Below are 102,857 nucleotides of genomic sequence, written 5' to 3'. Positions count from 1 at the left end.
GAGGATGACGAGGAGTACGAGGAAGGCGTTGACGAGGATGACAAGGACGACAAAGAAGGCATGGACGAGGATGAGGAGGACGACGAGGAAGGTGTCGACGAGGACGACGAAGAAGGTGTGGACGTGGATGACAAGGACGACGAGGAAGGCGTGGGCGAGTATGACGAGGACGACGAGGAAGGCGTGGACGAGGATGACGAGGACGACGAGGAAGGCGTGGACGAGGATGACGAGGAAGGAGTGGACGAGGATGATGAGAACGACGAGGACGACGAGGATGAGGAAGACGAGGCGGAGTTCTATCTCGGTGAGTCGGCCATGATGGCGGAGCAGACCACTATCCTAGAGTCCATCCAAGATGAGGTGTATGTGGAGTCCAACCGGCGCTTCCTCCAGGAAGAACATGCGAAGACTGATGTGCTCTTCGACGAGCTGGATGCAGAGTAGGAGGCGGAGGCCAACACCGTCGATGTCATAATGGAGATAGTGGACATCTCCGACGACGGGGAGTAGTGTAGTTTTGTTGGTAGATGTTTGCTTTTCCATGGTTTTGATGCTTTCCATGTTTTGTATGCCTGTAAAGGTTGAACAATGTCAAGAAATCGTCGATGTCAGAATGGAGACAATTTCGTTTCCTTGTCAAGCAAACGTGTTTTATTCTTAAGTAGTAGTACAACCCCGTCCCAAAATAAATGTGTCAACTTTGCAGTAACTTCGTACCAGGCAATACAATTCACATTGAACTTCAAAAAAAAGTACAATTCACATTGTACTGGTTAGTACAAGGTTGAGCCAATTAATTTGTGACGGAAGGTGTATGTTTTATTACAAATTGCAGTTTCCAGTACCATATTTGGGTCGGAAGGCATACGTTTTATTACATTGTATTGTTTTATTATAGATTGCAGTTTCAAGTACAAAATAAACGTCTCAACTGGGGCACATATTTGATTCTAGAGATTTTAGTGTGGTTAGATTTGAATGCCAAGCCATAGATGTGCTTCTGAGAAGCACCGTCTTGCATGGTTTTCCCGCAAGATGGGATTCGACATTTATCCAGGGCATTCTGGGTTTTAGAAGTGTAGAAAGAATTGTTTTCACTTATATGTTGTGTGGCAGAGGCACAGCTATTACTTTTGTGAGAGGCATGAATGTGCCGACGGAACGGGCACGGTCACGTATGAAATAGGTGCAAGGTGGTCCCTAATGTCTCCTTAATGTATCATCTATACACTTCACTATTACAAGCACGACCGTCGTTCTTGTCGAGGCACAGAGGTGAAGGATTGAGCCTTTGCCTCTGTGATAGTCACGTCCCATACTAAGAAGGAAGCAAATCTTCAGACCCGATACGTCAGAAGCTGGCCGTAAGGCACGCTCCTGCCTCTGCGTTTTCGATGATGTCACGTTTAGTGCCAGTGGGGTGGATGTAATGCTCGGTTTGCTGATGTTTTTGTTGTCGGCAACTTTCCTAACATGTTACGCACGACGAAGGTACAGTTTTACCTGATGTAGAGGCACGCACGTAATGAACTGGAGGCACGGACGTGATTCTAGGGGAGGTACGGACGCAAAAGGATCGTGATGCAAGGACATGACAGTGTGCCTCTGCTTTAAAGAAGCTTTCATTCACACGTTTTCATTGGAGGGGGCATGGACTATGAGCTCCATGTGTTTTCGAAGGCATTAGGCCTCATTAATGAACTTATTAGAGAGAAGGTGAATCTTTTGGTTGATGTCTAGAATGTTGCGTAAAACGAGTTGAAGCCAAGTTACGCACGGTCCCCTTGGTATCAGAGGCACATAGGAACATACGTGCGTATGTGGTGCACTGGAAATAAACTTGTGCAAAAGACATGTAAACTGCAAGCAAACTACAAGGTTAACTGCGACACAAGCAAACCTAAATTTATAACAAGAAAATGGCAGTCTTGAGAGAAAGCAAATCTAATGAGAAATCAAGAATGGCGTGAGAAATATTCTAGATACTTTTGTTGGCCGGGACCACCTACTTCAGTAGTCGTAGTCGCCACAGGACCTAGTGCGCTTCCTGGTCTGCTCCTTGTCGAGTTTTGCCCGGCGAAGCCCTTCCTGGATGATGGTGAGGCAGCTCCATATCTCGTACGCAGTGTAAGCGTCCTTTGTTGTGTACTCGATGTGCCTCATGGACATGGGCATGCACGCCCAGTGCTGGTACTCTGCGTTGGTGAGCTCTACGTCACGGACAAGGATGCCTGAGACGTCCCCAAGGGAGTCCAGAGGCTTGGTAGATGTAAGCACCCTCCATTCTTTCTGGATGTCGACGAAGTGGGCGATCTCCAATCCGACGCGACCGAGCATCTCTATGTCGCCGTCGATGGAGAAGCCAACAAACGTGTACCTGGGGTAAGCAAGGAAGTTGTCGAACTTGGTGCAGTTCTTGTCGGCCGCGCTCAGTTGGAAGAGAAGCATCAGATGATCCTTGCCGATGGAGAGCTGGATGAGGGCGGGTTTCTGATCTTCGCCATGGTCGTTGGTGTAGTTCACATCAACTCCGACGATCTTGTGGCGCTCGAACTGGAGGTGTCGCTCATACTGCTCAATGGTGGTCGCCGCCTTGTGCAAGTCGTTGGTGTGGATCATGTGCAACTTGGTGTTGCCGTGGGCCTGCACCTCCTTGAATTCCCTGGTGAATCCCATGGCCTAGAGCAGTTGGTCCTCCTGCAACCTGGTATTTCATGGGGAACGGTGAGTGGGAGCGCAATGGCGATTTCTATTGTTTGTGTGTGAGAAGGCCGCGGCGGAAGTCTAAATTTAAGGGCAGGGAAGCAGCAAAGGAGTGCATGATCTCACTGTCGATGTGGTTATGCACATCGTGGGTTTTGGTTCATGTTTTTTCTTTATAAAAAATAAAAATAAAATTAGCATTTATGTTTTTAACAACCGTTGTATCTCCAGCAAGTCATGGAGATGATCGTTGTCTTGCGTAGTTTGCTGTCAAATGTTAACTTTTACAATTTATCTAGTGAGGCATGCAGGGGTAGTATGTAGAGACACAAGTCTCTGACCAAGAGAAGCATGCTTGAAGTGGTTGGTTTAACTCTCAAACACACGGGTGTGGTACATTCATTGGGAGTAGCAATTGTTTTCTTGATACATTCGCTGGGAGGAGCAGTGATGTGTTTCTTCAGAGGCACTGTTGTGTGTCTGTGTTGCAACAGACGCCACCAGATGGACAGAAAGAACGAGAAGCAATGAGAGGCGTGGACATGCAGCTGCAAGAAGCACTCATACAACGAGATGCGCAACAAGAGGCATAGATACGATGCTACGTTAGGCACGGAGTTGAAGCTACGTGATTGTATGGATGTCAATTCGTGCTATGGTGCGACGTGAGGCATGGGCACGAACAAATAGCCGTGCACTCAACTACATACGCAAAAAGCCACAGATGTGTTTCTGAGAAGCACCGGCCTCAGTGTTTTTACCGCAAGGTGGGATTCGACATTTATCCAGGGCAATCTGGGTTTTACAAGTGTAAGAAGAATCGTTTTCCACTAATATGTTTTGTGGCAGAGGCACGACTATTACTTGTGTGACGAAGGAATGTATGTCGAATGTACGTGACGTGAGGATTGACAATAGGTGTCCGTTAGTGTTTTTCCGGAATGTTTTTCAATTAAATGTGAGAGGCATGAATGTGTTGACGGAACATGCATGGTTATGTCTGAAATAGTTGCAAGGTTGTCCCTAAGGTGTCCTATACGCTTCACAGTTACAAGCACGGTCGGCGTACTTGTCGAGGCACGAAGGTGTAGGATGGAGCCTATGCCTCTGCGATAGTCACGTCCCATGTTAAGAAGGAAGCAAATCTTCATCGACCCGATACGTCGGAAGCTGGCCGTAAGGCACGGACGTGATTCTAAGGGAGGTACGGACGCGAAGGATCGTGATGCAAGCACGTGAAGGTGTGCCTCTGTTTTCAAGAAGCTTTCATTGACACGTTTTCATTGCGGGGGCCATGGCCTATGAGTTCCATGTGTCTTCGGAGGCATTCGGCCTCATTAACGGATGTGAAGCCAATTTACACACGGTCCCCATAGGAGTGGAGGCACAGAAGTGCCTCAGTGGGTGTTTTAAGTAGTTGGTGTTATTGACGGACAACCGTTCCTCTGTGTGTTCTTCTCTGAGGGTCACGGGCGTAAGAAATGTTTTTGCAAGGAGAATAAACACCTAACTACCTCTGTATTCAAAATGTTTTTCTAAAGTGTTGCATACGAATGATTTTTAATATTGTGTGTGCAATGGTTTGTTAGAACATTGTGTGTGCAATGGTTTTGCAATTGTTGTCCCTGCATTTCGACGATGCATCCACAAAGGTACTAGTGCATGTGCGTTACGCTAATCGTATAGCATCTGTACTGTGTTTATTTTTTCAGTTCACGCCAATATATTCTAATAATAGAGAACTCCAACATTGCACTGCAAAGAAACTTGTTTAGAAGATATGTAAACTGCAAGCAAACTACAAGGTTAACTGCGACACAAGCAAATCTAAATTTAGAACAAGCAAATGGCAGTCTTGAGAGAAAGCAAATCTAACGAGAAATCTAGAATGGCATGAGCAATCTTCTAGATACTTTTCTTGGCCGGGACCACCTGCTTCAGTAGTCGTAGTCGCCCCAGGACCTTGCGCGCTTCTTGGACTGCTCCTTCTCAAGTTTTGCTCGGCGGAGCCCTTCCTGGATGGTGGTGAGGTGGCTTCCATATCTCGTACGCAGCATAAGCATCTTTTGCCGCGTACTCGATGTGCCTCATGGACAGGGGCATGCATGCCCAACACCTGTGTTCTGCGTTGGTGATCTTCTTCTTCATGTCGTTGTAGTAGTCGTGGACAAGGATGCCTGAGACATCGCCAAGGGGGTCCAGGGGCTTGGCAGCTGTAGGCACCCTCCATTCTTTCTGGATGTCGACGAAGGGGGCAATCTCAAGTTCGACGCGGCCGAGCATCTCTATGTCACCGCCGATGGAGAAGCCAGCAGACGTGTACCTGGGGTCGGCGAGGAAGTTGTCGAACCTGGTGCAGTTCTTGTCGGCGGTGCTCAGTTGAAAGAGCAGCATCGGATGATCCTTGCCGATGGAGAGGTGGACGAGGGCTGGTTTCTGATCTTCGCCAACGTCGTTGGTGTACTCCACATCAAGTCCGACGATCTTGTGGCGCTCGAATTTGAGGTGTTGCTCGTACTGCTCGATGATGGTGGCCACCTTGTGCAAGTCGTTGGTGTGGATCACGTGCAACTTGGTGTTGCCGTGGGCCTGCACCTCGAATTCCCTGGTGAATCCCATGGCCTGGAGCAGTTTGTCCTCCTGCAACCTGGTATTTCATGGGGAACAGTGAGTGGGAGCGCAATGGTGATTTCTGTTCTTTGTGGGAGACAAGTCCACAACGGAAGTCTAAATTTAAGGGCGGGGAAGCGGCAAAGGAGTGCACGATCTCACTGTCGATGCGGTTGTGCACATCGTGGGTTCTAGATCGTGGTTTCGTCTCCCTGACGGTGTGGTTGTGCGCGTCCTGGGTTTTTGATCGTGGTTTTTCTTTATAAGAAATAAAAATAAAATCAGCAGTTATGTTTTTAAGAACCGTCGTATCTCCAGCAAGTCGGGGAGATGATCATTGTCTTGCGTAGTTTGCTATCAAATGTTAACTTTTACAATTTATCTCGTGCACAAGTCTCTAACCAAGAGAAGCATGGTTGAAGTGGCTGGTTTAACTCTCAGACACACAGGCATGGTACATTCACTGGTCGTGGCAATTGTTTTCAGTGATACATTGAGTTTGCTGTCAAATGTTAAGTTTTTGCACTCTCGTTGTATAAGTGATGTGCTTTATAGGAGGCACTGTTGTGTGTCTGTGTTGCAACTGATGCTACGAGATGGATAGAAAGAACGAGAAGCAACGAGGGGCGTGGACATGCAGCTGCAATAAGCACTTATACAACAAGATGCGCAACTGGAGGCACAGATACGGTGCTACGTGAGGCACAAAGATGAAGTTACGTGATTGCACGGATGTCAATTCGTGCTATGGTGCTACGTGAGGCACGGGCACGAACAAATAGCAGTGCACTCAACTACATGCGCAAAAAGCCATAGATGTGTTTCTGAGAAGCACCGGTCTCCATGGTTTTACCACAAGGTGGGATTCGACATTTATCTAGGGCATTCTGGGTTTTACAAGTGTAGGAAGAATCGTTTTACACTTATATGTTTTTTGGCAAAGGCACGACAATTACTTCTTTGACAAAGGAATGAACGTCGAATGTATGTGACGTGAGGATTGACAATAGGCGTCCGTTACTATTTTCCGGAATGTTTTTCAATTCACTATGAGAGGCATGAATGTGCCGACGGAACAGGGCATGATCATGTCTGAAATAGTTGCAAGTACGAGATGGGCAGAAACAACGAGAAGAAACAAGGGGCGTGGGCATGCAGCTGCGAAACGCACTTATACAGCGAGAAGCACAGCTAGAGGCACAGGTATGATGCTACGTGAGGCACGGACATGAAGCTATGTGATTGCATGGATGTCAATCCGTGCCCGTGTTCTGTCAAATGTTTTAAGTGACAGTTTGTAAAGGCATGGATGTTTAAGGTGACTGAGCCATAGGGGAAGGCGCTAGGTTTTTAGGAGGTGTATGCTTGAGGTCATCACAACAAACTACTTGGCATGACACTATTCTGCGAAGCACCATAGTGAAAATTATGTATACTACTGACGTGGGGAGCTAGCAACGTCACTAAACTATTCTGAAAGATACTTCACCACAGCCATTCATTCTCCATTATTAGTCAGCGAATCCTTTTATTATTATCAGAGATAAATAAAGTAACCCACGTAAGTGTTTCACCTTTTTGACATGAAATTTTCACCGCCGTCCTCTTGGACATAATTATATGCTCAGTTACATACCATGACATAACTAAATAACAAAACTGGTGTGTACAACCTGTTCAAAAAACAGACATAAATTACTGAACTAGGAAGTATAGCCGCCGGCAACGCTCTATCAGGAAAGGTCGTTGATTATCATCCGCAGCAATTTCATGTTTCCCAGTGTTGGCCACCGGTTTTCAATTGTGACAAGGACAATTGAACCAACCCTCAGCTGAGCTTCCCGGGCAAAATCTGAAAAACCTGTCACCTCCATTATGCCATCGGTTCGTATGGAGTACGTTGTGCTAATGTCTATTGCATCATACATCTCTATTAGGATGATTCCACCGTTTTGAGGTAGATATCCCAGGTTCATCTTTAGAAGCCTCACAATGACAGACGGGATTCTCTACAGATTGTACCGATATTACTTGATAAAATCAATGTACAAGGACATAAAACATTGAAAATAGCAAACAAAACCATGGCAGTGGATCAAAACAAATATTCAATGACTAACTAGGCGGCCATTTATGACATTAGTGACGTTTAGACGCTGCACAAAGGGTATTGTGGGGAAGTCGTCAGACTCAAACACATAGTATATCATCTATCCAAATTGTCTGTATGAGAGGTTTACGCCTCGACCAAACACTATTTTCCCAATGTACTCCCTCTCCGAGTCATTTAGAAAATCAAGAGCTGCATGGGAAAAAATAACTCATTTTCAAACAAATTTGTTTAAACAGATGAACTCGATATTTAAATTTAAAAGGAATGGTTAAGTTCAATGCATGTGATCAAGTTGGGATGATAATCAACAGAGTTGCATAAAACATTTTCGAAATAACTTTGACTGTAAGTATGACATTCATTTAGTGGACAGGGGTAGGAGCACCAAAGTATGCTGATAAATGTAATTGATAAAACAGTATGGAAGTTGGTGCACTTACCTAGTGATGGTTTGGGAAGGGGCCTGTGACCTCCTCGAGAATCACTGAGTCTCAGATCTATCTCAATGGACAGACTCCTAGTATCCAGGTTTATGATGATTAGATCTCGATAACAAAGATCGTAGTCACTAATTAACTTTTCCCAGCCAGGTCCATGAATTTTTGACCGGTTAGGTTCATCGGTGATGCGGCTCTCATATGACAGATCCTCATTGGTGATCAGTACTGGATTCCTTTGTTTTCCTTCTTCTTGAAATGCTTGCTCTTTCCACTGATAGATTGAAGAAGTGACTTGCTACCTGCAATAGCACGGCACATACTGCGCAAGAAAAAAATCTTCAAACCGGCAAGAAGGAATCCTTGAATACCGACATGTATAACCAAGACAGATAGCGCTTATCATATATGTACCAATTGTTTTTAACATGTTGCTGTTTGATAAAACAAGGTACATCAAAAATTGAAAACATATCATTAAATGCTTAAATGTAGGCATTCCATTCCAACAATATGCTAGAAATTTTTATTTCCTCGATTAGAAAGATACACTAGTTGGTAGTAAGTGATGGGCAGCATGGGGTGGCAAACATTTCTGCTTACCAGGCATGTCTTGAAGCATCGAGGAAGATGCACTGTTATCGCGCTGTGAAGAACGCCTGACTCCAATCTAGAGCAGCCGAAGTTGGTACATATATCAGAGCACATGGTTTCCCCTGGAATACGTTGCAAAACAACGGTTATATGAAATTCTCAACACCAGGAAAATTTTATTATCTTGAAAAACTATTCGTGCTAGTGTTTAAATGACCCAAGACCGTGCTAGTGTTTTCTGAATTGTTCATTTCTGACACGGCCTCTCAGAGGGACACGGTGCCTGCAATTAAAAGGGGCATGCAATCTTTTGCTTTGACGAATTCTTCGGATGCATGAGTTTTGTTCAATATGATAATGATAATGGAAACCCAACATCTAAAAAGTGATTGGAGGTTCATTGCTGACCTTAAGTCATTATCATAGCATTCCAAATGTTTTTAGTGACGCGTTCACACGGACGTATGATTTTCACAACCTCTCGATGCCCGTTCGTTTCCTGTGGGGTGCACGAACGTCCTTCGGAGAGGCGCGGTTGCAGCAGTTGCAGGTTTGCAGTCGACACATGTTGCTTTTAAAAGACAAAATTTCATGGCAAATAACTAAGATAAACAAGAGGATACTAGTTTGATTTTTGAGCATATGTGCGAGCTGATTTCTTTTATCATTGGGTCCAGAAACATATGATCAATATTGAAAACAAACAGCATAAACGTTTATATTCCTAATTTTAAAAACATGAGTTTACTGCCTCAACAAAAAAAAGCTTACAGACAGTACAATGCAAAATGAGTGAAAATTGTTTGACCATGTTTACACAATGCACTCATTCAATATAGCAAGTACATCTCTCCAGACCTATTTTCAGCATCCACAGTTGAATGGATCTGGAAAATCCAGATATTCAACACCTGTGTTTTTTAAATCCATGTGCATATGCTTGCAAGTTGTTGTTAATTTAAGCTTGGCCCAATTAGAAGCCCTGTTGTCCATCTGAAGTGCCTCTTCTTGCCGTTTGTAAAATTCACGAGTGAAATCTCTGTGCAGGCCAAACTTAAGCCTGATTGTAAGTAGCATCCTAGCATTGAGAATAAAGAATGTCACAAATGCAGTGTTTGCATCTGTGACTTCATAGTCTTCCAGCGTTAATGCCCTCAAACAAATGTCGGGATTATTGATAAACACCAACTGCTTTTGGTGACATTCATTTGTTATACCTCTTTGATCCCATCCTCCCTGCTAAACACACATAAAGAGCAAACTGAGCAGTTAGTGCCAGTATATTATGTATATTGTGCGTGGGCTTTCAACGCATGTGAAACCATCACCTCGATAAACAAGTTTTGCAAGCATTGAAAGCATCACAGCAAGTCAACAATCTCATCCAGGTTAAAGCATGTCTGTGAGATAAACAAGGTCTTGAAAGAATCCAGCACCGCGTGTAGGCTACTTATGCAGAGACCCTTCATTGAGCACATAACGAGATATTATTAGCTCATGGATGTGAACCTCAAGTGCTTTTGAATAACGCAGGTCAAAATAACATGCAGAGGCAGTACCTGAATAACTGTAGACCCAATGACAATATTTGTTTCGTTGGGAAATTCAGAAATTTTCCCCAGTGTGTCCAACACAGGCGCGGACACAACTGTTATTTGTAGGTGTGCATCTACAGAATCATGTAGCAGTATCCGGAGGCAAGGCGCATCCTCAATGATCAGTTTTCCTCCATCGGAATGAATGCAAATGCTTATAACCCTAGCTGAGTTTATTCGTGGACAGCAGAATTTCTTGTTGCAAACAAGCAGCAGGCACTGCAGGGCAGGGCAACCGTGGTGGATGAACTTCCGCAAGGAGACATCCGATATATAAACCTCCACCAGCGAAAGTCTCCTGAGGAGTGGGAGGCAAAGCATTTCTACTAGATTGTCTTCTAGTTTGCACATGGCGAAGGTGACGGTGTGGTGAGACGAGAGAAATCTAGAGATGGATGCTGGTGGCGACGGCATAGAAGAAGGGATTCTGCGTGTTGATGGCCCTGTGTAGAAGAAATTTGTGAATATATGATAGAACTCTAAAACCTGGAGTTGGTCCAGATTCTGAGATAGGAACAACTCATCGACGCCACAAGGTTGGCACTGGAGGTAGCTTGTCGGGATGCAGAGGCGGCGAACCGGGACCTCGTGAATGGAGAGGACAGATACAGGAAGACTGAAGCCATCGGCGACAGATTCTCCACGACAGTTGCAACTAAGATGTCGGCATTGAGTTCTGACGTATTTTTCCTGGACGATTTGCTTGCCCGGGAGAACGCGGATGATTTGGCAACATATTTTTTCCAGAGATCTCATAGAACGAGTATGAAGGATCACACGGAAGTCGATATCGAGTGATGCGGTGCGCCATATGCGGCGCCACCGAGATGCGAGTACTTGTGCGCACATGCCTTCCTTTATGGGCAGACGAGAGATGATCTCGCCAAGGATGGCGGATGGGAGATCGCTGATGCGGTCTGGACCAGACTCAACATGGTTTTCGGATCCAGTGGGCGGGCCACGGTCGCTCCTCTTAACGAGCTTAGAGGGCACAGGTACAGTTGCGAACCTCGTCTTCTTGTCGCTAGAGGCACGCTTCTTCATCTCCATTGCAGAGCTCGTGCGGCCTTTGTTGCAGCTCTCTGTGTGTTGGATCTGGGAAGAGGGTTAGGGTTTTACAATTAACAAAGATGACAATATATATACGTACCTAATCTGGAAGATTTTGACAGACATGGTGGAATAGTCACAGCTTCGACAGACGTGCGTCTTGGCGAGGTATGGCTATCAACTGTCCAGATACAAGAGAAGTTTGGTGGGAGAGGCAAGGTTCGGCATACTCAGTTAAGGACGCACGGTTGTGCGGTCTGTAGAGACACGGTGGTGTGGAGCCACGACACGGTGGCAAGTGTCATGTGAGGCACGTGCGTGCAGGCGCTGGAGGCACCTAATTGCAGTCTGTGGAGGCACCGACCCCATTGAAGCCTCTACAAACATAGGTATCAACTCCCTGGATGCACAAAAGTGTGGTGGCAGAGGCATGGCTGCGAACTCTCAGTTGAAAAGACACGGTTGTGGAGTCTCTGGATCCACGTGCCATGTGTCTCCAGGGGAACATAAAAGCCACGGCTCGTGGCACGTGAGGCACAAGGGTGCAGACTCCAGGGGCACGGAAGTTTATCCTCTATAGGCACGTACGATTGTCAACCATGTGGATGCATAAAATTATGGTGGCAGAGGCATGGATCTGAATACTCAGCTATGGAGGCACGGGTGTGTATTCTCTGCAACCACAACGGTCACGGCAAGTGTCATGTGAGGCACGTGTATTGAAACACCGGAGGCACCGATATGAAGCCTCTTAGGCACGAGTGTCAACCGAAATGGTTATACAAAACTGTGGTGAGAATGTTCAGCTCGAGAGACACCGTTGTGAGCTCTCTGGACCAGCAGGCGTCTCGTTCCACGGGCACCTAATAGTCACGGCTTATGTGACGTGAAGCACGTAGATGCAGGCGCCGGAGGCACTGTTGGGGAGCCACTACACGCACGGGCGTTGCGTTTCTCCAGGCCTGGCTCAGCATAAACCCTCTCTGGGTGCAGAAAAGTGTGTGCAGAAGGCGCCGAAGTCAGTAACCTTCTCTGGGTTGGCATACTCAGTTAAAGAGCCAGGACACGGTGGCAAGTGTCATGTGAGGCACGTGTGTGCAGGCGCTAGAGGCACCTAATTGTAGTCTGTGCAGGCGCTAGAGGCACCTAATTGCAGTCTGTGCAGGCACGGACCCCATTGAAGCCTCTACAGACTTAGGTATCAACTCCCTGGATGCACAAAAGTGTGGTGGCAGAGGCATGACAGCAAACTCTCAATTGAAAAGACACGATTGTGGAGTCTCTGGATCCATGTGTCGTGTGTCTCCAGGGGAAAGTAAAAGCCACGGCTTGTGGCACGTGAGGCACAAGGGTGCAGGCTCCGGAGGCACCGAAGTCTAGCCTCTACAGGGACGTACGATTGTCAACCCTCTAAATGCACAAAATGACGGTGGCAGAGGCATGGATCCGAATACTCAGCTATGGAGGCACGGGCGTGTATTCTCTGCAACCACAAGGGTCACGGCTGGTGTCATGTGAGGCACGTGTATTGAAACACCGGAGGCATGGTAATGAAGCCTCTTAGGCACGAGTGTCAACCCAATGGATGCACAAAAGTGTGATGAGAATGCTCTGCTGGAGAGACACTGTTGCAAGCTCTCTAGACCCGCGGGCGTCTAGTTCCACGGGAACTTAACAGTCACGGCTTATGTCACGTGAGGCACGTAGATGCAGGCGGGCGCCGGAGGCACTATTGGGGAGCCACTACATGCACGGGCATGGCGTTTCTCCAGGCCTGGCATAGCATAAACCCTCTCTGGGTCCACAAAAGTGTGCGCAGAAGGCACCGAAGTAAGGCTTCTACATGTACATGTACCAACCTTCTTGGTACTCAGTTAGAAAAGCACAATTGTGAAGTTTCTAGACAAAGTCTGACCCCAAGACGAAGAAAAGCCGTCATGTCACGAGACACACGGTTTTATTGGCCTACGAATCACGGACTTGCTTCGGTATTGGAAAGGTTCCCACTGACGAGTTCATTATCAGTGGGAACATGGTACTGTACTAACGAAGAGTCAGTGTCGTGCCGGTAAAATACTCCGAATCTTTCCACTGAAACATTCAATGTGCTTGAAGGCACGGACGTTTGCACAGTCACAACACTTTCATTTGCACAATCACAACACTTTCTGGTCAAGGATTGTTATGGCAAGCTTACAGACGATACAAAATATTACAAGGGTTATTTGTTCATGTTTAGACAAAACGCACGTTCAAAAGGGCGCAACAACATGTAACCCTGCAAGCTTGAACAAATTACTCCAGCTTTGTGTTCAGCAGTCACAGCTGAATGGGTCCGTCAGATCCAGGTATTCAACACGTGTGAGTTTTAAATAAAAGAACCGGTGCTTGCATGCTCCTGGTAATATAAGGCGAGCACATTCAGAAGCCTTTTTGTGCCACATAAGATCCTTTTGATGCTTTTCATAAAATTCTTCCGTGAGCTCTTGGTCGAAACGATAGTTAAGCCTCATGGTCTCAAGCTTGCTTGCACTCAGAACAAAGAATCTCACAAATTCAATATTTACCAGGCAGGGTTCATAGTCATCCAGCATTACTGTCTTCAAACGAAAGTCATCTCGTTTGACAAATGGTTGGTGCTTACGACGCCATATATTTGTTTCTCCGCAACAGAATCCTCCCTAGATGTACATGAAGAACGAAAATACTTAAGCTCTAAAAATAGAGATTCTGTCGAAAGAGCATCCAGTGTAAAGTATTTATTGGATTTTTTGTAGATACGGCTGTATGTAATACTAAAACATGTCTACCCACGGGTGTATCAATATACAGACGAATGTAAGACAAGCTTTTTAAGACATACAGTAGAAGTAGTACATTATGCATGTTATGGGCTTTCAATGTGTGTGAGAATCATCACCTCGATAAACAAGTTCTCAAGGCTTCAAAAGCATTGCATCAGGGAAACGGTGGCGTCCACTTCAAAACACACCTTGACGAGCAAAGTCTTGACCGTTTGAAGCACCGTTGACAGGCTGACTGCCGGCAAACCCTGTATGGTGCACGCACAATGATTTTAAAAATTGAACAAAAGGTTCTATTACATGAAATTTGTTTACTCAGACAAATGCAGCTGAACACTAGGTACTTGGATAACTGTAGGGTTACGCGTGACCTTGGATTCAGAGAAAAAATCATGGAATTTGCCCACAGTCTCCAGTTTAGGTGCAGACATGACAATTATCTGCAAGTTGCTGCTGAGAATATCGTTAAGCAACCGGTGAAGTGACGGGGCATCCTCTATAACAAGTTCGCCATGTCCACAGCGAATTCCAATGCTTACAAGGTTACGTGAGTTTATTCGTTTGCCACAGCTTTCCATATTCCAAGTAAGCAGTAGGCACCGGAGTGCGGGGCAACTAGAGTGGATGATGCTTTCAAGCGAGATGTCTGATATACCAACGTCCACAAGTGAAAGTCTCTTGAGCAGTGGTAGTTTAAGAGCCTGAACATAACTGTCTGGTATTTGGCAAAGAGCAAAGGTGGTGGTGTGTAGGGAGGATGCAAACCGAGAGAACGACGCCGGTGCAAAAGGCGCGGATGATGGCTGTGTGAGTGGTCGTACGACACACTCTCTCACGAAATCTGGGAACGTGTAATAGAACTCGAGCACCTGGAGATTGTTTAGTTTGGATGATTTCAGCCAGGCATCAACGGCGGAGGGTCTGGACTGGAGGTAGCACGCCGGTATGCATAGATGGTGAACTACGCCCCCATGGGCGGAGAGGATGGCTTCCGAAATGGTCGTATCGTCAGTGCCAGATTTGCGAGGGCACCGAGTTCCGAAGTGCCTTTCGCGGGCGAGCTCCCAGGTAGGAGGCGCCACAGAGATTTTCTAGATATGAACTGTTTCGAGAGGCTTAAAAAGACGAGCGGCAGGGATCTCACGCCAGTCGAGATTCAGAGGAGCGGTGGGCCATAAAGGACGCCACCGACGAGCGAGGATGCGAGTACAGTTGCTATCCTTGATGGGGAGACGAGAGATGATCTCACCTAGAATAACGTCCGGGAGATCGCTGTTGCAGTCCGAACGAGTTTTTTTCCTCGTGCTCCTTAGATTCGGTGGGCGGACGCTCACCGGTCCCCGCCGGTACCGCCAAACACCCAGAGGAATGCGTCGTCGGTGGCACGAGTCTTGCCCTCTTGGTTATGATTTTTTCCAGGGTAAAAGACCTCATATAGCAGAAGATGGGCACCGGAGGGCCACCAGGGGGCCCAGGAGACAGGGGGCCGCGCCCAGTAGGGGGGCGGGGCACCCCCCACCCTTCTGGCCTGGGTGTGGCCCCCCTACAGTACTTTCTTTTCTCAATAACTCTTATTAAATCCAAAAATGACTTTCGTGGAGTTGCAGGTCTTTTGGAGCTGTGCAGAATAGGTTTCCAATATTTGCTCCTTTTCCAGCTAGAATCCTAGTTGTCGGCGTCCTCCCTCTTCATGATAAACCTTGTAAAATAAGAGAGAATAGCCATAAGTGTTGTGACATAATGTGTAATAACAGCCCATAATGCAATAAATATCGATATAAAAGCATGCTGCAAAATGGATGTATTAACTCCCCCAAGCTTAGACCTCGCTTGTCCTCAAGCGGAAGCCGAAATCGAAAAATATGTCCACATGTTTAGAGATAGAGGTGTTGATAAAAATAAAATACGGACATGAGGGCATCATGATCATTCTTATAACAGCAACATATATAGATTTTGTCAGATGATTTCTTACTCTCAAGTAACAATCTATTCACAATGTCAAGTATGGTCCACAAACTTCATTGAAAACTAACAAACTATAATCTCAGTCATTGAAGGAATTGCAATTTATCATAACACTAGAAAGAGTCAAGAATAGAGCTTTTCAGCAAGTCCACATACTCAACTATCATATAGTCTTCTACAATTCCTAACACTCACGCAATACTTATGGTAATAGAGTTTTAATCAGACACTAAGAGAGATAGGGGCTTATAGTGTTGCCTCCGAACGTATTCACCTTTGGGTAATGTCAACAATAATAGTCCATGCTAACGAACATCAAGTTGGATATATGTATCAGGATCTTTCCAACACGAGGTGCTTGCCAAAGGATAAAATGAAAAATGGAAAGGTGGAGATCACCTTGACTCTTGCATAAAGTAAAAGACATAAAGTAAAAGATAGGCCCTTCGCAGAGGGAAGCAGAGGTTGTCATGCGCTTTAATGGTTGGATGCACAAAATCTTAATGCAAAAGAATGTCACTTCATATTGCCACTTGTATATGGACCTTTATTATGCAGTCCGTCGCTTTTATTGCTTCCATAACAAAATCGTATAAAGCTTATTTTCTCTGCACTAATAAGTCATGCATATTTAGAGAGAAATTTTTATTGCTTGCACCGATGACTACTTACTTGAAGGATCTTACTCAATCCATAGGTAGATATGGTGAACTCTCATGGCAAAATTGGGTTTGAGGATATTTGGAAGCACAAGTAGTATCTCTACTTGGTGCAAGGAATTTGGCTAGCATGAGGGGGAAAGGCAAGCTCAACATGTTGGACGATCCATGACAATATACTTTAACTGAGATGTGAGAAAACATAAACCATTACGTCGTCTTCCTTGTCCAACATCAACTCTTTAGCATGTCATACTTTAATGAGTGCTCACAATTATAAAGGATGTCCAGATAGTATATTTATATGTGAAATCCTCTCTTTCCTTATTACTTCCTATTAATTGCAACGATGACCAAAACTATGTATGTCAACTCTCAACAACTTTTAAGAGTCATACCTCCTATATGTGAAGTCATTACTATCCATAAGATCAATATAAACTCTTTTATTCTTTTTATTTTCTTAAGATCATGGCAAGATAGCAAAGCCCTTGACTCAACACTAATCTTTATTATAGATAGCTCACAGACTCGATTACATAGAAGGATCACAAAGCAAAACTCAAAACTAATTCATACCAAAACTTTATTCTACTAGATCTAGATATTACCAAAAGGTTCAAACTAAATAAAATGGTAAAAATAGGAGTGTGATGGCGATACGATACCTGGGCACCTCCCCCAAGCTTGGCAGTTGCCAAGGGGAGTAACCATACCCATGTTATTATGTCTCCTTCTTCAGAGTTGGTGTTGAAGGAGTTGTTGATGATGTAGGCTTGTCATCCATCTTCCAAGGCATAGGCTCACCATCATAGAAGGATGATCGAGTCTCCGGGATGCTCAAATCTGCAGCCAAACTCATCCTCTTGAATCTATATTCATACTCACAGTTTTGGTTTTGCAGGTCATAGATCTGGGCTTGGAGATGCTCGATTTTCTCATGAAGCTTGAAGATGGTCTCCCCAATGTCCTTGGCATCCAGCTTGTGGTTGTTGGTGAACTCCGTGATCATCATCTGGTTGGCGTTGAGTCCACGCTCCACCATCTCTTGGCACTTGAAAACTTGTTGTTCCATAGCTTCAAGCTCTGTCTCCACACTTCCGGTACGCCTGGGTCCCTCCACGTCGCGGATGTGCAGCACCCCCTCATGCATCTCAATGGTTTGAGGGTGTTGCAACACCTCTGCAAGATAGGGGTTGATAACCCTCTTGAAAAACTTGTCCTTGGGAGTTCTTGGAGACGTCATAGTGCTCTAGATCTGTCAAAAAACAGCTCGAAACGAAAACAGAGGATAATTGCGTGATACGCTGGTCAAAACTTTCGGCAAATTATATAGTGAATTTTTACCGACCAAAATATGTAAGGTGCAAGAAAACGGGGTTCGGGAGGCACACGAGGTGCCCACGAGATAGGGGGGCATGCCCAGTAAGAGTGGGCGCGCCCTCCACCCTCGTGGAGGCCTCGTGTCCTTCCAGGATTACTTCTTTCTTTTCAAAATTCTTAAATATTCCAAAACTGAGAGAAATTGTCATTAGAATTGTTTTGGAGTCCGTTTACTTACCGCACCATATACCTATTCCTTTTTGGAGTCTGAAACGTTCTGGAAAGTGTCCTGAGGGAGTCCTGGACTAGGGGGTGTCCGGATAGCCAAACTATCATCATCGGCCAGACTCCAAGACTATGAAGATACAAGATTGAAGACTTCGTCCCGTGTCCGGATGGACTTTCCTTGGCATGGAAGGCAAGCTTGGCGATACGGATATGTAGATCTCCTACCATTGTAACCGACTCTGTGTAACCCTAGCCCTCTCCGGTGTCTATATAAACCGGATGGCTTTAGTCCATAGGACGAACAACAATCATACCATAGGCTAGCTTCTAGGGTTTAGCCTCCTTGATCTTGTGGTAGATCTACTCTTGTAACACACATCATCAATATTAATCAAGCAGGACGTAGGGTTTTACGTCCATCAAGAGGGCCCGAACCTGGGTAAAACATCGTGTCCCTTGTCTCCTGTTACCATCCGCCTAGACGCACAGTTCGGGACCCCCTACCCGAGATCCGCCGATTTTGACACCGACATTGGTGCTTTCATTGAGAGTTCCTCTGTGTCGTCACCGATAGGCTCGATGGCTTCTTCGATCATCATCAACGACGCAGTCCAGGGTGAGACCTTCCTCCCCGGACAGATCTTCGTGTTCGGCGGCTTTGCACTGCGGGCCAATTCGCTTGGCCATCTGGAGCAGATCGAAAGCTACGCCCCTGGCCGTCAGGTCAGATTTGGAAGTTTGAACTTCACGGCTGACATCCGCAGGGACTTGATCTTCGATGGATTCGAGCCACAGCCAAGCGCGCCGCACTGTCACGACAGGCATGATTTAGCTCTGCAGCCGGACAGTACCCTGGAGGCCGCACTCGAGTCTGCTCCAATCTTCAATTCGGAGCCGACTGCGCAGATCGAGGACGGGTGGCTAGACACCGCCTCGGGGGATGCAACCTCTACGGAGATAGAGCCGAACACTGACCTTGTCCCTCATGAAGCTCGTGACTCCGAGGTGCCGGACTCCTCGCCGGACTCAGAACCTCCCGCACCCCCTCCGATCGAATCCGATTGGGCGCCAATCATGGAGTTCACCGCTGCGGACATCTTTCAACACTCACCTTTCGGCGACATCTTGAGTTCGCTAAAGTATCTCTCGTTATCAGGAGAGCCCTGGCCGGACTACGGTCAGGATGGTTGGGATTCGGACGACGAAGAAATTCAAAGCCCACCCACCACCCAGTTAGTAGCCACTGTCGACGATCTAACCAATATGCTAGACTACGACTCTGAAGACATCGACGATATGGACGATGATGCCGGAGATGACCAAGAACCAGCGCCTACCGGGCACTGGAAAGCCACCTCATCATATGACATATACATGGTGGATATCCCAAAGGATGGTAATGGCGAAGGAACAGCGGAGGATGACCCCTCCAAGAAACAGCCCAAGCGCCGGCGTCAGCGGCGCCGCTCTAAATCCCGCCACAGCAAGAATGAAGATTCCGGCACTGGAGATAATAACACCCCAGACAGTGCCGAAGACAACCCACTCCAGCAAGATTCAGCACAGGAGGACGGAGACGCCATCCCTCATGAGAGAGCGGCAGAAGAAGAGGTAGAGGATTATATGCCTCCCTCCGAAGACGAGGCAAGCCTCGACGACGATGAATTCGTCGTGCCTGAGGATCCCGTCGAACAAGAGCGTTTCAAACGCAGGCTTATGGCCACGGCAAAGAGCCTCAAGAAAAAGCAGCAACAGCTTAGAGCTGATCAAGATCTGCTAGCCGACAGATGGACTGAAGTCCTCGCGGCCAAAGAGCATGAGCTTGAACGCCCCTCCAAAATCTACCCTAAACGCAAGCTGCTCCCTCGATTAGAGGAGGAGGCGTATGAACCTGCATCACCAGCAGACAATACGGCTGACCGACCACCCCGTGGTCGCGACAGAGAGGCCTCTAGGCCCTTCACTAGAACCGTACCCTGGCATCGCTCGAAAAGCACAAGGCCACAGGGGAACGCTCTGAACTTGCGAGATATATTGGAGGATAAGGCAAGACAATCAAGATCGATCTATGGATCGCGTGGGCGCCCCATGATACGCGATGACAACCGTCGCGCCGGACACAGTAAGTCCGGCCGGGCCGAACAAAATAGACAAAACTCTTTTGAGCTCCGTCGTGATATCGCCCAGTACAGAGGCGCCGCACACCCACTATGCTTCACAGATGAAGTAATGGATCATCAAATCCCTGAAGGGTTTAAACCCGTGAATATTGAATCTTACGATGGCACAACAGACCCCGCGGTTTGGATCGAAGACTATCTCCTCCACATCCACATGGCCCGCGGTGACGATCTTCACGCCATCAAATATCTCCCACTCAAACTTAAAGGACCAGCCCGGCATTGGCTTAACAGCTTGCCAGCAGAGTCAATCGGGAGTTGGGAAGACCTGGAAGCCGCATTCCTCGATAACTTCCAAGGCACGTATGTGCGACCACCAGACGTTGATGACCTAAGCCACATAATTCAGCAGCCAGACGAATCGGCCAGACAATTCTGGACACGGTTCTTAACCAAGAAAAACCAAATCGTCGATTGTCCGGATGCGGAGGCCCTCGCGGCCTTCAAGCATAACATCCGCGACGAGTGGCTTGCCCGGCACCTGGGACAGGAAAAGCCGAAATCCATGGCAGCCCTCACATCACTCATGACCCGCTTCTGCGCGGGTGAGGACAGCTGGCTAGCACGCAGCAACAACCTCAGCAAAAATTCTGGCAGTCCGGATATCAAGGACCGTAATGGCAGGTCGCGTCGCAACAAAAACAAACACTGCATTAACGGCGATAATAGTGAAGATACGACAGTCAATGCCGGATTCAGAGGCTCTAAAGCCGGTCAGCGGAAAAATCCATTCAAAAGAACTACTCCGGCTCCGTCCAATTTGGACCGAATACTCGACCGCTCGTGCCAGATACACGACACCCCCGAAAAGCCAGCCAACCACACCAACAGGGACTGTTGGGTATTCAAGCAGGCAGGCAAGTTAATTGCCGAAAACAACGACAAGGGGCTGCATAACGATGACGAGGAAGAGACCCAACCGCCGAACAATAGAGGACAGAAGGGTTTCCCCCCACAAGTGCGGACGGTGAACATGATATACGCAACACACATACCCAAAAGGGAGCGGAAGCGTGCACTCAGGGATGTATACATGATGGAGCCAGTTGCCCCGAAGTTCAATCCATGGTCCTCCTGCCCGATCACTTTTGACCGAAGGGACCACCCCACCAGCATCCGCCACGTTGGATTCGCCGCATTGGTTTTAGACCCAATCATCGATGGATTTCACCTCACCAGAGTCCTGATGGACGGCGGCAGCAGCCTGAACCTGCTTTATCAGGATACAGTGTGCAAAATGGGCATAGACCCCTCAAGGATTAAACCAACCAAGACAACCTTTAAAGGCCTCATACCAGGTGTAGAAGCCAATTGTACAGGCTCAGTTACACTGGAAGTGGTCTTCGGATCCCCGGATAACTTCCGAAGTGAGGAGTTAATCTTCGACATAGTTCCGTTCCGCAGCGGCTATCATGCTCTGCTCGGACGTAACGCGTTTGCAAAGTTCAACGCGGTGCCGCACTATGCATACCTCAAGCTCAAGATGCCAGGCCCTCGAGGAGTCATCACGGTCAACGGAAATACTGAACGCTCTCTCCGAACGGAGGAACATACAGCGGCTCTCGCGGCAGAAGTACAGTGCAGCCTCTTAAGGCAATTCTCGAGTCCGGCCGTTAAGCGACCGGACACGGCTAAACGCGCCCGGAGTAACCTACAACAAGACCACCTGGCACGTTCCGAGCACGCGTAGCAGTGCGGCCCCAACCCCAGCCCCTGCAAAACGTCAAGACAGGTCCTTCACGTACACCATTACGCTTTGGAGATACCATGGGCATGGGGAGAGGGGCACGACCACGATAGGCCCAGAATGCGGCTCAACCACACCAGGGGCTCTCAAGTGTGTCGTTCTTTTTCTCTTTTTTTCTTTTTATTTTTACCCACAGGACTCCGTTCGTCAGAGGCCCTGTCCGGCAGCAGACCTGCCGAACTCACGATGCAACAGCCAGGGAAGGAAAAAGGCTACAACAAATATCCAGGTGGTCTCCATTACGAGCATTAAATCTGTTTTATACACCATTCCGCAGCCTACCCCCTGGAGGGGGACATGTTTCATAGTCCCATCCCTTGCTTATCGCACCATTTGTATCGTTCTGCATTCACAGCAGTCTTTTCTTGAATAAGTAATGCAGCACCTTTTTGCTTATAATTGCATTTCTTTCTTATACATATGTTCATTTATGACATGTTGCATCCGTACATTTTGGTACGGCTAAATACACCAGGGGCTTATGTTTCCCGCATCATGGCGTGATAAGTTCGAACACTTTCACAAGTGCGGCACCCCGAACTTATAGCATTATATGCATCGGCTCCGAATCATGTCTTGGGTCAATAGTTGGGTTTGCCCGGATCCCATGTTTTGGTACCTTACGTTCCGTGTATCGGCTAAGGTAGCACTGGGAGAACCACTGTGATTGTGCCCCAGTTGAGCTGGGCGAGCGCCTCAGTGGAGAAAGCTAAAACTGACTGTCATGATGAGGCGAGAGCCGGTCGCTGTTTGAGAGGTTTTTTGCGAGTCCCTAAAGACTTATGCCGCTTAGAGCGAGGAGCCAGCTTTGTCTAGCCCAGGCGTGGATAGCGCCCCAAATTCGGCCTTCCGAAGAGTAGGGGCTTCACCAGAATTTAAAATTATAGAATTCTATGGCTAAGTGAGAGTGTTCAAGCATTATAAGTCCGGTTGCCTTGTTCGTTGTGTTGAGCGCCTCCCTAGATGGACCCAAAAATGGGAACAAGAGTGCTCAAGTTTATCCCGAACACCCCAGCACTCGTGGCATGGGGGCTGAAGCCGACGACTTGCCATCTCTCAGATTTGATAAACAGCCGCACAGAAGGTAATATTTTAAATTAACAAGCATTGCTTAGAGCATATGAACTAAGTTTTCAGTGCACAGGATAACAAAATGCAAGTCTACTCAAATATTACATCTTTGGAGCACTCACCCGCAATAATGCGGGCACCCTTCAGGACACTCTTATAATACATCTCGGGCGTGCGATGCTCCTCGCCCTGTGGTGGCACGTCCGTCACAAGCTTCTGGGCATCCATCTTGCCCCAGTGCACCTTTGCGCGGGCAAGGGCCCGACGGGCACCTTCAATATAGGCGGAGTGCTTGATGACTTCAACCCACGGGCACGCATCCACCAGCCGCCGCACCAGGCCGAAGTAGCTCCCAGGCATGGCCTCCTTAAGCCACATCCGAACTATGAGGCCCTTCATGGCCTGTTCGGCCACCTTGTGGAGCTCGAACAGCTGCTTCAGCTGGTCGCTAAGGGGCACCGGATGTCCGGCCTCAGCATACTGAGACCAGAAGACCTTCTCCGTCGAGCTCCCCTCCTCGGCCCTGTAGAAAGCGGCAGCATCGGACACGCTGCGGGGCAGATCTGTGAATGCTCCTGGAGAGCTCCGAATTTGGGTAAGTGATATGTAATTCACACTCACATGCTTACTTTGCATGAAAAACGCCTTACCCGCAGCTATTTTATTCAATGCCTCGACTTCCTAGAGGGCCTTATAGGCTTCGGCCTTAGCGGCTTTGGCACTCTCAAGAGCCGTCGCAAGCTCGGACTCTCGAGTCCTCGAGTCACGCTCCAAACTCTCATGTTTTTCCATGAGAGCCTGGAGCTCTTGCTGTACCTCCGCCACCCGCGCCTCCTGCTTCTCTCGCTCGGTGCGTTCTGCGGCCGCATTACGTTCGGCTGCGGACACCGCCTCCTTCAGGGTCACCACCTCGTTTATGGCCCCTGCTATATCCACGTTATCCTTGTCATTTTTCTTGCAACCAAATCATTTTCTTTAAGGTACAATTTTAATAAGGTATTACTCACCTTCCTTGTCCTCGAGCTGCTTCTTGGCACGGTCGAGCTTGTTCTCGGACCGCTCGAGGCTTTCCTTCAAAGTATTGACCTCCGCAGTCAGTGCGGCAGAGGTCAGCAGCACAGCCTGCAATCCCACATTGACATATTTTTATGACTCCTGCGTATATCTTTTTAGATCCTCAATCCGGCTTTTCTTTTCGAACACCGAACCGAGCATCAGGGGCTACTGTCTATGCGGTACTATTTTACATATATCAAAATTCTTACCTCAAGGCCTGTTAGAAGGCTGCTGCAGGCTTCGGTCAGCCCGCTCTTGGCGAGTTGAACCTTCTGAATCACCGCACTCATAACAGTGTGGTGTTCCTCTTCGATGGAGGCACCATTGAGCGCCTCCAACAAGCTATCCGGCGCCTCCGGTTGGACGGAGGCTGCCGACGTCACGGTCTTGCCCTTCTTACGAAGGGGCTGCCCGCCGGACTCCGGAACCGCTATGGGTTTCGGGGCCGAGTCCGGTGCAAAGTCCGGGAGGTTGTTCTGCGACACCTACGAGGCCTCCTCCTCCTGGTGGGTCCCTTCCCAGGATCCCACCTCGACATCGTCCGCATCACAGGGGGTGGAGGCGGTCGGAAGAGAATCCATATCCGACGCACCTAAGGACCCGCTCGATGAAGCGGGAAGATCATCCTTGGGCGGACTGCAGGGTTGTATGCGGCATTAGAAAGACATTATGCGGCGAAAGAAAACCCATGAAGTTATTCGGGAGTCCGGATACTTATGATCTCGCCAGGGGCTTGGCCCTTGGGGGCCAGTCCTCGTCGTTGTCACTGGCATTGGCGGAGCAGTCCGGGGAAAGAGTTTTTCCCTTGTTGGACCCTTCGGCCTCTCTTGTTGGGGAGGCCTTCCTTTTCTTCCCTCCCCCCGCTGGGGGAGAGGCTTTATTCTTCTCCTCCTCGCCTTTGTGAGAGGAGTCGGCCTCGGAGTCATCATCCGATAACACCTGAAAACGGGAACTCTTCCGAGTCCCCGTGGCCTTCTTCTTGGCCTTCTTCTCCGGCACCACGTGGGGTGCCGGAGCCAGCAGCCCCATTGAGCGGGAGTCCGCTGGGTCCTCTGGCAATGGGGCCGGACAGATAGTCTGCTCGGCCTTCGCCAGCCAGTCCTGTCAAAGGAGAGGGAGTTTAGATCCCGCATAGAGTCAAACTATGGAAAACAAGCGTCCCGTAAAGGACAAAATCACTTACCTCGTCAGCCGGACGCTGCGAGCTGAATCCGCGATCTTCGGTAGCGGATGCGGGAGCCTCGGCGCCCTTGAACAGCACCTTCCAGACATCTTCGTACGTAGTGTCGAAGAGCCCGCTCAAAGTCTGGTGCTGCACCAGATCGAACTCCCACATGTTGAAGCCCCGTCGTTGGCACGGGAGAATCCGGCAGATGAGCATGACCCGGACTACGTTGACAAGCTTGAGCTTCTTGTCCACTAGCTTTTGGATGCAGGCTTGGAGTCCGGTCAGCTCCTCCGAATCACCCCATGTCCTGCCGCTCTCTTTCCAGGAGGTGAGCCATGTGGGGATGCCAGATCTGAATTCGGGGGCCGCTGCCCATTCAGGGTCACGCGGCTCGGTGATGTAGAACCACCCCGATTGCCACCCCTTAATGGTTTCCACGAAAGTGCCCTCAAGCCAAGTAACGTTGGACATCCTGCCCACCATGGCGCCTCCGCACTCCGCTTGGCTTCGCTTCACAACCTTCGGCTTGACACTGAAGGTCTTGAGCCACAAGCCGAAGTGGGGCTGGATGCAGAGGAAGGCCTCACACACGACGATAAACGCCGAGATGTTGAGGATGAAATTCGGGGCCAGATCATGGAAATCCAGGCCGTAGTAGAACATGAGCCCCCGGACAAAGGGATGGAGTGGGAAGCCCAGTCCGCGGAGGAAATGGGGAAGAAATACTACCCTCTCATGGGGCCTGGGGGTGGGGATGAGCTCTCCCTCGTCGGGGAGCCGATGCGCGATGTTGCTGGACAAATATCCGGCGCTGCGCAGCTTCTGGATGTGCCCCTCCGTGACAGAGGAGGCCATCCACTTGCCTCCTGCTCCAGACATAGTTGGAGGAGGTTGAGGTGAGATGTGCGGACTTGGGCGCTGGAGCACGAGTTCACGGAGATGGATAAGCCAAGGAGGAAGAAGGTGCAGGTAAAAGGGTTAGATCTTTATCCCCTTATATGGGCGGACAAAAACATGTGTCCCCACCGGCCTGATAAAACTCGCTTATCTCCCAAGCGCCGCAATCAATGGCGCGGTTGGGTTACCCACGTCCGTATTGATGGGAATCCCGGAATAAAGGGAAACACGATCTCTGCTTCGACAAGACGTGCCAAGGAAACCGCTTCGCTAAACACGCTGAGGTGGTACAATAAAAGCGATTCAAGTAAAGGCTTGGTAGTAGTGTGACGTCACGCCACCGAATACGTCAGCAGATTGAACTTGTGTAAATATTATTCTCTCTATGGTGGTGCGTGGAATTTATTTTGCAGAGCCGGACACTATCCTGGTGTTCACAATCTTCCATAAATTATTCGGAGGAGGAACCCGCCTTGCAATGCCGAAGACAATATGCGCGCCGGACTCGTCGTCATTGAAGCCTGGTTCAGGGGCTACTGAGGGAGTCCTGGACTAGGGGGTGTCCGGATAGCCGAACTATCATCATCGGCCGGACTCCAAGACTATGAATATACAAGATTGAAGGCTTCGTCCCGTGTCCGGATGGGACTTTCCTTGGCGTGGAAGGCAAGCTTGGCGATATGGATATGTAGATCTCCTAACATTGTAACCGACTCTGTGTAACCCTAGCCCTCTCCGGTGTCTATATAAACCGGATGGCTTTAGTCCGTAGGACGAACAACAATCATACCATAGGCTAGCTTCTAGGGTTTAGCCTCCTTGATCTCGTGGTAGATCTACTCTTGTAACACACATCATCAATATTAATCAAGCAGGACGTAGGGTTTTACCTCCATCAAGAGGGCCTGAACCTGGGTAAAACATCGTGTCCCTTGTCTCCTGTTACCATCCGCCTAGACGCACAGTTCGGGACCCCCTACCCGAGATCCGCCGGTTTTGACACCGACATGTCCCTTATGTATTCCTCCGGGGTTACGGTCTCAATAATATTAGTTTCAACATTGATTGGATTACCTGAGATATATTGTTTGATTCTCTGACCGTTCACCACCCTCGAACTTGTGCCTTCGAAGTTGTTGATTTTTATGGCACCGGTACGATAGACTTCCTCGATAACGTAAGGACCCTCCCATTTAGAGAGAAGTTTTCCTGCAAAAAATCTTAAACGAGAATTGAATAGCAACACATAATCACCTACGTTAAACTCACGCTTTTGTATCCTTTTGTCATGCCATCTTTTCACTTTTTCTTTAAACAGCTTGGCATTCTCATATGCTTGGGTACTCCATTCATCAAGTGAGCTAATGTCAAATAACCTCTTGTCACCGGCAAGTTTGAAATCATAGTTGAGCTCTTTAATGGCCCAATATGCCTTATGTTCAAGTTCAAGAGGTAAGTGACACGCTTTTCCATAAACCATCTTATACGGAGACATACCCATAGGATTTTTATATGCAGCTCTATAGGCCCATAATGCATCATCAAGTTTCTTGGACCAATTCTTTCTAGATCTATTAACAGTCTTTTGCAAAATTAATTTGAGCTCTCTATTGCTCAATTCTACTTTACCACTGGACTGTGGGTGATAAGGAGATGCAATTCTATGATTAACATCATACTTAGCAAGCATTTTACGGAAAGCACCATGAATAAAATGTGAACCACCATCAGTCATGAGATATCTAGGGACTCCAAACCTCGGAAAAATAACTTCTTTAAGCATCTTAATAGAGGTGTTATGATCAGCACTACTAGTTGGAATAGCTTCTATCCACTTAGTAACGTAATCAACAGCAACTAAAATATGTGTATATCCATTAGAGGTAGGAAAAGGCCCCATATAATCAAGGCCCCAAACATCAAATGGTTCAATAACAAGAGAATAATTCATAGGCATTTCTTGACGTCTACTAATATTACCAATTTTTTAACATTCATCACAGGACAAGACAAATTTATGGGCATCTTTGAAGAGAGTAGGCCAATAAAAACCGGATTGCAATACCTTGTGTGCAGTTCTGTCTCCAGCCTGGTGTCCTCCATATGGTTCGGAGTGACACTTGCGTAGGATCTGTTCCTGTTCATGCTCAGGTACACAACGTCTAATAACACCATCTACTCCTTCTTTATAAAGGTGTGGGTCATCCCAGAAGTAATGTCTTAAATCATAAAAGAACTTTTTCTTTTGTTGGTATGTGAAACTAGGTGGTATAAATTTAGCAACAATGTAATTAGCATAATCAGCATACCAAGGAGCAGTACGAGAAGCATTAATGACCACTAATTGTTCATCAGGAAAGCTATCATCAATAGGTAGTGGGTCGTCAAGAACATTCTCTAGCCTAGACAAGTTGTCTGCAATGGGGTTCTCAGCTCCCTTTCTATCAATAATATGCAAATCAAATTCTTGAAGCAAGAGAACCCATCTAATAAGTCTAGGTTTAGCATCTTTCTTTTCCATAAGATATTTAATAGCAGCATGATCAGTGTGAATAGTGACTTTACAATCAACAATGTAAGGTCTGAACTTATCACAAGCAAATACAACTGCCAAGAATTCTTTTTTAGTAGTAGCATAATTTCTCTGGGCAGTATCAAGAGTCTTACTAGCATATTGAATAACATTTAATTTCTTATCAACTCTCTGCCCTAGAACAACACCTATAGCATAATCACTAGCATCACACATAATTACAAAGCGTAAATTCCAATCAGGTGGCTGAACAATAGGTGCAGTGATCAAAGCTTTCTTAAGTATTTCAAATGCTTCTACACAATCATCATCAAAGACAAACGGAATATCTTTTTGCAATAAATTATTCAGAGGTCTAGAGATTTTATAAAATTCCTTAATGAACCTCCTATAAAAACCGGCATGACCAAGGAAACTTCTTATAACTTTAATGTCCTTGGGACATGGCATCTTTTCAATAGCATCAACTTTAGCTTTATCAACTTCAATACCTCTTTCAGAAATTTTATGCCCCAAGACAATGCCTTCATTAACCATAAAGTGACACTTTTCCCAATTCAGGACGAGACTAGTGTCTTCATATCTCTGCAAAACTCGATCAAGGTTGCTCAAGCAATCATCAAAAGAGGATCCATAAACGGAGAAGTCATCCATGAATACCTCACAAATCTTTTCACAAAAGTCAGAGAATATAGCCATTATGCATCTTTTACAGGTAGCAGGTGCATTACATAAACCAAAAGGAATACGTCTCTAAGCAAAAGTACTGAAAGGGCAAGTAAAAGTAGTTTTTGATTGATCTTCCGCTGACACATGTATTTGAGAGAAACCAGAATAACCATCTAGAAAGCAGAAATGTGTATGTTTGGACAGTCTTTCTAGCATTTGATCAATAAAAGGTAAAGGGTAATGATCTTTCTTAGTATCTTTATTTAACTTACGGAAATCAATTACCATCCTATAACTTGTAATAATTCTTTGCGGAATCAATTCATCTTTATCATTAGGAACAACAGTAATACCTCCCCTTTTAGGGACGCAATGGACAGGGCTTACCCATTCACTATCAACAATGGGATAAATTATACCTGCCTCAAGGAGGTTTAGTATCTCCTTTCTTACAACTTCTTTCATCTTAGGATTTAAGCGTCATTGAGGATCTCTAACTAGTTTGGTATCTTTCTCCACTTTTATTTTGTGTTGGCATAGAGTGGGACTAATGCCCTTAAGATCATCCACAGTATATCCAATAGCAGCACGGTACTTCTTCGGAGTTTTCAATAATCTTTCCTCTTCCTGCTCTGAAAGGTTAGCACTAATAATAACATGATATATCTTCTTTTCATCAAGATAATCATATTTAAGATTATCAGGTAATGGTTTTAGCTCAAACACGGGATCACCCTTGGGTGGAGGAGGGTCCCCTAGGATTTCAACAGGCAAATTGTGTTTCAAAATAGGAACCTGTTGAAGGAATACTTCATCTATTTCCCTTCTTTCATTCATAAACATATCATTTTCATGGTCTAGCAAATATTGTTCTAACGGATCAGAAGGAGGTACGGCAATAGAAGATAGACCAATTATTTCATCTTTACTAGGTTATTCTTTATCATGGGGTTGTCTATGAAACTTAGCAAAATTAAACTCATGAGTCATATCATCCAAGCCAATCATGACAACATCCTTTTCACAATCAATCTTAGCATTAACAGTATTCAAGAAGGGTCTACCAAATATAATGGGACAAAAGCTATCTTGTGGGGAACCAAGAACATGAAAATCAGCAGGGTGTTTAACCTTCCCACATAAGACTTCAACATCTCTAACAATCCCAAATGGTGAAATAGTATCTCTATTAGCAAGCTTAATTGTAACACCAATATCTTCTAACTCGGTGGGTGCAATATCATGCATAATTTCTTCATATAAGGAAAAAGGTATTGCACTAGCACTACCACCCATATCACATAAGCCATGATAACAATGATCTCCTATTTTAACAGAAATAACAGGCATGCCTACAACGGGTCTATGTATCTTAGCATCGGGTCTAGCAATATTAGCAGCTTCATCACAGAAATAAATAACATGCCCATCTCTATTATCATCCAAGAGATATTTAACCATAGAAATACTAGGTTCAACTTTAATTTGCTCAGGAGGTGTATATGTTCTAGTATTACTCTTATGAACAACAGTTGAAGCTTTAGCATGATCCTTCATTCTAACAGGAAAAGGTGGTTTCTCAACATAAGTAGTAGGAACAATAGGATCATTATAAGTGATAGTCTTTTCTTCAACTGCAATAGGTGCAACTACTTTTACTTCAATGGGAGGATTATATTCAAACCACTTCTCCTTAGGGAGATCAACGTGAGCAGCAAAAGATTCACAGAAGGAAGCTACTATTTTAGAGTCAAGTCCATATTTAGCGCAAAATCCACGAAAAGCATCGGTATCCATAAAAGATTTAACACAATCAAACTTAGGTGTTATACCTAACTCCTTACCATTGTCGAAACCCCAATCTTCAGAGTTGCATTGAATTCTTTCCAATAAATCCCACTTGAATTCAGTAGTCTTCAGCATATAAGAACCAACACAAGAAGTATCGAGCATGGTGCAACCATTGAGAGAAAGCCGAGCATAAACATTTTGAATAATCATTTCTCTTGAGAGCTCATGATTGGGGCATGAATATAACATTGACTTAAGCCTCCCCCAAGCTTGAGCGATGATATCTCCTTCGCGAGGCCAGAAATTATATATGTAATTACGATCATGGTGAACAAGATGCATAGGATAGAACTTCTGGTGAAATTCCAACTTCAATCGTTTATAGTTCCAAGATCCCGTATCATCACATAGCCTATACCATGTCAATGTGTCTACCTTCAAAGATAAAGGGAAAACCTTCCTCTTAACAACATCATCGGGAATACCTGCAAGCTTAAATAATCCACAAACTTCATCCACAAAGATAAGGTGTAAATCGGGATGCAATGTTCCATCTCCTGCAAAGGGATTAGCTAACAGTTTCTCTATCATACCCGAAGGAATTTCAAAGTAAACATTTTCAATAGGTTCAGTAGGTTGAGGAGCAACTCTTTGCTCTTCTGGTCGGGGTGAAGATACCCCGAACAAGCCCCTCAAACGATTAGTTTCCATAGTAACAAGTGACAAAAAATTTCAGCACACTATATAAATGTTTCCTTACCAAGTTCCACTCACCAAAGGCGCTTCACTCCCCGGCAACGGTGCTAGAAAAGAGTCTTGATGACCCACAAGTATAGGTGATCTATCGTAGTCCTTTCAATAAGTAAGAGTGTTGAACCCAACGAGGAGCAGAAGGAAATGACAAGCGGTTTTCAGTAAGGTATTCTCTGCAAGCACTGAAATTGTAGGTAAAAGATGGTTTTGTGATAAGATAATTTGTAACGAGTAACAACCAATGAAAGTAAATAAAGTGCAGCAAGGTGGCCCAATCCTTTTTGTAGCAAAGGACAAGCCTGGACAATTTCTTATAATGAGAAAAGCGCTCCTGAGGACACATGGGAATTATCGTCAAGCTAGTTTTCATCACGCTCATATGATTCGTGTTTGGTACTTTGATAGTTTGATATGTGGGTGGACCGGTGCTTGGGTACTTCCCTTACTTGGATAAGCATCCCACTTATGATTAACCCCTATTGCAAGCATCCGCAACTACAAAAGAAGTATTAAGGTAAACCTAAGCATAGCATGAAACATATGGATCCAAATCAGCCCCTTACGAAGCAACGCATAAACTAGGGTTTAAGCTTTTGTCACTCTAGCAACCCATCATCTACTTGTTACTTCCCAATGCCTTCCTCTAGGCCCAAATAATGGTGAAGTGTCATGTAGTCGATGTTCACATAACACCACTAGAGGAGAGACAACATACATCTCATCAAAATATCGAACGAATACCAAATTCACATGACTACTAATAGCATGCCTTCACACATGTCCTCAGGAACAAACGTAACTACTCACAAAGCATATTCATGTTCATTATCAGAGGGGTATTAATATGCATTAAGGATCTGAACATATGATCTTCCACCAAGTAAACCAATTAGCATCAACTACAAGGAGTAATCAACACTACTAGCAACCCACATGTACCAATTTGTGGTTTTGATACAAGATTGGATACAAGAGATGAACTATTGTTTTGAAAGGGGATGGTGCTGGTGAAGATGTTGATGGAGATTGACCCCCTCCTAGTGAGAGTATCATTGGTGATGACGATGGTGATGATTTCCCCCTCCCGGAGGGAAGTTTTCCTGGCAGAACAGCTCCGTCGGAGCCCTAGATTGGTTCCACCAAGGTTCCACCTCGTGGCAGCAGAGTTTCATCCCGTAAGCTTGCTTATAATTTTTTCCAGGGTAAAAGACCTCATATAGCAGAAGATGGGCACCGGAGGGCCACCAGGGGGCCCAGGAGACAGGGGGCGCCCCCCACCCTCCTGGCTAGGGTATGGGCCCCCTACGGTACTTTCTTTGCTCAATAATTCTTATTAAATCCAAAAATGACTTTCGTGGAGTTGCAGGTCTTTTGGAGCTGTGCAGAATAGGTTTCCAATATTTACTCCTTTTCCATCCAGAATCCCAGCTGCCGGCATCCTCCCTCTTCATGATAAACCTTGTAAAATAAGAGAGAATAGCCATAAGTGTTGTGACATAACATGTAATAACAGCCCATAATGCAATAAATATCGATATAAAAGCATGATGCAAAATGGATGTATCAGTGCCTCTGCTTTGCAGATGATTCTGCTCAAACGCTCACGGACAAAACCAATGAAGCCTGGCAGACGCATGGCTTGTCACGTACCAGGCACACGGTCCTGCCTTTGGCATTGTAACACACTATTCTACATGCCACACAGGCATCTAGAACAGTTCGGGTCTACGTTCGTGTCTCTTTGTGTTCCAAATGATTCTGTTGACTCTCTCAATCCAAGAGACATTGTCCTTAAAAGCACGGGCAAGAACTCTGTACAACCACGGTTTTGTACCAAGGAGCCAGTGTCAAACGCATCGAAGTGAAGCAACGAGGACCACGCTTTTACTAATAGAAGAAGCACTCTATCGGCTGGCGTTGCTCCTTTGTCAGGCGCACAGTAGGACGGCTGTGGAAGGCACGTTTTTCAGGCAGAGAACGAACGTCACGATGCCACGACAAGGTGAAAGCATGGTTGTATAGATGCACTATTGAACAGTCACGGCTTTGATTATACAATATGCATTGTTAAACACGCAGACCAGGCATGGGTGTGCCCCTCCGAGTTTTCATTTTTCATGACACATACATACATTAAAAGAATGTGTTCCACGCCGGAAGAACGGGTGTGAAGCACACAAAGGCATCGTGCGATATTATATAGAGTCATGTTAACTTGTGTCTGTCTTCCGAACGATTCCGTCGACTCGTTCGAACGGAGAGGCACGGGACATAAACACATGGAGGCATGGTGTGGTATTACATAGAGTCCCGTCTGTGTGTTTACCATGCAACCGTGAGAGTCACGGTTGAACACTCACCAGTGGCATGGCCTGTGCCTCTGATATTTTTCTCCGCCGAGTAAAAATACATAAAGAAACAAAAGGCGTTCTTATTTAAATTTGTTTTGTTTCTGTAACTGCAACAAATTAACTTACAAGCCGTTCTTATAACCACAGCACGAGAAAATAAACAATCGACACCAGCCCGCCCTCCCCACCGATCACTTGCTATTTCATCGCTCCACGTGCAGCCTTGTTTTTGAATGTTCAGCGATCCATTCTTCCTTCTCGACCCTTGTGCAACCCCACCCTACTGCATAGCTATTCAACCTATTTACATGTAATATTAATATTCATACATAAAAACAAAGCAAAAGATTGCGGTCATCACTGCTTTTTGCTTACGTCCTGTTTAAGCTGCATTATTACCTTTTATTTTTTCTATTCGTACTGCTCTCCGGTACCAAAAAGTATCCACTCAGACCTTTCCTTTCGGAAAATGGACTGCACAGATTCTGTGCCTTGTCCTGGGCTTCCTTGCATGCATTCTATGTGCCTAGCTTGTGTGATGTTCGATTCTGGCGTAGATGCAAGACTTTGGTAAATGCTCCCTGCTGTCAGTGGGGTCGTTGGAGTTGCTGGCGTCTGATGTCTTCCTCCTAGGCTTGGAGTGCATTGTCCTGAGCCGTTTGATGTCCTCGATGGTATTGTCGGTGTTGTCAGCCATTTCATTGACCTTGCCCTCTTCTCCTGCTACGATTTCCTCTGCTCCTCTTCAATCCTCATCCTCTCCTGTACTTCTGGGTTATCCGGGCAGTTTGTTTTCCTGTGACCCTTTAATCCACAACGGTCGCACTTGGATGTGGCTTTGTTGCCTTTTCCTTTCTTCTCAGAACCAGCTTTGATTCGATCTCCTTTTTTCGTTCCCTTTGAGCCACTCATGGGAGGGTTCTTGAAAGTTTCGGCAAGAATGCATGTGTCTGGTTCCTCAGCAAGTGCCGCCATGACTTTTATTTTCATATCTACCATACACTCATGCAGAACATTGTGTGCCTTCTCTTTTCTGCAAGCATTTGAACAGATATCCGACAACTCAGCGTAAGCGAGGCCGAATCTCATAGTTTCATCTTCTTGTGTGGTCATGCTATCACCTTGACTTGTACATAGAACTTTCAGACTCTCTGATAGATTCCTGGTCCATCTCGGGATGACAAAGGATTTTCGAAGTTGATCGATCATGCCTATTTGGTCCATCACCTTAAGCACATGGCAGCACTGAATGCCATCCCTACTCATTTTCTTGCAACTGCAACTGTATATTTCTTTTTGCTCATCCACATCTACCCTGAACTCAGACCTGTCAAATTCCTCACCCGGATATGGTTTCCACACTTTTTGTCTAGGCTCAGTAATCTTTTTTTTAAAATACTGCCTCCCCTTTGCCAGGTCAGAGCACTTGAAGTAAGTCCGGTTCCATAGCTTCAGCTGGAATTTCCTGAAAATTTCATTGGTGTATACTTGACTTGCTTGTCTTTCAATCGGCAAACCCGTCTCTAGTGATGGCGCCTTCTCTTATGTTCGGTGTCTTTTCTTGTCAAGCGTGGCGAGGCAATTTTATTGAATCATGTGATACGCATCAACAAACCTTTTTATAGTGTCCTTGTGGTCAACGTAATTCTTCCACATCGAATTCGTGCTCTCACTACGAGTGGTTGTTGACGAGAAAGGATAGAAGCAGTCCTTGAAGTAAGCCGGCACCCAAAAATTTCTGAGTTCCCATAGCGTGTTCAGGTGTTTGTTGCCTTCCACCTTGTGCGCAGAAATTGCCGCTTTCCAGGCACGCTCAAACTCGTCTTGATTTAGTGAGTTTTTGACAATTCAAAATAAATCATCAGACATCCCTGGGTGCTGCGCAAACGCTGCTGCGTTATTTTCCTTTAGGTTCTTCCTAATATGCCACCAGCAAAACCTATGCCTCGTTCTCGGAAGAGCTTCCTTTATTGCAGTCTTCATTGCCTGGTCCTGGTCTGTTATTATGTATTTCGGCTCCTTACCTCCCATTGCCTCTACAAACGTGTTTAGGAGCCACTTGAATGGCCCTATTTTCTCATCCTTCAATAGGCCTACTCCAAACAGGACGGTCGACCCATGGTTGTCGACACCTATAATTGGTGCAAATGGTAAGCCATATATATTCGTAGAGAATGTCGTGTCAAAAGACACGAAATCTCCATATAGCTCATAATTCATCTTGCACAAGGAGTCTGTCCAGAACAGGCTCCGCACTACGTTGTTCTTTGTCTCTTCCACATGGTGGAATCTAGGCCTCCGCCTCTGCATATCGGCAAACAGTTTCATGGTGTCCTTGATATCAGTGGTGTGCTTTCCAGCTCTGTCCTGGCATGCAATGTTGCGTATGTCAATTGTGTCGAACATAATTTCTGCCTCGGTTTCCCCATGGCAGTAAAAATCTGCATAACCTTCCTCGGTTCTAACCTCGCCTTCTGCAGCACTTGTATAAATAATTTCTCCTGAGGTGTCATCTTCTTATAGCATCTCATGAACTTCAGCATCCAATCTGATGGCTGAAGTTGCTGGTTGTGCTCTAGGCGCACGTTCTTCAGATACCATTTCCTCCTATCTACATCCCTCTTGGTTGTTATTTGGACTGGGCAGCTTGTCCGGATCAAGCAATTGCTCCTTCTCTCCTTAACATGTCTCTCCGTTGTTTTATTCTGCCCTTCCTTGATGCACTGAAACACCTGCTTGTCAAGCTGCTGATCATACGTCGATCTTCTGCTCGTTGATCGCTTGGCAGCAAAGCCAACCTTTCTCGCATATCTGCAGAAAAAGAAAAAGCACTCATCCAATGATCCGAATACCATACCACCCTCTAGTTCGAGCGCTTCGGTCACCTCCTGAATCGTTGGGTATATGCCTTCTTTGAACATGTCGTCCATTTCTTTCTCTACAATGGTCGGCGGAGCCATGGTGATTCTGTCTATTGTGTCTTCATTCGTCTGATCGCATTCACTTCTGACGACATCAGTTTCATCGCCAGCCACAGGTCCACTTACAGCGGAGCTGCTGCTGCTCTGTTGTTTGTCACACGCAGCAGCGTCATTTCTGCATGGCATGGTCAAATCCATAAATGAGTCTGCCTCTCCACTGTCGCATTGTGCAATGCTGCTCCCTGTTTCTCCGGCACTTGTGCAACCAAGGGACTGTGCTGCTTCTACCATACAATCCGTGCTGGCACTGTATGCTACTTGTTGCTATGAATGTTGCGTTCCCTTCGAAATGGATGGAGAACTATGATATTTCTTTGCCGCATCTGTTATCCTCTCCGCCGAATCCTGAACATATGGCATGAAACAGAATTAGATATCCAAAGAAGCATATGCATTTTTTTAATTTCTAAACAAAAGATTTACATGACTCATCAGGGCTCATCTGGTATACCAAAACCATATATACCCGTGCCTCTTCACCAAGTATAAGCGGTACACCAGAAGCACTGTTCACATTACACCCATCAGCAGGAACGTGACCATGCTACACACACATCTGGACAAAGAGGCACAGATGTGCTTCTGCTTACACCATACAACCGGAGAGGCACAACAACATCCTATACAATAGAACAACTGCACATACAGCCGTACCAGACGAACAGCCGTCCTCCTATTTTGCACTTTACCCTGTTCTTCCATAAAACTGTTTGTGTGTTGAATTGAAAAAGCATAGTTCCAACGTCACCTTTGTTTTCCCATGCCTCTCTTGTCCAGCAAATCTTGGCGACAACCTCCGTGCATTGGTAATTTCGCTAACGATTCTGAATGCCATCGGAGATCCTTTGGAAGGATCCCTCATGTTGAACGCCACAGGTGATCCTTTCAAAGGATCTTGCCTTATGTTTTCATCGATCCGTGGACTGCCGCGATACTTGCTTCCTTGCTCGTACACCTGCTTGTGCAGGATACTACAGTTTAAATATACCAGACGAAAACAAAGAAAAAATTGCTCACAAAAAATATACATTTGCTTTAAATGTTGTTGCACATTCGTATTTGTTGTCACCTGTATTGCTTTCTGGTGCTGCTAAACAGTAAAGTTTATTCGTACTATGTTTGACTTTGTCATTGGTCTCTTCTTGCTTGTGCAGACCGTACCGAATCCTTGAACACCAATGCTTTTGTTGCCAATGATCCTTCTGCTTGCATCAACGCAAATTCTATTACCCTGTACCGCTTCATTATGACCGCCTTCAAACGTTGGGGCGTCACAACGTCCGCTCTGTTTAGTGGTCGCACATAAAACACAACGCCCGCTTCATTATTGCACGTAAAACTTCCACGTACGTTCAAAGCCAGCGTTTGAAGTTTTCGTCGTTACCTGCACAATCTGCTTAGTGGAGTCTCTGCTGCTTAGAATGCTCCTCTTCGCAGGTGTCTGCTGCACACCATGCTCCTGGTTGGGACGTTTGCCAAGAACTTGTATCTCACTCTTGACTCCAATTACTCCAGCCCGCATGGCATGTGCGTGTTTGACAGCATCTGCATCCTTGATCTTCTTCTCATTTTGTAGTGATTTTTTTCTTCCACCTCTCGATACTCAACTGCATAGTAGATGCACAGGATAAACAGATATTACAGCATTCATCCAGGATATATTAATCATTTTTGTTGTTCTTAATGATCTACTAATTGGTGTTCTCAGTGGTGGCACCTTGACAGCAAACGCCCCAGAAATAAAAGACCAAACCCTAATGTTCAACTGCCTTACTATAATCTGCCTCCCATAATCCTTACCGATGCCGTTCAAAGACCGACCGTCCCTGTTGTCCTGACAAGGTGACGCACTCCTGAACATCTGCCCAAAAAAGAGACGTAATAAATATAAAGGTTATAAACCTGCAGTATCAGTGTTGAAAATTTTCAAAGTCGATCTCAATCTTTCTTACTAACGTATTACACTTACCATGCAACAGAGATATATTTTTACTTCTATATAATTGACATATATAGATATATACATATTTTAATTTTTAATTAAACTACAACCTCAGCCAAAGTGAGATCCTCTGATGCTAGTTTGCTTGTGCAACACTTAACACAAAGATAACCATTCAAACCTAACAAAAGTAAGAAGCTCATATTACAAGGACGAGAGTGCACAAAACAAAAAACAAACGCAAATCAGAGCTACAATGTAAAACTAAATAGTTTTATTCTATGAATCCCGACCACAAGAAATTCATCCACGAATTGAATCTTGTGTATGAGGAATCGCCACGCAAAGGTGCGTTGATAATTTTTTTACTAACCTTTGATTGCCGAATCTTATGTGCTAATTGTTCGAAACTCACACCTTTCTAAATTGTGGGGGGATCTGCTTCCCTGAAGTATGTCAGCGATCTCCTTCAATGATTTTGAATCTGGGAGAGAGAGAAAAGAGAAAGAGAGACGGAGAGAGAGAGAAAGATAGAGAGAGAGAGAGAAAGAAAGAGAGAGGCTACTTCAATTTTTTGTGTGCAGGAGAAGAATAACCTGATAGGTGGGGTGAGTTTTGGGACGCATGAGAGATGCACATGTTTTTTCGGCATGATGAGATGTGGTAGGTCGACTTCACTTGACCGTTGACGAGACTGACAAGTGTCTCTCAGTTACTAATTCCTCTAAGTCTCTCACTAACTTGTGGGGTCGGCCTTATATGAGTCCTACGAGGAGCACCTCCATCTGGGTGAGAAAATGTGGTAGGTGGACTTCGAAGTCATACTGACATGTGGGCTCTCAAATAGTTCCTCCAAGTATTTGACTAACTTGTTGGGTCATCCGCAAGATGAGTTCCAGATCTCTCTCCATCTAGCATCGGTGGCGACAGGCGAGGCACATTCTAGCTCTCCAAAGGAAAGCCAATCCTGATCCATCCGCAGAGTTCGCTCGTCACTGAAAAATTATCGGTCACCTTCATCTCACTTGCCGTGGATCTCCTGTTCAGGTAATCCATTGCATCATCACCATGATTATGCCACCGATTCAACGTTTGAACAAAAAAATTACATGTGCTAGCAATTCCGCGGGCTGTGTACACACCGCATCTGCGCAACACAGCAGGTGGGGCGCGATTTGAATATCAGTTCCGGATCCAATTATCTTCAGCTGGTCCGTACTCAAACTGTTGTGCCGTCTTAATAGTAGAAGGATTATGGATTTAAAATTAGGACTCAGCTGACCTCATTTTAATCATGCCAACTGCATGCTTGCACCGTGGTTTTGCTAAGTTGAGTTATATCTCCAGCCATGGAAAACTTAAGAACTCTCGTGACCACATCTTATATTAGTTGCAGAGCTCAATGAAACTGCAATCAAAATTCTCTATCCTGATCCCTAACATGAGGTCACAGGTCAAATGATTGTATAGATCCGATCCAAAGGACTTACGTCCCTTTTTGCAAAGCAATTACTAACTTAGAGTTAGAAACCGTCTTACATGGACCAAGCTGTTGCTGATGGTCTCACATGGACTGCTAACAACTGTCTTACATAGCTGACCTAGTAACGATGATGTCTCGTGACCTCTTATGTAGAGTTCGATGAGATGGACTCCACCCCATAGCTATCGGAGACTTAGTCCCAGTGTGTCGATGGCACAGAGATTGTCACCTAAGATTTCATGGTTCATGACCAGCTAGAAACAGAGAGACTAAGGATCGAGTTAAAACGTGCAGCACACAAAAAGCTTGTTGAGGAGTATAGGGCAAAGAAGCAGCTTGCTGCCTCGAAGTAGGTGTTTTTTATCATTCATCTCGCGTGTGTCGTTGAAATTTCTTTGGAAATCAATGCCTCTCATTCTAGCTGCATTTTTAATCACAGCTTAAATATTTGTCTCTGTTTTGGTGACTCAGTGTTTGTATGTAAGCTTCTGCCAGAAAAGCATGTGGTTCAACAATACATTTGCTAAAGGTCATTTCTTATCTTTGTCCACAGAGCTGTTACAATGGGTGAATATGAAGAAGAGTTCAGCACAAAACTTCGCTTCCAGAAATTCATTACTGACTGTAAAAAGCTAACAGAACCACAAAAGCAGCTTGTCAGAGATATTGGATTTGGATACCTTCTAGATCTGTGCTATCATGAGATTCCAAGGTGTTTCGTTCGCTGGCTTGTTCGCTATTTTGATTGCCCTTCTAGGTGTTTCATACTTCCTAGTGGATACAAATTCCTCATCAACTCGTACACCATGCACCAGATCTTAGGAATTCCACTGGGCCGGCAGATTCTCCCTAGAAAATGCTCAAAAGCTTTCAGATGTCAGGTTAAGTCTGAAACTCGGTGTGCTGGGCATGCTCCATACATCAGAGAGTTAACTGATCTCATAACCCCAGAACTGACAAGAGAAGTGTTTCAATGGGTTTTCGTGATGTTTGCAACAGCGGTATTTCTATGCCCAATGACATATGACTGCGTTAGCCCCGACTACTTAGCAACTCTAGAAGGACCAGCAAGTAACATATCATCATATGATTGGTCCAATGTTGTAACAGAGAAACTGGTGGCATCACTCCAGACCTTCAAGGACAAAGGATTGTAAGTGCATCTAGTGCCCCTTAGTGATTTTGGTGTATTGAAGACTTACAGGTTAAGGGATTGATGCGTTTGTGAGTGTACACAGGTCTATAAGTCTATGAGGAGTTTGATATTTACAGAGAAAGTCGACCCCTAAAATGAAGTTCTTCAACTGAAGACTTTGGATTTCTGAAGATTTTGAAAGTGAAGAAATAGGTGTGACCTTGAAGACTTGGCAATCATTCGAGGAACATGAAGCGTGAAGACTCTGTATTTCATTGTTTCATTTTCTCTTTCTTGAGTCATAGGAACCACCGTACTGTTAAAGGGGGTCGAGGAAATAATAAGGAAAATTTTCCAAGTGATGCTCAACTCAAAATCCTACACCTATCAATCCCTTCGAGTGAAGCCATTGGAAATCTCTCACAGTTCATTCATATTCTTCAGTGACAGAGATGAAGTTCTTCTGGTCTCTAAGGAATTTGTTCTGACTGAGGAGTTAGGAATTCACCAGTGCGGATTGCCTACACAATGAGGAACATGATAGCCCGGAGGAATTTGAGAGTCAAATATTCCGACCGTTGATGTGTTATGCGCCAGCTGTCCCAAAATATCTACCCACCTAATGGTCATATCATACAAGGGCATTTATGTCTTATCATGTCGGGCTGCTCCCCGGCTATAAATAGCCGCCCCCTACAACCACTAGTTGGTTGGCTGCTCCGAGAGAAACTGAACTTGTCATTTGAGAGCATCCCATCCTCCGAGGACTTTGAGCGAAAATCATCAAGTGAGGAAAACCCAAACCCAAACCTACAAAACCCCAAAGTGATTGAGCATCACTGAAGAGATTGATCCTGCGTGGATTCGATGCTTGTTACCTTTGAAAAATGTGCTCCTTCGAGACGGTTAGGCGTCAAGGTCTAGAGCATCCAAGAGGAATTGTGGATAGCCGAGTGACCGAGTTTGTGAAGGTTCGGAAGTCACCTGAAGACTTACCACGAGTGATTGGGCGAGGTCTATGTGACTTTAGCTCAAGGAGAATATGGTGAGGACTGTGTGTCCGGGACTGGGTATCCTCAAGTTTAAATACTCAGCCGCTCCAACCAGATGTACAATTGAGACAGCAGTTGGAACTGGTCTACCAAATCACTGTCCTCACCGAGCTTACTAGTTCTATTTACTAAACTCTTTTAATTCCTCATTTCACCAGTTGTGTGCTTGTTCATATCTATTTGAAGACTTTGACTGAAGACTTTCTCAATTTCCTCAGTTCAATTTCTTCAGTCTGTTCGTCTTCATCCTGTGTTATCATGTGTTTACGCTTTCTGTACTCTGTGCTTGTCTTCATTTCATCATGATGATTGTGCTTGTGTTATGTTATGTTTACTTCTGAGTACTTATTTCCGCTGCAATTAGTTCTTCGCTAAGGAATTTCCTCACCAGCAAATTCCTCAATGAAGAATTCATAAAAATCGCCTATTCACCCCCCCCTCTAGTCGATATAACGCACTTTCAATTGGTATCAGATCAAGGTACTCCCTTGTTCTGTGTGGTTTTGGTTTAACCTCCTGGAGTTTTAGTTATGTCGACCGCAGGTATGATCAAGGTCTCTGCTGGGTGTCCTACCTTCGATGGAACAGACTACCCCTATTGGAAGAATAAGATGCGAATGCATCTTGAGGCAATTGATAACGATCTCTGGTATGTTGTGGAAAATGGTGTTCCCTCAATCACACCTTCCCTGAATGCTGCTGATGTGAAGAGATTCAAGAACTCGATTCTCAAGCGAAGAACATCATATGTGGCCATCTGAGCAAAGGGAAATATGGTAGAGTGAGTGCTTTGGAAACTGCTAAGCTTATCTGGGACAGGCTCTCCAAAGTAAATGAAGGAGTCTCATGTCAACGTGACTCTCGTGTTGACGTTCTTCACAATCTCTTCAACCGCTTCAAAAGACTCGACAATAAAATGTTCAGCAAACCTTCGATCGCCTCACTGATATCTCAAATGAGCTTCAAGCGCTTGGCGCCACTAACATCACCGACCATGAGGTGGTGAAGAAATTGCTGAGATCGCTCGATTCTTCATTTGACACTCTGGCACTAATGATTCAAGAGCGTGCTGATTACAAGTCACTTGATCCTGCTGATATCCTCGAGAGGCTAAACACTCATGAGTTCCAGCTTGCTGAGAAGAGAGATCTATATGGTTCGAGCTATGGCAAACCACGTGCTCTGAAGGCCAAGGCAGTCTCTGAGTCTGAAGAAGAGGACTCCGCTAGCAGCCTTGGTGATCCTGAAGAACTGAGCCAGGAACTAGCACTGCTCCTGAAGAAATTTTAGAAATTCTCAAGACGTGGTTGCTTTGGAAAATCCTCAAGGAGCAAAGATTCCTCATCCAATCACTACAAGAAGAGGCTATGCCACAAATGCAAGAAACCTGGTCACTACATTCAAGATTGTCCTCAGTGGGATAAGGAATTCAAGAAGAAGAAATACAAGCATTATAGTTCAGATGATACCAAGAAGAAGAAGAAATCTTCAAAGTCTTCATCATCACAATCCTCGAAGTTTTCATCTCACAAGAAGATCAACTCCAAGAAGGCTCGGGCATTCATTGGCAAGGAAATGGACTCTGAGGCTGAATCTGAGGAACATGAGGACGAGGAGGCATCTGAGGAGTCCATGTCTGGTGTGGCGAGCCTAGCACTCGCTACTGCATTCGTCAGCAAGTCTATCTTCAATTCTGAAGAAAATGGCTTCACCAACAAGGCTGATGAAGGCAATGATGACTACGCTCCCACCTATTGCTTCATGGCAAAGGGTGCCAAGGTAACTAAATACGCCTCCTCTGAATCTAGTGAGGATGAATCGGATGAAAATCTCAAGCCCAGTTACTCTAAACTTGCTAAGATTGCTGTAAAACAACAAAAGGCTTTTGAAAAGTTTCAAAACATGCTAGATAAAAGTGATGATATGTTGGGTGAAGAAATGGACCGCACTAAAACCTTGACTGATAATCTTCAGAGACTTCAGTCCAAGTTTGACAACCTTCAAGGTCGTCATAACACTCTCTTATCTGATCATGAGAAGCTTTCTTATGAATTTCTTCAAAGAAAGCAATATCTTGAGAAGCTAAGAGTGAGTTATGAAGATCTTCAGAAGGAGCGCGATTCATTACTTGCTCAACAAATCAGCGCTACTCGGGAAGAATTTGTTCATCCATGTCTGAAGTGCATTGAACGTGAATCTGCTAATTCTTCACCTGAATGTTCAAATGCTTCTAATGTTACAAATTCTTCACTTGTCTCTGCTATCATTAATTCCTCATCTGAGGACATTGCTAGTACCACTGATGATGCAGGGCTAAAGGAACTCTACACGACAGGCATGTACAAAAGCCTCAAAGGGCATCAGATTCTTTGTGATGTGCTTAAAAAGCAGATCCTCAAAGAGCCTCAGAGGAAACTCAATGTTGATGGAACATATTGGAAGCCTGAGCAGTACCCCAAAACCTCATGGGTTGCTGCAAAGGGACCTCCAGTTGATCCATCCAATTTATTTGGCTTTACATGTGAATCTCCTCATTCTTCTATTGAGTCATTTGACTCCAACTATAAACTGTTCAAAAATTAGAATGGTGAAGTATTTGCTAGATATGTTGGCACTAACTGCAGGAATGGTTCCCCTATGAAGAAAATCTGGGTTCCCAAAAGTTGTCTTGAAAGTCTTCAAGTGAATGTCCTCATGACACCACCTGTGAAGAATAGGAACCCCAGATCAAATTCTTCATATGAACCTAATTCTTCATATGGATCCAAGTCCTCATACGGACCAAATTCCTCATGTGGATCAAATTCCTCAACAGGATCAAAATCCTCACATGATCATCATCGTGCTAACCCCTCTGTTTCGCAGGGTAGAGCTAAGGGCTATGAATATGAGCATTATTCTTCAAATCATTATGTTCATAAGTCCTCGAAGAATTTCTCTGCTTATTCATATCTTACCCTAACCCCTCTCATGTGAAACGAAGCGGACTGGCTTCTATGCCACCTTTCTCATATGGTGCTCGCAGAGTGATGAATTCTTTGCCACCCCTTCAGATGTGGGTGGTGAAGAAAAAGAACTAATCTCTTATGCAGGGTCAGGTCTCCAGACGTGCTCAAAACGTCTGAAGAATTTGCTGGAGACTTGAACAGTGCCTGAAAGGACGCGGGCTAATCATGAAGAAATGAATTCTCATTTCTCACATCCTCATACTATTTTATCTGTGATATTGCTTGATGAAATTGATCTAATGATATTGATGTCATATCCTTCACTGATGAAGTATATGAGTTCATAAGTTGCACTAATTCATCTGCAGGATGATCAACCCAAAGCAAATGAGTGGGTCCTCGATAGTGGATGTACGAATCACATGACTGGTGACAAGAATCTATTGATGGATGATCCTTTATCACCGTCGCATCTCAAGCATATAATCTTCGCTGACAAAGGCAAAAGTCAGGTATTGGGTCTAGGTAAGGTTGCGATCTCAAAGGATTGACACATGGACAAAGTCATGCTTGTCGAGTCCTTAGGATACAACCTCGTGTCTGTCTCAATGCTTTGTGATCTCGATATGGTTGTTGTCTTTGGAAAATATCGTTGTGTTGTGATCATGGAAGCTGACCATTCCAAAGTCTCGAAGGCTTTAGGAGAGGAGACTTGTACATTTTTGATTTCTCTATAGGACCACAACCAGCCGTATGCCTACTTTCAAAAGCTTCAGAAGGCTGGCTATGGCATCGACGACTTGGTCATGCAAGCATGAGGAATTTGCACACGCTTGCGAAGAAGAAGCATGTCATTGGCATTGAGAACATCAAATTCCTCAGGGATCACTTATGTGGAGCCTGTGAAGCTAGAAAGATGACAAAGGCCAAGCATCCAGCGAATACTATCATGACTACCACTCGACCATTTGAATTGCTTCACATGGATATCTTTGGTCCTAATCATTATTCTGCAATTCTAAATGATGCAACTCAATATGGGTTTGTTATTGTTGATGATTATTCTCGTTAAACATGGGTGCACATTGTCACTTACAAACATGAGGTGCAGGAAGTCTTCAAACGATTTTCCTCGAGGGCTTCAACCAACTTTGGTGTGAAGATCAAGCACATCAGAAGTGACAGTGGGACCGAGTTCAAGAATTCTGGTCTTGATGGCTATCTTGATGAACTTGGTATTACTCATGAGCTATCTGCTCCTTATACTCCTCAGCAGAATGGCATCGTGGAGCGGAAGAACAGGACCCTTGTTGAGATGGCTTGCACTATGCTTGACGAATACAAGACACCTCGTCAATTCTGGATTGAGGCCATTTATACTGCGTGCCACGTCATCAATAGGGTATATCTTCACAAATTCTTCAAGAAGACTGCCTATGAACTCCTCGCTGATAAGAAACCCAATGTGAGTTACTTCAAAGTCTTCGGTGCTAAATGCTGGATTAGAGATCCTCATCACAATTCTAAATTTGCACCGAAAGCACATGAGGGTTTTATGCTTGGTTATGGAAAGGACTCGCACACCTACAGAGTCTTCAACAGCGTTCTTCACAAAGTTGTTGAAACTGTAGATGTGCGGTTCAATGAGACTAATGGCTCACAAAGAGAGCACCTACCTTCTGTGTTAGATGAACCAGCACTTGAAGAATCTATCAAGTTCAAGGCTACTGAGGATGCCATTCCCATCGAAGAATCTGCTGAAGAATTCATTCCAGAACGTGATGAACATTGAGCTGGCGCACCTGAAGAAAATGGTGCTGAGGAAAATGCTCCTGAAGAGAATGCGGATCAAATTCCTCGAAGACAACCCGCTCATCCTCGTATTGCAAATGAAGTGCAAGTCGAGAAGATCATTGATGACATTGAAGCACCAGGTCCTCTCACACGCTCAAAAGCTTCACATTTGTCTAACTTTTGTGGGCACTTTGCTTTTGTCTCTATCACAGAGCCCACTAAGATAGATGAAGCATTTCTAGAGCCTGAGTGGATTCAAGCTATGCAAGAAGAATTACATCAGTTCGAGCTCAACAATGTCTGGGAACTGGTCAAACGTCCATATCCTCGCAAGCAGAACATTATTGGCACAAAGTGGATCTATCGAAACAAGCAAGATGAAAATGGCCTTGTGGTGAGGAATAAGGCACAACTTGTAGCTCAAGGCTACACACAGGTTGAAGGAATTGATTTCGATGAAACTTTTGCACCTGTTGCTAGACTTGAGGCTATTCACATATTACTTGCTTATGCTAACCATCATAATATCACCTTATATCAAATGGATGTGAAAAGTGCATTCGGGTAAGCTTGAGGAAGAAGTATATGTTGCTCAACCCCCAGGTTTTGAAGATCCAAAGGATCCTGACAAAGTCTTCAGACTCAACAAGGCCCTGTATGGCCTCAAGCAAGCCCCTCGGGCGTGGTATGATACTTTGAAGGAATTCCTCATGAAGAAAGGCTTCAAACCCGGTTCACTCGACCCTACTCTTTTCACTAAGTCATATGATGATGAATTGTTTGTGTGCCGAATATATGTTGATGATATTATCTTTGGCTGTACTGATGGACGTTATAGTGATGAATTTGCCTATACAATGAGTGAAGAATATCAAATGTCTATGATGGGAGAGTTGAAATTCTTTTTAGGTCTTCAAATTCGTCAACAGCGCAATGGCATATTCATTTCTCAGGAGAAATACCTCAAGGACGTATTGAGGAAATTCGGCATGCAAGACTGCAAAGGGGTCAAAATTCCAATGCCCACAAATGGCCATCTATGCATTGATGAAAATGGTAAAGACTTCGATCAAAAGGTATAACGCTCCATGATTGGCTCTTTATTGTATCTATGTGCATCTAGGCCATATATTATGCTTAGTGTTTGCATGTGTGCCCGATTTCAAGCTACACCGAAGGAATCACACCATAAGGCTTTGAAGCATATTCTTCGATATCTAGCTCACACACCAACACTTGGATTATGGTATCCCAAGGGCTCTTCATTCGATCTCATTGGATATTCAGACTCTGACTATGCTGGCGGTCGCATGGACCGCAAGTCTACATCAGGCACATATCATTTCCTCGGACGATCTTTGCTCTGTTGGTCCTCGAAGAAACAGAACTGTGTATCACTCTCAACTGCAGAAGCTGAGTACATTGATGCTGGATCATGCTGTGCTCAATTACTTTGGATGAAGCAAACACTCAAGGACTATGGCATCAACGTGAAGAATGTGCCTCTCTACTGCGACAATGAGAGTGCTATCAAGATTGCTCATAACCCAGTTCAGCACTCAAAGACCAAGCACATCCAGATTCGTCATCATTTTTTTGTGATCATGTGTTGAAGGGAGACATCTCCATCGACCACGCAAGCACTGGAGATCAGCTGGCCGATATCTTCACTAAGCCCTTGGATGAGAAGAGATTTAGCAAGTCGCGGTGTGAGCTAAATATCCTAGAATCTTCTAATGTTCTCTGAAATGGACACACATCCTAACACTTATGCTGACTTGATGACTTAGATGCGCAACACATGAAGTAACGTTTTTCTTCAATCAATGAAGACTAACCCGTGTGAAGAAATTAATTAAGAAATTGATTCTCGGAGCCCTACGACAATTGTACGCGGTGTCTGAAATCAGCTTTCTTATATGGTGGGTCACGCCACCAACCAAAGTTGAAAATCTTCAATTTGAGTTTTTATTCGTTTTTGAAATTCCTCAGTTTTTTTAAATTCTTCAACTTTGCATTGTCTTCACTCTTTCCGGTGTTGTTCTTCATTTGAAAATATATGTATGAGTTTTATGTCCTCTAAAACATTCACTTATTGCTAATTTTGCAAGTTGATTTCTTCTGCTCAGTGAATGTGATCGGACCCTTCCCCCTCTATGCTAAACTCAACCTGGTCTATTCACAAATTCTTCATGTGCGTTCTATTTGAAACTCGTTCAAAATCTTCATTGTGTCCTTGACAGCTGAAGAAATTGTGAACGGAAATTTTAATATATCTGATCTGAATTTTCGGCTTTGCCTCTCAAACCATTTCGCATCCCACGACAATACTTATCTATTCACCCACGATCCTACACGATCGCCAACTCTCAGTACGTGGGTGACACATGTCAAGCGAATGAGAAGGGCCAGGGGCACGTTCGTCCAAAATCTTCGGGCGTACAATTTTTCACTTCCACTATAAATACCCCCGCCTCTTCCTCACTTCAATTTTTACTCCCCTCGCTCTCACTCCTGCTCGAGCTTCCCGAAACCCTAGCACCGCCGCTACTTCATCGTCATCGGTGAGGAAGAGCTTAACGGCCTCAACCTCGTCACTGTCGTACTCGCGCCAGTTGCGGATTTCTTCACTCTGCCGCCGCCGTAGCCGTCTTCCTCTACCAAGTTAGGGCGTGGAAGATCTGAACTGACGAACTTCACATCTACACTTCTCAGTTTGTTTTGTTCTTCATCTCGGGTAATTAAAAGTTACTTTTACTACCCTATTTGATTCTTTTGTTTTATTGAAAATCTTCAAAGGTGTTTATTCTTCAAATCTTCACACACATGAACACCTCACATGTCATCGGCTCTTGATTCGTTTCTCTAAGCAATGTTTTTGTTCAAGATTCCTCAATTGTATGGATTTTCGATCTATACAACTCTAGAACCTAAGACAAAGAACGCTTAGTGAAATTCCTCAAGACTCATCTGGTCAAATTCCTCAAACCTATTCTTTTTTGAAAAACCTTCTGAGAACGCATATGACCTCTCCAAATTCCTCGCAACTATACTCTGTTCACAGGTACAAATGTCTGCTGCTGAATCACTAGGTTCTCATCAACTTAACTCATTTGCAGCGTTCCTCGAAGAAAAGTTGCACACCTCTTCAGAAACCTCAGTTGTTCATATTCCTCAGCTGAAGAAAATGGCTGATAAGAAGCCACAGAAGGGAGGAAAGAGGCCTGAGGTCAATACTGCATTTGAAATCCCTGAGGACATTTATGCTGGATACTGCACTTCTAATGAGGCCAAGTTTGGCAAGGAGGACAAGAATTAGCGCAAGGAGCACATACAACGGCTAGAGAGGAGATGGGCACGAGAATGGAGGTAGTACAGGTATGTTACTCCCAAGTATATGAAGAAATTCGTGCTCAACCCTCCATGCTCAAGACCTCCATTGGCACCAGGCCAAGTGGCAGATCCCACCAGCCTCAAGCGCAGTGAGGACTATGCTAATGAATGGGCAAAGCGCCAGGCCAAACTGGCCAAGCAAGCAAAAGAAGCAGTGAAGAAATTCAATGCAGACTCTACTGCTGCCTCTGCTGAGGCCTCCACTAGTCATCCGAAGAAGGCGATGCCTAAGAAGCCTGCTCATAAGTCAAGCGCTTCTCCCTCAATGCCCTCACGGCCAAGCTCCTCAGCAATGCCCTCAAGGCCAGATTCTTCAAAGCCCTCATGGCCAATTCCTCAGTCTGCTCCTCCTCCTACAAAGTCTTCAGCTCCTCCGACAAAGTCTTCAGCTGCTCCGACCAGATCCTCGGCACCTGTGCATCTCGCCACATGCCAATGGACCCAAGGCATCTCAATTGCCTCCGGAGCATCTGCAAGTTCCTCAGCTGCACCAAAATCTTCAGCTGGCCCCTCTCTGCTGAAGAAAAAGGCCACTACTGGACGCAGCCTTCTACCAAGTCCTCACAAGAAGCAGGTAGCCTTCCAAGTGCCCTCTAATGATGATGAGGCTGATGATGAAGAACTTACCAAAATCATCAAAGACAGGCAAGCCAGGGCCGCTAGAGCCAAAGGCAGCAATGTGCCACTGATGTTGGATCCAAAGTTGATCCTCGATTTCATTGACCTATGGCACAAGGGCCCTAACACACCTTTGCCTGAGATGAATCTCACACTGGGTCAAAGTCATGTTCTTACTGCCTTCATTGAGGAAGAGAAGTGGAAATATGAAGAAGGCAGAAGGCTGAAGAAAGCGCAATACAAGAAAAAGCACTACCTCAAGGACAATGTCCTCACTCTCACCACTGAACAACTCATTGAATTGCAAGCTGAAATCAAGCAATTGAGTGATGAATTAAATCGCTACTATGCTGATTGGAAGGGCGCCAAGGTGCGGTTCGTCAATCTGACGAAGAAATTCACTTCAAGTGTTGCTCCTACTGTGCACATTGAAGTTACTCAGGCTGAAGCATCTGCTCAGCCTACTGAAGAACATGCCAGCACCGCTGAAGACAATCAGGCTTCTGAAGAAAATGAGAGTACCAGAGCTGATGACTCCATTCCAGCCGCTGAAGAAATTGCCAGGGCATCAACTAGTGGTGCACCTGAAGAAAGTGAAGAAGTCAGGGCAACAGCATCAGTTGCGCCTGAAGAAATTGAACCCAAGTCCTCTGCACCTCCTGCGCCTACACCAGCTCCAATCCTTCCATCTGCATCAGATGCAAAGAAGACAAAGGCTGTCGAGCGTGCATCTATGAAGAAAAGGAAGGCATCAACTTCATCAAACTCTTCAGCTCCGAAGAAAATGAAGCCTCTGACAAGTTCAACGGAAAATCCAATTGTGTCGTTCATGTCTCCTACATGCCATCAAAGGACCTTGTTCCTTTTGGTGAAGATTATGAGATTCCTAATGAATCAGATGAAGAAACTCCTTCTGCTGCTTCGACAGAGCAGTTGGATGAAGAAATTAAAGTGGACAAGATTCCTTCAACCCCAGTTATTTCCTCACCTATGCCTCAGTTCACTGCTGAAGAGGAAGGTGTTGAAGAAATGGAAGATGAGGATGTGGACATTGGTTGTACCACTCTTGTGCTCAATGATGAGTTTTGGGACAGTCAGCACCCCAACTCTCCAATGTTCACTCCGCTCCAAGCAATTCCTCAGTCCCCTGCTGCTACTGAAGTGCAAACGGGACCTGACGAACCTCAAGCAACCCCGTCTGTCCATGAAGAAATTCCATCCACTAGTGTTGATGAAATTGTAAATGAAGAATTAAAGAACCAGGCTGAAGCTGCAGAAGAGCATGAGGAACCTGAGATTGCGATTCCTGAGGTGGTAATGCAACTCACTGACACCCCTTAACCCAAGCCAAAGGATCCCTTCTCAAAGAAGCCAAAATTCAAGGCTGATGATTTCTTCGGCGAGCATGTGTTCTTCACTGAATTCAACCCATATGACAATGCCCGTCTTAGAAGGAAGCGCTTCTGGACTGCCAGCCAGACCAACTTCTATTCTTCGGTACTCTTCAACAAGGACAAAGTCTTCGACCACGAGCATATTCCTCACATGGACATGGAATCAATGCCTTGCTTCTCTCCGGTCCTCAGCATGCTTCATGATGCAGGCTTGCTCAACTTTTGCACTGACATAGTGGACTGGAATGAAGAGCTCATTCTTCAGTTCTATGCAATGCTGCACATCACTGGTGAAGCTAATGACATCAACACTTGCGTGTTGGACTGGATGACCGAAAATACTCACTACAAGGCACCGGTGTCTGAATTGCTTCATGCCTTGCCACTCAGTCCTCCACCTGAAGGTGCGCGCTATCTGTACGATGAGCCTGAACTCACTGCTCACTATATGCAAGTGCTCATGAAGCCGCTGAAGCCTGGTCAAGCCTCAAGGACCAAATTCCTTGTGAAGGAATTACTCTATGTGCCTAGAACCATCTACCGCATTCTAACGAAGACCATGAGTCCTATCAAAGGCCATGACTCATCCAATGAAGAAGTTATCGGGATGATGAAGAATATGCTTTTCAACATAATGCAGGGAATCCCCATCAACTATCATGATTTCTTCATGAGGACTCTAGCGAATGTTGCACTTTCACCTTTTGAGCTGAAGCCTTACGCGCCGTGGATCATGAGATTCCTCAGAACAAGGTCTTCACTCAACTACAAGGCTGATTTTCATAATCACCTCAGCTACTTGCCCCCTCTTGAAGTCCTCAAGCGGACAATTTCCTCATCTGATGAGAAGGGCAAGTCACCAGCCGTAAGGCATTCGTCCATTGGATGGTCAGTTCCACAAAGCTGCATCTTACTCCACCAATGATGACTCTTCCACTCATGATTCTGCTACCAATGATACCAAGTCAAGTCCTCAAGCTACTGCTCCTCGTGTGATGACTGGCCGTGAACTGCTTATAAGTCTTCACCAGAAGGTGGATCGCAACCACAAATGGGCTAAGCGTCAGTTTGGATCTATTCTTCACAACATGAATTCTACACATAATGCAGTGAAGAAAAACCATTACTACCTCCATGAAGTGTTTGATCGCACCTGGGCTATTCTGTCACATCTATATGGTGAAGAAGATCTGAAGCAAATGGGCTTCAAGGAAGACTTTGACTGGTCTGCTCCTCCACCGAAGAAACTCAAGAAGGTCAAGGTTCCTCCCTTGGTCGCCAGTTCATATTCTTCATTGCGTGACACGGACGAGTACGAAGACTTGGACGACACTGCAGCAGGCCCTACAACGACTCAAGACCCTGACAACACTGGCACTCCTCCATCATCATGATATTCTTCATGGGTGTTAGTCCTCAGTTTCAACCCTTTTGGTCATTCGATGACAAAGGGGGAGAAATTTGAGTTAGTCTTCAAGTGGGTCTATCTTATATGGGCATTTTTTTCTAAGTTACAACTCTCGTTCTTTTGATGACTTTGCTGGATCGAGTTGTAATCTTAAACTCTATGGTGGCCTGATACTTTTATCGAGTTCTTCTGCATGCTTATTCCTCATTAATGTCATTACACACATGCTGAATTACATCAGTCACCATATTTCATCATGCCTTTCAAATTCTTCATATTTATGTCAAATGCGTGTATGAATTACAAGATATAGGGGGAGATCTCCATGATTATACTCTTCAAGTGTGCATTGCTTCAAAAGCAAAAAATTTCATGATGCACATCTTCAAGGGGAATTCTTCTATATCTTGCAATCAAATTCCTCAATGTCAATACTTACACTTCATATATTTATCCTCGTTGAAAACTTAACCTATATTGTCATCAATCACCAAAAAGGGGGAGATTGTAAGTGCATCTAGTGCCCCTTAGTGATTTTGGTGTATTGAAGACTTATAGGTTAAGGGGCTGATGCGTTTGTGAGTGTACACAGGTCTATAAGTCTATGAGGTGTTTGATATTTACTGAGAAAGTCGACCCCTAAAAATGAACTTCTTCAACTGAAGACTTTGGATTTCTGAAGACTTTCTGAAGATTTTGAAAGTGAAGAAATTGGTGTGACCTTGAAGACTTGGCAATCATTCGAGGAACATGAAGCGTGAAGACTCCGTATTTCATTGTTTCATTTTCTCTTTCTTGAGTCATAGGAAACACCGTACTGTTAAAGGGGGTCGAGGAAATACTAAGGAAAAATTTTCAAGTGATGCTCAACTCAAAATCCTACACCTACCAATCCCTTCGAGTAAAGCCATTGGAAATCTCTCACAGTTCAGTCATATTCTTCAGTGACAGAGACGAAGTTCTTCTGGTCTCTGAGGAATTTGTTCTGACTGGGGAGTTAGGAATTCGCCAGTGCGGATTGCCTACACAGTTAGGAACATGATAGTTGATACGTCTCCAACGTATCTACTTTTCCAAACAGTTTTACCCTTGTTTTGGACTCTAACTTGCATGATTTGAATGAAACTAACCCGGACTGACGCTGTTTTCAGCAGAACTGCCATGATGTTGTTTTATGTGTAGAAAAGAAAAGTTCTCGGAATGTCCTGAAAATCCACGGAGGAACTTTTTGGAATTAATAAGAATTTATGGGCGAAAGAAATACACCAGGGGGCCCAGAGCCTGTCCACGAGACAAGGGGGCGCCCCCCCTGTAGGGCGTGCCCCCCTATCTCGTGGTCTCCCTGGACCTCCACCGACCTCAACACCAACTCCATATATTCCGTCCAAGCCCTAATCTCTCTCGAGTGGGCTGATCTGGAGTCCGTTCGGGGCTCCGGAGAGGGGGATTCGCCGCTGTCGTCATCATCAACCATCCGCCATCACCAATTTCATGATGCTCACCGTCGTGAGTGAGTAATTCCATCGTAGGCTTGCTGGACGGTGATGGGTTGGATGTGATTTACCATGTAATCAAGTTAGTTTTGTTAGGGTTTGATCCCTAGTATCCACTATGTTCTGAGATTGATGTTGCTATGACTTTGCTATGCTTAATGCTTGTCACTAGGGCCCAAGTGCCATGATTTCAGATATGAACCTATTATGTTTTCATGAATATATGTGTGTTCTTGATCCTATCTTGCAAGTCTATAGTCACCTATTATGTGTTATGATCCGACAACCCCGAAGTGACAATAATCGGGATACTTCTCGGTGATGACCGTAGTTTGAGGAGTTCATGTATTCACTATGTGTTAATGCTTTGGCTCGGTTCTCTCTTAAAAGGAGGCCTTAATATCCCTTAGTTTCCGTTAGGACCCCGCTGCCACGGGAGGGTAGGACAAAAGATGTCATGCAAGTTCTTTTCCATAAGCACGTATGACTATTTACAGAATACATGCCTACATTACATTGATGAATTGGAGCTAGTTCTGTATCACCCTATGTTATAGATATTACATTAGGAATCGCATCCGGCATAATTATCCATCACTGATCCATTGCCTACGAGCTTTTCATATATTGTCCTCCGCTTATTTACTTTTCCGTTGCTACTGTTACAACTGCTACAAAAACACAAAAACATTTATCTTTACTATTGTTACTGTTACCATTATTATCATACTACCTTGCTACTAAATACCTTTCTGCAGATACTAAGTTATCTAGGAATGGTTGAATTGACAACTCGACTACTAATACTCAAGAATATTCTTTGGCTCCCCTTGTGTCGAATCAATAAATTTGGGTTGTACTTCACCCTTGAAAGCTGTTGCGATCCCCTACACTTGTGGGTTATCAAGACTAATTTCTGGCGCCGTTGCCGGGGAGCATAGCTCTATTCTCTGAGTCACTTGGGATTTATATCTGTTGATCACTATGAAGAACTTGAAAGACGCTAAAACCAAGATTTTTCCCTCAACTACGAGGGGAGGTAAGGAACTGCCATCTAGCTCTGCACTAGATTCTCCTTCCGTTATTAGTAGGATTGCAACACCTAAACCTGCTACTGCTATGAATTCTGATATGTCGCATGTTATTGATGATGCCACTTCTGCTATGCATGATGAAACTACTTTTGTGCGTGAGACTACTTTGCCATTGGGTGAATTTCTTGATGAACAACTTGCTAGAGTTAGGGGGAATGAAAATATTGAAGATGCTATTATTGATGATAGTGATGATGAAGGTTCTCCCAATGATTATGTATTGCATGTTGTTCCTAAGGGTTATGTTATGAATGAAGAAGCTGCTAGGGAAATCTTTGCTTGTAATGATAGATATGATCTTAAGAAATTATTAGCTAAATGGAAGCAGCAGTCTCTTAATGCTAGAATGAAACCTGGCCTTGCTTTTGCTAGTTCACCTATCTGTGTTACTGATAAGGATTATGAATTCTCTGTTGATCCTAAGATTATTACTCTAGTTGAATCTGATCCTTTTTATGGCCTTGAATCTGAAATTGTTGTGGCACATCTTACCAAGTCGAATGATATAGCTACCTTGTTTACTCATCATGAGAAGTCTCGCTATTTTTATATCCTTAAGATATTTATGTTCTCATTAAAGGGTGATGCTAAAACTTGGTATAATTCTCTTGCTCCTGGCTGTGTGCGTAGTCCCCAGGATATGATTTATTACTTCTCTGCTAAATATTTCCCTGCTCATAAGAAACAAGCTGCCTTGCGGGAAATATATAATTTTGTGCAAATCAAAGAAGAGAGTCTCCCACAAGCTTGGGGGAGGCTTCTCCGGTTACTTAATGCTTTGCCTGATCATCCTCTTAAGAAAAATGAAATACTTGATATCTATTATAATGGACTAACTGATGCTTCCAAGGACTACTTGGATAGTTGTGCTGGTTGTGTTTTCAGGGGAAGAACAGTCGACGAAGCTGAAATATTATTGAATAATATGTTGACTAATGAAAATAATTGGACTCTTCCTGAGCCTATTCCTGAAGCAATTCCTGAACCAATTGAGCCAATTCCTGAGCCTATTCCTAAACCTACTCCAAAGAAGAGAGGTGTTTTATTTCTCAGTCCTGAAGATATGCAAGAGGCAAAGAAATCAATGAAAGAAAAAGGTATTAAAACTGAAGATGTTAAGAATTTACCTCCTATTGAAGAAATACATGGTCTTAATATACCGCCTATTGAAGAACCACATTGTCTTGATAACCCGACACAGGTAGTAAAGGTAAATTCTCTCTATAGATATGATAAAGTTGAAGTCCCCTCTACTAAATTTCATAGCCCATGCTTAGATGAATTTGATGAGTTTATGGCTAGACAAGAAAATTTTAATGCTTATGTTGGTAGAGAGTTAAAGAATAATGCTTTCGAGATAGGACGTGTAAGTGACAATATGGCTAGAGTTAAAGATGAACTTCACCTCGTTAGCAAATATGCTTCCATGGTTGCTACTCAAGCTGAGCAAGTTCTTAAAGCTCAAAATTATTTGCTTGATGAATTAAATAATAAAAATGACTTTGCTGTTAGAGTGGCTACTAGAACTGGTAGAATGACTCAGGAACCTTTGTATCCTGAAGGCCACCCTAAGAGAATCGAGCAAGATTCTCAGAGAAATAATTTAGAGGCACCTAGTTCTTCCAAAAAGAAGAAAAAGAAAAATGATACGACTTTGCATGCTTCTAGTGAACCTACTGTAGACACACCTGAGAATCCCAATGATATTTCTATCTCTGATGCTGAAACACAATCAGGTGATGAACATGAACCTAGTGATAATGTTAATGATAATGTTCATGTTGATGCTCAACCTAGCAAAAACAATGATTTAGAGATTGAACCTACTGTTGATCTTGATAACCCACAATCAAAGAATCAACATTATGATAAGAGAGACTTTGTTCCTAGGAAGCACGGTAAAGAAAGAGAACCATTGGTTCAGAAACTCATGCCCTTTCCTTCTAAACCATCCAAGTCAAAGAATGATGAGGATTTTGAGCGCTTTGCTGAAATGATTAGACCTATTTTCTTATGTATGCGTTTAACTGATATGCTAAAAGTAAATCCTTATGCTAAGTATATAAAGGATATCATTACAAACAAAAGAAAGATATCGGAAGCTGAAATTTCCACCATGCTTGCTAATTACACTTTTAAGGGTGGAATACCAAAGAAGCTTGGAGATCCAGGGGTACCGACTATACCATGCTCCATTAAAAGAAATTACGTTAGAACTGCTTTATGTGATCTTGGAGCCGGTGTTAGTGTTATGCCTCTCTCTTTATATCGTAGACTTGAATTGAATAAGTTGACACCTACTGAAATATCTTTGCAAATGGCTGATAAATCAACTGGTATACCTGTCGGCATTTGTGAGGATGTGCCTATTGTGGTTGCAAATGTCACTATCTTAACGGACTTTGTTATTCTTGATATTCCCGAGGACGATAGTATGTCTATCATTCTTGGTAGACCCTTTTTGAACACTGCAGGGGCTGTTATTGATTGCAACAAAGGCAATGTCACTTTTCATGTTAATGGTAATGAGCATATGGTACACTTTCCGAGGAAACAATCTCAAGTTCATAGCATCAATTCTATTGAAAAAGTTCCAACTATTATTTTAGGAGGTTTTGAATTTCCTCTCCATACTGTCAAGAAAAAGTATGATATTTTTATTGTTGGGGATTTTCATATCCCCATTGAGGTAACTTAGTGTTATCCGAAATTTCTCTGGTTCCATGCCATTCGGAATGAGTTTGTTAACAAGACTTGATCAACCTTGTTAGTGGGTTCATTTTGACGATCACGAGATGGATGAAACTAGAAGGCACAACCTTCTGTACCCTCTTTTTACTTTCTGTTATTTAGATTAAATAAAGCAAAAATAGTATTATCCGTCTGTTTTCTGAATTATCCGTGCATTAAAAAATAGTCCGAAAATAAAAGTGCTTCAAATGCCCTGCAAATTTAGTATTATTTTTTCTGGATTATTTGAGGATTTTAGGCACTGAAAACACTGCAGGAGGGGCAAGCACCAGTCCACGAGAGTGGAGGGCACACCCCCCCCCCTATAGGGCACGCCCTCCTGTCTCGTGGGCCCCTGGTGGCCCCCCTCCACTTATGCCAGCACCCACACACTTCATATTCTACCCAAAAAAATCCCCATCCAGCTCAAGCACGAGTTCTAGATCATTTTGCTGCGATTTTCGATCCCCTTGGTCAAAGCTCCATTCACAAAACTGCTTTGGGAGATTGTTGCTTGGTATGTGACTCCTCCATTGGTCCAATTAGTTTTTATTCTAGTGCTTTATTCTTTGCAAATCCTTACTGCCTTGGTGACCCTGTTCTTGAGCTTTCATGTTAAATTGTTGAGGTCCCAAGCAATTCCAATGCATGATATAGGCTCTAGGCACTTGTAGGAGTAGTTACTATCAATCTTGTTTAGTTTTATGCACTTTTATTTTGAAGTTACTAAAAAATTTAGAAATTTTCAGAAAAAGAAATATGCTTAGGAGAATGTACCAAGGTGGTTCCTCGGTGAAGAAAGGACCCAGGATTGCTATACGTGAGCAAGATGTTGAATTGCCGAGGAACGCAGATGTACGAGCTTGTGAGTGGCCATCCGATGATTTTATGGTCAAAGCGGGCTTTAAGGAGGAATTTGACGCGTATGTGCGTAATGCCGAGCTGGAGGACTTCTTACAAGATAAGTGTCCTCAGTACTACCAATTGACTGATTCCTTTATGCGGAAGTTTAAATATAACTGCACACGTAATTCTCCTAGTGTCCTATTTGATACTAGATTAGAAACGCGCCTTGGCGCGAGAGTGCCGGTCACAACGCAATGGCAAGGTAGTGAATGCTCAGTTTAGTAGGAAATCAAGTTTAGCGTACGTATTCAAACAGGATGCAACAAAATAAAAGGAAGAAGAAACATTCACATGTAATAGGAGCAAAACATCATTGAGTTCAACATCGTCATGAAACTATAAGACAGCATACAGTAGGTTAAAAAGCTCGGTTTCCATAAACATTTGAATCACAACCACCATGGCCCAGATAGAAAGATGTCCCATATAAACCATGAACACAGAGCCTCCAACCATCCACAAATTGAATATGTACAGATAAGAATTGACTTGTTCTTGTTTTGGTTGCTGACAAGCAAAACTAGTCCACTAGCTGTATTCTCATTGGTGGCAACCTGAAGAAAAAAATATAAGATTGGCTCAAAAAAGATACTCGACAGATACTCCATTATCAACAAAATAGGTGAACAACTGGTATAAAAATTAGCTGAGCAACACAAGATTTTGACAGCAAACATCCTACCACAAACGATGAAAACCGAACATAAGCAAACCCCCCACAAAAAAGAAAGCCTAACAATAATAGTAGATAGATCTATTAAGGCACAATCCTTGATTAAAATACAGCCGCTAAACTAAAATACGAACAGAGAAATATGGGAGAAGATGAGCACCTGCAACAGGATGGTCAAGCATGACATATTACCAGCTCACAGCAGTCACCAATCCAATAGAAAATCCTAACCCTAGAACATTAACGGGGCAACAAAAGACCTAGATGAGCACCTGGAAATAACAAATCAAACGGAAAAAATGGAGCAACGGTCAGAGAGAGAGAGAGAGAGAGAGAGAGAGAGAGAGGGGACCTGGAGTAGAACTGCGGCCAAGTGCAGTGCCTCACGATGGAGGAGGAGGAGCAACGGGGGAGCACCAGCAGTGGGCATAGAAGGAGGAGTGACGGGGGTGCATCGAGCGCCTCCGACGGGTGGTCCTCACCCTGCGTCTCTACCCTCGCTGCTCTTCGGTCGAAGTGACAGTGCATAGTGGACAACGGATCTTGTGGCGTGGGCTGTGATGGATGACGCGGAGCTCGCGGTGGGGGGCGTGGCGGAGGAGGCGGAGCTGGGGACAGGGACCGAAGATGGCGGCGGCGGCAAGACGCATCGCGCACGTGCGTGCGGGAAAGGTGGGGCTCCTTTGGTTTTCAGTTCCTCCTGCAAGCAGACGACTGGGCAAATGAGACGTGGGGAAAAATAAGAAGCGGACAAGGGCAAAAGAAATGAACCTTTGTCACGGCGACGAGGCAACGTCAAGCCGGAAGGGCGTCGGATCTGGCGGAAAGGGGCGGAGCGGAGAGAAAGGGACGAATAAGAGAAGGTGGCCTGGACGAGGACGGCGGAGCTAACATTTCCAGGGCTAACTGCAACAGGGCCTTGTGCTCCATCACGAGAAGCTATTGACCTATACATGCAAAAAAAAACAATCTTCAATTTCAGTTAAAGTGAGTAAACATACATAGTGTCTAAGTTTTACAGGTTTGGAAATATTGTAATCTCTAAATTGTAGTGAATGGTAACTACCAACCTAAATTAAATTTTCTATCTTCTTCTATGGAATAAGATAGACCTACCAGATTACAAGTCAGATTCTAATGAATCTTAATCATTCACAAGCCTATAGATTAAAATACACTCATGTGGTATAACCTAATTACTAATTAACCTGCATAGCTACAGATCACGTCATCTATCCAAATGATATGTGCTTATTTGGTAACCAGCAAAAATTTACCTAACTCTATAATTATCTTCCAATTACTACTGCAACCTGCAAGAAATAATTAATTTGCAGACATGCATGAGAGGTATTCAGGAAACAAAAAAATACTACTGCTCCAATAACTACTATAAACTGAAAGAAATACAATACTTAATTTTATACATACAGAGAAGGATTCACGGAACAAAAAATCTGCTCCAATTACTATTGTACTAAAGAAATACCTAATATGCAGACATACATGAGAGGGATTCAGGAACAAAAAAATACTACTGCTCCAAATACTACTGTAAACTAAAAGAAATACTTAATTTGCAACATACATGAGAGCGATCCAGGGACCAAGCACAAGTTGCACACCCACATACAGGAACACCGGACGTACATGAGAGAGATTCAGGGAACAAAAGAAACTCACTTTGAACACCGGATGTTTGTTGTGTTCATCACCTCCTTGGTACGGTCATGTTCCTGTTCTTGGCCTGCGTCCATCTCCCAGCACCCCCGTGCTGCTGCACTCCTGGTCCTGCAAGCAGCAAAGCTCTTTGTATGCCGTGCCACTCTGTAGTGCGCTCCGCATCGCAGCTCAAAGACTTGCGCCAACCCGCCACTTTACCTGTGCATGCGAGAAGAAGTCGAGAAGGAGGGGTCGAGGTGATTTGGAGTTGGGCTACCATTGTACAATACCATGGGTTATATTTGCATGATGAGATGAGGTAAGTGCATCAATTACCAAGTTAATTAAGTTAAAATAACCATTAGACTATCCCCAAAGTTAACTATATGGAATCATTTAACTTTACAGATTGCTACCTTTCAATTGGCAAATATCACATCTTGGTATGCAGATGCATGGGCACTAACAAAACTTCCAATACTATAAGAAAATAAATAAAACGAGGTTATTTTAATTAGTTGTGATTCTATCTACCATTGATTTATGATTACTTTCAGGATAAATATTAAGTTCTTCGAATTGTGCAAGAAACACTAATAATTGCTGGTGGTATTCAGATATCTCGCTCCGTCGCAATACTTCAGATATTGGGAAAAACATCTTTATAACCATTAAGTACAACTGACATCTACTTATCCCAGGTTTAAAATGTGGGTTCGACCAAAGTGTGAGTGTGTGCTCTTGGTTTCTTCTAGATTAATAATATGTATGCGACAAACAAGACTGGCATATTTTTCAAAAGACAACTAATATTGAGTACTGTATTTAATACTTCCAAATTATGATAAGTAAGCAGACCATGTATAACTACCTAGCTAATGATGATTTCCTACCTTCAGGCTTTGCCTTTTACCTTGAGCTCACACCAAGATTAGTACCTGCAAAACAGTAGGTATACAATTCAGTGTCAAGCAAAGACAAAGGAAAGGAAAATGAAAGAAGAAGAAGAAGAAGAGAAAGAAAAGGGGATAGCTAGAATCCAAAGACCCCACCAAAAGTGAAATAAGATGTAAAAAAGATGACAAAATCTGAGCTAAAATAATCTGGATCAGATCCACGGTGCAGTCCCACACCCCAACCAAATCCAAGTGAGACCAAACATGGTGTGTAAAATATGAACCTGTAGAAATAAACTACATTGTACCTGCACACGCAAGCCAGCCGAGGGAAATCATGAGGCAGCAAATCAAATGATAAATACCTGCAGAAACAACAAGCAGTAGACAAACAAACACTAACAACTAGGTCAAGAGAAGGATGAGAAAGAGACAAAGGGGAATCTGGATCAGATCCATGGTGCATCCCCTCTCACAAATCCACAGCAACCAGGGGATAAATGGCGGAGGGGACCAAATGCATCAACATAAAGATTTAAACATATGGTTGAATAATACAGAACAAAGGAAATTGTTGCTGGGATTGAGCCATCCTACTGCTGGTTGTTGCAACACATTGCTGCAATTCGTATAATTTCAGTGTAAGTAGCAAGCAGCCAAGCACATAGGTATAGAACCAGGTTTATCTATCCTCTTGAAAGTCCTAACTTCATAATAAAATCAAAGTCACCAAATCAAGTAGATGAATAATGTGCGAACAAAAGTATATCAAATTTCGAGAAGAAAACAAATACTTAATGAAGAACATGATATGACAATGATGCAAAGAAAATCAATATTCATATGAATCGTTTAAATAACTCTGGTCAATATAATCACACATGATTAGAAGGAAAGAACTGCATCGATATTGGCCAGGGCCATCGCCGCTCAACACCGCAAGAACAGATCATCGCTCACCTGAACCAAGGCACAAATCCAAAGTTGTCTGTGGCTAGTGTAAGACCATTGGGGTACCAAAGCCCATAGAACTGTCTCATGCATATCTGATCAATCTGCAAGCAAATGTTACAAAGTAAACGCACGAGGTTAACCATTTTTCAGGGACAACTTCTGAAAAAGCAGCATACGCTACAAAAAACATAGGAGCAATGTTGAAAGATAGGTCCAACCATGAAAATCCATTGGTAGCACACAAAACAACAAAGAAGGCAATAAAAAATTACTAACTTGCACATCCCATATTTAATTTCAAACTGAGCATAGATATGAACCTGAACTATTTTATCTAGACATATGATTAGGATAAATCTATGGTTACAATAAGCCTAAAAGAGCTAGATGTACATGCCTGAGACACCGTAGATTTTCTATTCAAGCATATAGTCAGGATAATCTGAAATAAGTAGGACCTACAGGCCTAAATACTGCAGATTCAATCACATGTTAAATTTTAGCTCTTGCTAAGCTTATTACCTAAACTACATGGCTGTTGTCCACATGGGGAGACAGAGATGTGAGAGAGAGAAGGTAGTGAGGAGAAGGAAGAAAAGGGGCACAGTTCCCCGATGACTCACTGGCGCGGCCGGTTGCCGGAGGAGAAGATGTCGCGGTGCAGGAGCAAGGACGAGGCGCGCTGTGCTCTGTCTAGTCGAGGCATCCATGGCGGTGTTCCTGTGAAAAAGTGGAGGAAGAGAGAGGTGAGGAGCAGTAGGGGAGAAGAACAAGAAGAGAGAGAGAGAGGGAGGCGGGTCGAAGGGGATCCTGGCAGCGGAGGAACTGGAGGCGCAAGGAGAAGAATGGGTGAGAGAGAGAGACCTTGTCATCGCCTCGCTCCCGTCCTGGCCCTCCCCGTGTTGGGCTAGACGAGGTGGAGCTCCACCTGCTGCCGACGAGAAGGTATGGATGCAGTGGAGCTCGGGGCGGGCATTGGAGAGAGGCGCGGCAGCAGGGCAGGGAGGCGCGACGGTGGGGTAGGGAGGGGAGAGGAGGCGGCGGCGAGGCGGGAGGAGCAGGGCGCAGGGGAGGAGAGGAGGTTGCGGCGAGGTAGTAGGAGGGAAGGAGGAGAGGAGAGGGTGGGGGCGCTCCTCCTGCCTGTGCAGGTAAGGACAACGGCGACGACACCGGGGAAGTGGACGGCGGCGGTCCGGTGGGCTAGGCGAAGTAGACGGCTGCGGCGGCGGGAGCTGCTAGGGTTAGGGACGCGGACGACTGCGGGGGACGCCACCTCCCGTGCTACCTCGGCCCCCGTGAAGAGGAGGAGGGTGCCGACAGAGATGACGGCAGCGTAGGGCAGGGAGGTGGGCGCGGAGAGCGTTCAGAAGGAGAGGAGGTGGCGGTGAGGCGGGAGGAGCGGGGCGCGGGGGAGGAGAGGAGGCGGCAGCGAGTGCGGGAGGGAGGAGACGGGTAGGTCACCCCACGGCAGCGCCCCCTTTTTATACCCCTGCACGCGGAATGACTGAAATGCCCTCAATGGGACAGTGAAATTACGCACAGTGGCACGAACGAGACGGTAACTATTCATTCCAGCAGTAACTTTTTTTGATCCGACGGCCCAGCCTTCTCCAGATCTCGATCGGACGGACGAAAACGCATCAAGGGGAACGATCGGACGACCGAGAGTGCCTAAGCTCTGAGGTGGCTCGGGAGTGACTGCCATCCTTATTTTTGGATTTATGATACATCTTACACCATGGACTTAGAGGATTTTACAAATGCTTGCAAACTCCCGCGGTGGGGTAATATTAATGATCCTCACAAATCTGAATTTAGAGATTTTCTTGCTAGTATTATGTGGGAGAATCTAGGGACATAGCACAAGCTACCATAGGAAGCATCCATTTTCCTGCTATACATTATTTTTCTCCCTTCATTGGTAGATGTATTAACAGTAAGGATGAAGCATGTCACATGTGTGTCCCTGATCTGTGTGTCCTCAAGAGTGCTGTGTTAGGTTATAAAGGTTATAACTTGGGGGCAATAGTTGCACGAAGGTTGTAGAATAATAGTAGAAAGGGAAATTTCTTTGGAGGAATTTATGCAACCCGTGTGGCTAATTATCTTAATATAGCCCCACGAGAGGGGGATATGATTTTACCCCCTGTTTATTTGGATAAAGAAGTTATGTTTAATCATCATTTTCTTGAGAGGAATGAACAATTCCTCCATTATCGACTAATCTATGACAGACGCAATGTCGTCCCTGTTACTCTTCCTGCTCCCTACCTTTTTGATTGTCAGGCAAAAGGAAGATATGTTGTCACCAGGGAGGAAGCAGCTGAATACGAGAGGGGAGTGGAGGGAGCTCGCCAACACGCTGCGGCTCAGGAGGCGGTTGCCGCTGCATCTTAGTACAACCCCGTTTCACTTATGGATATCAGCCAGGCGATCCTTGGTATTAGACCAACTTAGGCCAAAAGCCTAAGCTTGGGGGAGTATGTATTTCTCACCGACTTTACATTCATGTTCACACACTAGTCGTCGGTGCTCATACTCTTTCATTGTATTATCCATGCTAGTTTAAATTCCTTTTTCTAGTTTTCTTCTTCTGTGCTTGATAAACCTTGACAAAAAACAAAAAAATTAGTTAGTTTAGTTTCCATGCTTGTAGTAGAAATTAAAATGAAAACCCAAAAAGATTTCTAGTTCTTCTTCTTTCTTGTTGGGAGCTTTCCCGTGTAAATAGTTTTATTTTCTTTTCTTTCCTTTGGGGGTCTAGAAGACCATATTGAAAATGCTTAGCGGCTCTCATATGCATGATGGTTTATTTAATTTAGAGCCCATATTACTTGTCTTCTCTTTTGAGTTGAATGCTTGTAGATTCCAGATTAGTCCAATGCACATGCACGCTTATTATTATACACATCGTTCGGTCGTGCAAGTGAAAGGCAATAATGACGATATATGATGGACTTATTGGGATGAGAAAAGTTGGTATAAACTTGACCTCTCTTGTTTTTGTAAATATGGTGAGTTCATCGTTTCTGAGTCAGCTTATTATGAAGTAAAGATATTTGCAATGACATTTAGAGATTATAGTTGCTTGTGCCATGCTTGATTAGCTTTGAGTTATAATGGTTTACCTTGCGTGCCAACATGCTATTAGAATGATTATGATGTGGTATGATGGGATGGTATCCTCCTTTGAATGAATTGAGTGACTCGACTTGGCACATGTTCACGCATGTATTTGAAACAAATCAACATAGCCTTCATGATATTTATTATCATGGTGGATTATATCCTACTCATGCTTGTATTCGGTGTGAATTAATTTTAATGCATGTTCATGACTGTTGTCGCTCTCTTAGTTGGTCGCTTCCCAGTCTTTTGCTAGCCTTCACCTGTACTAAGCGGGAATACTGCTTGTGCATCCAAACTCCTTAAACCCCAAAGCTGTTCCATATGAGTCCACTATACCTTCCTATATGCGGTATTTACCTGTCGTTCCAAGTAAATTTGTATGTGCCAAACTCCAAACCTTCAAATGAAATTCTGTTTTGTATGCTTGAGCAGCTCATGTTACAACTAGGGCTGCCTATATCTTCCATGCTAGGTGGGTTATTCTCATGAGGAGTGGACTCCGCTCCTCATTCACGAGAAAGGGCTGGTAACCGGGATGCCCAGTCCCATGATCCAAAAAGATCAAAGCAAATCAAAATAATTAAACAAAATTCCCCCAGGGCTGTTGTTAGTTGGAGGCACTCGTCGTTTCGAGCAAGCCATGAATTGATGCTTGTTGGTGGTTGGGGGAGTATAAACCTTTACCATTCTGTTTGGGAACTGCCTATAATGCATGTAGTATGGAAGATACAGCCATCTCATAGTTGTTGCGTTGACAGTGAAAGTATGCCGCTCAAAATGTTATTCAATCTCTGTTTTAAAATTGAGCTCTAGCACCTCTACAAATCCTTGCTTCCCTCTGCGAAGGGCCTATCTATTTACTTTTTTGTTGAGTCATCACCCTTCTTATTAAAAGCACCCGCCGGAGAGCACACTGTCATTTGCATTCATTTCTATTGGTTTATATTGGGTATGACTTGACTGGATCTCTTTTACCATGAATTACAATGTTTAGTCAGTCCTTGATCTTTAAAGGTGCTCTGCATTTATGTTTTGCGGTCTCAGAAAGGGCTAGCGAGATAGATTCTGTTATATCATGTTATGATTGTTTTGAGAAAGTGTTGTCATCCGAGTTTTATTATTATGGCTCGCTAGCTGATTATGCTATTGATATGAGTAATTGTGAGACCTAAGTGCTATTGTGAGTATGGTTAGTTCATAATATTTGTTGAAACTTGAATGCTGGCTTTTCATGTTTACAACAACAAGAGAAAACAGAGTTTGTAAAAGTTTTTCTTTATCGCTTTCAGTTTATCAACTGAATTGCTTGAGGACAAGCAAAGGTTTAAGCTTGGGGGAGTTGATACGTCTCCAACGTATCTACTTTTCCAAACACTTTTTCCCTTGTTTTGGACTCTAACTTGCATGATTTGAATGAAACTAACCCGGACTGATGCTGTTTTCAGCAGAACTGCCATGATGTTGTTTTATGTGTAGAAAAGAAAAGTTCTCTGAATGTCCTGAAAATCCACGGAGGCACTTTTTGGAATTAATAAGAATTTCTGGGCGAAAGAAATACACCAGGTGCCCCAGGGCCTGTCCACGAGACAGGGGCCCCCCCTATAGGGCGCTCCCCCCTATCTCGTGGGCCCCCTGGACCTCCATCGACCTCAACTCCAACTCCATATATTCCGCCTCGCGGAGAAAAAAATTAGAGAGAAAGTTTCATCGTGTTTTACGACACTGAGCCGCTGCCAAGCCCTAATCTCTCTCGGGAGTGCCGATCTGGAGTCCGTTCAGGCTCCGGAGAGGGGGATTCGTCGTTGTCGTCATCATCAACCATCCTCCATCACCAATTTCATGATGCTCACCGCCGTGAGTGAGTAATTCCATCGTAGGCTTGCTGGACGGTGATGGGTTGGATGAGATTTACCATCTAATCAAGTTAGTTTTGTTAGGGTTTGATCCCTAGTATACACTATGTTCTGAGATTGATGTTGCTATGACTTTGCTATGCTTAATGCTTGTCACTAGGGACCGAGTGCCATGATTTCAGATCTAAACCTATTATGTTTTCATGAATATATGTGTGTTCTTGATCCTATCTTGCAAGTCTATAGTCACTGTTGGGGAATGTAGTAATTTCAAAATTTTCCTACGTACACGCAAGATCATGGTGATGGCATAGCAACGAGAGGAGGAGTGTATCTTCACACCCTTGAAGATCGCTAAGCGGAAGCGTTTATCAACGCGGTTGATGTAGTCGTATGTCTTCACGATCCGACTGATCCAAGTACCAAACGCACGGCACCTCCGAGTTCTGCACACGTTCAGCTCGATGACGTCCTCGCCTTCTCGATCCAGCAAGATGGCGAAGTAGTAGATGAGTTCCGGCAGCACGACGGCGTGGTGACGGTGTTGGTGAAGAACAATCTCCGCAGGGCTTCGCCTAAGCACTACAGAAACTATGATGGAGGATAAACTAGAGGGGACGGGGTTGCCGGCACACGGCTTGGTGTTTCTTGATGTATCTTTGGTGCTAGCCCTACCCCTCTATTTATATGTTGAGCCTTGGGGTCGAAACTTGGAGTAAAAGCCTCCACAAAGTCGGTTTCACCCGAAAGGCAAGAGTCCTTCTCGGACTCCAGGGCCAGACGCCAGGGTTCCCGGCGTCTGGACCCAGACGCCAGGGACCCTGGCGTCTGGCCCCTAGACTCCGCAAAACTTCCTTTTGCGCTTCCCAAAAACCTTGTGTGCTTTCCCCTTTGGCCCAAATAACGTGTTCTCGTTCCCAAACATTTCGGGAAACATCCGAAACCCCTTCCGGTGAATTCCGGAACTCTTCCGGAGATCAAACACTATTATCCCATATATCAAACTTTATCTCCGGACCATTCCGGAGTTCCTCGTCATGTCCATGATCTCGTCCGGGACTCCGAACAACATTCGGTTACCAACATACATAACTCATATAATACTATATCGTCAACGAAACGTTAAGCGTGCGGACCCTACGGGTTCGAGAACTATGTAGACATGACCTAGAACTTGTTTCCGGTCAATAACCAATAGCGGGACCTGGATGCCCATATTGGTTCCCACATATTCTACGAAGATCTTTATCGGTCAAACCGCATAACAACATACGTTGTTCCCTTTGTCATCGGTATGTTTACTTGCCCGAGATTTGATCGTCGGTATCCAATACCTAGTTCAATCTCGTTACTGGCAAGTCTCTTTACTCGTTCTATAACACATCATCTTATAACTAACTCATTAGTTACAATGCTTGCAAGGCTTAGGTGATGAGTATTACCAAGAGGGCCCAGAGATACCTCTCCGACAATCGGAGTGACAAAACCTAATCTCAAATTATGCCAACCCAACATGTACCTTCGGAAACACCTGTAGAGCACCTTTATAATCACCCAGTTACGTTGTGACGTTTGGTAGCACACAAAGTGTTCTTCCGGTAAACGGGAGTTGCACAATCTCATAGTTGCAGGAACTTTGTATAAGTCATGAAGAAAGCAATAGCAACATACTAAACGATCAAGTGCTAGGCTAACGGAATGGGGCATGTCAATCACATCATTCTCCTAATGATGTGATCCCATTAATCAAATGACAACTCTTTTGTCCATGGCTAGGAAACATAACCATCTTTGATAAACGAGCTAGTCAAGTAGAGGCATACTAGTGACACTATGTTTGTCTATGTATTCACACATGTATTATGTTTCCGGTTAATACAATTCCAGCATGAATAATAAACATTTATCATGATATAAGGAAATAAATAATAACTTTATTATTGCCTCTAGGGCATATTTCCTTCAGTCACCTATTATGTGTTATGATCCGACAACCCCGAAGTGACAATAATCGGGATAGTTCTCGGTGATGACCGTAGTTTGAGGAGTTCATGTATTCACTATGTGTTAATGCTTTGGTCCGGTTCTCTATTAAAAGGAGGCCTTAATATCCCTTAGTTTCCGCTAGGACCCCGCTGCCACGGGAGGGTAGGACAAAAGATGTCATGCAAGTTCTTTTCCATAAGCATGTATGACTATTTACGGAATACATGCCTACATTACATTGATGAATTGGAGCTAGTTCTGTATCACCCTCTGTTATAGCTATTACATGAGCAATCGCATCCGGCATAATTATCCATCACTGATCCATTGCCTACGAGCTTTTTATATATTGTCCTCCGCTTATTTACTTTTCTGTTGCTACTGTTACAACAGCTACAAAAACCCAAAAACATTTATCTTTACTTTTGTTACTGTTACCATTATTATCATACTACCTTGATACTAAATACCTTGCTGCAGATACTAAGTTATCCAGGTGTGGTTGAATTGACAACTCAACTGCTAATACTCAAGAATATTCTTTGGCTCCCCTTATGTCGAATCAATAAATTTGGGTTGTACTTCACCCTCGAAAGCTGTTGCGATCCCCTACACTTGTGGGTTATCAATAGCCCTGAGGAATTTGAGAGTCAAATATTCCGACCGTTGCTGTGCTATGCGCCAGCTGTCCCAAAATATCTACCCACCTAATGGTCATATCAGACAAGGGCATTTATGTCTTATCATGTCGGGCTGCTCCCCGGCTATAAATATCCGCCCCCTACAACCACTAGTTGGTTGGCTGCTCCGAGAGAAACTGACACTTGTCATTTGAGAGCATCCCATCCTCCGAGGACTTGGAGCGAAAATCATCAAGTGAGGAAAACCCAAACCCAAACCTACAAAACCCCAAAGTGATTGAGCATCTGAAGAGATTGATCATGCATGGATCCGACGCTTGTTACCTTTGAAGACCGTGCTTCCTCCAGACGGTTAGGCGTCAAGGTCTAGAGCATCCAAGAGGAATTGTGGATCGCCGAGTGACCAAGTTTGTGAAGGTTCGGAAATCACCTGAAGACTTACCGCGAGTGATTGGGTGAGGTATGTGTGACTTTAGCTCAAGGAGAATACGGTGAGGACTGTGTGTCCGGGACTGGGTGTCCTCGAGTTTAAATACTCAGCCGTTCCAACCAGATGTACAACTGAGACAGCAGTTGGAACTGGTCTACCAAATCACTGTCTTCACCGAGCTTACTGGTTCTATTTACTCAACTCTTTTAATTCCTCATTTCACCAGTTGTGTGATTGTTCATATCTTTTTGAAGACTTTGACTGAAGACTTTCTCAATTTCCTCAGTTCAATTTCTTCAATCTGTTCGTCTTCATCCTGTGTTATCCTGTGTTTACACTTTCTGTACTCTGTGCTTGTCTTCATTTCATCATGATGATTGTGCTTGTGTTCTGTTATGTTTACTTCTGAGTACTTATTCCGCTGCAAGTAGTTCTTCACTAAGGAATTTCCTCACCAGCAAATTCCTCAGTGAAGAATTCATAAAAATTGCCTATTCACCCCCCCCCCCTCTAGTCGATATAACGCACTTTCAAGGATTCGCAGGCGCTCTGTGTGGCTGCCTCCTGATTCCAGTGGTTCGTTCACTAACTTGTACATTTCTTTATACCCACAAGCAGCTACAAGAACATGATTCATTTTCACCTCTTCCCCACTTGTAGATAACGTATTTTAAGTACCTGGATACGAAGATTATGGACGTGGAACCTGACACTCCTGCAAGACTTGTTATGTGGGACACAGAGGCCATTAAGAATTATGCTAACATAGACAGCCTGTCAATAGAGGATGGAATTTTTGGGAAACACACGGTGAGTCAACTTTTCATCATTTTCCGTTGGTGAAGTTTTCGACTCAACATAATGACTTAGCTGCAATGTACTAACTTGAATTGATTGTAATTGTTTCCTTCCGCGTGGCAGCTGAAAGATACTAGGCGCACGCCTTTCCAACCACCGCCTGGCTTTCAGGCGCCATTTTTCCAAATGAGTCCCAGACTAGAAGCATACATATAAGAATTTGTGCCTCAAGAAAAACTTTGTTCAGTAAGTGATTTCCAGCTACTGCACCTGATTTTATGTTTGAAATGATGTTCCCTAAGTTTTTATGAAAAAGATACATGTCCTATTGTGTTCATCCAGACAGTTTCCTATAGTACGTTAGATGTGCTTTTGTGTTAAAACTGGAAGTGCTTCATATAGGACGTTAGTTGTCCTTTCGTGCCGATCCAGACAGTTTCCTATAGTACATTAGCTGTGCTTTTCTGTTAAAACCAGAAGTGCTTCCTACAGGACGTTAGCCGTGCTTTTGTGTTTAATATAGAAGTCCTTCCTGTAGTACCTTAGTTGTGCTTTTGTGTTAAATATAAAAGTGCTTCCTATAGTACCTTAGCTGTGCTTTTGTGTTAAATATAAAAGTGCTTCCTATAGTACCTTAGTTGTGCTTTTGTGTTAAAACCAGAAGTGCTTCCTATAGGACCTTTAGTTGTGCTTTTGTGTTAAAACCAGAAGTGTTTCCTATAGTACGTTAGTTGTGCTTTTGTGTTAAAACTAGAAGTGCTTCCTATAGGACGTTAGCTATGCTTTTGTGTTAAAACCAGAAATGCTTCCTACAGGACGTTAGTTGTGCCTTTGTGTTAAATATAGAAGTGCTTCCAAAAGTACGTTAGTTGTGCTTTGTGTTAAATATAAAAGTGCTTCCTATATAGTACGTTAGTTGTGATTTTGTGTTAAATATAGGAGTGCTTCCTATAGTACGTTAGCTATGCTTTTGTGTTAAATGTAAAAATGCTTCATATAGTACGTTAGCTGTTCTTTTGTGCTAAAACTAGAAGTGCTTCCTATAGGATGATAGCTGTGCTTTTATGTTAAAACCAGAAGTGCTTCCTATAGGACGCTAGCTGTGCTTTGTGTTAAATATAGAAGTGTTTCATATAGTATGTTAGCTGTGCTTTTCTGTTAAATATAAAAGTGCTTCCTATATAGTACGTTAGCTGTGCTTTTGTGTTCAATATAGCACTGCTTCCCTGCAGCGGTAGGTCAACCATGCTTCATACAATACGTCGGGTGTGCTCTTTCAAGGAATGTGTTGACCATGATTCATGGACCTTGTTACCCCGCGCTTCCCCGCAGCATATCATGTGTGATTCTGCAATTCTTGACAGAACATACAGTAGCTCACAAGATATTTTTCATTTTCAGTATTAATAACTAATTTTCATTTTTGATATTAAAAATTTATGATGTTTTTTTCAATTATAGGCCAAGGTGAAAATTGCGAAAGTTATCAATGAAATGTACACAGAACTTTTCTCGCGGTTTCAACTAGTTCTCGAGCAGAAATTGGAGAAGCTCCTTTCACTTGGTAGGGATCTTAGTGCAAAAGAAACTAAGACCAGAGACCGGGGCGTTTATTGTAACTTGCAACAAGACAACTCGAATGAAAAAGAAACTTTTTCATCACCCCCTTCAACATATTCTACGCTTCCAAGTTCTAGCACGACAAGTAGTCAAAGTTCTTCCAGCAGTGGCTCAACCAGTGTCCTTCACACCACGTCATACTCCCTGGAAAATTTAAAGGGTTGCTGCGATACCCCTGACCCAGACTCCTAGAATCCATACGACAAAGAGCAGTCCCAAATTCGTCTATCTTTGCGCCTAAAACCAATAAATCAGATTAAGTTTCTACTGTAGATGAACAGGATCGACCACAACAAAGAGGACATTGATGAACAAGCCAAGATTCATCTGGACAAAGTGCATAACCATCTGCACAACTGCCTTGATGGCTTGCCGGTTCATGAGCCCTTCATGCCAACATCTGAGATGCTGGAGAGCGGGGCAATTATAATGACATGTGAAAATTTGTCTGAGTGTTCTGTACGGATTGAAACCCAAAATTCTGCTGGAGGATATACAGACCACAACTCTCTGACAAGCCCACTGGATAAACTCTTGGAGGAAACAGCAAAACCTACTGCAACAGAAACACCAACCTCGCACTCTGCGGTTGACAAACAACTACCGACTGGTCCAATCTCAACGGATACACTTGGAGCACATGTTTATCATATTGGGAAAACGTCACCAACTACTGCACGGTCCAGCGGTTCTGATAGCGCTCACAAAAATTCTTCAACCAACACAAAGAGCCTCACTGTATCCCAACCTGCACAAAAGGTAAACATTGTCACTGAACAACGTTCTTCTTCACTGCCAGAAGCTAAGGTCCATCTTGTTTCAATTTTGAGAGATGAGAAGAACATTGCTGAAACTGAATGCACCAGAGCTATTTCCTCCCTTGCTCCTAGAGTAGCCGTCACCATTGATTCTGACAGCGGTTCTGGCACAGTACTGGACACGAGAAAAGAACTTCCATCTAGTGATGCTCCATTCATTACTACCACATCTATCGATGCGGAAGACAATAACATTGCAGAAGAACATGAACAATCTACCAAACAACCACGTATTGATCCCACATACAGCGTCCCTCTTACCACAACCGCACATCCGCCCGAACTGGAAACACAAATGGCAGATCAAGAGAGGTCCTTACAGCAGTCAGAAGATCCAGGAAGCAATAATACGACACCTCGAAAAGAGTTAGAATACTGGAGCCTCCACATAATTCAACAGAAACTGCAACCAATCAGTCTCTATAGGCTGACAACCACAAAGGCCTCCTTGATACTGGATTCATTGATGATGATGAAATATGGTCTGACATATCTATCTATGAATAACTTGACAGAGTCGTTGAAGAAAAGAAGAAGAAACCCTTTCATAACCAAGTAGCATCCCAACAATGCCAACCTGATACTGTCTCACACTTGACCAAGAATTCAACCTCATCATCCAGATCTTGCCTTTCTAACTATCAAGAGCCACATATGCCTAGCAGATCATGCTCAATGCCAGGCGGTAGCCACCTCTCACAGACTTTTGATACGTCATACTCTACATGTTTAACTCAAATTGTCTTGTCCGATAGTTTGCCAGCAACTGCTTTGTCCCAACACTACCAACCAGTTCCTAGTCTCAAAAACAACTACTACCGACGTCCTGGTGCTCAGAATAACGACAGCTCAAATAGCAGCCAACACTCACCTTATGCAATGAACAACCAAAGTCACAAATAGTACGACCAACAAACCCCTATCCATAATGCCCACTACCCCCAACACAATGATGCTCAGAATAACATCACTGCACGGTGCCAGCAACGCCAACTGCAAGAGCAGAACCATCAGCAACCACGGACAAGCGAGTCTCGTGGGCAAAGTTATAGTGCCTTGCAACAACAGTTCAATAGCATGCAGTATTCCGGCCATCGTCTGCAACATATTCCAACAGATATTCCTTCGAGCTCAACCGGTGATCCAACTGTCAGAACATTACAACTGCGCATGCAGCACCAACCACAAGGCCTAATGGTCCAAAGAAACAACAACTGTAATGAGGGTCATCTGCAACTTAGTAATGGTCAAATGAACTCCGCTGGTCATGTCTTCCAGCCTCATCAACATGATTCTCAGCTAGAACAGACTCGATTCACTGACCTAGGGAATGACCATCAAGATCACTGCCAACTTTTGGAAATAAGAGATTCTACAACACAGGAGAAAGAAGTGTATGAAACAATCATCGACAATACACTAGGCATCAGTCAAAATGATAGGTAATGAATTAGTTCTTCCTGTTACAGTAATGTTTCGATCCCTTCTTTTACTACTGCAATGCATTCTGCCTGAAGCTTTCAAATTAAAGTGTTTCGGCTCGATTCTTCTGCTATTGCAATTGAATACTCATCAACTCTAATGTTAAATAAGAAAATCATACGATTTAAAATGCATTTATCTTTTTTGGCAGCAAGAGGATATTCTTCATCGACCAACGTTGGGCCGATCATCGAACTTTAGGTTTGTCATTGAAGGTATACGGATATATCAACTCATTCGTGGTCGATGCTTACTCAGAGTTGCTGATGAAAGAATAATTCTACGCAACGCCAACATTTGTGCACAAGCATATAATGTACATTGATTCTTTTGTAAGTTCTTGCTTCTCATAAATAATAATAACAAACCACATTTACTACTACTACCACGCTCAGTGACGCAGCTTCAACTTTCTGCAGGATAAATTTCAAGTTCTAGGAGCAAGCACTGAACTACTCAAGGAACAAATTGTAGAAAAAACTATTGGGTTCAGGCTTCCCAACAAATGCAACATCATGAGTTCACCCTACTCACTCTATCTGTCCAGTGTTCATCTTCAATTCTACCAGGTTTTCTTGTTATAATGATATAACTTCCTGTTAATTGTTTTAGGTCTTAATACCTGTGAGAAAGAAACCACATTTTATCTACCTCATCATCGTGAATCTTGCAATGCGTCGCTTCGAAATTCTGTGTCCTTATATCAATTGCGACGATATAAAGGAACACTCGGACATTGTCATCGAAAACTTCAGGAGAGCTTACCATTCTGCTTACAACAACCATCCTCACACAATGGCCTCCTTTCATGTCAAACCTGTGTAGAGTGTATGTAACTCAGATAGAGAGTGAGTTTCTTTTAACTGTAGCTCTACCTCATTTACACCATGCATTTTTTTGCTCCACTACATATCCCATATCTACTGTCCACCTTATAACACATAACATAATGCTCTAAAATTTCAGGGATGACAGTGCTATTTACACCATGCATTTGATGCCTCTCATTAATTTGAATAATAATTCATTTTTATCAATAATGTAAGTTCACTCTCATTGACAACACATCAACATATGTTCATCCAAGCCAGCTGAACATTAAGTTTTACAATAAATTTTATTAGTTTGTGCGCTTATGTGTTTTGCAGATCCATGTGAAACCGATGAGAGAACAACAAACTTTCAAAATGATAACATCGAACTACAACACAGGCCATGTATTTGAGGCACTGAGCATCGTACTCAACAAACACAACATCCGGCGCGAAAGAAGAAGATTTGGAATAAGATGACTACTGCTTAAATGTGCCTTAATTTAGATGGAGCCATCCGAACATTGTTTCAGCCATATCGACTCATGTAATCACAAAATGTTTCAGCTATTCAAATGGTTAAGTCTAAAATTCCTGAACAGCAAACATTTAAAAATAAGAATCGTATTTTTTCGAAAAGTTGTAAACATGATATTCAAGACATCAATTCCTTGCACTAGAACACCACTCACTTCGAGTAGACATAATAAAAGAAACAATTGGAACACGGAGGAAAAACACTATCGATTCGTAAGCATTTGACGAAGGAGCTAAATGACTCACCTCTAGTAATGTTGGTCACAGAGGCACTATCGTGCCTCTTATCCACGTAGAACGTGCCACTCTTACCGCGGACAACTAACCTGACACACACAAGTGCGCCACCAGTTCACACAGGACCGTCCCCTCGATAGCTTAACACCGGTCCCTCTCCCAAGCCAACGAGTCATGGAAGCACGACCGTGACTCAAGTTAACGAAAGAAGATTCATCCTCTACAATAGACGACTAAACTGAACAAAATACCAAAACAGAAGAACGACCGTGACTTCAACTGAAAAAGTTCCGTGAGTAAGTGAAAGCAAACATTTTGAAAGAAAGACACAACCGTGCCTTTGAATAACAATGTAGACGTGCCTCTCCGAACAAACGTGTCATAGGAAGCATTTGCGAACGACAAACACAACTCTGACTCAACATAACATAGGACATGCCTCCACTAACTAGACAGACATGACTTCACTAGCCAGACTAACTAGAAATATTACAGAACATACAACCATGACAGTGACTCATACTAACATAACGCAGTGCCTCTCCGAATTTAGTACCCAAAGGAAGGATAACGCCTCTGCCAAACATACGACAATGCATCCAATACCTTCACGACAATACCTTTCAAAATCAAAGCACCACCACAATAATTGGAACACAGAAACGCAACCGTCACTAACACAATACTCCCACATCAACTCTCAAACTGGATTATTGTCCCCAAAACAGACAACATATATTGAAAAAGGCAGTACAGTGAGAAAATCTGAAGAATCTTAAACACACCCAAGCTCTGCATAAAAACATTTCAAACACACAAGCACAACCGTATATTCGATATAAAAACAACCGTGCAAAACACTACGAACACAAAGTGAAAGTCACGCCCCTACCTGTCAGTGTGACCATATTGAGAGAAGAACTTAAGCAGCTAGCAAACTAATAACACCAGAGCGTGCCTTGCCTAAAACAAAAACAATGCATCCCTAAGCAGACGGCTGTGCACTGCCTAGATTCACGAAAGTGCACATCTGAGTGGTCCTCTTAGTACATCTCATCATATACCAACGAGTAGCAAAAAATCATAGAGGAAAATATTCTTGAAGGCGCCCAATCAAGAAAAACATAATGGAACGAAAATAAACTTAAATTTCCAAACCAGACAACTCTATCTGGTTCAAAATAAAACCACCACAATTACAAAATCATCAGTCGATGTAATATTACCCAATACAATAACTATCAAATAACCAATTCATCACACAATCCTTAGAAACGTCCTCGCCATCTAAGATCAGGAAGACAGCGATGATGCATGATGTCCCTCATCGACGGAAACCGGCGGTACAGCTCATAGCTCACATACCCTTGCTAAAGGAAAAGCAAATGAAAACATCAATAAAAAAATAAAAAAATGTATTGTTCTTGCAACAAAGGCAGAAACTAACGAAAATGAAATCTTCACTTACAGTAGCTCTATATTTCAGGTGATCAAAGGTAAGTGGCTTCCAATCCCAATAGTGATGAAGAAGTTCTGGAAAAGAGGACTCCAGCTTGGAGTAAGATTTATCGATGATGGCTCCTGCTAAGTCCTCCATGGAATCCCTTTCTTCACCGCCTTTTCTCATGAACTTCTCTTGGATGTCGACGTGGTACCCTTCTGGAATTCTGATGAGATCTTGAAAAAGAGCATCTCTAATATTCCTGACGCCCACACTAGAGAAAGTTATACCTCTATTCTCAAGGAAATCCTTCAGGACGGGGCACTCCGTCCTGGCCTTGTAGAAGTGATAGACCAAAACATGATTCCACATAGCCAGTTGCATGACGGCGACTTTTCTACGCACATAACAATCCTTTCGTGTGAACTCCATGCCGAGACCAACAAACTTGTACTTCTCCTAGCGCAACCAGTCCTCGTACAAGGCAGTGATCTCCTCCACCTTGCCAGGCTCGTTGGTGTACCACACGTCGAGCTTTGTGTTACCATCGGCAACTATCGGATGGTACTCGGTGGTGTTCAAAAAGTCATCCATGGCAGCGAGCAGCAAGATGCCAATGGAGACTCCTAAGACCCTGCGACAAGGTTAGGGAGTGGTGAGGAGGGTGGGAACTGTCTTATGTTCTACGGCTACAATATGACGTGGAGACCTCACAAACACGGCCAATATTTAACCTTGGAGAGGGACGTATGAGTTACCATACGCATTAACGTATGAACTAGGAGCAGCGTATAGACGGTTGTGCTTTCGAAGCTCATGGAACCATGCACTTCCTAAAGTCACGGTTGTGCACAAATAATTGATACCGCGGAGAAACCGAGGAGCCTCTAACTTTATTTTACGGTAACTGACACACTGAATAGTCACATCAAACAGCCACCACATTGTTCATCGATTCCTCCTTTGAAAAAAGACCACCGATGGAAAAATCCAACGAAGCAAACGAACAGCCTGCCGTACACCTTAGATTCGAAGGCCAGAACTCATCCGTCCCTCATCTAGCTAGATTCACACCATCTATCCCTCGATAGTCAAGGCTGGTTTCACGTGAGGCACGGGTATGCAGGCATAAGACACACATACATGTCTATTCCACAGGCACGGGCATACAACTTTTCGAGATATGAGTCGGTATCACAACAGACACGTACACATGCAGGCAGAAACTCGCCGGAAACACGTGAATGCAGGCAACGAAGGCACGGAAACATAGCCTCTACAGGCACGTGGATCGGCTTCGCGAGGCACATGGTCTTTTCTGTCTTGTTTTTCAGTCTCGACCTAAATCCTCTGGATACAAATCATTTGAATGCAAAAAAGAGACCTGGAAGAGGCACCGGTGAGAACACTCTATTCGAGAGTCATGGCATGTATCATGTGAGATACATCAATACTTGAAGCAAATCAACGGCACAAGTCAGAGAGCCACAGTTTAAAAGCCTCCGGACGCACGGGCATGTAGAAGCACAGGCACGACGAGTAACAGCCACCGCATCCCCTCACGGATGGGCGTCTGACACCACGAGCATGTAGAGTCACAACCAGTGTGTCCCCTGAGAAACGCGAATGCAGGTACACGAGGCACAGAACTGCAGCGTATACAGGCACGAAATTACGGCTTCTCGGCGCACAGGCACGGCTTTGGAAATGGCGTTATCGAGGCACGTGTACAAACCAGCTGGATGCATAAAAGAGTGGTGGCAGAGGCACAGTGTGTAGTCTGAAGAGAAACTGCCGTGTGACACCAGCACATAGAGACATCGCGTGTGTCATGTGAGGTACATGAATAGCAGAAAAGAAGCCACGCGCGTGAAGCCTCCACAGACACGGATGGTGGGCTTCTCGAGGCACGGTCCCAAAGAAAACAAAGACAGGAAACTGAAATGTTGCCTCGTACGTTAGCAGATGTGCCACTCTTGTGCCAATGTGTAAAACACAACAATATAAACACAAACAAATGGCGTTGAATATAAGCCAAACAAAAAACAGGCTTCTCCCAAACAATACATATGCGTCGCCTCATGGACGGGCGTCTGCACAAGAGGCACATAGAATCATAGCCAGCATGACGCCTGCGACACGCAAATGCACGTACAGGAGACACGGAATTGAAGCGTATATAGTCACGGAATTGCGGCTTCTCGGAGTTCTCGAGGCACATGTACAAACCAGCTTGATGCACAAAAGAGTGGTGGCAGACGCACGGTTGTGTAGTATGAAGAGAAACTGTCGTGTGACACCAGCACATAGAGACATCGTGTGTGTCATGTGAGGTACATGAATAGCGGAAAAGAAGCCACGCGCGTGAAGCCTCCACAGACATGGATGCTCGGCTTCTCGAGGCACAGTCCCGAAGAACACAAAGATAGGAAACTAAAATGTTGCCTTGTACGTTAGCAGACGTGCCACTCTTGTTCGAATGTGTAAAACACAATAATACAAACACAAACAAATGGTGCCGAATATAAGCCAAACAAAAAATAGGCTTCTCCCAAACAATACATATGCGTCGCCTCACAGACGGGCATCTACACCAGAGGCACGTAGAGTCACAGCCAGCATGATGCCTGAGACACGCAAATGCACGTACAGGAGACACGGAATTGAAGCATATACAGTCACGCAATTGCGGCTTCTCGAAGTTCCCAAGGCACTGGTACAAACCAGCTGGATGCACAAAAGAGTGATGGCAGAGGCATGGTTGTGCAGTCTCAAGAGAAACTGCCGTGTGACACCAGCACATACAGACATCATGTGTGTCACGTGAGGTACAGAAATAGCGGAAAAGAAGCCACGGGAGTGAAGCCTCCATAGACACAGGTGTTGGGCTTCTAAAGGCACGGTTCCGAAGAACACAAAGACAGGGTACTGAAATGTTGCCTCGTACGTTAGCAGACGTGCCTCTCTTGTGCGAATGTGTAAAAGACAACAATTCAAACACAAACAAACGGCACTGAATATAAGCCAAACACAAAGCGCGCTTCTCCCAAACAATACATATGCGCCACTTCAACAGGTTACCTAAATGTATATGAACTCGCGCAAACGTCAACAATGAACATGTAACATGAAAAAACATAAAAAAGTTATTTTCACATAACATGAGACAAGCCAAACACGATACTGTGAAAATAAAAAACCAAAGTAACAAAACGGTACTCCATAGGATTGAACTAAAAGTACTCATTAATTATACAAAAAAAAGAAATGGAAGTCTTCCAGGAGTCCATTCCGCTCAGAAACGTCCACACAAACGTCCACCGTGACCATTCTACTCAGTTGGAGTTCTGCTTGGAAACATCAACGGCCTCTGCAGTCGGGAAGACAACGAGGATGCATCATGTCCTTCATCGACAGAACTCGGTGGTAGAGCTCGTAGCTCACATACCCATCCTAAAACAAAAAGCGGATGAGAATGAAGATATGCGTAAAGAGGAAAAAGTACTATTGTTGCAGTAAAACAAAAATATAACGATAGAAAATCATAAAAAACGAAGTTTTCACTTACAATTGCCGCATATTTCAGGTGTTCAAGGGAAAGGGGCTTCCATTCCCAATAGTCATGCAGACCTTGTGGAAAAGACGACTTCATACTCAAGTAAGATTTGTTTATGACAGCTCCTACCAAATCTGCCATGGAATCCCTTAGATTGCCTCCTTTGATCATGAGCTCCTCTTGAAGATCGATGTGACACTCTCTTGGGATTTTGAGAAAACTGTTTGCGAGAACATCCCTATCATTCCTGACGTCGACACTAGCAAAAATTATACCTTTGTTCCGAAGGAAATCCTTTAGAGCAGCGCACTCCGTCCTGGCCTTGCACAAGTGATAGACAAGAACATGCTTACGCATCGCCAGTTGCATGACGACAACTTTTCTACTACGATCAAAATAATCCTCTCGTGTGTACTCCAAATCAAGACCAACAAACTTGTACCTGTCCTCACGCAGCCATTCCTCATAAAGAGAAAGAATCTCCTCCACCTTGTAGGGCTCGTTGGTGTACAACACCTCGAGCTTGGTATTACCATCGACATCTATAAAGAGACGCTTAGTAGTGTTCCTGAAGTCATCCATGGAAAAGAGGGTGACACGACAATGGAGTCTGATTGTGCTTCTCATACGAGGCGAGGATGATGGGAGCTACCTGCACTTCTGTGGAGAGAATAAGACGCAATAACCTCCCGGAATAGACCACTACCTAACCTTGGGGAGAGACGACTCAGTTACCATGCGCCCATTAAATTGCATCAGGAACGGTGTGAATGGACGGTTGTGCTTCTGCAGCTTATGAAACCATGCACTTCAAAAGTCACGGCTACCACGCTATAATCGAGGAGCCTTTAGGTTAACTCTAGCACGGTATCTGGCACAATGAATACTAACAATAAATAGACATCCCATCGGTCACCAGCACATCTTTTGACCGAGAGAACAATGAGAGGAGGCAAACAAGATGACCATGTCGTACAAATACTACACGGGGAGTGAACCAAAGTAGAAGCACGGTTCGGCCAGCACAAAAGCCACACGCGTGCCTCCACTTTGCTTAAAGACAAACCTCGGTGATATCAACGGACCTCCATCTATATGCCTGCGTACCACCGAAAACATTGCCAAAACAAAAGCACGTCCATGCTTCTGACATACAGATAACTGTGTGCTATCATACATATTCCCGCCTGAACCCAACGTACATAAAAACAGTGGCTCCCTAGGTCAACGACTACTTGAAAAAAATGCAATAACAGAGTCATGAACCGTGGCTCCATTCCAGATGCAAAAGTGCCTCTCATTAGGAACCATCATGCCTCCCATCAATTTGCCTCCCCCGACGTATCGACCATGCCTCTCCTGCTACAACGACCGCGCATCTAATAACATCATCACCGTTCCTCTCCTAAAGACACACCCAACCATACCTGATAAAACATGTGATTAAAAAAATTAAAACATAGAAGCACGAGTATGCTTTTCAGCATGTATAACCGTGCCTCACAAAAAGTATGTAAGGCAGGATAGGCACGTAAAAGACTCCGCTGGGAGGTAGCACAGTTGGACAACTATAATGGGAGGCAGCTGGACGAGTCAAACATCTCGTGTCCCCATAACACCTCGGAATGCACGCACACCATCTACAACCAGCATTCGTTCCATTTCGCAACATAAAAAATAAAACAAGAAGCACTCACTACTCTTGCTCTCTCCCGTCTCCTTTATATTTCAGTAAGCTCCGACTCCCTCAGCCACATCAAAACTCATTTGCCTTCTCCGTCGCCTGCTTCTAGGGTTCGTGCTTCTTCTCCGTCGCCTGCTTCTAAGGTTCGTGCTTCTTCCCAGCACACAATCGATTAATTTCCAAGCCATGCTTCTCTCGTACATTCCTGGTCGTGGGTGCTTGCCCTAAGCTTCCCATCACAACCCATCTGCCTTATCCGTCCGCCTACTTCTAGGGTTCGTGCTTCTTCCCCTCACACAGTCTCATTTCAAACAAGTTATTGTAGAGTTTTTATTGGGTCTCTCGATTAACTTTTAAGTCGTACTTCTCTCGTAGATTTGCTAGCCGTGTGTGCTTTCCCTAAGCTTCCCCTACCCCAATCTCTGTTCGTCAACCCTCGTTCTTCTTCTCTCCCGGGTAAAAAGCATATGCGTAAGCAGCATGCTCCAATCTACGTTTTACGTTTTGGCTTTTCATTTAATAGTTATTGAAGCATCAGATCCGGTACAACGACTTCATTCTCTAAAGGGATATAAAAACCATTTGAAAATCTAAACAAGTGTTCTAAACTCTGTCATACCACTTTTCTGGAAGGAGTAGACGAGAAGATTTCTGGTAAATTTGTAGTTGTTGTCTGCCTTCGTACGGATATTTTAATATGGCTAACATAGTTGAAGCTAGTCGTTGTCTACCTTCAACGTTGAAGCTTGTTTTTAAATTGTTATGATATTCTTGTTTTCTTAACATAATTGTTCTAAATTATTTAGATATGATTTTCCCTACCTGCCGCCAACCAGGCGGCCCTTGCGAACCACACCCTGAAGTTCTCCAAGAGTTTGAGGTTATTCTTGATGAAAATTGCTGGAGCCGCATGGTTAGTAAGCATCACTAACATATTAGTTGCTTACAACACAGTAGAAATCGTCACTGTTACTCATACCCCCTTGCACCTACACTAGGTTCCCCTGCTGTCACTTCTTCGCACCTGCCTTGTGTTTTCATTTTCCATTAGTTTTCCTGCCTATGCCCTGATTAGTATAGTCCATTAGTTTTGCCTGCCTATGTCTTGATTACTATAGTGCATCTTCAGTTCTAATTAAAATTAGTCAACATATGCCAAAAATTTGTATCCATTAATTTATAATACCATTATGTTGTTATCTGTAATTCTTATCAAAAATTCATATCCAATTTAAGAAAACTTTTAACATTAATAGTACGCGAGTTTAAAGTTATACTTACAGGTTGTTATTTTTACTATTTTTTCCAGTATGTACCTTGTAATGTCAGAGCTTTTCTCGCTGACTACATTGACGAGAGGAAGGAAGAAGCAAGAAAATTGCGTAAAGAGCGGGTAGAGCCATCCCTTCTTACACATGAAGGAAGGTCTTACGATGCTTTGTTTAAGCATAGGGCGAACTACACAAAGTTCTACGGTGGTGAGTGGAACACCTTTGAGGATGATTATGAACTTCGTGATGGAGACCGCATAAGATTTGAACTACCACACGAGGGTCTCAATCTCGCAATACAGACATATAGCAATGACAAAAGGCTGCTTCTATTACCCAACGTTGGTACGTATTTAATATTACAATCTTATCTTCTTTCGCTGTATTTTGATATGCATGCATCGAACTGAATAATATTAACCCGTGTAACATAAAACTTTATCTAACTTTAAAATCTTGTTCTTTTTCTAGCTCTCGACGACCTTTGTTGTGACGATTTCGACCATGTTCACTGATGTGTCTACTCTAAGGATATTGAGCTTACCTACAACCAGCCACGATTCTTTCTACAACGCCTTTTCGGAGATACTTTCATCTGTTGCCGTCCATTTGTACACGTCTTGACTCCCACTAACACCAAAGACTGCATCATGGTTGGTTACATATGTCCTTGTTAAAATACCAAATGTATTTTGCTCATATATAATATAAACAATATTGACGAAATCTTGCTTATATGTAAAATTATAAAGAACCTATTTATTCAAACCTAAAACAACAAAACTTTTGTTGTTCTCTTAATATGTTGTTTTATCTGTTTACACACAAACCTGAACATGCCAGGAATTATATTACTTTCAATTTGGAATTTCTTAATGTTTGCGCACTCACCGTATCCAGCCATTCTTTTATTTATTGTCCAAGTGGCAATTCAACGGTTTTTATTTTTGTTTAATTTTGATTTCTTCTAGAAAATTCCGAGGAGCGTTGTCTCGACACTGAAGAGATGGGTGGACATGCCAACCAATGGCACGGTGACCCTTGAAGCTCCTGATGAACCTACCCATGTCATCACTCCTTCGTCGTACTACATCTACAAAAACGATGGCAGGATGGTAATAGAAAAGTCTTCTTTCAAAGACTTCATATCAGCTACATCCTTTGTTGAAAAGAACGTTGTTCTAATCACTTTCAAAGAGCGCCATGACCATTCTATGTCCATTATCATTCAATGCATTCTGTAGATTCCGTCAGAACCGGCACCTAAAATGGAAGCAAACAGTGTATCTCCTAGGATGTTCAGCGCTCATTTCAAGATGATGCCTCCCAGGAGCAAAACACTGGTTAAATAAGTTTGCTAGTTAGGATGGTAGAGTAATGTAACTATTATGGACCATGTGCTTGCTTGAACTATTTGAATGATCTTTTGGGACTTATGTAGCTCTTACAGACCCTCTACTCACTGTTTCAACCATCGAAATGATCCTTTGCAACAAATGTTGTTTGAACTATTAGAATGATTCATTGGAAAAAATGTAGTTCTAATCCTTTGAAAAGTTCACAATTTAAACCAAAAAACAGAAAGAATCATTTTCAAAAATCAAACGAAACAAGAATCAGTTTTTGATCCAAAAACTATAGCAATGCCATGTTATCAAACTTATTCAAATGATCTACTGAAACATATCTCAATTTAAAACCAAACGGGACTCCATTTTCAAGTGAAAACTATGTTTACTTCACCAACTTTTCATGAACACACAGTTGTGCACCGAATAGCATAACAACAGTGCCTCCCTGACCAAGGAAGATTGTTAATTGAAAAAAACGTTTTCACAACAAAGGCACGACCATGCATCTGTTGAGTGTTCTACCGTTCACACGATTACTTTCACAGCCAAAGATGGAATACGCACATATGGATCACGCATGCAGCACGCAACAAATAAAAAAAATTCAAATAAAAAGGTAAGTTAAAATCTTAAAAAAACAAATAAAACAAACGCCTATTTCCGAAAATCTACACCTGGAACCGCCGGGTGACTAGCAACTGCTCTTTGGCGATTTCTTTTTTTGCACGACAAAAGATCCCTTTCACTTTTCTGACTCCATTTGCATCCTCTTCCTCGAAAGTTTCTCGCCGGCCACAGTTCACCACCGCAAACCTCCAGCCATGGACGAGGGAAACTAACAACATTCACTGAGCACATCACTACCCACGGTACAACTGTGCTGGAGGTGGTGTACACCAACGACCCAAGGACCGTGGAGCGGATCATCAAAAAGTATGAGGAATAGCTAAAGGAGGAGAAGAACAAGTTCGTCGGCCTCGACCTCGAGTACACACGTAAGAGCAGTTACATACGACAAGGGATCGCCTCGTCCAACTTGCCATGCGCGAGCATGTCCTTGTATACCACTACTGCAGGTCCGAGCGCTCCCAGACGTTAGTTGACTTCCTACAACAGAAAACGGTAACTTTCACCAGCGTCGACACCAGGAACGACAAGACCATGCTTGCCCGTGCATGGATCAAAATTTCAGATGAGTACCACGTCGACATCTAGAGGCTATTTTGCATCAAGGGTGGTGGAGAAAGGGACTCCATGGATGACCTTACAGCGGCCATCATCGACTCCTCATACAAGAACATGAAGAAATCATTCCCAAAGGAGAAGCACCAGTTCTGGGAGTGGAAGCCAATTTCCCCGACACACCTTGAGTACGCGGCAAAGGACGGGTATGTTAACTACGAGTTGTATCGTAGAATCCTAATCATCAAGAATGGGCTACGTCACCTCCACCAACAACCAGTGAAAGAAAGACTACGCCCACGTAAGAACAAAGATGAGGGATCTTCCAGCAGCTGGAAGCGCCGGAAGGGAAACAATGGTTGGTAAATTGCGAGAAAATGGAACGTCTCGTGATTGATTGATCTGCCGTGATCGAGGGATCGGGTGTGTGGCACAACTATTATGATAATTTAGGTTGAATAAACCCATGTTGTAAATATGTTTGTTGTTTCTCAAAGATGCTATCTGTATTGTATTACTATTTTACGTCTGAACTTTGAACACAGTGGTGTGCGTGTCTAAATGTAATTAGTAAGTTATGTCCCAGTATTGAGCAAGCATATATTGTATCCATGACTATAGAACGAGAGATATGTCGCACGATATTGTATTATAATTTTCATACTCAACCTTTACAAGATGCATCATGCATTTACAAGAATATGTGATGGTATCATTGTAAACTTTCAGTAGAATGCTTATTCAACATTGGCATGAACAATTCATAAATATTGCAGAAGAACATTCGGTACACAGACGCAAGGGACAAGAACTTTGTTACTTTGACCACATTGAAAAAAGTTAAAATGACACAACACAACCATTTCACATCAAACACCGCTCCGTCCATTCACAACATCCTTGCTATTGCACACAGGTTCCTCTCTGTACACCAGTTCTCCATGATGCCACGAAACTACACTACCGTGTCCAACTAACCTATGTACAACCGTGACTCTCTAAGTGTCAACTCAACCCATGCCTCTGGTGCCACGCACCCATGACCCTAGAGACTTCACACCTGTGCATCCACAACCGAGCCTCTCTAACCAAATATTTGGACCGATGCCTCTGCTACCATACATCCGTGCCTCTAGACACTTGACAACAACAAGAGGGTTCAAAACCGTGCATCCACACAACCATGCTTGTACTGACTACACTTCGGTCCCTCCGTTTGCTCGATCAACGTGCCTCACATGAAACCCACACTAACTCTACGTGCTCCGCGCGCGTGATCGCCCGTGCAACTTTGGTGTTGCACACGCGCTCCTCTCAGTATACCGTGCCTCCGCACAACCGTGCATGTACTGACTTCAATTATGTGCCTCCATTTGCCCAATCCACGTGCCTCACATGAAACCCACTGTAACTCTACGTGCTACATACACGTGCCTCTCGCATGAAACCCACAGTATCTCTACGTGTTTGGCACGCGTCATCGCTCGTGTAACTTTGGTGCTGCACACAAGTTCCTCTCAGTATACTCGTGTTTCAAACAACCGTGCCTATACTGACTGCAATTCCATGCCTCTGTTTGCTCAATCCACGTGCCTCACATGAAACCATAGTAACTCTATGTGCTCCGCACGCATGATCGCCCGTCCAACTTTGGTGATGCACACACGCTCCTCTCAGTATATATGTGTCTCCACACAGTTGTGCCTGTTCTGACTTCAATTCCGTGCCTCCGTTTGCTGAATCCAGGTGCCTCTCACATAAAAGAGATGCACAGCCATGCCTCAGAGTAAACAACACACGTGCATCTACTGTATTTATAACTATGACCATAATTAAATAACATCCGTCCAAAAAACATCTTTAAAAGAGATGCACAGCCATGCCTCTTCTACAAACGAACAACATCAATGAACAGTTAGGTTCATGCCGTCTCATATATCTAAATAACATTAAACCACAACATAGATTTTTAAACAAAATCCATTATGTTCAAAAGCTATAACTAACATCACTGCGACAGAAGATTGAAGATAACAACAAGCCTTCCAACACGCTGTTTGAAAGTTATCAGCACCAAGCTGTTTACTTCAATAGACGATGCCTGAAAAAAATCACTGAAACCTTCCTGTTTGAACACCATTCTATTACCCAAACCAATGAAGTAGGAGCAAGGAGTGCTCACATATATATCATCATCACCAGATTCCAGAGTAACTTCAAGAGTTAAAACGCCAGTCCTAGGAAAAGTCACAAACTCCTTCAAACTCCTCACAACAATACCAGGAATAACCTGACAAAAAACATCAAGCTATCAGAAATAGAATAAAAATTCAAAACTATAAATAGAAGAGGTAATAAAAAAATAAACAGAAACAACAAAAAAACAATGGGAAAAAAATCTGACCATATGATGACCATTAACATTCATGGAATCAATCTTGTGAACAAAAGGACAATAGGGTATATACTCATCATCAAATAGTTGACACCTCATGAAATAAATCCGTTGATAATTAAGGAAAACACCATCGGTGTAATAACAACTCCCAACAAGTTCCTTCTCGGAGTCGCTCAAACCATGTAGAGCTACAAAATATAATTACACAGGCTCAAGGGAACAGAAAAATCAAAATGTACAATAAAACAAGATAAAAACTTCCTTAAAAATAAACCTTACCAACAGACGGCAAAGGAGAAAACGCATCTCCACGACCAACACGATAAAAATCAATACCAATTCAAGTTCCATAGTGTTCAAGCCTAATGGTCATTATATCACGAGGATGAACACCATAATCACTGACCAATCGTTCCCAGGGGACCATGGAATTTGCTCCTCACCCGACCATGACTAAACATAACACCATACAAAAAACCCTCATTGCACCGAAGAGCAAGATCAGTATCTTCACCACCCCTCCTTATGGCTAAAGCCCTACACTCCTCGATGTAACGAGCAAGATGAGCTCTAACACTGCACGGAACATACTGCACAACAAATCAAAACAAGGATCATAATCAAAATCTAAACAGCATGGGCAGCATCAAAAGAAATAAGCGTGTGTGCCAAAAATTAAACAATTATAAAATGATTTTCTTACAACACGCCTCCAACAACGCCGATCCAGGACCACACCCATCTACAGAAGAATCAACAGAAGAACACAGGCCACCAGGCATACGACAAAAAAGACAAGCCATAACTGCAAGGAACACAATGGTTATCAAGAACTAATCCCACAAAACCCAGTTGAAACTTGACATATGATAGTGTTGGTAGTCCCCATCCGTAACTACCCCATAAATCTCCATATCCCGGAAATATAGTGGGAACAAAAAGAGAAACGAGAAAGGGAAACAGGGAACCCACGAAGGCAACCAGTAGGGAACGACGATACCGTGAACGGGGAAGCGCGTTCAACGATAAAGAAGGACCGCCGTAAGAGCAGGCAACAAGCGCGGCGGCCGGAACAGCTGCCACCGTAACCACGCGACAAGAGCAGCAGCCGCGACGGGCGGAGACGACGGCAAAGAAAGAACAATGTGCAACAAGGGTTCGCCCACACCAGAGAGAAACAAATCAAAAGGTATTTCAAAACATTAAAAGTATAAGGACTGAAGTGAAAAAAAACCAGAAAGGAAAACCGAAAACCGAAAATCACGGGCAAAGCCCTGCGCGCGTCAAGTGTCTCGCGCGGAGCGCATTAAAAAAGTCTTAGGAACGCTCCGCGCGTGATACTTGCTTGGTGACTAATTGTTGCGGGGAGCGCTCCTCAATTAGTGATTTTGCTCTTTGCCTCGCTACATACCTCTCTTGTTTATGTAGTTTGGGCTGGGTAACAAAGAGAAACATGACGGGCTGAAAGCCCCGAATGCCCACACCCACCCATAGCGCGAAACGCACCCAGAGATGCCGATGTGCTCTTCTCTGGATTGCTGTCGGCGGCGCCGCCGGCGCCGTCCTGCCCGTCCTGCCACCGCCCACCGCCACTAATGTGCGTCCCATGCGCCTCATCATCCAGCCCCCCTCCTCTCCCTTGGCTCTCCCAGGAGGCCTACCGGCACCTCATCGCGCCACCTCCAGCTCCGACGGCTCGCGCCGCGTGCAGCGTCCCCGGCGGTTCGTCTCACCAGAGATCCAAGGTAGATAACCAAGTCAACCCCCAACCGGCGCGTCGCTGCCGACGGAGCTCCACCTGATGGTAACTCGTTTCTTAGTATATACTCCCTCCGTCCCAAAATTCTTGTCTTAGGTTTGTCTAAATAAGAATGTACTCCCTCCGTAAACTAATATAAAAGTGTTTAGATCACTATTTTAGTATTTTAAACGCTCTTATATTAGTTTACAGAGGAAGTAGTATCTAGTTACGTTTTGTTGTGTACTCCAGTATAGTACAGTAGTATTATCTGTCGGTGTACATGTGAACCTTTGCTTGTTCTGATGGAACGGCAAGGATGCTGGATGCTGAAATCTGAATATTTCCGGTAGTCATTTTGTCCTGTTGCCGTGCAAGTCCAAGTCCCCGGAACACCATGGCACATATTTCCTCATGACGACAGGCAACACAGCCAAGAATGTAGCCTCTGAGATATTTCTAAATTGCTTGATCTTGAATTCCTCGCAGAGACCACCAGCCAAGAATAATCATCTCTTACACCTTGTGGTCTTGTGTACACATTTGCCTTTCCTGTCAAATCCAGGCTGGACTTTTGTGTGGCAAATAATTGGATATAAAACTCGTGCCAATGTGACAAGCCACATCAGGAATACCATAATTATGGCCTCTGTTTTGGCTTTCTACCTCGTGTATTTGAACCCTCCAAGCATCTTCATAGTATCTATCTACTTGCTCTGCTCTTCATAACCATATGCAGAAGAAGGCCTGATGGGCATGAACCTCCTCCCCGTTTTCATCCTCCTGTTATTGATTTGGTTCTGCAACTCCGATGACCGCCTTACACCGGCAAAGCCACTCTCCAATGGCGACATGCTCATCTCAGATGGTGGCATCTTTGCTCTTGGTTTCTTCTCCCTGGCAAACCCAACAGAAAACTCATATGTCGGCATATGGTACCACAACATCCCCGTCCGGACATATGTGTGGGTCGCTAACCGCGACAATCCGATCACCGGCAGTTCTTCAGGTAAGTTGGTTCTGACCACCGGCTCTGACCTTGTCTTATCGGACTCCAAAGGCCACACTTTTTGGACAACGATGAACAACATCACCACCAGAGACATCAAAACTGATGCTATACTGCTGGACACCGGGAACCTGGTCATCAGGTTGCCAAATGGCGAAGATATATGGCAGAGCTTCCATCACCCAACCGACACCATCCTCCCAAATATGAGTTTACCACTGAGCAACAACACCAACCTCTCCATGCACCTGGTCGCCTGGAGGGGCCCTGATGACCCATCCACAAGTGACTACTCCTTGGGTGGGGACTTGAGCCTCCAGCTCATCGTCTGGAATAGGACGACGCCATACTGGCGAAGAGCTGCGTTGGATGGTGTATTGGTCTTCGGCACGTATGAGAGAAAATCAGGTCCCATAGTGTCCCAAACGACTGTCAATAGAGGGGGTGAGTTCTACTTGACATTGACCGTCTCCGACGGCTCACCAAGCTTCCGCATGATGCTGCACCACACGGGCATGATGAAATTCCTGGCGTGGAACAACTACTCATTATCTTGGGAAGTATTTTTTGAGCGCCCAGGTCCTAACTGTGATCCCTACGCCTCATGTGGCCCGTTCGGCTATTGTGATGACACACAGACAGTTGCGACATGCAAGTGCCTCGATGGATTTGAAACTGATGGTCTTAACTTTTCCCTAGGATGTCAGAGAAAGAAGGAGGTGCATTGTGGTCGAGGAGATAGTTTCATTACCTTGCGTAACATGAAGCTGCCTGACAAGTTCTTGTACGTCAGGAATAGAAGCTTCGACCAATGCGCAGCAGAATGCAGTCGTAACTGCTCATGCACTGCATACGCTTACGCTGACCTGAGTAGTCTCGGCATGACTGTAGACCATTCGAGGTGCTTAGTCTGGATGGGTGAGCTTGTTGACATGAAGAAGCGTGGTGATGGTCTTGGGGAGAATATGTACCTCCGGATTCCCAGCTCATCTGGTATTTACTCATTTCCCACCTTATTGCTTATACTGTGTGATGGATTGCCTATTAACACAGGATTACATATGCGGCTGATAAAATTTGTACCACTAAGTTTACTAAGGTGGCTACTACAAATAAAGCATGTGGCAGTTAGAGCTATGTTCCATTGAAACATTCTTCCGCATTTGTGCTCTCCTGTTACAGTTTGAAGACGCATAATGAGCTTTGATATTGGATGAAGATTATAGGACCTAGACTAATATATTATGTTCTTGCATACGTATGTTCAATACTACCAGCTGTGTTCTCCCTACCCATCAAAAGAAATCATGTTTTCAGATTCTGCTTCTTTATAATCCTGTCATTTGGCATCGTCTTCGTCAGTGTTTATTCAATTTTAACATTTCACCTGGTAAACATTTACATGCTCATGAGCCTATATGCTAGCGTCTTTGGTGACTGCGGTTACAGTAGACACAAACTTGCTTCCCAGCACTTCCTTTTTGTTGTACCTTACTCCATGTTTTGTGAGAAAATACAATAGTTGCCCAGTTGCCCTTCTCATGCAGTATATATCTAAATATATGTTTTTGGTCTTTCTCTCCCCTCTCCTTCCACCTAAATCAATATTTCGCCTGGATGTACACAGTGCTCAAATCTACTTTTTGTATAGTAAGTATTATATCTGTTGTCTTTTGCAGTCAGTAAGATGACAGGTGCACTCAAGATTGCACTCCCAGTCATGGCAAGTCTGCTGATACTTGTGTGCATTTGTCTTGTCTGGATACGCAAGTCGAGAGGTTGAAGAAGATTCGTTTATGTATCCAAGTGCATGCCATGTTAATGCATTAGTGCTTAACATAACTGATTAATTCCTGGCAGGCAAGTACCATACCAAGGGACCCATGAATTTTGTGATGCCAAAACAACTGAGCAATTCCGATGAACTATATGATGAGAATTCAGAATATCTGTGGATTAGCTTCAAAGACATCTTCCCTGCTACAGGTGGTTTCTCTGACTCCAATGTGCTTGGAAAAGGAGGCTTTGGCATAGTATACAAGGTAACATAATTCCACTTTGACAATTACAGTAGTGAGATGCACTTTTTCATTTCTGCGGATTAATCTGAATAATTCCACCATGTAGGGGACACTGGAAGGTGGCAAGGAAGTTGCTGTTAAAAGGCTTACCAAGTATTCTGACCAAGGAATGGAGCATTTGAGAAATGAAGTAGTTCTCATCTCAAAAGTGCAGCACAGAAACTTAGTTAGACTTCTTGGTTACTGTATTCATGGAGCTGAGAAGCTTCTTATTTATGAATACTTACCCAACAAAAGCTTAGACTACTTCCTGTTTGGTATGAATTAATCATGTACAATGATTCTTGCATTTAGAATAGGAGCATGCCTGATGTTAAGACTAACATGGCTTCACATACTCTGTTCCGGCATGCAGATGATGCTAAAAGGCCTATGCTTGATTGGCCAACAAGGTTTAGCATAATCAAAGGGGTAGCTAGAGGACTTATGTACCTCCACCATGATTCAAGAATGACGATAATCCACAGAGATCTCAAAGCAAGCAACATCTTATTGGATGTGGAGATGAGACCCAAAATATCGGATTTTGGAACGGCAAGGATTTTTGGTGATAACCAGCAACAAGCGAATACTAGGCATGTTGTCGGGACATAGTGAGTAGTAACTCCTGCACTCTAGAATAACCATGTTTAAAAAACTGTTTATGAGCTTCAACTCATCAGTTTTTGTCCACTTGCTTGTGAAACGATTCAAACAGCGGTTACATGTCGCCTGAATATGCGATGGAAGGCATTTTTTCTGTCAAGTCTGATGCGTATAGCTACGGTGTCTTGCTTCTGGAGATTGTAAGTGGGTTAAAGATCAGCTCGCCACGTCACCTTATAATGGATTTTCCAAACCTTATAGATTATGTAAGTGTTGCCAAATGCTTCTAATTTGTATAGCTCGAGTACAACATAGTAAATATGTTTATGAATGCTCGACCTTGTTCCAGGCATGGAACTTCCTGAAAGAAGGAAAATCCGAGGATTTCCTAGACACAGTGCTTCTGGAGAGCTGCTCACTGCATCAAGTGTCTCTGTGCATCCATATTGGCCTTTTGTGTGTCCAAGACTGCCCAAGTACCAGGCCACTAATGTCGTTAGTCGTGTCTATGCTGGACAACGAGGCCATGCCACTCACGACACCAGAGCAGCCTTTATATTCCGTCAGGAGGAAACATGCTGCAGAAGAAGCAAGGGAGAACTCTGTCAACAATGCAAGCCTGACGACGCTAGCAGGGCGCTAGATGCGGTAACCTGAGTGCCCTGGAACATCAAAGGGAAGCAGATTATGACTGACTGCCAAGTGGGTTTCAGTGGTCAGCTGCAGGTGGAGAATCCTCTCCCGCTTTGACGCCCTCGTCTGATGGTTAGTTTCAAATTAGTATTGATGCTATCTTTGATCCATTGGCTTATAAATCTTATTGTGGTCGGCGTGTTCTTGCTGCTTGAGATCAACTGCTGGGATCCATGACCATTTTGTCAGACGTGTCAAAAGGGAGGGAAATGAGGTCACAATTATCACAACTTTGTAGAATATAGTTGATCAGGTATTCAGGTTCAATGATTGTGTTGAATCCTGGTGTCGAAACTAATTGTGCTTTCTAAAAAAGCTAGCTGTGCAAGGTCTTAATAAATTTTTTTATCAATTGATAATCTCCATTGCCTAAGAGGGTACGTGTACAAAATGCTTCGTGAGAAAAGGGCAATGGCGATTGTGAAAACCTATCCACCTCGAGACGCCTTCCCTTCTAGCCGCTGCCAGGGCGTCGTTGCCTGGCAAAGCCCGCACGATGTCGGCACCGGCTGGGAGGTCCGTTTTAAGGGTGGCTTGCTGGGAAGTTTTGGAGGCCTTGGAGGGCTGCTGCGGTCTGAGAAGGAGATAAGGGCTTGAGTGGAGGTCTTCGTCAGGTCATGCTCGACTGCCATGTTGGTGAAGCCGGCAGTGGCCGGACGAATCCAGTGTGGTGAGTTTCTATGGCGGCCTGGCCGGGCTAGGCCATCGGAGAATACGACATGGGCGCGTGGCCGTGGACGACAACGAGCTCGATATCAGATCTGGACTTGGCGTACGTTGGCTTGGGAAATTTGTCTCTGGTTGCCTTTAGCTAGTCTTCCCTACTGGTATCAGTGGTGGCATGATCACTTCAGATTGGAGGGACTATTGGGCCAAATTCCTATACTGTAAAATAAAGGTTTTATTTTTTGATAAAATAGTAGCTATTTGCTCTTCCACTGGGAGAGGATTTGCCTGGGATTGTTTAAGCAATTCTCTTAGTCGTCGACCCCTTGCCAATTGATTCTGACTTGTTTTATTGAGAGCAGAGGCGAACTGTGCAAAGCCTTGTAACTCTGCGAATTGAGCTAGTTCCAATTTGGATTTGCCAGCTACTTGTTTCATGGCTTTAATTTGAGCCGCGGATCCTACTCGGGAAGCAGAAATACCCACATTAATAGCGGGTCGAATTCCGGCATTGAATAGATCCGCAGATAAGAATATTTGACCATCTGTATATGCTGCTATAGGGCTATAGGAATAAATATTCAAACTTGATTGTATGATAAAACTGATTATTGATTCAATTCTTCTACTCGCAGCATCTGTTCTATTGTAACTGCCTACTAATTACAGTGTGTCCTGGTGATGCGGATGCTATATATATAGCCTTCTCAAACTCATGCGGATGCTATATATATAGTCTTCTCAAACTCTGAGTGCACTGATCTCTGTTAAGTTGTAATTGTACCTTCTAGTTTTTTAATCTGAGCAATCGTTGATCATCTCATCATTTGATCGTTTGAACACTGGAATTAATATCTTTGTGGAATCGTTGATCATACTTCATGTTTACTAATTGAAATCAGTTGTGCATGTCCGTGCTGCTGCCGCCCCAGGACAAGTGAAGTGCCCCCGTCGACTATGGAGGAGCTTTCGACGTCCGTGCCACGCGATCGGTCGGGATCGGTGGCCTTCAGTTCCTGCCGGATTTCCCTTGTGACATTAGTCCTCGCAGCAACTGCTGCAGCCTTGATCATGTTGCTGTTCTGATACATGCTTGTCTGACCTCGCTCTTGAACTTGTGCATGTCTGCTTCGTCTTTCTTGATCGGTTCCTCGTGTTGCATACAATGAAGTGGTGGCATGTGACGCTGGGCATAATCTCTGAAAACTCCTGACTGGTTCGGTGTGGTTTTGTATATTCAACACCAATTGCCTTAGCTTTCTTTTTCTGAAGGAGACAGAGAAGAGAGTAGCTAGCTTTCTTTTTCTATTTTGATTTACAAATGGTCTGGTTTTATTTCAAAATGGTCCGTACTTTTCGATCTTTGGGCTTATTAAGCTTAAGAATCTTACTTAATAGGAGAAAATAGCCTCCTAAACATATGACTAGCAACTTGTTCACCAGAAGTACGCAAGAAAGACAAAAGCACTACAAATTATTGATTTAGGAATGGGAATGGGCTAGAACCCTGGGTTCTTCCTTATATAATTGATGGTCTTTTCATCCTAATACTCTACCCGAGAGTTCTCAGTATTTAGCAAAGTTGTTCCTATCTAACGGATAAAAACTGGATCAAATGACAAAGACATTATTTGTGGAGAAAGAGGGAGTCGGGGCTTTCTGATTTGAAGTTGCTGGAAAAGGACCTCCGTGATCGGTTGATCATTAGTCGTTTTTTAGGGTAAGTAGGCAGGGGTGTCTTTATCGAAACCAAACTTCAATTCCACCCAGCTCAGATTCTATGCAGAAGTGGGGAGGACCTGTTTATACTTTTTTTGAGAATTCCATTCCTTCCTGCCACACCCCAATTCTTTCCCAAATGTTGAAAATTGATATGCGATCTTGAACCTAGGGGGCTCCTATGTTCTTGGCAGAGGCATTGATGCGGACTATTAGAATAAGGTGGTAAGGTCCAGGCATCTTCAAACCCCACATATGCCCTCTTTGATCTAGTAGGGGGAATGAAAGAAATAGGAATATTGCACACTAAAGTGTCAGCACTCATCCCCAAACTCCATAGGCCCCGCAATAGAAAGAGTTTACTTCGGTGCCGGAGAGCCGAAACCGCTAACCTAAAATAGTCATACCGCTCCACCTTTAAAGATAGATTTCTTTATTCTCTAAGCTAGCTAAACGCCTGAAACATAATAAGCTAAGCCTCCGTCGATTTAGCCAAAGCAGGCCTGGAGAAAATAATGGGAGTCGGTGTTATTTTCTATGGTTTATGATTGTTGCAACCACATGTCTCTCTCTTTTTACTTTATCAGATATTTCATAAAACGAACTCTCTATGGATCCCGCCCATAGAAGGGCAACAAGAGCTAATGGACTCAGTTAGGGTAACAGATGATAACGACTCGTCAAGTTCGAACTGACATTATTTATATACTAAGACCTATATTCCATGAAGGAGTCGCGAAACTTCTGTTAGGTTCTTATCTGAGATTCCGTCTATACGGAGCATATGTTGGTTTAGAATTGCTCGGGAATTCATTGATAGTGACTTTTGAAGTTCTAGGTTTTCTAGTCTACTCTTTTTTTTCTCGATCAAGCCGCTTTCCCTCATTCTACTCGTCCAGCCCTCTTCACGAACTTGTACAATCAATGCCACAAAGATAACAAACTCGATTATCGAATACATAAGGAAAGGGGCGAGCGTTTGGCACCAGATATCCGGGGGTGTGGAAAGAGAAGCCGTGAAAAGTGGAAAAAACATCAAAAAACGACGATTGCTCGTGAAGGTTTCCACAGAAAGACCCCTTGGTTCTGGCAATGTTTGGTTTGGGATGGCATGGCGATGGCACTTTCCCAGTTTAGAAATAATGTCATCCCTGCCCTATCATGCTCTGTTGGTGTGTTGATCACCGGTGGACGGCATGTGGTTTTGTGTCTCTAGTGGGTGTTACGGGGTCCGGCCGGTTTAGATTTCCGGTGGATCCGTCTGGATTCGATCGACTTTCATGGTCTTTAGAGTTTCTACAGGGCCTTTTTAGCATTCTCTTCTCCGGGGGTGACGAAGCTACCGCCAGCGTCTGATGGTCTGCATTCACGACTTTTCAGACGCTACTTCTACATGCTCCCAGGTTTCGAAATGTTTGTGCTGCCAAGGCGAAGGCCTAGAGGCGGCATCAAGCTATGCTCACTGGCGCGCCGCCGGTCAGTAGCATGAAGACTTTGGTACCCCAAATGTAGAAGTGCATGCTCTAGCCAATGCAACCAAAAGACTGATCTGATGGGAGAGACTATGCAGCACATTATACGTCAACACTCCCCCTCATGTGTGGCTTTCTCGGGCCTGAATGTGGACCAAAAGTGGGCTGCAATTTAATTGCGCCAGCCGGGTCTTGAACTCAAGACATCTTGGCTCTGATACCATGTAGAAGTGCATGCTCTAGCCAATGCAACCAAAAGACCGATCTGATGGAAGAGACTATGCAGCACATTATACGTCAACACCCAAGTCTTTGAGTGTAATCTTTTTTTTCTTATGGGTGTGTTTGTAAGTTCCTGTGAATCTTAATATATCACCTTAGGCCTTTTCGCAAAACAAAGCAAAACTGGTCGTAATAATTTTGCTGCCTGAGTAATTAAAATCCCCAGTTCAAAATAACGATTCATGTATTTATTTTTGAACTCAAATAGCTTTTTCTTTAGGGCATGAACTCAAATAGCTATTCATTTTTCCAGAGAAAAAAAATACTATCCGTCCCTTTGCCTTTTTGTACTGTGTGCAATTTCGAGGGCTATAATGGGCCGCGCGTTAATGCATAGTCCACACAGATGGTTATGCAATCGGGCTAAAACAAAATGGACAAGGGGCAGGCCGAAGGCCCACATCAGAACCCATTGGCTTTGTAGCGTCAGGCACCGTCACTGTCACACGTTGCAAACGTCATGCCCCGCTAGCTGCCGCCGCCGCCGCCGCCGGCGGTGGCCAAGGTGTATCAGGCCGGCGCTTCG

At 44.2% G+C, this 102,857-nt stretch overlaps 1 protein-coding gene and 1 pseudogene across 1 annotated transcript in view; one reads left to right on the top strand and one right to left on the bottom strand.

Annotated features, from left to right (window-relative positions):
• Nucleotides 1–4,695: 4,695 nt before the first annotated feature.
• On the bottom strand, nt 4,696–65,569 carry LOC119361249 (annotated as a pseudogene).
• A 28,927-nt stretch (nt 65,570–94,496) lies between these two features.
• The window catches only part of LOC119361248 (receptor-like serine/threonine-protein kinase SD1-7), a 12,879-nt gene continuing 4,518 nt past the window's right edge, over nt 94,497–102,857 (top strand). The window contains exons 1-7 of the mRNA XM_037626553.1: nt 94,497–95,826; nt 96,513–96,611; nt 96,694–96,875; nt 96,961–97,171; nt 97,270–97,507; nt 97,612–97,765; nt 97,849–98,139. Of these exons, the coding sequence (XP_037482450.1) occupies nt 94,575–95,826; nt 96,513–96,611; nt 96,694–96,875; nt 96,961–97,171; nt 97,270–97,507; nt 97,612–97,765; nt 97,849–98,139 (2,427 nt within the window). The 5' untranslated portion in view covers nt 94,497–94,574. The remainder of the gene's footprint in view (nt 95,827–96,512; nt 96,612–96,693; nt 96,876–96,960; nt 97,172–97,269; nt 97,508–97,611; nt 97,766–97,848; nt 98,140–102,857) is intronic.

Source organism: Triticum dicoccoides, chromosome 2B (genome assembly GCF_002162155.2).
Source record: "Triticum dicoccoides isolate Atlit2015 ecotype Zavitan chromosome 2B, WEW_v2.0, whole genome shotgun sequence".
NCBI classification, from domain to species: domain Eukaryota; kingdom Viridiplantae; phylum Streptophyta; class Magnoliopsida; order Poales; family Poaceae; genus Triticum; species Triticum dicoccoides.
The sequence above is the reverse complement of the archived record's forward strand: the minus strand, read 5'-3'. Positions and strand labels throughout refer to the sequence as shown.